This window comes from Brienomyrus brachyistius, chromosome 12, assembly GCF_023856365.1.
Source record: "Brienomyrus brachyistius isolate T26 chromosome 12, BBRACH_0.4, whole genome shotgun sequence".
In the NCBI taxonomy this organism is placed as follows: domain Eukaryota; kingdom Metazoa; phylum Chordata; class Actinopteri; order Osteoglossiformes; family Mormyridae; genus Brienomyrus; species Brienomyrus brachyistius.
This window is the reverse complement of record NC_064544.1, coordinates 5,110,296-5,254,474: the sequence shown is the minus strand read 5'-3', so window position 1 is coordinate 5,254,474 and position 144,179 is coordinate 5,110,296. Positions and strand designations below refer to the sequence as shown.

At 45.0% G+C, this 144,179-nt stretch overlaps 6 protein-coding genes across 17 annotated transcripts in view; 4 read left to right on the top strand and 2 right to left on the bottom strand.

Annotated features, from left to right (window-relative positions):
• Nucleotides 1–12,962: 12,962 nt before the first annotated feature.
• npy2rl (neuropeptide Y receptor Y2, like) lies at nt 12,963–16,408 on the top strand. The gene is made up of 3 exons (XM_048971084.1): nt 12,963–13,092; nt 13,510–13,664; nt 14,687–16,408. Exon 3 carries the CDS (start codon nt 14,718–14,720, stop codon nt 15,825–15,827), a length of 1,110 nt encoding a protein of 369 aa, XP_048827041.1. The 5' UTR covers nt 12,963–13,092; nt 13,510–13,664; nt 14,687–14,717; the 3' UTR covers nt 15,828–16,408.
• Nucleotides 16,409–29,897: 13,489 nt separating this feature from the next.
• Nucleotides 29,898–34,960, top strand: tdo2a (tryptophan 2,3-dioxygenase a). Of its 2 annotated transcripts, XM_048971083.1 has the most exons (13): nt 29,898–29,940; nt 30,041–30,149; nt 30,358–30,457; nt 30,564–30,654; nt 30,842–30,912; nt 31,091–31,218; nt 31,823–32,009; nt 32,669–32,776; nt 32,875–32,986; nt 33,243–33,300; nt 33,392–33,471; nt 33,603–33,693; nt 34,124–34,960. In XM_048971083.1, the coding sequence occupies exons 1-13, from the start codon at nt 29,913–29,915 to the stop codon at nt 34,275–34,277; spliced, it is 1,317 nt and encodes a 438-aa protein (XP_048827040.1). In that variant the 5' UTR covers nt 29,898–29,912; the 3' UTR covers nt 34,278–34,960. The 2 variants fall into 2 exon arrangements, with proteins under 2 accessions (XP_048827040.1, XP_048827039.1); XM_048971082.1 differs by lacking the exon at nt 29,898–29,940 and having other exon boundaries at nt 30,026–30,149.
• Nucleotides 34,961–35,104: 144 nt separating this feature from the next.
• On the bottom strand, nt 35,105–40,521 carry ctso (cathepsin O). The gene is made up of 8 exons (XM_048971085.1): nt 40,222–40,521; nt 39,783–39,891; nt 39,253–39,392; nt 38,725–38,892; nt 38,189–38,310; nt 37,196–37,359; nt 36,315–36,407; nt 35,105–35,643 (listed from the first exon to the last, which is right to left on the bottom strand). Exons 1-8 carry the CDS (start codon nt 40,432–40,434, stop codon nt 35,609–35,611), a joined length of 1,044 nt encoding a protein of 347 aa, XP_048827042.1. The 5' UTR covers nt 40,435–40,521; the 3' UTR covers nt 35,105–35,608.
• Nucleotides 40,522–70,171: 29,650 nt separating this feature from the next.
• LOC125705058 (platelet-derived growth factor C-like) lies at nt 70,172–96,757 on the bottom strand. The gene is made up of 6 exons (XM_048971383.1): nt 95,928–96,757; nt 81,053–81,248; nt 79,102–79,282; nt 72,385–72,592; nt 71,467–71,690; nt 70,172–71,032 (listed from the first exon to the last, which is right to left on the bottom strand). Exons 1-6 carry the CDS (start codon nt 96,037–96,039, stop codon nt 70,919–70,921), a joined length of 1,035 nt encoding a protein of 344 aa, XP_048827340.1. The 5' UTR covers nt 96,040–96,757; the 3' UTR covers nt 70,172–70,918.
• A 5,668-nt stretch (nt 96,758–102,425) lies between these two features.
• On the top strand, nt 102,426–116,337 carry glrbb (glycine receptor, beta b). 2 transcript variants are annotated; one of them, XM_048971381.1, is made up of 11 exons: nt 102,426–102,653; nt 102,746–102,786; nt 105,425–105,570; nt 106,260–106,366; nt 107,327–107,394; nt 109,082–109,308; nt 109,530–109,612; nt 109,865–110,005; nt 111,725–111,877; nt 112,507–112,784; nt 115,387–116,337. In XM_048971381.1, the coding sequence occupies exons 1-11, from the start codon at nt 102,464–102,466 to the stop codon at nt 115,681–115,683; spliced, it is 1,731 nt and encodes a 576-aa protein (XP_048827338.1). In that variant the 5' UTR covers nt 102,426–102,463; the 3' UTR covers nt 115,684–116,337. The 2 variants fall into 2 exon arrangements, with proteins under 2 accessions (XP_048827338.1, XP_048827339.1); XM_048971382.1 differs by lacking the exon at nt 102,746–102,786 and having other exon boundaries at nt 102,528–102,653.
• Nucleotides 116,338–128,815: 12,478 nt separating this feature from the next.
• Nucleotides 128,816–144,179, top strand: part of gria2b (glutamate receptor, ionotropic, AMPA 2b) — a 33,053-nt gene continuing 17,689 nt past the window's right edge. For 4 of the 10 annotated variants that reach the window (XR_007381305.1, XM_048971169.1, XM_048971172.1 and 1 more), the window contains exons 1-3: nt 128,817–129,438; nt 129,671–129,811; nt 140,867–141,106. Coding sequence is in view for 8 of the 10 variants with exons in the window: in XM_048971169.1 (XP_048827126.1) it covers nt 129,333–129,438; nt 129,671–129,811; nt 140,867–141,106 (487 nt within the window). In the remaining 2 variants the exon portion in view is untranslated. Of the gene's footprint in view, nt 129,439–129,670; nt 129,812–138,186; nt 138,306–140,866; nt 141,107–144,179 lie in introns of those variants that run through there. The other 6 variants (XR_007381306.1, XM_048971171.1, XM_048971175.1 and 3 more) reach the window with 3 other exon arrangements.

The window sequence follows — 144,179 nt, the reverse complement described above, 5'->3', positions numbered from 1 at the left end:
CCGCAAAACCTGACAATATACATACACACACGTAAATCTTTGTCCTACAAATTTTTCTGCTCTGGAGATGGAGATACTCTCGGGAGGGCTGCATAAAGACGGACATCCTCGACGGCTTCCACTGCAGTAACTCGCCGTAGCAGAAGACGCAGATCCGACTGTGCCAAGTGTTTTACGACCTGGGACCTATCAAGCAGCAACATGGCGTCTTTCCGAGTGCATGTGTGAAACCGATCGTGCAGCCGGCACGCATAGGGCACTGATTGGGAGGCGCTGCATGATCTTAGTCTTAAGTCGTCTGGCTCTTGCAAGGTTTTTGTACCATGTGACATGGTGATGCTTGGTAACGTTTTGCAGCACCGGCTGAAGTCGGACAAAATAACCTAATCATGATGCATTGCGTCAGGACCAGAATGCATTGCTTTCAGCATGATTTCAGAATGCATGAAGTCGAACACACCCATTGTTAAAGGAAGGAGCAGAATCAGTAGCAACAGCCAGGGGGGGATTTAAACCCTCATGCACTGTGTCATGAGGCAGTAATGGTCCCACGCTTCGACATGTCACCATCCACTCGTTTTTGTGATGTGACTTTTAATGATAGCATTTCCAGTTTAATATATTTGGTTGCGGAGTCTGGGATGCTCGGAAAACTTCAATAACATTCATTTTATGCAAATCTCTCATGCACAGCACATTCAAATTGCGTGCAACTATAGGTCAAATAGAAATATCTTTCTGGGTAATATATCATATTGTGGCTTCTAATTTCCAAAAGCAAGCATCAGGGCCTGAACTACTGACACAGCAGTTGGGGGATGAATAGAAATGAAGCAACGATTCTGTGAATAGAGCAGCTCCTGGGAATCTTAAAGAGACAGTTGAAACAATTCGAAGTCAATCAGGGGTCGTTTTTGATAAGAAGTCATTTCTCCCTGAGCTGTACCGTGCTGGAAAGACAAACTGGCGTTCCATTAAGGATGATCTACTCTGATAGAGTGCTTGCATTGATTTGTACGCTCATTTCCATTGAAGTGCTGGAAATTGTCCTTTGTGAAAAGTAAGCTCCACTCTGCTTATGGAATAGGGTTTGTTGGGAATGGACATATTTTTTAGGGTCTGATTTACTTGCTTCCCTGGAACCGTTATCTACTAGGCCTCTTTCTCAATCTGCTCCTCAGACAAAGCCTGTGAACCCACTGCCGTCTTGCAGCAAAAAGCTTCTTCAGTGTCCCTCAGTGAGCTGCTTGTCTTGAAGATCATCCGTTTTTTTCATTATCGTCTGCCAGCTTCAGGCTGCTGTGGAGGCAGTGGGACCTCCAGCCCAGAGGTGCACAGCCCACAAACAATGAAACATCTTGCCATATGATGAACAGCCCGCATAATAAACAGCCTTTGTTAGCATTCTTGAGGAATGCCAATCGACTCCCTGTCCTGTGAGACACAGAATCAATCTGTGTGTCTCTATCCAGTAGGCTGGGGATAGACACAGAATCCACCAAACAATATATGAGTGTGTAAGAAAGTAAACAGACACTATTAATTAATGTTGGTGTTTATACTGCTTAATTGATATGTTAGATGCTGCAAACTAGTATAACATCATGACATATAAGCTTTTAGGTCAGGATTTAGGGACGGTCTTCATTTTCAAGTTAACAAAAGCAGAGAGGGAGTTTCTGAGGGTGTTCGTTCCCTGCCTTTTCTGGGTATAAATCGAATTTATGTGTCATATCGTGATATTCGCATGATTCCCAAGCATGTGGTTTAACTGGGTTGGTGTCTCGAGCTTCTGTGTAGTGTGTATATGTATATGTATGTATGTGTATAATGGGTCCAGTGAACGCCCACGTGAAATACCCTGTATTTGCACCTATGAAAGACCTTGTGATGACTCCTGTGAAGGACCCTGTGATGACTCCTGTGAAGGCCTCTGTGATGATCCCTGGGAGTCCTGTGCCTATGAGTAAAAGGATAAAATAACCTTCAGTAATGCCATCTGCTTCTCTCAGTTTGTCTCTCATTGGGGTCTCCAAACGTCATGGGTTTTCAACCTCTCTAAAACCAGGCAACACTAAGTGAAAGCAGACCAGAGCTAGAAACCGCCTAGGGGGCTCCAGCTTTGAAATGTTGGGTGGGTCACAGGATTCCTCGATGTAGGGAGGGAGGGTAGATCCGGGGCTTTTTAGGTTTGTGCAGCATAGCCTACAGTAGCCATAGAAATGAAGGGAAATATGAAAATGTACAAAAACTTGCTCAGTATCAATTTGTGGCTTGAATAATGTTACACACTGTGCCCCCCCAACACTCCAACCCCACAATACCCCACCCCCCAATACCCTGCCCCCAAAACTTCACTCCGACAACACCCCCCCCCCCCCCCCCCCAAATCCCACCCGCAACCCCCTCCTCCACCCCCACCCCATGAAGACAGACTTGTTTGTCACTCTGGGTCTGTGGGGCCGGTGTGAGGCATAAAGGACGCTTAGGCTACGCTAAGAAAGACATTTCAAACTTCTTTTGTTGTGACATAAAACAGCAGTGAAGTGCATTGGGCTAATTGTCTGGCAGCTAATAGCAAGCTTTACATACGACGCATGAAGGCATCAGTGAGGCATTTCATGAGGTTTCACAAAATGTGTTTTCAGGCCCCTGTAAGCCCCCCGCGGACCTCCAGGGGGGCACGGACTCCTGCTTGAAGACCCTTTCCTGCATGAATATATCTTCATTACAGTAATGTGCCTTTTTGCAGCCAATTTTAGCAGGTCTAATGATTACCTCCAGCTAAGAGTCAATTTACAAGTATAAGAGCCTAAGAACACACACGGCATCATAATTGCGTGAAAATGCACAGTGGAAATGGAATCAATCTTTTCCGGAAAGCCCAGAGCTCCTGATCGCTGCAATGATTTTTTTCAAATTCAGGATTTTCATGGCTTACTGAAAAAGCCGATGGACAAACTGGCTGTCAGTCACAGAATACTCACCTCATGCAGCGTTATCTCTCTTGGGACTCCACAGATAGTCTGAAACTCTTACATTCTTAAAGTGGCTTAATTTCTTCCTGCCTGTCAGTATACAAGCGACTTTCAATTTAGATTAAATAACCTGCTTATTTATCTGGGTGACTCATGAATATATGTATATATATGTAAATATGTATGTGTGTGGATTATGTTTATATCACATTATTCCCCTCAATAAAATAAAAACCTGTTATTTTGACGTTGTGGGGACCATTTTCAGGTCCCCAGAAAGTTCTGTGAATGCAATTAAAAACCTAAAAATGCCAAATGTGTTGTAATGTATTTTGCTTGGTGACGCATGATTAAGGTTAAGGCTGGGTAGGGTTTAAGGTCGTCATGTTGGTATTAGAGTTTTTCCCATAGAAATGAATGGAGAGTCCCCACAAAGACATAACTACAAACCTGTGTGTGTGTGTGTGTGTGTGTGTGTGTGTGTGTGTGTGTGTGTATTAACAATATGGGTGGAGCCTGACTTTACTGGGCGGGGCTAAGCTAGGTGGCCAGGCCCTTGATAAGCAATCATGTAGCTCTGGGTATCCATTGTAACCCTCCTGTGACCCGCTGTCAGTTATTGGTAAGCTGGCTCGATTCTGAAGCATTCGAATTTCAAATCATTTTTCTGAGCCATGCATCAGTCCAGACACTGACAGTCCGTGATGGTGGCGTTTTTTTAAAAATCTTTCTGCAAGGGTTTATTTTAGAAACGCTGAAATCTCCTCACGCTTTTCCCATTAAGCCTAAAATGGTCTGTACAGCTCCAAAACAAAAGGCCTTCCTGCCACATTTTATTGTGTGTGTCTGTCTCTATCTGAAATTGAAGTGACTAATAGTAAATGTTATAATACTGCTTTATGGTCTTTCTGCTGCCTTCATAAAGTCTCTGGGGACGTTGTGGGGCCATTAGGGGTGGGCACATGGAGAAAGCCGTTCTGATTATATAATTTAGCCAGTGGGGGTGGTGGGAGGCCTGCGGGGGCTCCCAGCCTTAGTCACCTTGCATATTGCTGGAGAGTTTCAGGGGGTATTAATAAGGCTGAGCACTAGGACCCTGGGGGCTTTTGGAGTAGATTAGCCTCACAGTGCGTCCCACCTCACCTGAGCTGAACAGTCAAAGAGCCGCCCGGTAATGGCTGCCGGCTTCCTGTAACCAAGGAAACGGAAGCTCATGCTAATGCTGTAAATTACACTAATGCCATATACCACAGAGGAAGAAAACTGGATGGAAACAGACCTGCTGCCCAAAAAACAATCACACAAGTGTAAAAGGCGTGACTAGAACCATCTCATTTACAGTCTGCAACAGCCTCCAGTGTCCCAGTGAGGACTGGATCAGCACAGTGTCACAGATTTGTTTCCTACAGTCTGTCCAAGAGGTTTCATTAAGAAAAAAGATGCTTTTAAGTTTCAAATGCCCTCAAATGAATCTTTTCAGTTACTGCTGGGAAAATGAAGGCTTCTCCTTTTTCAGTCTTATCCCACTGCATGTGCCTGTGATTAGACTTCAGGGTCACTGCAGTATGACTAAATACCTCTTTTTTTGCCCTAAATGTTTGGCAGATTTCCTTTAGTGAGCCTCGGAGAGTCACATTAAATGCATAAAGGACAGTTCAGCAACGTAACTGGTTTTTACGTCAGTGAAACCTCAAAGTAAATATCAGCTTACACTCAGACATTGTTTAGGTTCTGAATATAAACTCAGAGTGAGAATTAGCCATTACAGACGATGTTTTGGTATTCACTTACATCCCACCATAAAGCGCATTGTGTGGTTAAGTCCTTGTTGATAAACTCACAGAAACTCTTGTGTTTTTAGATTGTTGGAACATTATTAAAACGATACACATATCTGACGACGGAATCGTGAGATTTGTTATGGTCGGCAGGAACATCGCGCACATTTTCTTGCACTCAAAAAATGATAAACAAATTAAAGTTGGATGGATGGCAGATTTATACAAGGCTGTGTGCATGGTGCATTAGTCAAAGATCTGCTGATTTCTGAGCTGCTGTCCAGAATGCCCTAGAAAAATGCACAGCAGTGGTGGGAATGGAAATACCCAGGAATTTCAAAGAGCATCCGTTAGTCCAGAGGGTTTAAGCTGCTGGGGTCCGTCATTCCCCCCTGAAGCGTGTCTCTGTGGTCGGACGGGACACGTCCACCAGGCTAGGAGTCTCCTGGTTTAGCAAATCACCTGCCTCAGTGGCGTTAGAGACAGGCCCCGTTATTTAAGAACATGTCGTAAATATAAAATTCCACAGCGGTTGACCTTCTCCTATGAGAATTACATTAAACACACGGCGCAAGTGCACATACATTTTGTGCGGAATACTCTAGACTAAGGGCATCGTACTTGAATTATTTCTCTTCAAATCAAATCCAAATAAGTGCTGTCACAATGAATCAAAATCAAAGCCTAGTGTAGTCCAGAGATGAGGACAGCTGCTCTTTCTGAAGGTAGAAGAGGGAATGAAGGCTTTGGATGGTACCTTCATTTTGTGTCCATTTAAGTAAACAGATAGACCATAAGACAGGGTGAGCTGCTCTGTGATTTCCAGCATAGATCACATGAATTTGTATTTGAAGCCAATCGGAGCGTCCCAGTGGCCGTGCGTGTTGAATGCATCATGAAAGCATTCCTCACCTTGGCCTTTCTCCTCTTCCCACTTCCCTCTCTAAAAACATTTCCCTTTATCCATCGAAACTCAGTGAAGTGTGGTACCATGAGCTCAGCTATGTTAAAGCGATTCGGTAACAGGGAGCAGGAGTTACGACACCTAGCCTCTGTTCCGTCGGGAGGACATGTCAGCTTCCCAAGTGGCAAACTCTACGGAATGTTACCGATCCAGAGTGGGAATGTGGCGGCGCTTCAGTCTCTTAAAGAGAAAGGACGCAGTTTTGGCCGACATGCACAGAAGGACCGGCACATCTGTCGCGCTATGAAAATGCGACGTACCTCAGCAGAAAGGCTCATGACGTCCATATGGGAAGTTAGAGGGCTGCGGCTGGTGATACAGAATATTTAATATTTCATACCGTCTTCTCAGGAATAAACCTCATTGTTCACTGAGTTTTTGTGGCCCAGTGAGGGAGAAACGTAACCCGTTTAAGCCGAAAAGTGCTGCGTTTGATTTATCAGCAGCGCAGTACGGCGGAGACGAAAAACTCCTGCAAGCCGCTCATGACTGCTGGTTTTCAAGGTTTGGCTGTCCTCTGCTGCGAATGCATTCAAGGCCGCTAGTCTGCTTATATAACAGAAGGGTGGCGGACTGAACAGGGAGTCGTTAAAGAGGGCGAGGAGCGCGACCGTCACAGCAAATCCATCTGCACGAATTCCATTTGAAAGCCTATAGACAAATTAATGGATTAATGGTGTTTTCTGGAATGATCTCTTCACAGTGAAGCCAATATAGTCTGTGTTGCTGGTCAGTCCTGCCAGGACAGGTCAGTGCGTATGACTCTCCCCATCTCAGTGCCAAACACCCCAGGGCTGCTGGATAAATCCTGCATAGGGGTGTCGCACAAAGCAAATTTGTGGGTAGGTGCCATTTCCATACTCCACACAAGACATGAAAAATATGTAGAGATATTAGTGTTGTTCAAACTTTATGTAACTATGTTACATTCAAACACGTCCCGCAAATGACAACCGCTACTTAATGCCCATCATCTAATCCCCACAAAGCATCTCCAACGCTTTCGAGATTTGCTGAGTCATACGTGCACAAAAAACTGTCAGCTTGTAGATTTACTGGCAAAAATGCTCCATGTAAGTACACATATTTACAAATGGCAGGGTGCATTGTGCAGTGATATAGAAATGATGTTAGCAGAGCCACTGTTATATTTAGCTAGATGACTAGCTAGTTAACGTCAGGCAGAAAATACTTTACTATTTGGGTTCCAAATACATGGCATGGAGATGGAGCAGGCTGTGCCGTGTTCGTGTTCGTGTCTAGCTAGCAAACACTGAAGGTCAGTGTAATATGTACAGGCAAAGCTACAAACTGAGTTGCCATCTACCTTGCTGGCTACCGTTAGCTAACTAACATTAACACGGCATCACAGTATGTCTGTGGTAGCGCATTGATTACACAGCTAGCCAAGCAGACATATGCGTGATATATTCTGACAGTGTGAGCCTAATGGACCATGTATCTGTGGGACAACAACACAGAAACTATTTAATCGCTTCTTCTGCTTGCATTTGCACATTTGTGTGGCTGGCAGTTGTGAACAGCTAAAGATAGTGAACCTTGTTTACTTCTGCTGAGTTCCGAGTCGTGTGAGTCACAGCGCGACAACTCGTGGATGATCTGTAGAGTGATCAGTGACCAGACGGAGAAAGCTCGCTCAATGGCCACATTTCCTTCCCTGCACGTTTTACCAACGTGCTATTCACAGTCAGTGTAGGCACATTATTAGTTGATTGAATGATTAATTTAATTGTTACATTTTCACGAAATATTGGGTGGGCACCTGCCTTCAGTGGTCAGATTGGCGAGGCCTGCAAGGCCTGTGGCCTTACACTTTTATATTTGGGGCGGAGCAAGACTCTGTACTTGTGCTCTTAGTATTGAAACTGATCTTTGGAAGATGATCTAAAACGGGTACACAGGAACACAAGTATGGTCAAATATACATACTGGGATTCACCCCTAAATGGACTATACTGGTGTGTGTGTGTCGATTATGTTTATATTACATTGTGAGGACCAAATGTTCCCCACAATGTAATAAAAACCTGTTATTTTGACATTGCGGGGACCATTTTTCAGGTCCCCACAAAGACCTGTGAATGCAATCAAAAAGCTAAGAATGCCTTGTCTTGTATTTTGTTTGGTTACTTATAGTTAAGATTAGGGCTGGGTAGGGGTTAAGGGTGTTATGTTGGGATTATAGTTTTCCCCATAGAAATGAATGGAGAGTCCCCACAAAGCTATCATTACAAACCAAACCTGTGTGTGTGTGTGTGTGTGTGTGTTTACACATATGTGTGTATATGACTTAAAAAAGATAAAGCTATGATAAAGAGATCAGATGATCATTGTACAGAACATCCGAACCTCCCATATTACACTCTATGTCAGCACAGACCCTCAGACAAGGTTAAGATCCAATGAATGAGTGAATGAACATTACATTTATATAGTACTTTAACTTAACCAATGGGGAGCCACTTCAATCACCACCACTGTGTGGCCCCCACCTGGATGATGCCACAGTAGCCATTCTACACCAGTACGCTCACCACACAATAGCTAAGGTGGTGAAGGGGCTGGACAGAATTCACCAGTTAGATACAGGGGATGACTAGGAGGCCAGATCTGAAAGGGCCACAGTGGGCAATTTTAGCCAGGACATTGGGCTACCATCCAGTGATCCTTTATGAGCTCAGAGAGTCAGCACCTCGGTTTTATGTCTCATCTGAAGGACGGCACCATTGTTACAGCACAGTGACCCGGTCACTGCACTGGGCCGCTGGAATCCACACTAACCACAGGATTCTCTCCCCCTGTTGGCCACAGTGTCCCCGTTACTGCACTGTGACACTGGAATCCACACTGACCGCGGGATGTGCTCCCCCTGTTGGCCACTGTGTCCCTATCACTACACTGGGGCACTGGAATCCACACTGAGCATGGGATGCGCTCCCCCTGTTGGCCACTGTGTCCCTATCACTACACTGGGGCACTGGAATCCACACAGACCACAGAATGTGCTCCCCCTGTTGGCCACACCAACACCACCAGCAGGACACACCAGCAGCAACTCAGCTTTACTAGCTGGTCTCCCATCCCCGTACTGGCCAGGCCTGCTTAAGCCCAGATGGATTACTTGAGCAGGCTCCGATATGCAGGAAAAAAACTCCTTCCTGTGTATTGCCTAGTAAACCTCGGTTTCAAAATTTCACTTTGATACGATGCGTAGGAGCTCCTTCATCTTTCATCCTGCACGTTGCTGAATGACCTTGGCATGATTGGCACACAATCAGGGCCGTGCCCGTGTGCTCACATTCAGTGGGGTACAGTACAGTCAGCACCACATTATAACGTTTCAGCCAACAACACACCGCAGTTACAAGGGTGGTCCCTTAAGATCATAATGGGGCTGAATTATTCCTATCACCCAGTGACATCATAGCCGCCACAACAGCATAGCACAATGCATCATGGGTTCGTGCTGATGCTGCTGTAAACAAACCTGTTGCACTGCTGGTGGTATGAAAGTACAGCACATACAGTTATGTACAGTACATAACACTTCATAATGATAAACTTACCAATTTGTGTATGTACTTTACTGTACTTGTAATTGTTACTTTAGAGTGTACTCTTTCTACTTTTATAAATGTTCACTGTAGCCTAGGTGTGTAGTAGAGGCTACGCCATCTACGTTTGTGAACATGTGCTAACTGATATTCGCCCAACGACGCATTTCTCAGAAGGTATTCAGGTCGTTATGAGATGCACAACTATACATAGCATGGTTTCTTTGTCCTATAAACTGCCCCTGAATAGAGTTCTTCAGACCTAGGTCACCTTTCCTAGTCACTAATTAACCCAACCACCATTCCAGTGCAAAAATTATAGTTTGACTTCGCAATAATTAGTTTTGGAAAAATGCACAGCAATTGGGTTTCAGTTTTTTAATGGAAGCTAGATTATACTGCACGTTTTAAGTAAAGAAGTTTATTGAATCCTGCATGGTTCATGGTTCTATTAAGTCTAATTCTTTGGCAGTTAAACTGGGATAAATCACTCGTGGTATTATGGAGATGACAGAAAACTAGTTAAAATAAGAATGAGAGACCATCTAACTGTGAAGGTAAAATGGTGTGAAAGAGCTGCATTGTGAAATCACTCAGCTTTCCCTGGAAGACGATCCATAAGTCATTCAGCTATGAAAATACTTTGTGCGCGATTAAACAAAACAAAAATGTTGTTTGGAAAATGTGAATGGCGGCATTTAATGAAAAACGATAATGAGGATTTTTTTTTAAAAAACCATTAAAACATTTTCCTGTATAATTTGGAAAGCAGAATCAAATGTGTGTATATATATATATATATATATATATATATATATATATATATATATATATATATATACATTTTTTTTATGGAAAGTGCTCAGATTTTTAAGAACATAGAATATTGGTACAGACCTTACCCTAAATCTTAATGAAGGTAGTCTGTCATCGTTTCGGGAACTGGAATGGGCAAAAAATCAAGATGTATATTCAGTAAACCTGGTGGCTGTTTTGAAAATGAAACTTCATATTTCAAAAGACTGACCTAATATGATTCACCTCTTACAGATAAATAGTGAAGGACTTGTGTGACGTACAGTATGAATGTGCCCAAGTACAGTGGTATGCTGGGCCCCTGGTGAAGGCTCCAGGTTTTGTTAATCAAAACAGGAAAATGTCCATTTTCCTCACCAGACGTGCATGAAATGCCTATCAAAATTCAACTGTAAAAGCAGGTGTAATTCTGCATTCATGGTTTCCCTTCGAAGGAATCACGCTGCGCTGTGTAGTGCTGTTTCACGCAGATCACTTTAGTCTCTCTGTGGGCCAGCAAATGGATTTAGCATAACACAAGTCATCCCTCCATTTCTGAAGAACAGGGCAGCACTGCGAGCATTTAAGGCCGGGAAGACCATCATATATCAAATGGACTGAATTATAATATACTGTATTTTTTTAAATTGTATAACTGTGGCATGTCAATAAATCTCATAAATAAATAATTATAATATATTAAAGGTTATATAAGAAAGAAAGTCAACTGAAAAAAATAATTCACAGCATCTGCAGATATACAGACAATACTACTGACACTGTGTACTGTAGCTGTGATCTCGGGATTCCTTCGCAGTGATCATATTTAAACACCTGTTTTAGCTTAATTTGTGCTCCTTCTCTGCCGCCTCGGGGCTGGCACACTGCATGTGAGTGGCCACAGCACACAGCACTAAATGCTGAAAATGCAGTGCAGAGCAGAAGATAACACTGCGTGCAGACCGGGGTTCCCGGCGTGGTGCAGTGAGCGAGCCAAATGTCAGACCAGCAGGCTAATGAGGTTTTATACAGCTCCGGTCCTGTTGAAAGGTCTCGTGTTAAAGAAAATCTTTGACTTCTCACGGTGCATCGCATTAAGCGAGTTGCCACTCCTGTTGGTTTATTTAATATCCATTAGGGAGAATTCCAGCGAGCCACTGCGCTGTGCAGTCAGACCAAAGCCAAACAGAGCACAATAATGGAAGCTGTGTAGCAAATGGACCTTCGGCGACGCATGTCAGGACACTGCAGTGAAGGTTAGGGTCCAGCAGGGTTTTGGATTCTCATCATTCTCAGGGAGAAGATGCTTTTCGGCACCAGCTGGTGCCTGATTTATAGGCAGGAAACAACTATACGATGACAGTGACGTGTTCTTACCCACAACACCTAAAATGATCAGTATTTTTGCATATAAAACAGTGGAATGGGATGAGCTGGTGTTGGCTGTAGACAGTCATCTCCATTTACTACCTTCTTTTTGCACTACAACCAACGAGATCGATATTCCATCTCAGTGTATGAGCCATGCATCATATAGCTGAAGGTTACAATATAACTGCTTTGAGTTGAGGTTCCAGATGTAGTCTATAATGGCCGTATACTTCAGTGTGTATATGCATGGACATACGTACACATGGTGGAGATACACAAAGAAAGAAGCAACTATCACACATTAACAGGAATGAGTAGAAATTACTGGATAAGAGCTTGTCCTCCTAAGTCATGTGTATTTATAAAAGTACCATGTGAGGTTTAAGGAGGCAATTATGCAAATGCAGGTATGGAGGTGCAGTGACGTCTTAGCTGGTCAATGTCCTGATAGCGATCTGGAAGGAGCTGTTCTTGAATGGCTCTTAATAGCAGAGATCTGAGTCATCTGCCGTATGGGAGCAGCTGGAGTTGGTCGGGGTCAGTGTGTGAGGGGCTGGAGGCGATCTCACTGGAGGCGATCTCACTGGAAGTGAGCTGCATGCAGAGGGAGGGGAGGTCAGCGCCACAGTCACAGAGACCTTGGTAATAATGGGCCCAGATCTTAGCCTCGGCTGGTGCTCTGTGCTGCCTTGCAGAGTGTAATGTTTGGATGCTCTTGATGACGGAGACTCTGCTCAGCAGAAATGGGTTGGCTTTGAATTAAACTGTCTGAGGAAGTACAGTGTCTGTAGTACTTTTCTTCCAGATTATATAATCCGTGCTGGAGTGTCATTTTGGAGATCTGCGAATGTGTCTTCCTGGAGGCAATTATATCATTTTCTGTCACTTTGTCATTGGACTTCCTGCAATTCTTCTCATATGCGTAGAATATAAGCTGTTTTTCAATGTGGGTTTCTTTCTGTTCAGGATGTACCATGTGGGTTTCTTTCTGTTCAGGATGTACCATGTGGGTTTCTTTCTGTTCAGGATGTACCATGTGGGTTTCTTTCTGTTCAGGATGTACCATGTGGGTTTCTTTCTGTTCAGGATGTTCCATGTGGGTTTCTTTCTGTTCAGGATGTACCATGTGGGTTTCTTTCTGTTCAGGATGTACCATGTGGGTTTCTTTCTGTTCAGGATGTACCATGTGCCCAGCCCAGGTTAGTGGGTGCCTTTCCGTTTCTCCCTATGTTTCTCTGGATATATTTCTCTAGATACCTACAGCTGAAAGACAAGCAGTTCAGCTAGATTTACTCTGTGTTGTGTGTGTGTGTGTGTGTGTGTGTGTGTGTGTGTGTGTGTGTGACATCCTTCCATGGTGTCTTCTACTAATTGTGTTGATCCCCCTTTAGGACAAGCAGATTTGGCAAAATAGGCTGGATAAATTAACATGACTTCCTCCTGTTCATGGGAGATGCAGACACGCCCTAAAGCTTTTGATGGATCTGTGCAGGCTGCTCTTTAGTACTCATTCATGGCTACATGAAGACAGCCTCCCCTCCAGCGAGGAGAATGTCATCCCCAGGAGGGAGTATCAATCTGCTGTGGCCATATGCAAGTCCCTAAGAGAGCTGGACGGTGGTCCATCAAAGGTAAGTAACACGTTCACACGAAATTATCAGGCATTATTAAAACACCTGCATTAACTGTGAGCAACGGATAAACAAATGGATCTGGTTTAAAAGCAGCAGCAGCAACAACAACATTAATAATAATAATAATAATAATAGTAGTAGTATCTCACTCTTTCGTGGATCTTTGTTCCTTGCGCGAAACAAATGATTAATCTCGAAGTACCCGCATTCAAGCGGCTGAATTACGATCGAGTGACGGACAGCACACTTGTCACTTTATATGACACTTCTATATAATTATAGCAAAAAAAGCTTTTGATCGGTGGACATTTCATCAGTGAATGAACTGGGCGCGCTCCGAGGCGGCGTGGGCGCGCCTGTCACTCAGCCTCTGCCGCTTCCCATAAACTTGGTGGCTGTTTTCTGCTCCGCCAGTATCTGCGGGATGCGGGGATGCAGGCTGCTGGTCGCGGGAGCGTCGGAGGAAAAGGTGCATCTCGGGCGCATTACAGTATAACGCCATCAGACGCGCTTTAGGTCTTAACTCCAGCCACAGTGGAACATGCTTCGTTAAACAGCCCTGGCCATAGGTGAGTAAATACCTCCCAGTTTGTCCGTCTGAGCGATCTCGTTGATTGAAATTAACGATGAATGCAATGAACTGCACGCGCATTCCTCCTCTTCCTTCTCCTCCTCCTCCTCCTCATCATCATTGCCGTCACTGTAATCGTTTTTGAAAACAACATTAATTTCTTATTCCTCATCATTAATGTTTATTTCGGTGGACGCCTTTTGAAATGTAATGTAATACAGGTTTTGCTTCGCTTCAGTAAATCCCGGTCAATTTCACCCTAACTTATAACAGGTGTATAAATATTAAACTGCGTTTTTTTTTGTTTTTTTGCTTTCTCCGCTCAAAGCTGACCGTGATAAGGGGCGTTTGTTACCCTCTACCTAAATGAAGTAGTTTAAAATGTTAGTCTATTTGGACATATCTGAGCCTGAACTTCATTACATTTTTCCAGTATAAATTTCACAAAGCAGCTCTTAGATTTCTTGCACATATCCTTGTTACATAAATGCCGATTTTTTTTTATGGGGAATGCGCCATTGTTATTCATTTAAAATACATAGATTTACAGACACGACTTCTTCAGAAATCTCTTTTTATTCAAATTTCTATGTCCGTTCTGCACAGAGCATCCAACGACTCAAATTTACTTCCCTTTCAATATTTTGTAGTTACAAGATCGCGCAATGGGTCGTATTAAAACGATGTTAAATCACTTTTATGAATGCCATAAATCCTCTTTTATCACTGTGCATGTACGATCGATAATTAGTAACGAAACGCGCGCTGTTAACTTTTCTCACTTTGTGTACCAGGGCAGCTTGTATATTAGTGAGGCACATATCTTAAGCAGTGCCTGATTCTCTAAATAAATAACGTAGGTTTCATTTTAATCCCGAGCACAGTTTCTGTCTAATAAATACCGATGTGCTGTAAGCTATAATAGTCACAAAAATCCTCAAAGATCTGAGGCGCCATCATACTTATTATTGAGCAGAGTTGTACCTAATCAGACGCGTGGTGACTCACCTGTGTTTCCAGGTTGTGTGGGCCGTGCGTGTAAGGCCAGCCAATGGAGCCCGAGAGGCAGGCTAACGTCACCCAGGACGACCTTTTTGGGTCGGACACAAATTCCAGCAAGTGCTGCTCGTCCACGTCAGCGGTGCTGAGCGAGGGCGCCCTGGAGGACAGCACGAAGCTCGTGGGAGTGCAGGTGGTGCTGATCCTAGCCTACAGCACCATCATCCTGCTGGGGGTCATGGGGAACTCCCTCGTCATCTACGTGGTGTACAAGTTCAAGACACTGCGCACGGTCACTAACTTTTTCATAGCCAACCTGGCGGTGGCCGATCTGCTGGTGAACACGCTGTGTTTGCCGTTCACCCTGGTTTACACCCTCCTGGAAGAATGGAAATTCGGGCAGGTCCTGTGCTTCACGCTGCCCTACGCCCAGGGTCTGGCAGTGCACGTTTCCACGGTAACCTTGAACGTCATAGCTCTAGACCGCCACAGGTGCATAGTGTATCACCTGGAGACCAAGATGTCCAAGGAGATGTGCTTTGTGGTCATCGGTATAACGTGGACAATCAGCGCCGTGCTGGCCAGCCCGCTGGCCATTTTCCGGGAGTACACCACCTTCGACTTCTCGCCGGAGCAGTCTATCCAGGTGTGTACGGAGAAGTGGCCCGGGAGCAACAGGGACGGCACCGTCTACAGTATCTCCGCGGTCATCCTGCAGTACGTGCTGCCCCTGTCCATCATCTCCTTCGCCTACGTACGCATCTGGAGTAAACTCAAGAATCACGTCAGCCCGGGGGCGAGGAACGACCGCCACCACAGGCGGAAGAAGACCACCAAGATGCTGGTCACCATGGTGGTGGTCTTTGCAGCCAGTTGGCTGCCTTTCCACGCCTTCCAGTTGGCCACCGACATCGACAGCAGCGTGCTGGACATGAAGGACTTCAAGCTGCTCTACACGATGTTCCACATCATAGCCATGTGCTCCACCTTCGCCAACCCCATCCTTTACGGTTGGATGAATAGCAACTACAGAGCGGCCTTTACGGCAGTGTTTAAATGCGAGCGCAGACTCCGCTCCGTCCAGCAGGAGACTCACAGCAGAGTCCATACCAAAGGGCCACCAGAGGCACAAGACCCGAACTTAAATGCTACAAATGTTTAAACTTATGGCTTGAATTGTGCTGAGGGATATTTTTGCCACTGTAAATTCCTTCGGATGTATGATTTATTGGCTCGCTGTGGCACTCGTTCTCTCCTGCTTTACCGCGTATACAGTACTGTGCAAAAGTCTTAGGCGTCCAAAGAAATGTTTAAAGGTGTTTATCTGGGTAGCAAGTGTACTTTGGCTTAGAACAAAGAACACAATTTAACATTAGAACGTGTGCAAATTAAGAGTAACACAATAAAAACTAGTAATAATTTCTTCTGTTTTCTAAAAAGTTACTGATATCTAGTTGGATGGCTAGATGAACACCGCTTCAGTTCCCAAACTTCTCTTCAGGCACCTCAGCCATTCCATGATTTTGTTAAATTTCACCAACAGCTCAGTTGAATAGTTAAATATATTGGTTTAAAAAGTCAGTGACAGACTGACTAGCTGTATGAGGTTTGCTAGTGGCCAAGTCAAAAAATACATGGCTGCACTGGACGGTCGCTGCAAATACCAGGATGATTTTAGCAGAGGTTCTGAAATGGCGAAGCTGACACACTTTGACAGGCATAATATCACAGTTTTACACCAACATGAGGATACTCTAAACATCATTTTCTTTGCCTGCCTAAGACTTTTGCACAGTGCTGTACGTGGTTTGGTCACTGCTGCTAAATTAATGTATATGTTCATATCTACTGTGTAAATATGCAAAAACAATCGCAAACCAAGCAAAATGATTCTCCGAATAAAATGATCTTATTATTTTGATTCAGAGCAGAACTAGAAGAGAGTATTTCTGCAAATGCTATTCTGGACTGTACTTGAAATTCTAAGTTACAGTTCATTTATAATTTCAACATCTTCCAGTCCATGTCACCCATAATGTATAATGAATTGTTCAATGACTCTTACTTGAAGTCATTACGTCTAATGATTTCTCCATCCCGGCTTTACAATAATGCAATTCAGAACTGCAGATAACAGGTGTTCAAAAAGAAAAAAAATATGACATCACACCGTGAAGATGTATAGAATGTCTAATGTACATTTAGGACAATTTTCCTATTAAAATATGGCAACTGTGAAGCATTAACCATCATTGATGAGGATTGCAGCTTTTAGCCTAAATAATGAATAAATAGCCTGATGCATAATAAATCACTATTAGTTTGGGAGAACACATTATCAAGGACACAGAGGAAATTGGAAGGGAATATTGAATTATACAAACATAGCTGACAAGAGAAGGCATCGATTCAGTTTAGGTAATATCCACAGTAATTATAAAAAGACATGCACTTCGTCCACTTAAATTGATATTAAAGATTAAAATCTTAGCAAGTTCCATTAATCTAACCTGTGGTTTTAATTTAGGAGCAGGAACCCTGCCGTAACCTAGTTATGTTACCTAAAACAACCTAATCGGAAATTGAACTGTTTTGCAAAATTAACCAAGTGTTCTCAGCTGTCTATAGCAAGTCAGCTTCATGAATGCTGCTGCGTAATTTGAAATGTTTACACATGAAATATCTCAAGCCACATAGCAAATGTTTTGTTTGTTATAGAATAGAATAATGATATTGATTCGCATGGGGAAATGGTCTTTGCTTGCTCTCCCTGAGACACACAGACACAGGTGTAGCGCGAAACTGGGGGTCAGGGCCTGGTGTCAGGCATTAATCTGGTGCCCCTGGGGCAATTAGGGGCCTCGCCCAAGGGCCCGCAACAGCATCAGAGTCCTGATCCACTGAGGGCCACTCTGCCCCAAAAGGCGTTTAATAAAATATTACAATCATGTTCTTTTTCTTAGGTATGTAATTAAATATACACTTTAAAATGTTAATTTATTGATGCTAATCAAATTGTTTTGTATCCACTTTATAATGATTTTGGAAAAGAATCAAAATAGTTTTGTTTTATGTAGGAGAACAAGGCTTTATTGGCAATTATTCCATTAATCATAAGAGTGTAAACGGAGATGTAGTGATGCACCAGGATCCACAGAGTTGGACGGCTACAGCCGACGGTGAGCTGGGAGTCGGCCTGGATCTCCGAGAGGAGCGGAGCCCGCATACTAATCCCAAAGTGCTCAGAAAAATGGGGGGGCCAAGGGGCAGCAGTCAGGGTGCCAGCCCCCCCTCCCCGAGAGCAAAGGATGGTGCCGGTCCTGTTCAGTTAATGCAATTACCCAGAGGATGTGTCTCTTTGATGTGGGACCAGACCTTGGCCCGGGATTCATACATTAAATCACTGTTACCATCAATCACTTAAAAAATCCTTTTTTTGGCTGGTAAATCTCAGTTTTAAATAATCCGTTCGGCTACCATAAATTAGAGGTGAAGGACTATATGGTCAGTAGAGGTTAATTCCTCTTTGGGTCGGGTCACGTAATGGTGTTAAATGGACTCTGACCTAATGAGCTAAATGAGCGAGGAAAATGAGATGATAATTTAGAGGTGAGTCACTGAATGCAGAGTCAGTGGGTTGCAGGGCATTAATGCAGTGTTAAGATGTGTGGCAGTTTGCGTTACACTGAATTGTGAGCTACTTACCGTAACAGACATGGATTTTCCCAGGCTTTTGTTGCACTTCAGTGCAGGTGAGACTGTGCTTGAATCTTCTAAACAACTTAAAAGAAGACAGATGGCCCTCTATAATAAATCCTGCATCTAACCGTCGTTCTTTAACCCAGTGTGTCAGTGGAGATTTTTGCCCATTCATCCCAGAGAGCATGTGTGAGGTCAGGCACTGACGTTGGAGGTGAAGGCCTGGTTTGAAATCTCTGTTCTAGTTCATCTCAAAGGTGTTTGATGGGGTTGAGATCAGGGCTCTGTGTGAGCCAGTCAACACAACTCACCCAACCATGTCTTTATGGACCTTGCTTTGTGTGTAGAAACCCGACGGCATGGCCTGGTGCTTGATTTTATACACCTGCAGCAATGGGTCAGAATGGAGCACCGGAATTCACTGATTAAGTGGTGTGATCCAATGCATTTGTCCTCATTCTGTAGAAACAGCTGCGATTGAAGCTTGGGGTCTGAGTGCAGGAGGGTCTGGTGATTATCCAGCTCCCCTGGAGGGGGGGGGGGGGGGGGTTGGGGAACTCACTCAGGGGCCTTTCAGAGATGTGACTGAGGGTGGGATTTGAATCACAGATGCAGAGACCTCATGTTCTGATCCACACGCTGCCCCCCCCCCTTACAGGAGCATTTAAGGGTAAGATCCACATTACAGGCTTATTACTGGCTTATAACTAGTTTAAGTGTTTTGTGGTCACAGGGTCGGGCTCGAAGCCTATCTCAGGAACATCCGAACGGTATTCCGATCCGGCACACACTCGCCGAGCATCCCGCCCCCACCGCCAGGCAGGAACTAACTTCTCCTAGATGCTGCAGAGCAGATATGACCACCCCCACATCAATTAGGGGAGCGTCTGGGAGCCATGTGAGGGCACAGGGGGTGCGTTTCCGTGTTCATGATACGAGGCGTGAGCCACAGTCTGCTCATTCGTTTGCAGACGCTGTCTACATGCACACCTCTGGTGTCACAGACAGCCATTACGGGAAGCGCGGTGCGATTCACACTCAGCGCAGGATGCCGAAAACATGGCAACCTGCCATCTGCCATACCCCATAACTCCAGAGCTCATTTAAGGCTGGAACACTTCTGGGCGGCTGGATCAGGGGGATATCGGGGGGATATATTTGTCAGTTGCGGTGCCTCGGTGACCTGGGGGGGTAACAGAACACCATCCTGTCTATGGCAGTCTCTCTCTGTCCAATCAGCCGTTCTGCTTCTCAAAGAAGAATCACATCCAGAAAGCATTCAGTCACAACGATGGTTCTTTAATATCTCCTTCGGTGTTCCCCATTCGTCTGCAGACCTTTCAGTTTAATAGCAGTGAAACTCTTGCACCATTATTTTTACACCGAATATGAAGCAGACTATGGGTCCATAGCTGTAAGTTCTGCACTAGAGTGACGAGGCTATTTGTGTTCCTGTATTCATAAATACTTTAAAAGCTTGAGAGAGATCTCCATCACGGACTTTGCCATGTCTCTCCGTCAGATTCTCCTCTCATTTACCAAACCACCACGGTGGAAAATGAAATACACAAAATAATACTTAAAATATTTAGATTTCCTGTTTGTGGAGAGAAATGCATTCTACTGCAATATTCACCCAAAAACAGAATCTGCTTATAAAAGCCGGAATCCAAGCTAGCTAGATGAAAGGAACGGCTTTCAGATGCCAAAATGTTAAATTAGATTAAAGATTTATTCACAAGTCACTGGAAACAGATTTTAGAGCTCTGTTTTGTCAAAATAGGCAAATATGTGCAGTTAAAATGGAAAAATATGAGATTCAGAATGGGGGTGTTTTACATCACGTGAACCTACACTGAATGTGCTTGGAAGACGGATCTATGGAATACTTAATATATCTTATAACATTACCCTCCTATGAACATTCACGAAAAGTGATAAATTGTACAATAAAAAGCACAATTTTTTTTATTGCAGAATAGAAATGGATTTAAGAAGGATCTGTGATAGATGATTATACACTCAGTGATGGCGATCTGATTCATTTCAGAGTTAGATTACATCTAGATTCCCTGAAAGGAGATGAGGATGGGTGGATGAGGATGATAGACTAGGATAGATAGATGAGCATGGATGGATGAGGATGGATGGATGAGGATGATAGATGAGGATGGATGGATTATGATGATCGCCGAGGATGGATAGGTGAGCGTGATAGATGAGATGGATGGATAATGATAGATGAGGATGGTGGTGTATGGATGAGGATGAAAGATGAGGAAGGTAGGTGAGGATGGATGGATTAGGATGGAAAAATATCAATGGTAAGATATGAATGGAACGATGAAGAAAGGGTTAAAGCTGGCCATGTTCTCCACTGGCTGCCTGTACGCGGTGTACTGAGTACCCCCTTAGTGCTAGAGACAGACATTACAGATGTGAGAAGATGCTCTGGCCGGGGATGTAGTGCTGAAGAGGAGCATGAATTTCAGGCCATCGCTGGTAACTTTGCCATTTGTCAGGCATGTAGCTTGTTTCCAGTTAATAAACCACTGCACCTGGGCCACTGTCACAGGGCGGGGGGTCGAGAGCTCATACTTTAGACCCCCAGCACTGATCCATATTAAGATTAGCTTCTCTCCTTACAGTTCATCAGCTGATACAGACAAGGTCTTCACCACTGAATATAATCGAAAAGCTAAACTTCCATTAGTATCAGAAAAAATCCTCCGCTGAGACACATTATCATTGCATCTGGGGGTTGGACGCCTTTGCTGGCGATAAATGGCAATTTCTCGCCGAAAGTCTCCGGCTTCCGTGTCCTGCACCTTTAAAACAATACGGCGCATGAAAGAGGGGGCTATCGGAGAACTATACCGAAGGCAAAACAAAATGTCAGGCCTTAATAGCGTCTGGCCTCTTGGCCGCACACGCATACAAAGCGCGTGTCACCTGTGGCGGTCGCTGAACTAGCGGTAAAGGTGACTTTGCATGAACGTAGCCCATATTAATTATTACTGACGATGATTATAAGTTACCTGGTTTTTATGCGCAGGTTAATGATGATTAGAGGAGATTGAGCCGGTGTAAATAAAGTTCATGAAATTATGCAACAACAAGAACAAAAAAAAATCAATAGAATAAAAAAAGTTATATTGCCAACAACGGAAGTAATTTGCCCTGCAGATGCACGGTAATTATGGGACACTGCGCCTTGGCTCTGGATAGTCAGGAAGATCCGATTCGCATCTTGAGGCGAAGGTGATGACAGGCAAAGATAAGGAGGGAAACGATGGCATCCGAAGGCAGCGCGTCTGCCGCTGGTCCGCACCTCGCCGGCTCACTTGTTTCTCCCATCGCCGGCTTCCCCTGTAGGTCTCCGCTTCTCCGTGGTGCGATAAAGGGGCCGGTCGCTCTGCTTTGCATCTTTTCCAATCAGCTGGAGGGTTTGCGTCCTTTAACGTCTCCTAAGCAGAATGGGGAGAGAGAGGGGCACCCCTGTAATGCCGGGGACCCCAAACCAGTTTCAGACCCCTGGGATATGGATGTTAGTAAGCACCAAATTAATACTAATAGCAGGTAAGTAATAGAATTAATTTACAAAGCTATATTTAATCAGGGCATTTTAGTGTCTCTCTTTCCCGCTTTATTATAATGTGTTGTACTCTTTGGGGTGTAACCCACGTGAGATGTACTTTTATGATGATCCTTGTTGATATATAAATTAATTCATTATTATCAATGATGTGGTTCCGGGAAAGCTGTTCTCTAGGTTCGTAGGCCGGCTGAAGCTGTTCTAAACTGACAGAATGTCCCTGACAGCGGCGGCTCTGCCCGCTTCCCGCAGCCGCAGTAACGAGCGCTCCATCCTGGCGGTGCGCGCTTTGGAGCGCAGCTCATTACCTACGTCGCGACTAGGCTGTATGTCTAAGCAGCATGCATGGCTAAGCAGTATGCCTAAGCAGTATGCATATCTAAGAAGTATGCATAGCTAAGCAGTATGTCTAAGCAGTATGCATATCTAAGAAGTATGCATAGCTAAGCAGTATGTCTAAGCAGTATGCATATCTAAGCAGTATGCATAGCTAAGCAGTATGGCACACAGCTGCCCTGTTCCGTGAACAAGCCTTCACTGAAGCGAGTTTTGCGTTACTCACGGGTTTCCTCTTGTTGCATCAACTGTCATGAAGACGAGATATAGGCAGGAAAGCGCTGCTGGAAAACGAATAGCATAGATAAGAATTATTTCGATGGCGCTGGTGGACCAGCATATCCACCAGCGATATCTTTTTAATGATGCTGGTCCACCGGCACCAAAGCACAATATATGTTGGTATAACCAGAATGCATTATGCTGGTCATGCTGGTAACCAGCTATGCTGGCCTATGCTAAAAACCAACTTGTGCTGGTAGCTGATTTGGTCTTAGATTGCCATGTTCCATCTCTTGCTGCTCTTTATTGGTTTAACTGGGTGAGTGACTCATACTGGTGTTTTCAGCACTGGTGTCACTGGAAACTTGCAGTTTCTCTAAAGATACTCTGTTGTGAGAGAATTTAACCAGAACTGCTGAGGTCGCATCATGGATGAAAGCGGGGAAAAAAACGTGCCGACCGGAGAGTAATAAATACTGTCAATGCAGAAAACTGTCTCTGTGCGTTTCAGAAGTACAATAAGCAATAGAGTAGCTCCCTCTATTGGTTATGATTTGCATTGCGACTGCTTTGGGATTTCAGGAAACATCCGTTCCCCGTAATACAGTATAAGCGTTGCGTGTATTTTTAGTAATATGCATATGTAAAAAGATTTTTGGTGTTTATATATTTTCATGTATCCATAACTTCCATATATCTCTGCATTCTGAGCCACAAACTCGGGAGGTGGGTTGACTGGAGCAGGTGGACATTTCTTCCAACTTGATAAATCCCAGTGTCAGAATGAAATGAGATGAGGAGTTTCTTTTTACTCTTAGCTGACTAGTGTTTATTTTGTTCTCTGGCTTTATGCAGGAAGGCCACCGAGACGCAGACTGTCGTGTGGAATTTGTCGGCGAAATGCAGACGCGGCAGCACATGTCAGGCGAGGACAGAAACTGCAGCAAAGAGCCGCGGAAAGGCTTTGTACCGCCTCGTGACACCCTGGTTTCCATGGCAGCCCTTTGAGCTCCAGCAGTCGCGGTTTCAGTTCAGGATGTCAGAACGGAATAAGGGTCTAAAATGACAGAGGAAAAGAAGTCAGAGCAGAATAAGGGCTTGAAATGATGGAGGAAAGAGAGTCAGAGCGGAATAAGGACTTGAAACGATGTCTTTTTGAAAGTGCTGATTAAGCAGTTTTCTGTCCATGCCGAGTATGATTATTCACCCACACATATCGCACCGGCATTCCACTTGTGGTAGGTGTTACACTTTCACACGTTCAGTTAAAAAAACACGTATATAATCATCTTGGCTGGATTGGTTTGTTTTGGTTTGTTTTGATTTCTTGCCTAAAATAATACATAGCAGAGTCATTGACTCTGGGAACAAAATGTACTATGTGTGTTACCTGGAAAGCAGCGATAAGCAGACGCTTCCGTGGGTCGTGTTTGTAGAAGTGTAATGACCCAGTGTCTCCATATCTGGTGTGAGCTCAGTCAGCGTTGTGATAATTGTCGTCATATTTAGTATGTTGGGGCTGTAGCAGAGTATGAGAAATACTGTACTGAAATATGCAAAATGACTTCCTTTATTCAGGGCTGCCAGCTCTCTTATATCTGGTGTCAAGGTACCACCTGACCCTGTCCGTCGTGTCTCCTCCCCGTTTGGCCAGCAGGTGTCGCTGGCCATCCCAGCCTGCTGCATAGCTCAATGGGCTGAATGTGCAGCTCCTGCTAGTTGTGGGTTTGAGGCTGGTTTGGAACCAGCTTCACCTGTTTTTTTTTTATTATTGATTTGTGTACTAACTTATTTGTTATTTTGCTTCCCTGTATGGTTTTCCCTGCTTGTGTCCAGTTTGATTTTGGTTTTGTCTAGTTTAGTCAGCCCTTTATGCTGTTCCTCCTAGTTTGTAGTTTTGGTTTCTTAAGGTTTCAGGCTCGCTTAATTGTAATCTGCCTCACCAGTTCCTTGTTGTCCCAAGTCCTTTTTGATTTGTTCATTTCATTATGCTTTGCACCTGTTCCTTGTTTGCCCCGGTGTTTCTATATATTTAAGTGGCTGCCTGTACTCAGGTCCTTGGTCAGTCATTGTGTCATGTTGCTGTCTGGTTGTTGTTTTGGAGCCTGAGCCTGAGCCTGAGCCTGAGCCTGAGCCTGAGCCTGAGCCTGAGCCTGAGCCGAGTTGAATTATATGGTCAGTTCTTGTTTTCCCTGTTTGTTTTTTCATTTTGACCCCTGATGGTCCTTTTATTTTGTATTTTCCCCTTGTATTCTGTTTGTTAAGCCCCTTATGTTGTCTTGGAGCCGGAAATGGGTCGTCACCTTCGGCCATCCTGCACCGTAGCACTTGGCGAGACACTCGCGCTTTCAGACTCTCTTGGTCACGGAAGAAATGTTATGGTAAATTTTGTATTCTTCCGTTATGAACCTATAACTAGCTGCATGATAAGTGTTGGGGTAGTTTGCAAGCCCAACAGACTATTTTCAGGGTAATATATTTACATGCAAGAAAAGATTTTTCAGTTCAAGATGTAAAATTCTTCTCCAGCCAGCTGACCAACCCTGCTTCACTGCAGAGTTAGTCAGTAACCGTGTTAGATTCAGGATGATATTGTGGATCTGGCCCTGCATGATATGCAGCATGATGTATTTAAATAATAAACTGGTGTATTATTTACATAAAATACATAAATTCTGAGAAGGTGTTTATTAGATATTAAACATAAGTCATTGTCTAGTGCTTGGAGCAAGTTATTTGCTACTGTAGATTAACGTGAGCACTTTTAAATATGGTTTATGGTTTGCAGTTCTTTTGAACTTGAATAGTTAAATAAACATCAATTTGTTTGCTACATAAAGTTTACTTAGTTTTCTAAAACTAGTTGAACAACTTTTAAATGAGTGAAATGCGTATTTTTTTTTAATCCTGTTTCATTACCGCTGTCTTGCGTTTGAACCATAGACTGAAGTCTGATTAGTTGCAATCAAAATGCTAATTTGTTGTTTGTTTGCTCTGTTCATGAGAAGCAGAAATTCAAAGTAAATGGATCTTCTAATCATCCAGTGATATCTCTAACATCGCTATGGTTCCTGTCTCTTCTGTAAGCCTCCTCAGGGTCAGCTCATCTCTTCTAAGCGGTAAACAAACAGTCGCAGACAAAAAAAATCAAATCTCCTTTATTTCTGGCTTATCTCAGTATCAAGGGGAAGAAACCCTTTGTTGTGTCACACTTTGGAATTCTCTGGTTGCTCTAACATTTATTCAGATATGTGGAAACAAACAAAAATGATCACATGGAATCACACCAATTATTTCCGGGTACAAACATCATTTGTTTCCTCCGAAGAAAATTGCACTAATCCTTGTAGATGATGACCTGGGGCCTGTACTACGACGCAGGGTTCCTGGCTTATCGGGGTAACTTGTTGGCTTTAAGGTAGTCTGGGCAAAATGTAAGTGAATGAAGTCAATTTAAACTGCGGTACTTTAAATGTGATAAATTCGCCCGATCGGCCAGTAACTCCGTTTCGTCGTACAGGCCACCGGGCTGCGGGGTTTGTATACACAGGCAGTGCAGGTATCGGGATGCACGTGATCATGTGACAAGAACGACCTTTAGCTTGTTATGAAACGCAAGCTAACAGGCTAACAAATTTCCATTAATCTCACAAGGCAAATTTATTTAAACAGCCGAAAAACCAGTTGTGCAAGACTGTCAGTAGAATTCAAGCAGGCAAACATGACCTTTGGGCAACGAATGAACCCTAGTTGAAAGGATAGATGTGTATGGATGTGACAGATGAAGGCAGTCTCACTTAATTGTAATCATGGGACCACAAAGGGTTAAAATAATTTGGATCTGTGGTGAGTATGTGTTATGGCAATGAGACCTTTTTACTAGTCCATCCATCCATCCATCCATCTATCTTCTACTTAAATGTAGGGTTATGTAGACCTCCTTTAATTCTGTTTTTGCATTACATTTTAATATCTGAAAAATACATGTGTGTGCTGGGGAGAGATTTAAATCCACGTAAAGAAATCATGTGAAATTTGAGCCACCAGGTGTCAAGTTGTCATTTGAATTTCCTGTAGTAAAGTTTGGAGGAAAGATTTTAGCAGGTAAAGGTCGCTGTAAACTGACATGCTCTTTGTGTTTCTATGCAGCCGTTTTCAGGTGATTCATAGAGAAGTTTACTAATTAACTGAACTTTAAATATTTACTCTTTTTACCGCTGGCCAACTCAGTCTGAAGAGCTTAGACTGAGTTATTTATTTTCAAATTATGAAATGATCCCTTTTTGCAATAATGGCGCGGTTAAAATTTGGCTGCAATTTAAGCATTAGCGAGTAAACTGGACTTTTTTTTGACCGTAGCTGTGTTGTTACCATTTCACTCATCAATTCACTCATCAATGTTTTTGGGCTACCACTTCTGCATTATAGGTTAGCATTCGGGTTAGCATTATCCTTGGCGTTATCATTATTATTCGTGTTTGGCATTAGCACACAGACAGCACTGCAGAGATAGCAGCCTGAAGTTTGGCGCGGAGTTTACGTTTCTGAGATTGTTTATGTGTACACTGCGTCAGATGTGAGGTGAGGCTTGGAGGGGAGTGTCCTGTCTGGTAGGTGCGGCATGCAGCCCAATCTCCTGGCATTTGGTTGGACTGCTGGCTTACGGATGGACCCAAGAGATTCCCAGACAGCTTGTATTGAATTGAACTGAATTCCTTTATTGTCATTGTACAGTACAATGAGATTCAGTGTGAAATTCTTTCATTTAGTACTCTTCCTATAAAATGATAAATTTATATGGTGAAACGTGAAAAATATACAATATGAAAACATAAGTACAGTGTGAATATATAGTGCCCTGTCCTGGATATGACATTAAACTGCATCTGGCCCTGCAAGTGGTCTTCCAACTTGCTGGAAAAAAATAGGGGTTGGTGGCAGGATTGACGCTCCAACTGCCACAAAAAATACAGCTGCGATAAAGTGGACAGAACTCTTGTCTGGTCTCCCTGGGAGCAGCTCAAGAAGGCTGAACATATGATGAAGGGGATGGAGAAACTTTGGAAGATACGAGACCACTGGAGAGCGAGTGGGGTCAGGCCTGCTGGGGATCGGGACTGGTGTGGTGCTGAAGCGGCCAGGTTCTAATCTGAGGCGGCCCGTCCAGGCAGGAGTGTGGAACGTCTTGTCTCTCCAGCATGGTGACCATCTTCCTCTGCAGTCAGAAGAGCTTCATAAACTTCAAGTTTCAGAGGCAGCACTCTTTGGGGTCTTTTGACTAGGGAGGGGCCAGATCATTGTTGGTGGGCACACCTACTATTTGCCTGGTCGCTCGGGGAGTAGCTGTTGCTGTGGCGGATCAGCTCCTCGCAATGGTGTCCCATGTCACTCCTTTCAACATTCTGTGAGCAAGTGACACACCATCTATGGTCTAGCTTACATGGGCATTATGCATATCCAAATCTGTTCCTCAGAGAGTCGCAGTCAGGGCGGGGGATGGAATGGTCCTTAGATGACACTGCAGTTGAAGACCCACTGGGCTGGCTACTTCGTGCAGCTGATGTTCAAAGCTGATCCTCCAGCTAGGATGTTGGACATCTCTGGTCCACAGTTCTTGAGGCTGATCCTTTGATTAGCTGTAACACACCCAGTCTCACCGACATTGCACAGGTGATGATCAAGCTAGATGCTGGGAAGGCTGCAGCGATCTGTGGTATGTGGGGTGAACATCTCCAGGCTGGTGGTAAGGCTGTCCTCCTGGCATCGCAAGCATCATCCCAACTGACTGGAAAACAGGACTTTTTGTTCCTATCTGGAAAGGGAAAGATGATCACCTGGATTGTGGCAACTACAGAGGGATAACACAGCTCTCTGTCCCGGGAAAGTTCCTTGCTAGGGTCATCCTCAGCAGGATTTGTGATCACCTACCAGTGACTGGAGCAGTCTGGTCTTACGCCTAGAAAGTCTATCATCAACTGCATCCTGGCACTGATGGTTCTCATCAAGCACAAACGTGAATATCAGTAGAATTTCTTTGCAGTCTTTGTTCATATAAACCTTCATTCCAGTTTTCATATAACCTTCAACTCAGTTGACCGAGCTGCTATGTGGGACATCGTGAAAGTTTGTAAGATCTTCTCGAAGTTGCTAGACATCATGGCTGGCCTGTACACTGGTACTGTGAGTGCAGAGCGGAGGCAGAACCTCTGCATTTTTTTTCAGTTGATTCTGGAGTTCATCAGGGATGTCTTCTTGTTCCTACTCTGTTCAGTGCTTGCATGGACTGGGTGTTGAGCAGGGTCATGGGGTCCAGTGGCTGTAGGACAACCGTTGGTGAATAAAGATTCACTGTTATCGACTTTGTCCGTGATGCAGTGATCTTTGTTGAGTCAATGGAGGCTCTCAAGAGACTGAGCGAGGAGTCCGAGTGTCTGGGCTTGACCTTTCCTGACGTGACATATACCGTACATAGAGTGCAAAAGGTTTAGAAAATGACTCAGGTTGTGCAATGTTACAGTTGTAGTGCAAAGTTTACAGTGAGGTAACTGTGAGTACAAACAGCTTTACTGGCAGAACATGATGGGCTGATTAAGTGTCTTTATAGCTCTTGGAATGAAACTGTCTCTGAGCCTCGAGGTCCATGCATGAAAGACTCTGTAGTGTTTTCCAGATGGGAGAAGTTCAGAAAGACTGTGGGATGGCTGAGTGGGACCCATGCAGATGTTGGTGGCTTTCCTGATGCAGCATGTGCTGTAAACATCCTTCAGGGCTGGAAGCTGCACCCCGATAATCCTCTGCGCTCACAACACGACGCGCTGTAGAGCTTCCCCATCAGCTGCCGTATGCACGCATATACAGTAAGTTAAAATACTCTCCGTGGTCAGGAAGAACTTTCATTTTCTGTGCCCAGCTGGCTCATGTGTTCAGTGTCCAATGTTTAGCTCCCAGAGACGTGGCTGTGAGCGACTGCGCCCGTGCAGCTCTGCATATGTCACGTTTCAGGGTGACTGATGATGAAGAACTTGCATCCTGAGCATGATCCACAGCAGATGAGAACCCCGCACAAACGAAAGGCATAGCGATCAGACAGCTTCGTGTAGTGTCGTGTAGTGTGAACTACCATGAAGGCCAGCTAGCATTTCTCCTCATTCAAGCAAGGTTAAGGTAATGGAGGGCAGATCAGCAACGTACCCCTGACCAGTAGTGCTTTGGGAAAGGGTTTGGGCTGTCTAGCTCATTTATATACAGACGAATAAGAAAAATCTTAGGCATACAAAAAACAGTTGAAAAATATATCTTTGGAATAGAAAATTAAATACATTTATTTATTTATGATGTCACGTGTTTGTCCTTCACAGACATGCTCTTCCCTCTGATAAGAAAGGCAAAGGCCAGATGATCCCAAAAAGCAACAGAAATCCGTGTATGTCTCTCCTGTTTGAGTTACCTTTGGTGGGCAGAGCCAACAAATAGACCAATGATTGGATGAGGCAAATGCTTAAATAATCAATGTCTCCTCAAAGCTGGGTTACATTCGGAAGCAGAGAGAAAGAAAAACAAAACTGGTCTCCTTCTGCCGGATAGCATTTCAGTAATCATGAGTGGATGCCCTTATTTTGGAGGCAAACATATGTATGTATATTTTTAATTACATTTCTCATTGGTCATACTTTGTGAGGCTTGCCTCCTCTGTATAAATAGCACATTTGTCTGATTTGCTTTTTCTTTACTTAAATGTGCATCATGCATGTAATTGTTCCAGTGTCACCATCTCAGTCAGTTTCATTCGACTCGATGACTGCCTGGTTATACTCTAAATGATGTCTCCCATGAACCCTAGATCATCGCAGAAATCGAACCTAAAAGAGGAGGATGACGAATCACAAAAGGGTGTCAACAAAGCCAGCAAGGGTGGCGTCGTGTATGGGGACTACTTGCAAGTAAAGTGTGGCTCCCCTCAATTACCTGGTCTCAGTGTGTCCTTTACTGACCAGTATAGACTGGCAGGAGGAAAAGAGATGGAAATAACTCTTGTTTGATTTGCAGCTGAATAAAATAATGTCGGCACAAATCCTGCAGAGTGAACTCGGCGGGAACAAGATCCACGACGAGCATCTCTTCATTGTCACCCACCAAGGTGGAGCACCGCGAACTTACCATCTGCTCTGCACACTTAAATTAGTGAATTCTCATTACTAAAACAGTGTTTTCCCTCAGCCAGTCTTTTATATATAAAAAAAAAGTGTGTTGTATGCAGTTTGCAAGTACACCGTCAGAAAATATTTAAGGCTGTGTGTTGAGTGGTTTCATATATTTTTTTTCAGCTTATGAACTCTGGTTCAAACAGATTCTTTGGGAACTTGACTCAGTCAGAGACATTTTCATTAGCGGTCATGTGAGTACTGCAGAGCTTTTAAATTCTCGCTGTTTACCATACTAGTTAAATTGTGGGTTTTCCGTACTGTGACTTAATGTTCAAAGACGGAAAGTTCCAATATTTGAAATGAACTTAAACTTCACAGGCTACAAAGTTATGCATAAAAAAACGTTGCCCTTAAATATCGTGTTTACAGGTCAGAGATGAAAGGAATATGCTGAAGGTGGTGACTCGGATGAACAGGATAGTGATGATTTTCAGATTGCTGGTGGATCAGTTTGCAGTACTGGAGACAATGACAGCTTTGGACTTTTTCGATTTCCGGTAAGCAGGAGGTCTCTGTCGTCAAAGAATATATAAATATCTACAACGTTTAAGTACGACATCAAAAAAGAACAGTTTAAAAAGATCGTATGAATAGCATTTTGAAGGTTTTTAGGTTGTGTCGCGTACAGTGATCTACCTGTTTACAGTCCAGCTGTGGCTGGTTGTGTGCATCTATACACTCATGGAAACACCTAGTGAATGCCAGAGTGTGATGAGAACGCTTTGCTGAGTTGCTGAAATAAAGAGATTTTCCTTTACCTCATCAAACTGAGAGGTCCGACTTTTATTCTAAGTATTATATTCTAAATTTTTCTACCACACTAGCATTTTTGGTGTTATGCTTTAAACATTCCTACACAAATATTGGCGACAATGTTTATTATGTTTATTACAAATATCATACACTGGACGATTATTCCAGTTACTCCAGTTACTTATTTAAAGTTCTGCAGTCTCTCAAAATCGGAAGTGTTCCCACAGTTTTGCACACTGGCGTACAGTGGATGTGCAGTGGATGTGCCAGTGTACTGGGTTATGAGCTGCTGCTTCCCCTTAATTCCATAGTGTTTCATAACTTGGCTGTTTCGTTCTTTGCTTCCAGAGAGTACCTGTCACCTGCCTCTGGTTTCCAGAGCCTCCAGTTCAGACTTCTGGAAAACAAGATAGGCGTCCCAGACAGCCAGAGGGTGCCCTACAACCGGAATCACTACAGGGACCATTTCCGGGGCAAGGAGAGCGAGATGCTGCTCCGCTCTGAGCAGGAGCCCACACTGCTGCTGCTAGTGGAGGTGTTGTCAGCATCCCACACCCAGTGGGTCACACTGTATTAGAGGGAGCACAAATAAATTAGTACCCCAGTTACTACTCAAGTACAATCATGAAATGATATACTTCCTGCATGAAACACTTGAACTGTTAGCATTGAGTAATGATACACTAACATAGGATCAGTATATAACTAACAGTAAGTTGCTGGTTAATTAATTCATTAAGTAAGCATGTACTACTACATTATTTGTGCCCCCTACGGTGGAGTTACCATTTGTGGCCAACCTTAGGAACCCCAGATGAACACCTAATTTTACTGGTGGTGAACACTCCTATTAGCAGGGCATCACAAAGCCTGTTTCCATTGGGGCACCAATCGGTAGATAATTTCAGGAGCAAACCGAAGCCTGAGAATTTTAATTTTATATGTGCTAATAAAATGTTTAATGTCCTAGACCATTTCAATTTAAATGTATGGATAATGACGTGTCACGATTCAGTTAGCATGTATGCTAGGATAGACAGTCTAATACATCTGGAACGAAGCAGAAATAACACATTTTATTCCACCAAAGGTCAATATTTTTAGTTCAGTCGGGGGACTTTAACTTCGAACAAGCTCCGCTTTTATATTGCAGTACTTTGACAACAGGTTCTCTGGATGATTTCGTTTGCTCAGAAATGGCTGGAGAGAACCCCTGGCCTTGAAGACGATGGGTTCAACTTCTGGGGCAAACTGCAGAAAAATATCGAAGAAGGACTGAGACTGCAGCAGGAGAAAATTGAGGTATAGAGCCTTTAGGGTGAAAAGCTTGCATTGTGCGTTTTTAGCTGCTTTCCCGACCGGCGGGGTTATGTGGCCATAATGTACACATTCTTTTACAGCAAAAACCGGATTCGGAGGAAACAAAGGAGCAGATGGCTGAACATCAAAAGCAGGTGGAGATCTTCAGGGCGTTGTTTGACCAAAGGCGGCATGAGCACCTTTTAAGCAAAGGTCAGCGACTTCATAGCCCTTTCCTTATTGCATACCACCAAAATGGACAATGATGACTATCCACATAATCCTGGTCAAGCCTTTCACTAATGCATTTTTCATGGTTTGGTTAGTAGTGTATTGTTAGGGTGCAGACAGACAGACAACAAATTATTAGTTATTTAATTTACTTTGTAATTGCTTTACTGCAGTACCGCAGTCATTGACAAACAGCGCCGATCAATCCCATAATCCTTTCCTTCCGTATTTGCATCAGGTGAACGAAGGCTGTCCTACAAGGCATTGCAGGGAGCGCTGATGATCTACTTTTACAGGTAGGAGTTTGCTGTCCACCGCTGGCCCTTAGCGTATGCAGTTTTATTTCTCCATTTCCTTACTCTGTGCTTTCCGTCCGCAATACTGTAGGGAGGAGCCACGTTTCCAAGTCCCGTTCCAGCTTTTGACCTACCTGATGGACATCGACACTCTCATGACGAAGTGGAGATGTGAGTACCTGCCCACGATGGCGGCAAGCTGTGTGTTATCTTCTCTTTTCTGGCCTTGTGTATTATCGGGCTGCAGCAAACATTTGCGGTTTCTTCAGTTCTCACTTGTTTTTTTTTTTGGTATATTTTAGACAACCACGTCTGCACAGTGCACAGGATGATTGGCAGCAAGGCCGGCACCGGAGGGTCATCGGGGTATCACTACTTACGCTCCACCATCAGGTACGTCTCCTGAAATTAAATGACACATAGTGTTTCTGACCTGCATTCAAATTAAAATCTGGGTGTTTCATATTTAACACTCTTTCAAGACGAATAGCTGTATACAGTCTGACCTAGAAAATAACAGCTGCAACAAGTAGGGATGGACAAAATGATGCTTTTTGAACCGTTTGCTGTATTTTCTGACCCCAATAGATGATGCTCTTGGTTTGCTTTTGGGCATGCTTAGTGTCCTTTCTTGAACAGAGAGCACCATCTAGTGGCGTCAGAAAATATAGCGAATGGTTCACGAAGCATCATTTTGTCCATCAGTAGTCTCAGGATACTTATGATTATTTGAGGTATTTTTAATTATATTCATCAATTAGAGGAAAAACTGGAGGAGTTGGTGAGTGGACCTCAGTTGACCATTTCCCTTCTGTTGTCAAAGTGACCGCTACAAGGTATTCGTGGACCTTTTCAACTTGGCCACTTTCTTGGTGCCGCGGGAATGGGTGCCGAAGCTGAACCCAACAGTGCACACCTTTCTGTACACAGCGGAGTGCTGTGACAGCTCCTACTGCAGCAGCGAGGACTCCGACTAGGAGGTGGAAACACGCCCAAGCCAGAGCCTGTGTACATACCGTCAACTAGTGATGGACAAAATGACATTCCATGAACCATTTGCTGTATTTCCTGATCCCACTTGATGGTGCTCTTGGTTTGCTTTGGGGCATGCACCTTTTTTGGACAGAGAGCACCATCTAGTGGGGTAAAAAAATACAGCAAATGGTTCATGAAGTGTCATTTTGCCCATCACTACTGCCAATACAGCCAGAAAAGCAGCCTCTGACACTGTAATTAATGTATATATAATCAGTCAGTACTTAAATACATAATTATCATGTTTATTTGGAAATTACAGTCCTGGCTATTCAGAACAGGTATTAAACTGTAAAATAATATTGTAGGAAAATATTTCAAAACTACTGTTGATTACTTTAAAACAACACACACTTTTTTCGTGGTAGAATGCACATTTTAATGTTTTCCCCTTGTGTTTCATCTAATATTTTATGATATTATTGAAGTTCATAAAAATAGCTTTAGAAGATTGTTTGCGGTATGATTGCTGCCCTTGTGTTTGTGCATGATTAATCAGTTCCACAAAATCTGTAGGAAATATGACATCTTGAATGCCTGCGCATATAGTCTGAATGTGGAGTTTGTGGGACGGGAAACCTATTGAATTACTGTGATTGGTACAAATAAATGAAAATATACTTCATATGGGTTCCCCAGTCCTATTAGAAGTTTGGCACTGTCAAGTACTATAAACCATGAAATGTAACCAGATTGCCGCTTCCATTCAGTTAGCTGTGTAACGGAGAAGTTAATGGACACATTTTCAATCTCATTCATTTCAAATGAATTGTATAACAAAAGGAGTTTATTTTTATTGAGACGTTCGTGAAGCAATTAAACTGTACAAAAATATTTCAGAATAAAAATGTATCATTTTGTAAGACAAGAAAATGTAATTATTTAAATATAATTAACTTGCATTTCTACTCAGCATCTGAAATATGTACGGTAAATTTCATTTTGAAACATAACCAGTGAATAACAGCCTTGGCGACCCGTGTGTCTTTGAAATGCTTTTGTCATCCACTACATAGAACATATTGTTCTAGCCATAAAGGGAGTTTAAAATTACTATATTTACCAGTGTTGTGACTGTCAGTGCAGAAAGTCACTGTGTGTCTCAGGGCAAAAACGGACAGCAGGAACAACATTTGTGGTAGATGGTGAAGTGCAGGGAGCGATGTCATGTAGCCTTAGCTGTCCACAGGTCACACTCCTATCTATGAAGCGCTACGATTACAAGGCACTATGAAACTATGAGAATACCACATTTTCTGAGTATGCAGGATAATCACACAAAAACAGCAGCCACTGCATCGGCGACACCTAGAGGAGGGAGGAAACAGTGCAATTAAACTGGGAAGACCACAACCATGGTAGCCAGCAGAAGACTGGAGTATTCCACAAAGCAGGGCTTTTTGCTTAGGGGATAACGTGTCAAATTTAAGGTAGTCTGGGTTAAATGGATATTATCTCTGTTCACTTCCATTTCGCCCAAACTACCTTAAATCCCACAAGTTATCCAGCTAAGTAAGAAATCCTGCTTTGTGGAACACCCCCCAAGTGTAAAATGTTCCTTTATTTCAGTGGTTCTCAAACTCGGTCCTCAGGACCCACCGCCCTGCTTGTTTTCCAGCTCTCCCTGCCCCACACACTGCTGATTACCTGCATCAGGTGTGTTCAGCCAATCAGAAGCTGAAAGACAGCTGGGACTTGTGTGTGGGGCAGAGATAGCAGGAAAACAAGCAGGGCAGTGGGGCCCGAGGACCGAGTTTCAGAACCGCTGCTTTATTTAAATCTGTTTTCACTTTGCTTGCAAGGCATCAGTCACGTGCAGCTGGTAAAACATGAAAAAAAAACCCCGGAAGTGTTTATAAACAGAACGGCACCCCTGACAATGACATCAGAGAGGGGTGGCACCAGACGGCAGTGCCCGAGAGCAATGCCAGTGCCAGGTGACCCTCCGCTCTCGTAACGGTTCCCTCGGCCAAACTCACCACATACGTTGCCTCCCATCTTGATATAAACGTAACCCTGGTTTCCCCATGATGTTCCCCAAGAGTTACGCACAATCCAGTAGGGAACCTCACCTGGGAGAAGGACATGACAGCATTGGGATCTGCATGGGAGACAGTAGGCTTCTCTCCCGGGCGGTGAAAGGTCAGAGAGCCCAGCCAGTCACTCATCGGTTACAGCTACACCAAACCCAGCCGCACATACACATTTGTGAGTCATATCAATGTGTATTTATTTATTTACAAACACAAACGTCATTTTATGCAAATATAACTTTGCGATATAATTTAATTTTATTGCATTTAATTTGTTAAACTGCATTTTCATGTGACTGGTAGGGGGTGCAATTAAACCTGAGGTAAAACTGCCTATGGCAGGGCTGCCCAACCCTACTCCTGCAGATCTAGCATCTACTGCTACCATCAGCGTAACTGCAGCGCTAATTTAACACACCTGGCATAGATAATCGGGCCCTTCAGTAGCATCTCAGCATTAGAATCGGCCATGTTGAAGCCAAGCTGCCTATAATACTGAGATGCTAATGAAAGGCCTAATTATCTGTATCAGGTGTGTTGAATTAGGGGAATGAAGGCTGCACTTAAGGGCGACAGAGCTCCACATCCACGGGGAACTGCATTACATTGGAGAGTCAGGGTTACGCGGAGACAAATCTGAATGCATCTACCTGTCCTCTACAGCCTGTTCCCCAAAGCATTTAAGTTCCTGAACCAATCATCCGTTCCCTCGGCTGTGGTAATCTGATCTGCACTTTGATTGCTGAACTAGTCAGAGATCTGCTGAACTAGTCAGTGATCTACAGAACTGCAAAGGCCAAGCACACGGGGATGGGGTCTGCTTTCACCTGTGGCATCATATCCGGTGATGAGGACGGCATGGTTGGCCCGCTGGCTGGGGCAGTGGTGCTGGATTATGCCCCCAAGGTAGTCTTGCCAGCTGACAGCATCCACTGTTACAGCTAGGGGACCCCACTCCAGCAGCTTCTGCATCATCACCTCCTCGTTTCCACTGTGGGCAAACAAACCGGCACAACAGCGCCATCTTCCTGTTAATTTGGGAAAAGCAGCTAGCCAAAATGTGTGACAGTAAATGAGATTGGTACAACAGAAAGCAACATATAGGGGAGAAGCATGCAGGCGATTGAAATAAGGTCCAGCATAAATGCTGTATACGTTCAGTTAGGGCTGAACAATTAATTGTAAAAACAAACACAATCTATATTCACGCCTCTAAGTGATCCTATTCCTGAATTACAACGGTTCATTCTGCATTGTATTACATCGGCTGGATCAAAACAAGAACTCCTACTTTTCCCCAGAGAGTCTCAAGGGTGCTTTTCCACTGCATCAGGTACCTTATTTTTGGTACTTCAAGAAACCATCCGCAACCGCTTTCAAGATGGCGGTTGTATTGCGTTTCAGACGCAGGCTAACTGGTAATGCAATCGACAAAGAAAGCGTTCGAAGTTCCACCCCAAAGTACCGCAGTGCCAAAAAGTACCCCTCTAGCACTTTGGTACTGGAACCTTTGCTATGGCTGTACTGGTCACCCGAACTGAATTGCCAACTCATTGTTTCCTCTCTGTTGTCAGAAGCTGACATGCTGGTCCTGGATCAGTCATACGTTTGGCACAGTCGTGTTTTGTTGTGTTTCCTTCTGCAGTTTAATGAGTGCGATGATTATTTAAATTTCAGGAAAAAAATGTTACAGAGAATCATAATCTCAATTCTAAGCAAAATGTCGTGATTCACATTTTTTTTCAGAATTGTGCAGCGCTAGGCTCAGTACAGCCCAATTTACCTAATTACATAAAAATACTGAGAATGACTGTTTTTACCTGAAGTCATAAGCTGCAAAGTCCTTAACAGAAACTCCAAATTCTGACAGAGGGAAAATGCGACAGACTCCTGTTTCAGCTTTAAACGGGTACTCGGCTTGACGGACTAATTTCTCCTGTGTCTGGAAGACCAGAAAACATAACACACATGAAGTACATATCTCTTCCCTCGCATTACAATGCACACTGTTATTCACTTTTACATAAATGTTCAACACAAACATACACAATTCCGTGCTTGAGAAACTCAAAATGTTTTTGAGAAGGACATTAAGTGCTTCAAAAATCAATCTCAACATGGGTGATAAAATGATGCTTCATGAACCATTTGCTGTATTTTCTGACCCCATTAGATGGTGGTCTTTGTTTGCTATGGTGCATGCATCTTTTTTGAACAGAGAGCACCATATAGTAGCGTCATTCTGTCCATGACTAGTGAAAAGGGTAGGCTATTGTTACAGAACACAAACTATATGAAATAAACGTCCAAAACATGTGTCATGTACAGATTTAGGTCTAATGAATGTGATTGTGACCTGTTTCAGCCAGCTGAGGGTCCTGACAGTGGAGCCACCATTGCAGCCCTGGTTTTTATATGAGCAATCGATGACCTGCTGCACACTCAGCTGCCGGAGAGGGTGGCCCTGCAGCGCGTAGACAGACTCGATGATCCCGACCACGCTGAACGCCCAGCAGCCTCCACACTGCAGGGAGAGGTGCAAGGTAACAGCTGGCTAAAACTGGCAGATCTGGGGGGGGGGTCACCAGTGCATCGTCGCAACTGCAAAGTTTCAGCTGAAAACCAAACAGAGCTGCAGTCTCTGACAAACCAGCTAATGTACAGAGCGAAAAGCTGGGAAATTCAGTGTGTCAGGAGATTCCTTTCCAGTGAACCAAGACACTCTCTGTGACAAGAATCTGTGGGCCTTCCCAGCATGGCTCGGCAGTAACAGTGCAAAACCTGTGTTTATGTCACACAAGAGTGAGATCTGTCCTTGTGTTATACGGGTACCTAACTATACGGCCATTTAGCGTGTTGTGAGATATTTAAAAAGTGTCCCTACTGATTCTTGGTTTTCAACTGGAGTGACAACATTCTTCTCTCTCCAGTCAAATTTCGTAGGCAGTTTGGCTGAGGCGCCTCTTGCGGTCTCTGATGCTGGGTACTCCGGCACCTTCTCCGGGAAAGTGGTCAGGTATCGGTCTGAAATGGCAAACATTCAATGCTTTACATATTCTGCCTTGAAAAGGTGAAACACTGCAAGTGAATATCCATCCATCCATCCATCCATCCATTTTCCAAACCACTTATCCTACTGGGTCACCGGGCATATAATTATTATTTTTTTTAAATCAAAATCGAGTTATTACTGAAATCAGGTCACCTAGCTCTGTTTTATCTCGAGCCAAAATATCTCAGTTCAACTAAGCCACGGAGTGTGAAAATTAGATTAACTTCATTTTCACAGTTTCACTGTCAGCGTGTATTTTTGCATTTCTAGGGATAGTATTTTAATCATACGCAGAGTTCATTTTCTCTTTATAATTACTACAAGGTTGATCCACTGCAGTTAAGTGAAGAGGGCGCATTTACCTCTGAATTCCTCTGGCGATAAAACCGAAAACTGGTTTATTCCGTATTTTGCAGAGGAGCTGTCTGAGGCATTGTGATTGTTCAGAGATGCACACCGTAGGAGGCTTTTCTAGAAAAAAAAAACGAAAATGAACAGACAATCAACAAACGGAGTCGGCAAGTTACAGCAATAACTTCATACGAAGCTTGTAGCTGAAGAAGTTTCATTTTCATTTTTGTACTGCACGTGATTGTTTACCTTTTGACGTCATCACACAATAAAGAAAACCGATATAAAATTATATAAATATATTTATATAACAGTCGTCTCTGTTTCTTACTATTAATCACTCTTTTACAACTAATCAAAGAAAGCGCGATTAAATTAAGTCGCACATTTTGCAGTGTCAGCGCGACATAAAAAGCATTGATCTGACCTGTCCGGATCGAGGTGACATACCTCCACGTTAATAATCCTGCGATAATATTCATCAGTACCGGGCTTATAGCTCCAGCTGAACAGCTTTTTAAAAAGGTTGAATTCGTTGATTGCTTCCGAAACAACAGAACTGCTACCGCTGAATACAACGTCCTCTTTTGAGGCGAAGACGGTGCCCCTCAACAAGGTGAGGGCGATTAATGTCAGGAGACACACCAGCCCCCGCCCCGCCATCGGATCCGAACCCAAACGAACCGGAGCGACACGGACCGGGCGACCATCGACTACAGAACTATTGTTTATGTGACGCGAGTGTACGCGCATGCGCCGACTGGCTTTGTTGAATTCTGTCAGTAACCAGCTTGCAGACGACGCAACCGTGCAGGGGGTACATAAATATTTCAATCAAAAGTAGTAAATCACATATAGAAAATCATTTGAGTTCAAAGACATAAAGAAATAGTTTTGAGGGCCGTAGCATTAACAATAAATTAACAGGAAACCCGCGTGATGACGCAATACGGCAGGGGAGATCAAAAACATTCAGAATGCCCCTGCTAGTAACTGCAGGCTTATTGTATTTTGCATCCATCCATCCATCCATCCATCCATCCATCCATCCATCCATCCATTTTTCAAACCGCTTATCCTACTGGGTCGCGGGGGGTCCGGGGGCAGGGAACAACCCAGGATGGGGGGCCAGCCCATCGCAGGGCACACTCACACACCATTCACTCACACATGCACACCTACGGGCAATTTAACAACTCCAATTAGCCTCAGCATGTTTTTTTTTTGGACTGTGGGGGGAAACCGGAGTACCCGGAGGAAACGTCCAGGAATATTATTTTTAAAATACTGTCACAGACACGACACATGCAGTATAAAACTTACTGCGTATTCTGAATTAATTCCGGGTTTTACTTACAAACTTATTTTAATATTACATAGGCCTGCACTCTACAGTATTGGCAGTTAAGTGGGGTTTGGAGTCAGCATTTTCCCCAGTAAACTTTTACGTGTTTTTTTATTCATCCACTAGATGGGAGTAAAGCACCAGTAATGAGAAAGCTGTTTTGCCCGAAATCTGCTGTCCTACATGCAAACGCGAATATTACCACCCCGACGATGCATTGCTATATTTCACTGTGCATATGTGCAGAGGTGGAGCAGACTGTTACGAGTACTGATACAAGTTGTACAACCGTACAACCGATGGTTACTGGGAGCGGAAATCAGTCAGCTGCGGTGTGCGCCGCGAGGGGAGCCGCCGAGGGATGCTGGGCCCCAGGCCGGGGTGGCAATGTCTGCTGCTGCCGCGGATACTTTAGCAGAGAACAGGAAATGATACGCCTGGGGTCGATATTCAGCCGAGGAAGAGGAAAGATAATTGTAATTTATAAGGAATGAATGCCGAATCCCTCAAGACAGCACTTTGTGCTTGCTTAATTTAGCATCTGATGTTGCAGTTTTAAAGCGATAAAATAGTAAAATTGCTAAAACTGTTTTGCCAACACTATACATACGTATGTATTTCTGCTGCAAGGCAGAAACTGTTTTTCATTATAGCATCTACAGCAAAAACAACAATTTTTTGTCTGGAAACTAATTAAGTACTGTAACTATCAGTAATGTTCGCAATTTGAACCCATATGAAATGTAATTATTGTTATTATTTATATATATGTTTATATAAGATAAATATGATTTTCAGCTGCCAATGTCAACTTCACAGCACTTTACTACAACAATAACAATAAGACTAACACTATGACAGACAGACTTACTGCATTTACGCAGTTTGTTTGGCAAACCCCTGCTGGTTTTTTCTGAGGGGGGTTACTTTGCACTTGGCTGCTCCTCCCCCCCCTCTCCGTAGACGTTCGAGGTCACACACACACACACACACACACCAGCACCTTAACCCCTCAGTTAGGGCATACTCACATTTGGCCCGGTTGCCTTGTACCGTGCCTGAGTATGATAGCCCCCCTCCTTTCTCCCCCACTGGTCTGCGCACAGATTGGGCTTAACATTCTGGGACCGGACATGCTTCCATCATCGCCGCATCACTTTTTGTGTTAAATAAAACATAGGAAGGAAAGTGCTATCGCAGTGCAGAATGGAGTTTATAATTAATGTCCTTATTTTGTGGTTTATTTGGGGTCGTCCTGGCCGCCCTCTTACAGATTTATCACATATGCAGCACAGCGATTTTCGTTTAATCATGCTGCTGCTGCATCCCATATTTTTCCAAATAACACAATTTTTGTGTGTTACATCCAGCTGTACCTGGATACTCTTGTCAGCCCAAATTTCCAGCAAACTGCACATTTGCCGTATGACCAAAGTAATCCTTCTGCTGCCGTATTTGTTAAGTGGCCAGTCACATCACTGACTTCATGTCCGAGTTCCGTGCTCTGCCACAGTCTCTGCCAGTTAGCAATCACTCTGGATGGACTGTGTCAGAGTCCAACTGAACCGCGTGGGTCCAGGCACAGTACGGGATGATCACACTAGTCAAACGAACTGGACTCTTGGGGTCAAGCGTTGCCCAGGCATGGTACGGATCTCCCAGTGTGAGCAGACCATAAGCCCCGCAGCCTGCCCCGTATCAGTTGGCATGCTCTCTCGGGGCGTATTGGCAAAGTATGTCTCGGCAGTGTGCCCAGTGCAGCCAGCCCACCCTCCATACCCTCTTTATGTGTTTTACACTATTACACAGACCTCGACTGAGGCCTTGTACCCAGGGCTGAAAAACACAGCGGGACATGAGTAGAGGAACGTGAGGATTGTGAGATGGGCTTCAGCCGGAGTGGCGATGAACGTGATCGGCGTTGAAGAGGACGCTTCCGGGCTCTGCAGGGTGTGCTAGAACCGAGAGACAAGTAACCTTAATTATGCACAGGTGAATGTGCAGCCTCATAAGCTATTTCCTCCCCTCCTATGGGATACCCATGCACACCCCCCCCCATCATTAAGGAAATCTGAGCATAGAGAGCCTAGGACCCCCCGTGTGTTTAGCATAGCCTGTGGTGAGCCGCTCAGGGGTCATTATCACCTCTTTGTTTGCTGTGGAGGCATTTTTGATCTGCGTGCAGACCCCTCCCCCACTTCCTGCCGTGTTGCTGGGGGATGGGGAGGTAGGAGGTTGTACTCCCTGCTAGCGCTGCAAGGCTGACAGGCCCAGTGAAGAGCCCCCATTTGTGCTGTACCTCCAGCTACGCGTGTGTCACACACGTGCACGACGAGGCGGCGCTCAACGAGGAGCGCCGCGCGCGTCACACCTGGCCCGCCGTGCCTCACTTTCCCCGAAACGATAGCACAGGGGTTCTGTGTCTTTGCTCTTCCACCTGGATGCTTCTTTCAGTTCCTCAGAAAATGCCCTCGGAAGTGACGATGTCACGCAGGAAAGCAGAGCTTATGCATATAAACACCGACGTGACTCTGGGAAACAAACCTGGGTTCATCTCGCAGCGTGAATAATGAAGAGCCGTCCCCTGGCATAATCAGCGATTTATTTCGTTTGCGAAACCGCAGCCACATTTGTCATCATTTAGCCCGTGGGCCGAAACACTAAGTCCAGAGCGTGCTGGGCGATGGCAGCATCGCACTCGGATCTGCAGATACTCGTGTATTCTCTGTCTGCTGTATCAATTTTAGTTAATAAGCAACAAATGGGAGAAAGAGAGTCTGAGGACTGCAGGGACTGAAAAATCAAGCCGTTAATGCCAGCACATTATCCCATCGGCCAATTTCAACATCAGAGAGTCACGTCGAGAAGGGAACTCTTACCCAGGTAAATGTGCGGACAGAAAGTGACCTTCAAAGCAGCCGGATGTGAGCCCAGCTTTGTTTGTCGTCTCCCAGAGCCTGCGGCTGCCTTGTGTTTGTGAGTCAGACCTAGACAGCATCTCCACGGGCACGTTTTAGCCGACCTCCCGAGTCCTGTTACACGCTGGTGTGTGACAGGCATAGCTGGGCCTCGGAAGCACCCGCTGTCCGGGGAGACGGGCAGCTAAGGGCCAGTGGGGGTCCAGATCAGATCTCATGCTGTTCACAGCCTCAGTGCTTCGGGCCAACAAGCTCATTATAGAATCCTATTGATCTCCGAGACATGAAATCTTCTCACTTGCACAGGATGACAAATCACCCACTTTCTGTTGTGAATGTGTGTGTGTGTGTGTGTGTGTTTGTTTGTTTCCACAAGGATGCTATCCCGAGCAGCAAATTATTAAGCAGCAAAAGGTCACCAGTTGACAGCAGCCTCCGAGGTCCGCTGCTGAACCTTTTGCAGCTACGGAGATACCTATGTACTCTGCAAATTATAGTGTCTCTGGTCGTCTGTTTCGGTTATGCTGTAAAACTGATGGAAAAGAGGTGACACGTTAAGATGAGCGGTCGATTTGGTTTGAGTTTCCTTTCACATGATTAGTGCCTGCACAAGTCGAATGAAAAACGCCTACAGACGAGGCTACAGAGTACTGGCCGACTCTGCTAACGCTTAGATTTATTTACACTGGAGTGTCAGAGTCTGCATCCGTCTCTATCAGCCTTTCTTGTCTCCTCCCCCTTTGGCCAGCAGATGTTGCTCCCCATCCAGTCCTCTCTGTTGTCCAAGTCTTTAGTGTGTTTACCCACTTCACTGTATTGCTGCATGGCTCAATGAGCTGAGCATGCAGCTATAAGACCCGGTGGTTATGTATTCAAATCCACCCACCTCTGTTTTGGTATTTTATAGATTTTGTTCCCTAGTGTTTCATTTGCATCAGTTTTTCCAGTTTCTGTCTCTTGTTTCTTACATTAGGTTTTGGGTTTTTTGCTTTGTGCCCTTGGTTCTGTTTTATCTGCCTTCGTTATGTTCCTAGTGTTAGATTCTGATTCCTTGTTTCCCTGTCAGTATCTTAGTTCTATGATGTGTCCTGTTTAAAGGGTCTCTTCTGATTGGTTGACTGTTTTGAGTATTCGCACCTGCCTTTTGTTAATCCTCGTTATCTTAGTATTTTACTGCCTGCTTGTGTTCTGTTCTCTTAGTTGGTCATTGTGTGGGAATGTTAGATGTTACTCTCTTCTGTAGTATGAGTTTGTGCTTTGTTCCTTGCCGGTTTTTGGTCTGCGTTGCTTTGTTCCTGGACCTTATGTCCCCATTTTGCTTTTTGATCCCTCATGGTCCTTTCCTTTGTAGTTTTTTTCCAGTATTCCGTAACAAACCCCCTTGTGTATCAGAGCAGCCAGTGGATCGTCACCTTTTTATCTCTGCCTGTACTATGCCTCACTCCCATAACACCAGAGACTCTGAACACTTAGATTTATTTACACTAAAGACTCTGATAATACTTAGAATTTACTTAGAATACTGACTCTATTAGTACTAAGATTTTTTCAAGGTAGTCTCAGCTCTCTTGAGATTTTGGGTGTTAATTCACTCTCTAGTTACCTTTAAACCAAGAAACTCATTTCCTAATGAATGTGACATTGGTTGTCATTAAGCTCCGGAGAAGCTTTGTGTCCTCAGGCTCTCCTTGACCTAAACTTCTGGAAGACATGCTGCCGTGAAACTCATTCAAAAGTAGGAACTAAACAAAGGACAATTAGATGTCGAAACTCAACAATACTGCTTCATGACTGGGGCAGTCACATGGTATCAGAACCGTATCGCATGCCTTTCATTTAAACAACATGCTCTAATGATGATCAGAATATCACCGTAAATGTAGATCACAAAGTCTTCTGGAGAGCATATCGATCTAGCTCCTCACAGACTCTTCCCAACTTATAACTGATTCTGTCAGTTCGGAAAACCTGGACGTTGTCAGGATGACAGTAAAGCGAGATTTTTTTTCAGCGTTGGAGCATGAAAACCAGCTGGAACGTGGAATTTTGCGTGCGGTGCTTTATTGATTTTCTGGGAACGACCCGGAGCTTCTCCGCCCCTTCATAATTCATACATGTCAAACGGGACTGCCGGCTCTCTGCCCCAGTCTGTTCTGTATACACCCTATACTCTTTATCGGGTCCTTGAAGTGCGTGGGGGGAGACGTGCTAATTCCTCCTCGGGACCCCATGATGAATGTGGGTCTGTGTGAATACCCCCACCCCCTGTAGCCTCCCCCCGAATGTTTCCCTTGTTGCGCGGCGCTGCCGGAAAACGTCCCACCGAAGTCTGCTCCGTCCGTAGGGAATATCGGAGGTCACGCACCCGCCCGACCAGCGAACACTCAACATTTAAATGCGTCTCACTCAACACCACTAAACGTGACTTAGCACAGCAGCCCGAGAGTAAATTTCACCCGGGACTGAGTGACGGGGACAGAGAACAGCCATACGACGGCGTTCAGGAGACCCAGTTACATAAACAGAATACATATTTGGTAAATTAAAGAGACACATACCTGATTTGTTAGGTGTTTGAATAATGAACAATACAGTGATACGAAAATGTTTAAAATTGACATACATGCAACCTAGTCCTGCAAAAAATATTTTGTTTTTTCAGGATGGCCTCTTAAAAGAAAGAAACTTAATAAAAAAAAAAAAAAAAACTGAACACAAAATGGCTGAACAAATTTCCTGTTTTGTCCTCTGGGTGGCAGTATTTCCAATTTCATCAATTATGTTTCATAAGGTGCACGTGTTTGTCTCCGTTTGCTGCTAGACAGATCCCTACAGAGCACAGCACACTCTGAGCGCGGATGTGAGGCCCTCGCAGGACGCCGGCTGCTGATGTCGCTCCGCTACTTAATAATAAAAGCAACTACAAAACTACAAATCTGCTACATTGTCATTGTTAGACCAGTTCTCGTACTTCTGAATAGCAAAGCTGATGGCTAAATAAAGCAAGTGGGTAATGAGGGTTCAAGGCTGCCTTTATCTTTCCAAACAAGGCGTGTGCAGTTTTGCCCTTGCTTAGATGAACCTACATTCAGCTGTGTGCTGTGTGCCTGCTTGGTGCCTGTCTTCATTTTGTGGTTCATGCAGTGTTTACATTTAAACCATTAATTCCAGATATTTTTGTGAAGTTTCACTGAGTATTACTGTAAGAAAAAAATACTTTTTGCATTTGCTCTGTTTTATGTAGTTCATTCTCATTTGTGTGGTTTATTTTGTGCATTAAACAAATATGCCCATCTGACAACCACTATACTCTGACCTCAGCGGATTAGCTCACAAGGGAAAACAAAACACTCCTGAATAACAAAGTGGGCTGAGTTGGAATCAAAGACTAGTTTCTTTAAACCTCGTTGACTTTGTAAAAAACAATGACCCTGTAATTGTCATTGACACATGAGTAGCGACTGTGTCTACATCACATCTTACCCAGTGTCACTCAAAGCGAGACGTATCGCTATCAAATGCACAGATATCAGCAAGTTTTTCGGATTATATTCTCTGAAGGAGAGCAGGTAATTTCTAGTAAGATCTGACTCATCGTAACGACGCCCTTACTTTAGATTAGCCCTAATGTTTACACTCTAGCAGTTACCAAACAGAGATCAGATCCCCTGCAATCCCATGCTTCCGTTAGGGAACATGCCGGCTGTGCATTCGTGTTTTCATGGACGGAAACGCTAACATTCCAGAGAAACGGTTTACACACCCCTGGAATGCTGTGGAATGTTATGGAATATCAGGCTTGTTGTTAGCATGCACCTAACCTATGGAAATGACTCCCACACACCGGAATGTTCCCCACTATCAGGAATCATTTCATGTAACCCACCATACTGTAATTATGTGAAGGTTTTTCCTATAGTTTTTTTTTTAAATTATAGTCCTGGAAGATGCAGGAAACAGGCTGACAGAGAGTCAGATGGTCATTAATGTTTATGTGAAAGATGTTTAAGATCAGAAGGCGCGTGTATGTCATTATGGAAATTTAATGTTGAAGAATAACAAATGATGTTCATTATTGAAGGCTACCTCCATGCAGCTAGGAGGAGAGCTGACCCAAATCTTCGTGGGCCAGACACACACAGGCACACACACACACACAAACACACCCTCACACACACACTAAACTCATGAATGCAGACAAGCATGCAAGAACAAGCAGACTCAGTAGAATTTTTTTGTGCCAACCAGCCATGAATACATTTATATGTTTTAATCCTTTGATCTTTCCTCGATTTCTCCGAAACTCTGGGCAGGACCGCCTGAAACTGCAAACGGACTGTATTATTTATCACCAACTGTCACAGAACTGAGTAAGGGGGTGGGGCGTGGGGGGGGGGAGGGGCGTCTAACTCGGGAATGGAGAAGCCTTTGAAGGGAACTGCTAGGGAGAGAAAATGACACAGTGTTACGTCTCAGTTGGCCACAAATGAGGAAATGGTCCTGCTACTGTATATCGCGGATGAGCTTTTCGTGCCTCTAATGAGCAGTTGAGGCAGCTTGATTCAGAGTTTTTATAGGTCGATGAAAGCCTGGGCTGACGGATATACGGGTCAGTTTGGCGGCACAGTCAGCTAACCATGACCGCTGTATTTACACCACAAAGCCAGTTCCAAATATGTGGCATGCAAGCTGTGGTGGACAAATCACTAGCTTTCTGAATTTAAATTTATTCTGAGATTTGTTCAAAAGATAAATGTAACAAAGGTTTTAAGAACCTTAAAGCACACAAACCACAAAGAAAGCTTTTTGGGTGCAGTTTTCTAAGATTTTATCGACTTATCAGAAATAAACTGATTTTTGCCATATGAACATTTATTTGGTTTGTAACATATTTTGTGTTCATTTGAGTTAGGATTACCATCATTATTATGAACTTCAGTTAACTAGCTCTGTTTATATAGTACAATATCTGACAGCTTATTCAGCTTGGGTTGGTCAACCCATTAGGTGATATAGGTGGTTTGCCTAGGGCGCCATCTTCTGAGGGGGCGCTGACTTAGCCAGCCGATTTCACTTTGACTCAGACAGGGGGCGCCGGCGGTGAAGCTGGCCTAGGGCACCATCTTCTGAGGGGGCGCTGACTTAGCCAGCCGATTTCACTTTGACTCAGACAGGGGGCACCGGCGGTGAAGCTGGCCTAGGGCACCATCTTCTGAGGGGGCGCTGACTTAGCCAGCCGATTTCACTTTGACTCAGACAGGGGGCACCGGCGGTGAAGCTGGCCTAGGGCACCATCTTCTGAGGGGGCGCTGACTTAGCCAGCCGATTTCACTTTGACTCAGACAGGGGGCACCGGCGGTGAAGCTGACCTAGGGCACCATCTTCTGAGGGGGTGCTGACTTAGCCAGCCGATTTCACTCTGTCTCAAACAGGGGGCACCGGCGGTGAAGCTGGCCTAGGGCACCATCTTCTGAGGGGGTGCTGACTTAGCCAGCCGATTTCACTCTGTCTCAGACAGGGGGCGCCGGCGGTGAAGCTGGCATAGGGCGCCATCTTCTGAGGGGGTGCTGACTTAGCCAGCCGATTTCACTCTGTCTCAAACAGGGGGCACCGGCGGTGAAGCTGGCCTAGGGCACCATCTTCTGAGGGGGCGCTGACTTAGCCAGCCGATTTCCCTTTGTCCTGGCCGGTACGGCCCCTGCGGTGCCATCACAGAACAGATGCTTGGTGGGGGGTTGGGGACGGGGGACTCCACATGTGCTTCAACTTATCGAGAGTTAATTAGCCCAGGACCCCCAGGCCCCACCCTGATTCACCACCTTATAAGACAAATTCTAGTCAGTGCTAAATTCAGGTGTGTTTCTTAAATTCTAAAGTCTCTGTTCTCTGGATTTTAAGGATCGGGTGCTCGCCCAACTTCACAACAGCACTGCACACTTCCCCATCTGCTTCACTTGTGTCCCGTGCGCTAATAGTGCAGCCTCGTGATGTGGAGTTATGGTGATTTGCACCCTGTGTTCCGCACCTGATTACCGGTACTACTCTCTCCCGTTCAACTCCCCTATTGTAATATATTAGTTGACAGGGACCCTTTGCTCAGTTCGAATATTCTAAATGTTTGTTGTGACTACGATACACCAGCAGATTCAGACTATTACTGAGTCCGGCTTTACGCTTTTTAAAATGAGCTCGAAAACATCATACTTGCTGTTCAGTCAAAAAATCTATAATTAATGTTGAATCTGCATCGTACTGCTGTAGTTACAAGCTACACATTTACAGGCAGATATTAGCTGATGTTTATGCGCTTGCATATTAATTCATATATCATATATCACTGGGCAACTCGCACTAATAGAGCATAGACAAGGCGATAGGAGGAGGTGGTGAGGCGTTTCCTACGGGGCTGCCACCGTGCACAGGAGGGGTTTGAGCCGACGCTCATTCCCTCCATCACATGCTTAACGAGTCACCTGATCTCAGTAATGCAATCACAGTTACTTTATTTTGCGTGACGTTTATCTGTAGTGACGTACGACTGAAAGCTGAGTCAGACAGTCCCTGCAGCTGTTGGGGCTTCAGGGCCATAAGGTCATTCTGTCGACTCTGGGACTCGAACCAACAGCCTTCCGAACACAGGCCGCCCACCACCCCCCACGTAATATGAAGAACTGGAATTCACAATCTTGGAGATATGAGGTTACCATGTTACGAGCTAAGCTCCGCCCCCCCCCACCCCCAACCCCCACTTGGTCACAAAGGAGCATTTTCGGTGAACGTACCAAAAATGTTCTGCTGCATCTGTTCAGTTTGAGTCAGAGCCTAATGAGTTTTTGATGCTTTGAACTGGTCTACAAACTCATCGCAGAGAGAGAGATTCTGGGGGCCACAGCTAGTCCCCCTTTTTAACGTGGAGTCACATGACTGGCCCCTTCTGCAGTAATAAAAAAATGTCCCTGGAAGTCAATGGAAAATGCTGCTGTTTTGACTGACCTTGTTTCCATGGAAACCACCTTTAAATCTAATTAAGCCACCATGTGAAGTTCAATTCCAGAACTGTCTCCAACATATGGATGTGAATTTATCTCACAGCTGCCGCTGTTTTGGGGTAATAAAGGTTCTCATGCCAGTGAGTGAGGCAGGCACACTTTGTTTCAGCATATTAGGAGCTGCTGGGTAAATTTCCTTCATTACAAAATGAAATACATGGAGTTTTATCGCACCACATTCGAATATTTTATTGTCTTATTAAACAATGTTTCATTCCAACAAATAAAATAACTGGTTTGTTTCCTACAAAACCCTAATGTAGCACTTAAAAATAACGCAGTTACTCTCTGCGTGGCCTGCAGCGATGTCACAGGGCGGTGCGTTTACATGAGGTGGCTGGGTGTGACTCTGCAATGATGGGAGAGGCCTTCCTGTGTGACTCTCCAAATGCATGACCAGCATCCCAGACAATCTAGGGGCGTGGCTTAACGGAACCCAGACTTCTGGTTGCCTAGCAACCTGATGTATTGTTCTAAAGAAGAGTCAGTTGTGCTGGTGTCAGTAATGAAGGCAGACGCAGGATCAGCACTGTTGGCTTATCGAGATACATACATATATACGAGATACTGATACATATTTCGATAAATATGAACTTTACAGGGTCGCACAAGTCTCCATCGCATCACATATGTAGGGTTGTAGGGTCGAGTCCCGCCCTCAGTGTGTGTGCAGTTTGCATTTTCTCCCTGTTCTCTGGGCTTCTTCTGCAAACTCTCATCTCCTCCGTGTGTCTGATGACATGCAGAATTGATGTTTCTAAATGATCCACAGTGTGGGCAGGTCTGTGCCCTGAGATGGACTCACACACACACACACACACACAGATTCTGACACACGCTCAGACACACAGACAGACACACATGCACAGATGAAGACACATACACACACACACACACACATAGTTGGAGGACCTTGAGGGTACAGAGCTTCAGCAAGGCTCTGTGTGTTAGGAATCTGCACAGGCTGATGTCTCCGTTGGGCCCCTGAGCGAGGCCCGTACCCCCAGCCCCAGGGCCCCTGCACACTGGCTGACCCTGTGTTGTGACCCCCCCCCCCCCCCCCCCCCCAAGTCTGCTCTCACCTGCATGTGTGTCTGTGTGTCTCATGGAGAGCAGGATGGGGTCGACGAAAAGGGAATTTCCCCACGAGGATCAATAAAGTATCACTATTCCGTTTTAGAAAGTTGAGGCTCCTGTGTTCACTGACTTGAGGGCTTCTGTAATCTCTGTTGGCTGCTTTGAAAGTGGAAGTGCTTGTCGCTGACTCACACAGAGAGTGTCTGAGGCGTCTGAGAAAGCAGAGGGTCACGGTACAAAGCTGGACAGCCCCCTACGGCGGACATTGACATCCCCAAGGACACCAGGAAATCAAATGGACATCTTTGCCGGGAATCACAAAGATGTCACCCAGCTGTACGGAGAAAGGCTCCTGTTGGGGTGGCGAGATGAAAATGTGAATTATTGATTTATTTACGAGTTCCTGATGCAAGGCCTAAACTCTGTGGTGACTGTGATTTTAAAGATGTCATAAATAATTATGACTGGAAGCGTGAACATTTGAAGGAGGATAAGGGATGAAGTGGAATGTCATAGCCTCTGAGTTGCTTGTTATATGCATTATTTAGGAACTATATACCATTTAAATCTTTGTGTGTTTTGGAACAGTCTCCTTTACCAATAAAATGATGATAAATATTCTCTACTAAAATATTGCCAGTAAAAAGACACTGTCATTACTCACAGTTGTCTGCTGGGATGAGGCATCCGTCTGGCCATCTTAATCGAAAACACGTCCTGAGTTACAAGGATGGAAATTTCCATAGCAACGAATGCAGTGCTTTCCCCTGTACATATTTTGCATTCCGCTTTTGTAATGATCTGTATAAACGGCAGTTTCAGGCTTATGTTCCCCTGTACTTGCTGGATCTGAGTGTATAGATAATATTCTGCATGTCCCATCTTCTCTTACGGAGAGCTGTGCATGCAAATGGCCCACAAAGAGACCCAGGGTTTCCTTTGCCTAACACACGCAAATACATGCTGCCCATTTGGGTTCATCACTTCAAATGAAATGTCACTGAATGCACCAGCAGCGAGTCGTGGTATCGCTTCCACCCTCACTCCATTACAGCGACAAAGCAAGCCCCAAACAAACAGTAGATAATAAAGAAAAAAATAACCACAACGTCATATAAATAATGCCACGGTGTGAATCCCAAGGGCCACCACTTTGGAAGGCTGTAAAATGAAAGTAAATGCTCAGCTGAACTCGCCGATGTTTCACTAATAAAATATTTTTATTTCGGCCACGGAGGGGAACCCTGTGTATCTCTGCGAGCGAGACCTTCGGGTTTCTGAATAAATAACAATAGCTATGCTAATCTTGACCCCGGAGCTGCTCCGTCAGCTGAAAGCAGAGATCACATCAAGGTTTGCATGATAACAGTTACTGCTCTGGCTGTGAGAGGTCGCCTAAGCAGATGAGGATCCCCTCGGTCCGGACTGTCGATCACGGCCATGATCGGCAGTCGTCCTGCCGGCCGCAGCAGAGCAGGATGGCTGTCTCTGGTCCCAAGCCATGCAGTGATCTGTGAGGAATGGTAATCAGCTTCATCTGCGAGAAGATCTGCCCCCCCTCCCGGAGCGGAGCCCCGGAATCCGTGCCCTCCCCTTTGAAGGCTTAAGATCTGATGTAATCTGAGCAGTAATGGGGAATGGGCTGTTCTCAATGAAAGAAGACTTCAAAAAAAGTCCAAAACTCATATAAAAGATAAACAGTTATGAGGCCAGACGTAGACGCTGTTAGAAAATATAGGCAAAGGGCAAATGTTTAATTTCTTTTGGACTCATGTCAGCCTGACTCACAACAAATGGGCGAGACTATGAGAGCCAACTGATAGCAGATGTTACAAATTAGTCATCATTATATAATCTGTCAAAGTCCATCACACAGGTAATGATCAATTAAGGGAAATTATGTCAGATGATCCCAGATGGGGAGAGAAAAATCAGGGGTCAGATGGACCCCAGTGCCTGGGGACCGAAGCTTGCACAGCCCTTGCAGTGTCTCAGAGTTTTGCGTCACCATTCTGATAGACACATTTACACCTAGAGCACCAGTCGACCTTAGATCCTGTCCCAGAGTGACTGTTTGGGGGTGGTTTGTGGCTCTGCGAGTTGGGAGCCTGTGACTGTATCTGGAAGGATGCTGGTTTGAATCCCGTGGCCAGCAGAGACATCACATCACCGCTGTGCCCTTGAAATGGGCCTTTAACACCGAAAACTGGTCCAGGGTGCTGAACAAATGGCTGGACCCTTCACTGTGACCCCGATGTCCTCCCTCACCTGAATATATGTGCTTGTGCTCTCATAGGAGAGAAGGGAAGGATGGCATATGTGGTGGCTGAACTTCCTTGCGCTTTTCCCTGTACAGTTTTCCCTGTTTAGAGAGACAATAAGGGCTCTCTAAAGAGCAGCATGTATTTTGGGCGCGTGTTGCTGCTTAACCTGAGTGATCACAGCGACGTAAACGCAGACTCTAAAACTTGCGGCCCTTCACAACAGATCTTCTTCTCCATGTGTAATTCTTACATAAATGTCCACAATGGTCCCCACATCCAGCCTCTCGTTACTTCTGAGTTCGGGAGCTAGATAAACAAACATCGTCGGATGCTATTTAGCATTAGCCTGTTAGCTGCTCCCGAAACCGTCAGCATGCGGCTGGAACTCAACACATCTGACCTGTCAGTACAGCACGAATGAACCTATGGCCTACGGACAGCTGACCACAGTAATGCCCTCGCATCGCATTTGTAGTCAGGTCGCATTTATGCAGCATCGCAGGCACAGAAAATGACCAGAAAAATGGTTTTTATGAGACTATCTGCACTTATATTTCTTACAGCAAGTGACTGATTCACGCAGGTCCTGATTTACTGTGCCAAGCTTTCCCAAGCATCCTTGTATAATTTCTAGATTTCTGTATCGATGCCAATGTGATTTAAATAAGTACAGATAGCATCAAGCAAATATAACCCATAAACTACAACAGCTGGTTTTCATAACCGTGGGTGTAGTGGACTGGAATTAATTCTTTGAGCATGATGTCCCATGATGTCTCTGTGCATTACTGCGACCAAGAAATTAATTACTTCAATTGCAATACTCAATACATTTCAAAATGAGCAGCACAAGAATGATGGCTGTGTGTGATAGGATATGCAGATAATAATCTTTAATAGATCATTTGTAGTTTTACCATTATAACATGAGCAGGGGGAATCGCGTGTCCGTGTGACTGTCTAATAAATGAGGACATCCGCTGATTTGTTTTACATCAGCTTGTTTAGGGAGTTTGGAATTACACCAGCGTAGTGCAACGATCGATTTCTAATTAGCAGCTTCCATGTTCATTTGTGCTGTTTTTGAGAGCTCGGCTGTACTGGACGAAGCCTGAATAACTGAAGACGGCATAAGTATGTCTGTTCGGATTAGCCTAATTAGCATCTAAGCACTATGGCCACGATGAAATAAATGGACTCAGGCTTAATGGTAGCGGTTACTACAGTCCATTGTGTATCGATCTATGGTGATACTCATACTTCATACCGTGGGTCTTCTCTCAGACACACTCACCGGCCACTTCATTAGGCATTCCTGCTCTTTAATGCAAACAGTCAACTCCTCCAAACAGCCAATCACATGGCTGCACCTCAGCATGCAGAGGATGTAGACAAGATGAAGAGGTTCACTTTTAGCTGTGTGGCTAAAACGCCTGGTCTACGTGATTTCGGGCTGGGCGTGATCATTGTTGCCATATGTGCTTGAAGCATCTCAGAAACATCCCACCTCCAGGGATGTTCACAAACTGCAGTGTCTAGACTTTCCCGGAGAATAGTGGCACGAACAAAGGAGCGGGCAGACGGCGGAGGTTCTCTGGGCAAAAACACCTCGTTAATGAGAGCGGAGGTCACAAGAGAGCAGCCAGACTCGTTAAAGCCGACAGGAAGTGCAAAAATAACAGCTCAGGACGACGGTGGTGTGCAGAGAGGAAATCTCTGAACTTACCAACCCTCAGCATGATTCCTGAAAGTGGGTCCTGCCGGATAAAAATATGGTACCTAATAAAGTGGCCAATGAGTGCATATAATTTTTTTCTGTTGTGACTAAACCATTGGAGAAAGAAGTCATCAAAAAAACAGCTGAGCACCGCAGACCTGCGGATCCGAATCAACTGACGAAGCAGATAAAGAGTAATACATTGTCGCTGACGCTGGACAAAAACGCCTCCGGGAAATGTAGACATCCTAATCTGCTGTAACTGCTGTGATACCGAAGCCCATATCATCAACTGCCTTCCTCTTAGATTTTTTTTTTATATGGTTTGTAAATGTATCCGGGAGAGAAAGTGAATTCCATATGTGCTGGACGCATGCGGACAGGCGATGACCTCAGCATGCACATTCCACGCGTTAGGCACGGCATGTGTGACCAGCGGGCGGGCCGGAGAGACCCGGCTCAGGGCGGGCGGGCCGGAGAGACCCGGCTCAGGGCGGGCGGGCCGGAGAGACCCGGCTCAGGGCGGGCGGCTCTCTCTGTCACGCTGACGCTGTACCTTCCCGGGGGACTCTGACATACGCCTCTTAATGCCTGTAAGATCTCACTCTGCTATTATTCCCAGGGAGGCACAGCTGTGCTAATAACTGGGATTCAATAGTTAACAAACGGCCCTGGTGCTTCAGCGACCCCCCCCCCCCCGAGTGCTCCCCCCCCCTGTGCTCTCTCTCCATATGGCCAGTATATATATATATATATTTACTCAGCAGGCACCATATACAATTAGGAGAGCGGGGTCAGCCAGGCCCCAGAACAAAGCGTCTCACTTCAGGACCTCATGGTCAAATCACTGTGGCAAGCACAGGATGTGAACCGACAACCTACTGGTAAGAGGAACAGGGAGACCTCCGACTGATTAATTTCACGGAAATACATTTCAGTCGTATAATTATGATCCATAAACAATGAAAGACGATATCAACGTATAATTTAAAGCAGTTCACACAGAAGAATGAGTGCAAGCTACTGGCAGGCAGCTCTCGGGCCCTGAAATGGCTGATTTGGCCCCCTTGCGCTGTTCCTGTTTGCTCCCAGCGTGGTGCCATTCAGTAACGGCAGGGACTATTTCACATTTATTGAGAAGTGCAGTGACACACAGAGGCGGGGGGGGGGGGGGGGGGGGGCACTTTTAATCAGCCTGTTGTTCTGTCACACACCAGTTCCTTCACCTTAATTTTACTCATGATATAATTTTACATGTGGAATGTATGTGAGTATGTGGAAGCTGGTTCTTCAGTACAGTTTAGGGAACTGCCCCCCCCCCCCCAGGGGTTATGAATGTGCTAATCATACTCATATCAGACGTGTGGCATGTATGTCAATATTTCCGTTTTGCTCCTGACATACAGAAGGTGCCAGCTTTCCTACTCAGTCAAGTTCAGACTTTTCCTCAAGTGGAAACATAGTATAGAACCTTGGCGATACAGGAGACAGCAGAGAACATATCACCTTCCGGAAAAGGGTGCCGTCAGTTCAGATTAGAGAGTAACAAAAAGACACGTGAGTCACTTCGGCCTGGAACATGAACATGTTTGGTGGCATTCAGGGGAAACCAGCCGGAATGAGTGCTGTTATCTCCTGGGTCCATCCACCTTTCGGCCAGACGGGGTCATGGACCACAGTTTACGGGGAAAAGTGAGACACTCCAGAGTTCTGCTAAGATGTAAAGATACAGGACATGTGTCAGGAAGCCTCAAAAGGCAGTACAAATCCCAGAGCTTTACTGTAGTCTTTAACTTTTTATACGTTTTTTATTGACATTTTAGTTTTTTATTCATATTCAGCTTTCAGTGTTACGGTTGAAAGCCTTGATTAAGATGAGGTAATTGAAAGAGGTTGGAAAAAATGCTTCTCAATGTCTAAAATAAAATATAAAGGCATACTTACTGAAATTACTGAAATACTCACAATTAATTGTTTAAGGAAAACAGCTTGATGCAGCAGTCTGAAAAAACCGTCAAACTCCAGATATGGGAAACACAATGGCGGTTTGCGTTGCCAAATGTCAGTATGTGGGAAAGACGCAAACAGTAATTTGTAAGATACTAAAACTTAGAACAGACTATTGAAAACACAGCAAAGTATCTTATTTCAACTGCGACACTGGTTTCAACTGACAGGTTGTTACTATTTCTCAACAACAAGTGGTATTAATAAGTTTTCCTCTACAGAGGGATGTGCGCGCAGAAGTTAGTTTCCTGTTAATTTTTAGAAATATGCGATTCCTCAAACCATTTCAGAACAGGCGACGCAGAGGATCCACGCCCCAGAAAGCGCACGGAGACGTGAGAATCATTAAACGTAAAGCTGAATTTGGGATAGACGACCCCCCCCCTTCCCTCCAGAATTTCTCTGCATCTTCTCCGCAGATAATTTGAGCGATGTTACTTTTAGTTAGTTAGTTCTTTTTGCCGTGTTCTGGATGAAAATAGAAACAGCAGGTCTGTAACACCGACTGCACGGCTACCGTCTCACCCGTTTCAGTCAAAAGGTTCGAAGCAGCGGAATGTAACCATTAATGTAGCGTTTTATTTCTGTTCCCGTCAAAAGCGATCAGGTTCCTCACACAACTAAGACCAACACGACTGTGCAAACAACACACTCGTATAATTCTTTCGTTATATAATCCAGGATCCTATTTCAGACTTTTAATGCAGTTCAGAGCCTTGATTTCTGCTAAACTGAAAAAATGCTTTTTCATAGGATTGTGGAAAATTCTCCTTCAAGCCCATATGCAGTATGTAGTAAAACAAAGCAGCAGAAATGCTGAGAAAATGAGCAGTAAAGGGGGGAGAAAAACAACAATGAAATTACGACTTTTTAAGCAAAATCAAATAACCTCAGTTGGTTTAGTCATTTTGTGAGATTTTTCCGTTACTCGCTATACCGACAATTTTGCTTTGGTCTCAAAGTTATCGAAATACTGGGCATTTCAGTCCAATTCATTTTGCCATTTACAGCCATGGGTGGTGACCTGAGTGGGGGGCACCCTTACTTAAATTCAGCAAAACAGAGAGTATTGATTTTTAGAAGACAAAGCTTCATGCAAAAAAAAAATGAAAAACTGATGTGTTTTGCCAAAGGTGAACTTCTAATATTCATGATAGTTTCCATTAACAATAATAAGCTTGCCCTGAACAGGATGCCAATGCGTAAGATTGCATTGTGTAGATTTTCTTCACTTAAAGATTTCTTTTTACGACTCAGTGGAGGATGGATGTATATTTTTGAGCATAATGGCTGCATGAGACCCTGTTGAAGGACAGATGACTCCAAACTGACTCCCCCAGCAGGATAATCTGCCCAGGAATGTATTTCCAGGGAGACTTACGAAGTTAGACACACCAGCGCAAACACAGCAAAGGTGCAGCGATGGTGCAACATGGCCGTAATGCAAACAGACGCCAGCCAAGGCCAGGCCTTCGGAGCCGCGCTGACAGGATGCTGCGGAATCCATTTTGTAAACCCATTACTGTTTGTATCGCAGCATTTGATCTTGAGGAAAGAGGGAAACATCAAAGGTAAATTTCTATTACGAGATGGAGGGGTGAGCTGAACTCGAGAATGATCCGTGTCAAGCAATAAAGTTTGACCTATTGTCCACAGACCTGAAACTTTAACGGCACGTTAAATTAATTTGGGACCTAAGTCCAAGCTAAGTTTATAATCTTTGATTTCACTTTGATATCCTATGGTTCTTCAAAGGCATTGCTAAAATTACAGGCACCGAGGTGATGTTAGGATTCCTTTCACCACACAGTGCTAATTTCATGGGATAAAAGCATATATGAAGTGCTTCTGTAAGTAACAGAGTAAATGCTTCGGTTGTAAAGTTCTTCGCTGAAGTACGTAGCGAAGTCCGCTTTCGCGATCCGTGCAGTTTAAGTTCAAAGCAGCACCCTGAGTCTTGCGATAACAAGCCCCGGTTCCTGAAAATCTCACCAAGTTGACAGACATAGAGGATGTATGAATTCCTGGGGCTGCCAGGGCTGAAAAGGTTGTCGACTGCACCGAACTTTGTAGAACAACTTTGCTGAAAGGGTCTCTCTTCCCCAAACATGGGCATTTCTGGTTTTATCCTACTTTTCCCGGGTAGATCGAAGTTGTGCTGGGTTGTGTTGTGTTGACCAAAGGCAGGTGTTTGGATGTAGCGCATGACGAAACGATAAGCACACATTCAAAGTCAGTGTCAGTCCCTGCCTGGCCAGTAGGTGCCGCTGGTCACTCCTTTCCTAGTCTTTCAGTCCTTCGTGATTAGGACCCTCACCTGTGTCTTGTTGTTCCCAGACCTAGTGTTTGGTTGATTGTAATTGGCCCACACCTGTCGCTCATCTTATGCTCCTTATCTGTGTATACTGTGTATCTGTGTACCTGCCCTTGTTCCTCAGTTGGTCATTGTGTGTCTGTAGCTGTTGTTGACCTGTATTTGCCGCTGTTTGCCACGTTTGTTCCTGTGTTGCTCCCCGCCTCCCCGCAAGTTTTGTCATTTACCTACTTTGTTTTTTGACCCCTCATGGTCCAAACACCGATCGTCCGTCCTTCGTCATGCCCATTCGTAACAGACATATTCTGCATGAAGGGAAGGCACTTGATGCTTCCCTGATCGCTGCTTTAAAGAGATCTAACTAAAGCGACTATATATAATACTGCAAGATTTCCTTCGGGTGGGACAGCGAATGGCGTAACATGGGTGTAGCAAAAATATGAAGAACACAAATAAAATGCAGATGTTCTGGTGCAATTCTGGAGGGAAAACAAAAGGGGAATTCGGTCACGACAGAACCTCGATCTGGGTCATGGGTCACCCATCCAGACCTTGGTACGTTTACTGGTGAGAGATACATAAACTCTCGGAGAAAAGGAGCCAACTGGGGATGAAATAGGGGAACAAAGATGCAAACCCTCATGGTCGGCGGATTGGTTCTTTGGTCCGAACACGCGCACGCAAACACGTTAGTTTGTCGCTTTTCCATTTTGTATGACTTTCGTGTTGCTGATCTGATCTTATCAGCCATGGAAACATACCTGATGCCATTAAATTAGACCAAAGCCTCCTGGATGTCAGGAAGAGGACAGACTCCCTGAAGTGTGTGAAGAAACATCTGAAGATGCTAATGACGCTAATGGGAAAACTGAACACGCCCGGGATCACAGAGCATGACTGCACACTTAATTTGAGTATAATGTTTGGCAAAGAGTTCAAAATAAATACGACAACGTCATAAAGTATTATAAAAACGGAAATGAAACTGTTACACACTGCGACAGTTGTTCCCTCGTAACTCTACAGATAGAGGGACCCACTTCTGACTGCAAATGAACTGGAAAGCACAGGTTGTGTAAACCTTCCAGGAACCAGCTTCCACTGGCTAGAGATTTCCTGTTCTCTCATTAAGTCATTGCATATCACTGTTACTCAATGGTGGTTTGCTAAATATGTAAGCCCACAATTACGAAAGGGCAGAGTGGTCCTGCTTCCAAGTAACCAACGGCGATTTGGTAAAGGATTCACTTTTTGTGGATGCAGTGGATATTCTTAAATGTGGTCAACAGTTGCCTGCAAACTGGTGATCAAGGAAAGGCAGAGACGACATCTGGGCAGAGCCAGTCCATGTGACTAGTGGAAAGAGATTTCTGACTGGAAAGGAGAATGTTTTGTTAAGGCAAGTTGTTTTTCAAGGCCGTTGTCACAAAATGCCGCCTTGGTGACTGTTATCCTGTTTTTGTCATATGTGGAAATGAATAGCAATGTTTGGAATCAGCCGTGTGACTCAGAAGGTGAACTCTGGTTGGCGGAGATGCAGTGTGAGTGCACTGTTTTGCTGGTGGAAAACAGTCATCCTGTACAGTATATGTGATTGCTTGGCTATTTCTAATAAACATTAAATATGCATTTTCACTATAAACCCACTGGCATATTAAATACTCATTTATATGCAACATTTTACTTAAAAGTAAAAGGTTGTCAGGCAACTGATGAATAATGATGGCAAGTGAGGTTTAGGCTGATCAAAGAAATGCAAAAAATATAAAAGCATACCACTGGGAGTCTACGACACAATAATGGAGGAAGGGTGACTCTCCCGTCTGTACAGCGAGGGAGGGCGGGGGTGTCGGGGGTGATGCTGAGGATGACATTAACCACACGGCCGCATACGGACATCGACGCAGCCGCAGCGGGGAGGGAAAGAAGGAAAGGCTGCCTGCTTTCAAATGCGGCCCGAGATGCGGCCCGAGATGCGGCCCGAGATGCGGCCCGAGATGCCGCACGCATGCCGCACGCTGCATCTCCAGTTTCATTATATTTCTCACGTAGACAAACATGCGCTGTGCATCTGTGCAGCAAGATGCTTCTCCACTGCTTCCTGGATTGTGCTTAGAGGGAAAAATGCAATACAAAGAAAAACAAGCAACAATGCATTAACAATAGAAATAAAATAAGACAATAAAAATTTAAATCCTCCAGTAATTGTTTTATTATTATATCTATGCCTATATGCTACCTTGACAACACTGTAGTTCCAATAACCTCAGAGAACATTTATGAAAATTTGTGTGTGTGTGTATGTATGATCTATGTATGTATGATCTGTGTGTGTATGTACATATGATCTATGCATGTAAGATCTGTGTGTGTATGTATGATCTATGTATGTATGATCTGTGTGTGTATGTACATATGATCTATGCATGTACGATCTGTGTGTATGTATGTATGATCTATGTATGTATGATCTGTGTGTATGTATGTATGATCTGTGTGTATGTATGTATGATCTATTTACGTATGTATGACTCATGAATGTATGTATCTCCGATCTATGTACGTATGTATCTATGATCTATGTATGATATATGTATGCATGTATGACTTGTGTGTGTATGTATATATGATCCAGGTATGCATTTATAACTCGTATGTATGTATCTATGTACATATGTATCTATGATCTATGTATGATATATATGTATGTATAATCTATGTATGTATGTGTGTATGATCTCTGTATGTATGTACAGCACTGTTCAAAAGTCTTAGGTAGGCAAAGAAAATGATGTTTAGATTATTCTCCTGTTGGTGTAAAACTATGATGTTATGCCTGTCAAAGTGTGTCAGCTTCGCCATTTCAGAACCTCTGCTAAAATCATCCTAGTATTTGCAGCGACCGTCCAGTGCAGCCATGTATTTTTTGACTTGGCCACTAGCAAACCTCATATAGCTAGTCAATCTGTCACTGACTTTTTAAACCAATATATTTAATTATTTAATTGAGCCGCTGGTGAACTTTAACAAAATCATGGAACGGCTGAGGTGCCCCTGAGGAGAAGTTTGGGAACTGAAGCGGTGTTCATCTAGCCATCCAAGTAGATATCAGTAACTTTTTAGAAAACAGAAGAAATTATTACTAGTTTTTATTGTGTTACTCTTAATTTGCACATGTTCTGATGTTAAAATGTGTTTTTTGTTCTAAGCCAAAGTACACTTGCTACCCAGATAAACAGCTTTAAACATTTCTTTGGACTGCCTAAGACTTTTGCATGGTACTGATATGTATCCCATCCCTTTATCTCCCATGACCACTTGTCTGGCCTCTGTCCCAGGAAGCAGCAGGCGTGGGATGCCAGTCCATCGCAGGGCACACACTCACACTCATAGTCACACACACACACTGACAAACACACTCACACTCATACTAACAGACACACTCTCACACACACTCACACTTATAGTCACACACACACACTGACAAACACACTCACACTCATACTAACAGACACACTCTCACACACACTCACACTTATAGTCACACACACACACTGACAAACACACTCACACTCATACTAACAGACACACTCTCACACACACTCACACTCATAGTCACACACACACACTGACAAACACACTCACACTCATACTAACAGACACACTCTCACACACACTCACACTCATACTCACCACTGGAATCAGGTTATAGAATTATTTAATAGAATGCATTGCTTCCTTCACATTTTTCCTGGGGAGATCACCCCCCTCCCCCTGCTAAATTACTCGCATCTGAATTTTTAAATAATACTGTAAATATGTTATAAATATAGCAAAGTATTTCTGTGACATAACTTGGCCATAAAATACAGAACATTATTATACTGCCACATAAGCAATTTATTAAGATGAATATGGTATATATGAGCCAATTTATTAAATCCTATTCATGCCATTACCTCTGCATCTTTATTCTGAAATGTTTTTCTCGACCAGTTGGTGACATTTTATTATTCTTGGAGTCTGAGAAGAAGCCCTGCCATTAGCGTGAAAGCCAACAGCTGAAGGTAAAAATGCAGACATAACAAATTACGCAGAGCGATAGATAGGTTTTATGTTGGCAAGTTGTACAAGAATGGATCTGAGCAATTTTTCAAGTGTCAGGCAATATCTGGAGGTACATCTGTCATTGGGACTGAGTAATAGTTGAGGGACCCTTCTGGAAGCTTCTACTGTACCATTATAGCCACCAGCTAGACAGGTCTGTAACAATCATCTGAGCCATATGGACCATACATCTGGTATCTCTGATGGGCTCTGTATGTAAGTTACTGTCACCAAAACCCTACCACAATTCTATCTATCTATCTATCTATCTATCTATCTATCTATCTATCTATCTATCTATCTATCTATCTATCTATCTATCTATCTATCTAACAGAAGAAAAATAATGTATCGAGCAAGTTACCCTCCTTCAGAAGATTAAGCAGACGTTTAGATATCACGGTCGTTTTTTAGAGCTTGTTTTTTCCCTTAGTGCACATCAAACCTCATTCATTTGAAATAGTTCAGGATTTCTGGGCGCCTATGGGTACTATGTAGGTTCACGCCGTCATTAAGGCTGGTTATGTCCCATTTAATATTATTAATTGATTCTGATATTTCCATATTTAATACAGATTTGTACAGCTGCGTTTTGTCAGTGTAGGAGATGAAAGGCTTCTCAGCTACATCATAACATTTAAACACTGGTGTAACTAATGGAAACAAGACAAAAGATTTTTTGAACAAACAAATATGGAAATAATGAGGTCTGATGGCCCAGCCCCCCCCCCCCCCCCGCTCTGCGCCTGCTTCTCTTCTCCCTCCTCTCTGCTCCTTCCTCTACACTCTCTTCCCTGCCTACACCTCTCATGCCCTCCTCTTCACTGCCTCCTCTCCACAACCTCCTCTGTTTCCTCCTCCCTCCTCTCTGCACCCACCTCTCCATGCCCTCCTCTCTTCTCCCACCTCTCTGCTCCATCCTCTGTGCACCCACCTCTCCATGCCCTCCTCTCTGGTCCCACCTCCCCATGCCCTTCTCTCTAGTCCCTCCTCTCTGCTCCCACCTCTCCATGCCCTCCTCTCTAGTCCCTCCTCTCTGCTCCCACCTCTCCATGCCCTCCTCTCTGCACTCACCTCTCCATGCCCTCCTCTCTTCTCCCACCTCTCTGCTCCATCCTCTGTGCACCCACCTCTCCATGCCCTCCTCTCTGGTCCCACCTCCCCATGCCCTCCTCTCTAGTCCCTCCTCTCTGGTCCCACCTCTCCATGCCCACCTCTCTTCTCCCACCTCCCTGCTCCATCCTCTGTGCACCCACCTCTCCATGCCCTCCTCTCTGGTCCCACCTCCCCATGCCCTCCTCTCTAGTCCCTCCTCTCTGCCCCCATCTCTCCATGCCCTCCTCTCTGCTCCCTCCTCTTTACTCCCTTGCTGAAGCCAGCCTTGCTGGTCATGCTGGTCAGTGTTGCTCCCCTGGGACACGTTTCCTCCAGAACAGGGATGACTGATCCTCATTGTGATGTATGAGCGTAACCCTCTACACGGACATGTTTATATTTCACTCTTCGATGACTGTTTCCATGGTAACAGGCTACACTAATTTCCTGCGGCTTAGTGTTCACAACTAGAGCTCTCGCTTTTTACGTGCAGCGGTAATCAGAGGCGGCCTGGAGAGTATGCCTTTGCTGGCCTCTTGGCCGTTTGGCTTAATTAGCCAAGGTTGAGCAGCGTCTTTCGACACAGTCAGGCTTCACATTTCAAACTCATGACGGGAGCCTTAGGAAGAGCTTCCCGCTGCAGCAGGTCACTGACTGACGTCAAACGTTTGGGAGTCGAAAAGTTAAAAGGAGGAGGAAACTCTAATTGTAGTAGGAAGATATGAAGGATCGTTGACCTTTGAATCCCTCCTGCTTTGATATTTATGACATAAAACAGCACAACATGGTATTTACATATATTTCTGCTCCTCTTAGTGAAAGGGGGTGTTGGATAATATTATAGCTAGCATTAGTTATGGGGGAATATATTTTTTACCTCTTAGGAAATCTGTGCACTCTGTGCCAGTGAAATCGCCATGACAACTCCCCCGTTTCTCAACAACATGGTTTCCAGGGTGATGCATCATACTTCTTACTGACATATTCTGCATGTGTATAATGAGAGGCCATGATAGGCTTATATGCGTGTTTATATATACGGATCATGGAAAAGCCAGAGTGACCAGCACAACGTGTCATTGTTCTCGTTTTGGCTGTTAGTGGCTTTTCTCGCTGCAAGTGAATAAGCTCCACCTCTTTGCCCCCCATTTGTCGGGTTCGACTCGCAGCCATGGGAGACATAATATAATCACCTTCTGCTTTCTGCTCGCTCCACCATCATTAAGATCTCCTGGCAAAAATAAACGCTTCATCCCGGGGTCTCTAGTTCAGTGTAACAACCTTTCCGGATTTAAAAAGCCAGTGTAACGTTTCCACTCTGATTTCTGAATGTTTATTACCGTTATTCGGTCCCTAACCATGAAGCGGTTCCATAAATGAATTTCTACCCATAAAGAAAGAAAACAGCTAGTTAAAGAGATAAACATTCATACACATGCAAGGTCTTTCCCAGACGTCTCTAATCACAGGAAGCTGCTTTACAAGTAAGATGCCTAAGAAATCAAACATTTGTATCAAAACAAAAAACATAACGGCCTGGAATCATAATAATGGGCTTCAGGTTGAGGCTCCATGAAGGGCAGGAAGTTGTCTGTTGCATGTGACACTGCTGCCCACCAACGACAAGCCAAGTCCGACTCTCCAACGTGACTCACGGGCTCTGCGGTTTGGATGGCGGACTGTTCGGGCTGTGTGGTGCTCCATGAGCTAAAGCTGGAGGTTCGTTTTAATCTATAACCCAGCGTGCACCTCCATTGAGCCAGCAAGCCAGATTAGGGCTCTCTGATTAATGCAATGCAGGCAGCGAGGAGTTCTGCAAGCCCGAAAAGCCTCTCGGCGCTGGAAACCGCAGCACAAACACCATGTAATTAACTACCTGTTTGCAGCAGCCAGCCACATGTCTTCAGAACATCATAACAGCACTGTGTGCTGCCTGACTACTGAATTCCCGTTTTAGTTGCTCTAATTTGACTTGCTCTGTTGCCTCATGCACATAAAACTCAGGCACATAAAAAAGCATCACGTGAATACTTGAATACCAAATGATTTTTTTGTGGGTGTGTATTTTGCCAGGTTAGCCAGCAGTCCTTATGACCCTCTATTTTTGTCCAAGATTCAATGTAAGAAGGATGTTTGCTGCAGCCTTTAGTCAGCAGTTATAGAGACGTGTACCTTCCTGGCCTGAGCCACATGGTGACATCACTCTGCCACGCCTGTCACCCTGCTCAGTTCCCTCCATCGATCCTGCTGTCAGACACAGGGCCAGGTATCCGGCATCCATGCTGACCAGGCTACCTGCACCACAGGACAGTCTGGAAGATCATGGTACAAAGCGGGGACTGTTTTTATGTTGTCGAGTAAAATATATGCTAATCATTAAATCATAATTTCCATCATCATTAAATCATGACGAAGTGACGGTGACGTCCCTGTTCTTTGATTATTTCATTCGCTAATTTTGCGCAAATAAAATGACAGTCTGCAAACACTTGAATTATACATCATGACCACATTATATTCTTGCCTTTAGAACTATAAGCACACACAGGAATGAAATAGTGTGTTACGACTTACATAAAATAAACAAGGCAAAACATGATAATTACAAGCAGGAGGATTATGACACCACTGGGAGGGGAGGACTCACCCCAATCAGGCAGCCTGTAACTGCGGAGAGAGTAGAACACAGAGTCATTACTTATGTCACATGACATCAATAATAGTGACTGAGTTTCTCTGATGTGTGATCAACACATTTCACCACTTTTGCAAAAACAGTTTCTCTGGCCTGTTATTTGTCATAAGTGGTTCTTTCCTCTACTGTCCACCAGGAGGCGCAGTGACTAAAATCTCCTAAAATGTGACTGAGCACAGAAGGTCATATTAGAAGATGCCCCCCCTGTGCACCGCATGCGGATTTGAGTAACAGACCCAGCTAGGTGTAATCGTGCATTTTTTGTCTGCCAATTATGCACTGAGAGCCGGAGACGGGGGCATTTTCAGCGAGTCGGGTTCTAACACGGCACCGATCCTGCCGAGGCGGAATGGACTGCGGGACATCTTTGTTGCTAGGTAACCCCACTTCATGGCTTGAAGACAAAAGAGGAAATCATCATGCAACCCACCAGACGAAAATACAACCTGAAACGGAGAGTCAGAGAGGATTTTCCTGGTTGGACAGAAGCCGGGTGATACTGGCATAAATGTGACTCCCCTGCTAACAGGAATATCAGTAGAAGCATTTGGCTTTTCCTTCAAAATGACTCGATAGGTTTCTTCTATTAATGTATTAGGATGACTGTGTTATGTGCCGTAAGAGTGTTTGATATGTCTACAGGACACCTCAGTCTTCTGCCCCAAGCTCCACTCGCTAATTGCTGCCTCCCAGCTTCTGGCCACGCCCCTTCTGCCCTCTGACCTCTGACCTCTGATCCTGACCAAGGATCTCTGCTCATTGTTGGCTTGTTGTTGGTTTGATTGCGTTTTGATTGCTTGTGTGTGACAGATTTTTGGTTTCCTGGTTTTTGACTTTCGCTTTGCCCGTTCTGTACCTTTGCCGTTGGTTTGATTGCCTTCTGGTTTTGATCTCTCGCTGTCCTCCTGACTACTTTCTGTGCCTCGCCCCTTTGGATGCTGTGTTTCGGCTTTTTGTGTCTCCTGTATGTTCGTGTCTGTTAGGTGCGTAGGGAGTGACTGCTGTTTTCTTTATGCGTTCGTGTGGTTCACAGTTGTTTTGGTGAGGGAGTCAGATTTAGTTTTGTCATTTTGTTTTCCTGTTTTCATTTCATTTAGAATTAGCTTAGTTTGGATTCGTTCGTTAGCACTGTTTTGTTTATTGTTTTGGCCGTGTCACTCCCGAAGTCTGTTACCCTATTGTTTGTAAAAGTGTTTGTGAATAAATATAAAAAAATACAAAAAAAGATCCCTTTGTTTCCCGTGTTCCCTGTTCCCATCTCCTGGTTGTCCCGTTTTCCCCTCTCCTTTCCCTTTACCTTTCTGTCGGTCCTCAACCCTAGACTGAGGATTGTAACAACTGTCTTAATAATACTAACTAACAAACTATATGTCATCGAAACTGAGCATTTTCCCGAACAATCCCGGCATCAATCACAATGATTCATCGATCCCGTATTATAAATCAATCACCACTATTAATCAGTCCTCACCATTCATCAGGTCTCAGACACAATTACTAAACAAAACAAAGTAAATAAATCTGAATTCACGTGTGATGATGCAGGGGGAGAATTCTAATTAATTCCCTACCTGCCTGAATGAAGGCCATTACTTACAGGTATAGAGAAGCCCCAAATTAATGTTAAAATGGTACATTTTACCAGTACCACCTGCGCTCCTAATCGAATGATGGATGAGAATAGATATACAAGCAGCCTGGTGTCATTCCTGCATGTTAAACTAAGTGCATCAGGAAGATCTCAGGCGCTGTACAGAGACTTCGACTGGCACTCTTCCATATTTTAAAGGCTTTGGGATGTTTACTGGCAGATTGTTTTTTTTATTTATTTTTAATTACAAAGAACAGGTAAAAATACTGAAATACATAGTCAGCAGAAGGATGTTAAATAACCTTAGCATAAGTGCAGTGCACCCATTTCCAGGTTATGCATTTACAAATTACAAGAAAACAGACAGAAACTGCATTTGGCGTACATATGCATTTGATCATTAAAACAGAAATAGTTCACGAAATTCAGGTTTTTGGTAGTGCTGCAGGCGGACGTACAGTAACCATTTCTACAGGGAACTGTAGCCAATGAGAAGGTGGGGGGGGCATGTACAGTAACCATTTCTACAGGGCACTGTAGCCAATGAGAAGGTGGGGGGGGCATGTACAGCAACTTTAAAAAGGATCAGTCTTAAGCATTCATCCCTGAATCACTGTCCCAAAGTCCTAAACTCTGACAGAGACATTTTCTGGGCTCCAGGGTCTGTTCCCTCCCGGTCTGGTTTCATCAGGTTTTCACCACTTCCAGTGATATTTAAGAGCGAATAATCCTTTTTAATCCATGTTCTTTTCTTCTTCTAGAATGCACTGAAAAAAAGACCTCCAAAGCATGCACGGTGGCTCAGTCCATCCAGAAATCCGAGATCCCTGTTTTAACGACTAGACAGCAGTACTTGGCACGTCCCTTTGTGTGGTTTATCCGTAAATTCATGAGCGAAGTTGGCCGGAACAGAGCCATCGGACCTGCACGTTTTCCGGTGCTCTCCATGCACCTATGTCCCAGGGCCATCAGTCCGAGCCCCCCCTGCACACGCAGTCGCATTCCTGGTGATGCTCCAGGGCAATGTCCATCAGCGATGTCTGATGTCCTCTCCCTCCCCCTCTGTACTTTATTAGGAGGACCTGTGAGGGAAGAAGCTCAGTTACAAAGGAAAAGCGACGATAAATCCATGTTAAGCCCAAACGGCACATTTCAAACGAATGGCTGTCGAGGACTCGGCTGGGCTGAAGTTCTGCTGAAAGACCAGTGACAGCTGTAAGCTGGACCAGAGCAGGAGCTACACCACATATTCCAAACAAAGCAAGAACCCAATAAGACAAGTATTTAAATCGGCAGAAAGTGCAACATTAAGAACATTCAGGGAATGTTTAAAAGTATCAGGCTAACAGAGGTATTCCTGCAAGATGGGTCTTGAGGAGTTGCTTGAAAGTGCAGAGGGAATCTGATGACTGGATGTAATTCGGCAGCTCATTCCGCCATTAGGGTTTACGGATTCCCCCGACTACCCCACGGACTGATGAAGGCCCCTGATCGCTGCCGAGACACGGCATCTAACCTCGTGGTACTTGCTGAGGACTTTGGTGGGCACGCACTGGCACTCGGAGCAGCGGTGTGAGCAGCAGGCACAGTTCCCGCCACAGCGTCGTGCCAACACGCAGCCGGGCCAGAAGATGGCGTCGGTCCGTCGTAGCTCCTCACGGAGGGAGATGGAGATGTTCCGCGGTGTACAGCTGTATACCCTCACCTCCTCCCTCATCTGGTTCATCAGGTCCATGACCCCTTGAGGGAGAAGCCAATGGGAGCATGAACATTTTTTTTTTATTAAAGTCATAAGCCACTTTGCATTTGTTTGCACGAAGGCCAGACATCAGTTTTCACTGCAAATTTTATTAGCATTTGACATTGTTTTAATGGCATTAAAATAACTATTATTCGGCACCCAGGTACCTTTGTGCAAATGTTTATGCTGCTTTTCTAAGACTCGACTTCAGGGGAAACAGTTTGACAGTACTTGAGCATCAGGCCCTAGGAAGGGTAACAATGGGGAAGGCGGAGGGTTCTGGAAGGGTAGTCAGGGCTGAGAGACAGCTCTGTTGTTATCTTCCTGGCAGTGAGGCAGTGGAATCTATGTGCTATTTTGTGCTGAGTGCTATTACTGCTATTCTGGTTTTAGTATAAATGCAAACAGACAGATAGGCAGGCACATAGACAGACAGACAGAGACAGAAGGAGACACAGACAGACAGACAAACAGACAGATAGACAGGCAGCCAGATACACAGACATACAGACAGACATTCAGAGAGACAGACAGACAGGCAGCCAGGAGACACAGACAGACATACAGATAAACAGACAGGCAGGCATACAGACAGACAGACATTCAGAGAGACAAACAGACAGATAGGCAGGCAGACAGACAGATGACAGCTAAGTGTTAGCGTTTTGACATGTGACATACACACTCAGGTACCTTTGGACTTCCTGGACAAGATGAAGGACTTCCCCTGCACCTGCCACGTCGGCTTGTACAGCTCCTCCATGTCCAACTGCCAGCGATCGGGTTCGAGGTATTTCATGACTTCCTCCACAGTGCTGAGACCAGCCACAACCTCGTCTAAGGCCTCCAAGCTCTGTGTGGCTGGCAGCGACAATCCAGGGAGTACCGCTTCCGGAATGTTCTGCATTTACAAGCACAGTTTCATGCTAACATGCATGCTAACGATTAGCTGCGTTTGATTCCATTGAAAGTATCAAGTTAAATGATGGAGAAGAAAACAAACACTGCTGTCAGAAACAGATGGAGAAATTTTGCAAACTAATTGGACAAAGGATCATTTGTGGAGACACGTAGAGTGTGTTTGTTTGTACATTTAAGTCTGACGTGCATCTACTGCTCTGCTCTGAATCATATTGAAGTAAGAATCCCGCAGGCAAAATCTTAAGAAGCAGTTTAAACAGTTAACATCGCAGTTTACACATCTAACCTTTAACAACCCTGATAATTTGGTGTTGATATTTTTCACCTGATACTTGAAAGCTCTCGGCAAAATATGCCTCAGAGACACCACACGCGATAAAGACTCTGCGGAAATGCTAATGGTGTTTATATAAAGGTACCGCTTTCCATCTCATGGGGTAATTCTGTAACTGGGAGCGACACATTCCTCTCAGGACAAAACTGCGGTGAGGCCTTTTAGCTTCAAATATAAACAGTTGGGAGCCTCGAAGTGAGACTGAGGCAGAAGGAGCTGGTTTGATTAAGGTTTAAGTGCATGGTAGCATTTTCAGTTAGCCTGACCTTTCCCAGGCAGAGCAGGCGCAGTCCACCGAGCTGACTAGATTAACATAGGACACTCTGTGCTAAGTCGCATGGACAAAAGTACCATTTAAGTTCCAGAATCACTGGAAATGTCTACGATTCTTGGCATAGATCAAGAAACAGCGAAAACAGCTTATTACACGATGTTATCTCAGTCTATCTCTCTGTTATCTTTGCCAAATTTTACGGCACTAAATATAACGATCATTAGCATGCAGTAGCTTGATGTGGTATAAACACTTTGATTCAGGTCCGGCTCATTCCTGGGGCCAAGCTTATAACTGGGTGGCCCCCCCCACCGCAGCCCCCCCCCGCCCCTTGGCCCACCCAACATTTCAAAGTTGGAGTCGGACCTACTTTCGTTCATCCTTAAGGGCTGTCAGGTCACCGCACGGCCGTGCCGGCGATCTCGTCCCGCCAGTCTCTGCCCTGCGACATTTCACCCTCTTTTCTCGCGAGACGTCTTTCATTTCATGCTGTTCGTCTCCTGCAGGCAGCACCGTGTGTTACCACACCGATTCTCTGTTCTTACCCCGCATTCGAGCTAATGATGCAGAGTACATTCTAAATTCCGACTTGGTGACAGGCTCCTACATGAGTCCGGCAGCCCCAACTCTGAACGTAACATTGGTCCTTCCAGAAAAGTCGGGCCGGCAAGACGAGCGCTGGTGTCCTTCGCTGGAGCCCCCGCCTCTGCCCGCGGCCGCCGTGGAAATGAAGGCTTTCGCAGCGCATGGGAAACTCCCGCCTATAAAAGTCTCCCAAGGTTGAAAACAGTGACTCTAGTCAAGGAAGCAGGTTTACGGCCTTCAGCATAGTTCATCTGGAGGCTTCGTGGTCTGACCTCAGCTTGTAGATAAAAAAAAAAAAAAACACAGAAGGCCTGAACTACTCAAGGGCCAAAATTATGTGACCAAAAACTGTAAAATACACCCGTAGCCAGCATGACCTCACAGCGCTGAATTACCACACCACTGGCCCAGCGAGACAAACAGCCTCGTTAAAAGGCAGGCTTATCGAGCTTGCAAATAAATCCCCAGTACGGATGGGTTGTTTTTACAAGCAAGCTGGCTGCAGGTTCCATTTTTCAAAGTGGGGGTATTTAACAAGGAGCCCCTTCCACAGTGAGGAACACCTGCGACCAGAATAATTACCAAAAAAGGCGGCGAGCGAATAAACCGCGCGGCTAACTCTTTAAATCTGGCAGTGTTTTTAAAAGCTAATTACCGCAGAATGCCGCATATCCGACAGGGCTCTCTGTAAGGAGCGACGGAGTGAAAGATTTAGAGGTTTGTGCGGAAGGTGGTGCTGTGGGAGGGTGGGCAGGGTTTGGCCGTGGAGGACAGCTTCTCGTTTCTCCTCCTGCATGGACACCAGGAGCGGACTGACAGGCCGAAGACCAGCCTGGTCTGTCGCTAACGCTACAACGGCACGCTAACGAGAAATGTCACAGTACCGTGACCAGAACACTTCCGAACCACATTTTCTTCTAGCTAAATGCAAAAATTGGTTTATATTTCCTGGATGGATACAGGGGGTCTAGAGCACCTCCACCGTCAGGCTGCATTATTTCCATTTATCGCGCTGCTATTGTTATCGCTATCTTTGTATATTAATTTTCTTTGTATTGCATATTTCCTTTCGAGCACAATACAGGAAGCAGGTGGGAAAAGCATTTCGCTCCACGTGCACGCTGCATGTTTGCGTACGTGAGGAATAAAGCCGGAAATCGGAAAACTTGCCGCTCGAAGCGCAGAAGTGTTTCTGCGAGGGACAGTGACTGAAGCCAGCAGCCTGGCAACACAGGAGCAGCTTAGCGACCAAAGGGCAGCCCCGTCCCGCAAATAGACCGCTGCTTTTATCCCTGTAGTTTTCCCACATTAACCGGTGCCTGTAATTGGCCAGGATGCTTGGCAGCACAATGGTTCTCAGTCACGGCTAAACCCAGAGCCGTATTCCCCGAGTCCGTGGGGGTTGGAGCCCGGGAGATAATTTTACTCAAGTTTCTGCTAAAGTCAAGCTTCCTTCTGTGAGACGTGTTTTAACAACCTTTCTGCCTCGCTTTGCCGTCTCCCAAGATCTCTTCCGGAAAAAATTACAGCCGGGATTATTTCTTTTTCCTTCCATGGAAGTGGTGAAGAGGAATTATTACTGTTTAAATATAAACAGCGGTTCCAGCTCTCAGCCCGCCGGTTAACCGCGCGGAAACGGAGAGCCGCCGTTTGCGCGGAATCCCAGGGAAGGGGGAATGCAAATGGAAGGCCGGAAGCGCTGGGAATCGGGGATCTCCGGAGAATTCTGTGGGTAAACATTGGCTGGCTGCCCTCAGACGAGTGCCTGATGGAGTGACTGCACCCCCCTCGTTGCGGGATCCCCAGCTGGTCTTTGCATTTTCATGCATATGAGTCGGGTGATTGTTTTTTCCACAGCCCTGCTGTTTGAGGGACTCAGGAAGAGGTGAATTTAGGGGCAGTGCTAATTTTACGTTCAGATTCTGCATCCCTGTCATATGCAGGTTGTTTGATCAAATCCCACATGTCTGGGGCCCGCTAGTGTTTGACCTGTACTCAAAGACCTGAAACGTCATTAGTCCTTGAACAGCCGAAAAACTCCTCCAGGTTCAAAACCAATTACTTTAAGACTTTTTGTCAATATGAAGAGTTATTGACCCGGTACGGACTGTGAGCGTGGGCTCTAGAATGTACCACATTAGGGATTGAGAGTAGGACCTGAAAGGCGAGGCAAGCTGCTGTTAAACCCATTACTTAGAGATGCACGACATATTGGTTAATGTATTGGTACTGGCTGATGTCCTGTTACGGCGGCAACCGGCGACCGGCGATGGCGAGAGGCGGGTCCCTTTACGGGGGCCGCGGTGCGAGCGACCGGCGATGGCGAGAGGCGGGTCCCGTTACGGGGGCCGCGGTGCGACCGACCGGCCATGGCGAGAGGCGGGTCCCGTTACGGGGGCCGCGGTGCGACCGACCGGCGATGGCGAGAGGCGGGTCCCGTTACGGGGGCCGCGGTGCGACCGACCGGCCATGGCGAGAGGCGGGTCCCGTTACGGGGGCCGCGGTGCGACCGACCGGCCATGGCGAGAGGCGGGTCCCGTTACGGGGGCCGCGGTGCGACCGACCGGCGACGGCGAGAGGCGGGTCCCGTTACGGGGGCCGCGGTGCGACCGACCGGCCATGGCGAGAGGCGGGTCCCGTTACGGGGGCCGCGGTGCGACCGACCGGCGATGGCGAGAGGCGGGTCCCGTTACGGGGGCCACGTGAGTGGCCGGTGATGGTGAAAGGCGGGTCCCGTTACGGGGGCCGCGGTGCGACCGACCGGCGATGGCGAGAGGCGGGTCCCGTTACGGGGGCCACATGACTGGCCGGTGATGGTGAAAGGCGGGTCCCGTTACGGGGGCCGCGGTGCGACCGACCGGCGATGGCGAGAGGCGGGTCCCGTTACGGGGGCCACGTGAGTGGCCGGTGATGGTGAAAGGCGGGTCCCGTTACGGGGGCCGCGGTGCGACCGACCGGCGATGGCGAGAGGCGGGTCCCGTTACGGGGGCCGCGGTGCGACCGACCGGCGATGGCGAGAGGCGGGTCCCGTTACGGGGGCCCCGGTGCGACCGACCGGCGACGGCGAGAGGCGGGTCCCGTTACGGGGGCCACGGTGCGACCGACCGGCGACGGCGAGAGGCGGGTCCCGTTACGGGGGCCACGGTGTGACCGACCGGCGATGGCGAGAGGCGGGTCCCGATACGGGGGCCACGGTGCGACCGACCGGCGACGGCGAGAGGCGGGTCCTGTTATGGGGGCCACATGACTGGCCGGTGATGGTGAAAGACCTGTCTAATAATAATTTATAATAATAATTTTCTGTACACTTACAAGCAACAATGACATTTTTGTCGCAGAAGTCTTTTTTTCAGCAGGAAAGGATACAATAGTCCTAAGCTTGAAAAGACCATCTCCTAACTATCTTCCTGTCTCTGGAGCTCCTGTCCGCAGATGTGTGACTGCTCGACCTTCTTCAACTCCCTCCCCCTCGGCCACCTGTTCAGTTTTCCATGTACACACATTCTTATGTGCCCTGAATCCTCTGAAATGTGAAAATCCACAGGAATCTCACACACAGCGAGCATAAATCGTGGCAGTATCACAAATCAAACAGTGTCATTGCAGTGTGTTTGTCCCGCGTGTCACATTAGACCGCGTGTGACAGGAGCCGCACATCGCGTTGCCATCGCGGTCCCTGGCAGCTGCGGGTGGAGCCTGACTGATGATTAATGTTCTGCTGGCTTCTCGCATGCTGGCTTCTCACCGAAGACGCTCACTTTCCATGCTGTGTTTCACGTGCTCGTGTAAATCTGGACAATTATTGTCAGTCTTTCAGATGGACCGAATAGTTAGAATCCCGCTTCGAGGGGTCTGCTGAGAGCCGTATTATTCATTGTCCTTGGTAATTAGAAGACCAATTAATTTTGAGTAATGATTAGTCAGATTGGGATATTACTGAAACACAAGCACTATTGAGATATATTGTACAAAAGGTATGGAGCTTGTGGAACCTGGTAAAGTATATAGCGAAGGAATTAATAAGAGAAACCATGGAGTCATATGACTAGTGACTCTGTTAGCTGTACTGGTGCATTGGCTGGCTACCCTTTGGGGCACTAACTGGCTGTCAGGTGTGTGTCTGTGTGTGTCTGTGTGAGTGTGAGTCTATGTGTGTCTGTGTGAGTGTGTGTGTGTGAGTCTGTGTGAGTGTGTGTGCGTCTGTGTGTGTCTGTGTGCGTCTGTGTGTGTCTGTGTGTGGGTGTCTGTGTGTGTCTGTGTGCGGCTGTGTGTGTGTGTCTGTGTGTGTGTGTGCCTGTGTGTGTGTGCCTGTGTGTGTGTGTGCCTGTGTGTGTGTGTCTGTGTGTGTGTGTGCACGCACACGAAGGTTCACTTCTCGTATCTTATTTTTTCAGTCCCGCATCTTGTTTGGTTGCTTGTGGTTAAGGTGAGGGCTGGGTGGGGTTAAGTTCGCCATTGTTGGGATTAGGGTTATACCCATAGAAGTGAATGGATGGTCCCCACAAAGATATGAATGCAGCTACTGTGCGAGTGTGTTTGCCTATTCGGCTTCTCCTGTTTTCGTTGCGGACATAAATAATCGATAAAGATGAGAATTACTGCCGTGAGCGAGGGTAGGGGCAGCTTGGCAAAGAGAAGAGGATGGCGAGACAGCCAGTCCCCCCCCCCTCCCCGGAGCTTCGTAAGGGGGCAGGGCTTGCATTGTGCCTCGCTGTGTGTGGCCATTGGCTGGGGGGGGGGGGGAGGCCCCCACAGGGACCCATTCTGTGTTCCCACCCCCTTAATCCTGCCTTTACTTCCACTTGGATTAATCAGCGATCGAGTCAGTTTGGGGTCACTGAGCTGATGTGCACAGCGAGTGCGGGCTGTTCACACCCAACTGCGGAGCCCCCCCCGGACACCCAGACACTTGTTCTCACCGCATGCAGCTCTGATCCGAATCAAACATCCATGCAGAAAGATCCAGAAAGTCAGACCCGAACCCCTCAGGAATTTTCACGGCAAAGTGTGGACATGTAAAGGAAGTAACCAAAAGGAAGTGACCAATAGGAAGTGACCAAAAGGAAGTGACCAATAGGAAGTGACCAATAGGAATTGACCAAAAGGAAATAGCCCAAAGTAAGTGACCAATAGGAAGTGACCAATAGGAATTGACCAAAAGGAAATAGCCCAAAGTAAGTGACCAATAGGAAGTGACCAAAAGGAAGTGAACCTTTGTTCTGCAAAAGGGAAATGATATTAAACGGTATATTTTTTGACGATGAAGCAGCTGTATCTGCTGTAATGTAATTCTTACCATTGAGACCAAGGAGTAGTAGATGCAGAATCCCGGTTCCGATGGAAAGTACTCATCTGATACGAAACGGATCCTAATCTGGTTCCCGCTGGACACTTGGTCTCCGGGTGCAGATTGTGATCCGCACCACCGGCCCAGAACAGCACCATCTGCAGGCTCTTCGATCTCTACAAAGTCGTACCTAAGATTATCCAAAAAAACAACAAAAAACGAATACTCCCTTAGAAACCCCCACCTCACGGTCCCCTCCGAAGTAAGTGCTCTCATCCCTCTGATAAACACCAATTTCTCCTTTTCTAAACAATGATTTACTTAAGTTTCCAAGGCAACAACCACATGATGAAAGCGTTTCATATTAGGTAGCATAAATGATCCCACGTAATTACCACACTTAGCAACAGTGGTCATAAAACAAACCGCGAGGGCACTGATATCCAGCATAATGGCCCATTAGTTCTGGTCCCGGCATTTTAATTAAGCAAACGGGTCTCTCATAATGAGAGCGCTATTTTTGGATGTTTAAATAAAAGGGCACGCGAAAGCATGTACACAGCCAGCGAGTAAACGGCAGCCTCACCAACGCTTCAGCGAAGGGCTGGAATTGTGCGCTTCGGACATGGATTCACGAGTCAGGCTGTTTTAATTGTTGGATCACAGTCACAATTTCCACAAAATCATACCAAACATCAAGGCGTAGCGATGCCCTTGTTTTGCTAGATTTCCTGGTAGCGATCACACCTGTCAGGTAAGTGGGCGCCATTCCGCTCCCTTTCAGCAGGTGGCAGTGTGCTGATGCTCTCAGCCTGGAATATTTCTCCTACACAACTTTCCGCATGGATCCTCTTGATAGCTTGGTGCCCCCCTCCCTCCCCCCCCCATCTGGGCCGTACGTGTTTCTCTGCTTGAGGATAGGCAGGTGGGCATGCGGGGGGGATGGAAAAAGACTGGGATCAGAGGCCACGCCCCTTGCTGCCTCCTTCGGGTCTGAGTGACAGATGGTCTTACATAAGCCCCCACAGTCTGTGAGCCTCTCTGCCTCTACCCCCCCCCCCCCCATTCACAACTTGTGCCGTCTTGAAAGCGGGTGCCCTTGCCAAACAGACTTCCTCCATTTAAAGGGGGACTCCTCAGTGCCCTCATTCATACGCGCGCGTAACGGGCTCCCATTACGGGGGGGCGCCGCTGCTGTGTTTCCTGAGGCCCACCCTGCCTGCAAAGGATGCAGGTCCATGGGGACCGCCTTGGGTTCGCTTGTCCGTGAGACGCGCTGGTTCGAGCTAAAATAGACAGATAAACGTAAACCGACGACGAACAGCAGGAGGCGCCAGTGTCACACTGTCAATGTGAGGCCAGAGTGGCCCTAACTCAGTCAACAGGCGAGCACTGAAACTAGCGTTAAATTTAGTCACTTAGCAAACCAAAAGCAATGCACAATCAAGGAAGCAGGGACAGCAGCCCTGGAGCAATTGAGGTTTAAGGGCCTGAACAATGAAACCTGTCTGCTGACCCTAGGATTCAAACCGACAACCTTCTGATCACCGGCACAGTATCCTAACTCACCGAATCACGCAACACCCTGCATCCACGTCGGACTGTCCGACGTCGGACAGCTCATGTCCTAGTAAACGTTTTTGTTTTTGCGAAAATAAGACTATGAAATAGGTGCAGTGGTCTGCCAGTGGGCCTGTGTGAGATGAATCCGCTCAGGAATTCTCATTGTCTTGCCAGTCATCCATGAACAAGCTTATGTATATTCAATGCATACTGCGGAGGGAAAGCAATCTGGCTAATGGCTTCATCTCGATGCTAAACCGTAACGCTGTGAACCGCAGTGTCTTCTGCGTGCGCACGGTCAACACAAACACATCAATCACCGGTTATTAGAAAGCATCCGATAGCGGAAGCCATTTCTGCAGCAGGTCTGCATTAAGCCAGGTGAAATCGTGCTTACTTGCACGTGCCGTCTTCTGGATCCTCGAGCCCGAACCTTTCGTCGAACTTCAGTCGGATCCGTACATCTTTATCGGGGGCTTCTAGCCTCCAAACTACAGCTCTGCCTCGTGGGTAAGAGTGCGGGAAATTCGGACTGTGGACGCTTCCATCGCCTGAGACGGTGAGGATCTTCTCATGCTGGGAATGTTCAACTCCTTTAGACAAAAACAGAGCAAAAGAAGAGCAAACTGTTTGAGCAGAAGGAGGAGAGGTGTGAGTGCAGAGCAGGCAGTGGTATTTTTCAAGTGCTGACATGTGGAGGGAAGACCGTTACTCAACACGCATGAACGTTCAGTACTTACGCAGACCTGCACTGTGTCCCGGGTTTTAGCTCAAATCACCGGCTTTCCCGAATGACAAAGAATCGGCACAATCCAGAGGGAACCGGCACTCTGGGAAGGACCTACGCCCGGAGCCAGAGTCTACAGGACTACAGAGTCGCCGTGACACCCTGTCGGGAAGCGACTCTGTACTATCGACGGGAGTTCCGCTTCTTGTCTTCTGTGCTCTATGGCGGTCCGCGGTCGAGCATTACTGAGCCTCCCTGCAGTATCCCCCAGGAGGCCTGGTGTCCGCGAACAGCAGGAAGTTTAAGAAGGCCGACTTTAGTAGGCTCTCCGAGGCGTGCAGGCCGACTTTAGTAGGCACTCCGAGGCGTGCAGGCCGACTTTAGTAGGCACTCCGAGGCGTGCAGGCACCCCCGCCAGCCGACGCTTTGCCAGCTACCCAGTCACATTCCGCCCACTGGCGTTTCCCGGCCCCGCTGCCCCCCCACCGGCAGCACTTGTCAGCCGGGTGTAATTGGGGGATGAGCAGAGTAACGGCTGATCCAGTGTAACAGCACAGTGCAGCCGCGCGGCGTCGTCTCTGCACTGCAGATTGCGGGATTTCACGGCCATGAAGAAAAACTAGCAGTCGCTACTGGAAACAGACTCCCTACAGCGCCACCTTCTGCCCACCCTCACCTGGTACCCCTGGACGTACTTGTGCTCTTTCTGTTTCTGGCACAGCAGCGCGAACATGGCTGTCGGGGCAGGGGGGGGTACCGGGGGGTGAAGCTGGCCTAGGGAACTAGTCACTGATGCGCTTAAACTGATCCTATTAAACTGAAAATGGCCCAGAACGGGAATGACAGCAGACGTGTAAACATCGATTTGCGGTTCTATTCCAGCGAGTATCATTTTTACCATGGGAGCTTCTTTATATTTGCCAAACTATTCCTGGTAGGGATGATGATTCACACTGAGAACACGTCAATCTGATCGAGATGCTTCTGGGCTCTGATTTAATCAAACTACCACAGTGCAAATCTTTAGCTCAGAACTCCTCCGAGAGCAAATATTGCGATACCAGATGGTTTTTCTATTTAATCTCTTTTTGTGTCCATGTCTTGCCTAAAATGTAGTGTTTCCCGCTGACGGCCAGCGTGCCCTAAAGGCCACAGAGACGCTCACACAGGGCGCCATGTGATTAGTTGCCGCAAAAGGGCAATTGAAAGAAAATCTGAATATTTCTGGTTGCATTCTGTGCCATTAGTTATTTACACTAGTTTTAATATTTCGGTACTCTTCTTGTGAAATAGGTGAGCTTGCTAATACATACAGCCATATACACAGTGCCACTGAAATGTTCTTAATATAAATGAGAAAGGTTGTTTTCTACTGCTGGTGGGGGAGGGGAGGCACGATGGATAGAATCTCGCCTGGGGCGTCTGAACAGTCAGGGCACTGCCCTCTAAAAGAGCTTTCTGGTTACCGGCCATTACTGCTACGAGGTCAACCATGGCAGACATCGCAGGAAGCAGAAATCGCTTTTTACTGATGGTTTATGAGGTGGACAATGAGGTGAGGACATTTAGAAAATCACATCCACTAACATTTTGTTGAGTGCAGGCTGTTTTTCTAGGTTATATAAGCTGGCTGTGTTTTTATTGCTCTCTCTTGCGCTCGCTGGAGAGTTACTTTCTGCTCCCACATGTTCCAACAGATCCTCTCACAAATCCTTTCGCCGATCCCGTCATCCTCTGATGTCTCCGTCTTCTCCTAGGTCTTTTCCTCCTCCGTCTGTCGGAAAACGCCACGGGCTCGCAGTCGCTTCACGGCATGAGCGGCAATGCTCTCAGCGCGACGGCATGGTCTACGTTACGGCCCGGGCACGGCAGAGGAAACGATACGATTCACATAATTAAAATGATTCATGTAATTATCCTCTTCAGACGTCCGGAAAATGGATCTGCAAGGTCCGACCGGCAGGGTTGGGGTCTAAACGACTGAGAAAGGGCCTCTATCTAAGGCCGTCGAACACAAATTTGCTTCTTTGAACATATAGACTCAAAATACGGCACTGAAATCCGATCTTGACGATGACACACTAAATAGTTTTGCTAATTATTTCAGTTAAATGTAAAAAAACACTTGCTGGTGGTTTTCATCAAATTCGGTCTGTAAAATAATGCACAAATAGATAAAATCATTATTCTCACCTGTTAATAAAACGCCTGCGTACTGTTGCGGTTATGGCAGTTCTCAGTATGACTCCCAGTGCGGGGGCTCTAAGCACCCGACCCCACCCCCTAAACTCCCCAACACGCCTGAATAAACTAAATTAGTAGTTCTTTCATTTGAACAAAAAACGAATAAGAAAAACAAAGAACATCACAAACGTAGCTACAACTTTTTAACGTCAAACAAAATTAAATGAATATTTCTCCTATTAGCTCTAGTTATTCCATGGCCCTTATGCTAACAATGATTTTGCATATATGTAGTTCTTGCCGAATTAATATTATACATATTTATTATTAATCACATTAGCATATTTGAAATATCACCGATGCATCATTCATCAGCATGTCTGCTTCGGCTGATGTGTGGGGCTTGAGGAATCGCGCAATACTTTGGCTTCTCCTCCTCGTGTTAATGCCGTGCCTCCCTCCTGCGGCGCGTCGCTTGGCACCACCTCACACCTCACACCTCACACCTCACACTGCCGTGTGTGACGGAAAATGCCCTTCAGACACATACTCAGCCACGGACTCAGCCACAAACGCGGACATCGACGTTTGAGGCGACAAAGCAGAAGTCATTTTCCCTCACAGCAGCGCTAAGTAGCTCACTCAGCGAATGTGTGTTTGTTTCATAAAGGAGAAAACTGATTATAGCGCTTGATTGTATTATAGCTTATTTTCATACTCGTGATGTGCAAAATACGAAACAAATAGCGTTCCGTAAACCGGGGATCAGGTAGCAGTCCTAAGTGGCCACTGAGGTTATGTTAGGTAGCTCACTGGAAGTTAGACTCATTTTCTAAACAGAACTGCAAGTGGATCAGCTGCTTCTGCATGCTTTTGTTTTTTTCAGTTTTTGTGCTCCTGACTGGTGCTGACTTGAAGTGCTCTCTCTCTCTCTCTCTCTTTCTCTATCTCTCTCCCTCGCTTGCTCGCTCATGAAGGCTCCCTATCCTGACTCATGGGAGTTTTACTAACACAAAAATGTTCGGAGGGCAGAATGACAAATGATTGGTTCTGAGAGATAACCAATCAGATTGTAGAGGAGGTGGGTCTGAGCAATTAGTGGATGTAGATCCAACCAATCGGATCTCTTGGTTGTGTTTCCTCTAGTTGCTTCTACAATCTGATTGCTTATCTCTCTGAACCAGTGTTTCTTTTTCTGCCCTCAGAATATCTTTGTGTAGTAAAGCTCCCATGAGCGCGTGATCGCATGAAGAAGGGGCTCCGATCAGCTCTACACCCGAGGACATGGCTGTCGGCAGTGGGACTGATCAACGTACAAAAACGCAGAATATTGCAGGGAGAAGATCAGCTAGAAGCAGGGAGATTTGTGGGCTGTCATTTGTCATGCAACTATCCATCAACCACGACCCAGAGTGCTAACAGAAAGCAGAACCGAAGTTTCTTTCCAGATAAACATGGCAAAAAACACAGTCTAGCATAGCGTAGAATATTAATTTCAATAACAATATTGAAACTTTAGCCATTTTTCGTTTAGGTGGGTGAGTTTTTGGTACTGTACTCTTCTGTTTTATGGCAGGCTGTTGGCATTTCCCGTGATATTACCTATGAAAGAAGCAGTATATTTTGCAGGGTCAGTAGCCTCAAGCCCGCCAGTCCCAGAGCAGGTCTGAGGAAGACGGGAAACCCTTATTCAGGTGGAAGTGTGATCGCGAGGCCACCAGCTGGGTTCAGACGCTCGCCCACAAAGCTGCGTCCCACAGCCTATCTGAGGCCTTAATCTTTCCATTACTAAAGCACACAGGATGGCAAACACACTCAGAGATGCAGCGCAAGGGGCACCGAACCTCAATTCTAATCACAGCTGGAATGCGTAGAAATGATTGTACAATTATTATTGCAAAAATCCCATGAAAATGTGTTTGAAACCTTAGTTATGTGGAAATGCACATAATGGATTATTTGCATACACGTAAGAATTATTATTATTATTTATTATGTTTTTGCCAAATTCTTATGCACTGCGTGTGTCTTTGCTGATGACTGTCCTCCACATATTTCAAATCACTTTTGAAGAATGGCTTTCATATGGTAAGTAGCCCTGACTACAGTTACAAAACCCAATGAGTGATTAAAGTTGCCGAAAACTTTGATGCTTTTGATGTCTGTACAATTGTTCCCGCATCTGTTCTTTATTAAATCTGGTAGTAGCTGCAGGTGCAATAAATTCCTGGCCCGCATTCAAATATTTATTGCTGGTGGGTTCACAGTCTCAAAATACTGGCTGTGCGTTTTCCATTAACACACACGCGGCCTGGCCACTTGAAATAGCTGAATGTTTATACGGTTAAATATTCTGAGCTTGACGCTTAAATCCCCTTTGACTGGGATTCAGATCGGATTTTGTAACGCTTTATGTAAAGCTCGGAATGACTGGATATGTGTATCTTTGTATTTTTTGCCCAAGAATATCTGTCAAACTTCTATGATTCTATCACTGCGTCCTTTTACTCTCTTCCATTTTTCCAGCATGAAGTTGTATGTTAGCAGTCTCTCTTAACGGGATTGAACCATTACCCAAATGTGCAGTTTACCCCCTATGCAATAAACCAATAAATAAATGGATGTTATTTGGCAGCTTCGGTGTTCAGTCCGTGTGCTCAGTGCTTCACACAAGAGGGAATTAGCAAAATAATTTATTCGTGGCTGGGAGCGTGTGGCTTAGAAAGTTCCGACACCGGCTGGTATAGTGATGTCAGAGTGATGTCAGAGTGACGTCAGAGTGATGTCAGCGTGACGTCAGAGTGATGTCACTGTTCATCTCTTAATCCACAATTGCGCCAGGGACCATCTAACTCTGTTTTCTTAACAAAGGGTGTTGCTTCAGATAGAAGCCTCTGCTAAGCAAATAAAACGTAAATCTAGCACAGGAGGAAACCGAAATGCTCATTTCAGCTAGAAGTGCGGTACGGGCAGGAATCCCGTGAGGTGACCGCGCTCGTGGTGAGAGCGGGACGACCGAAGTCACTGCTTTGGCCGGATCGGCTGCACCTTAACACCTTAACCTTGCTTTTCCCCTTGACATCGGCAAGGCGGTCTCCTCTGTAAACACGTCCTGCTGAAACTCATCGGAATGTCGCAGAGTTGGATGACCTCAATGGGCACTGCTGCCAAAAAGAAAACAGCCGTTCGACATGTGTACTTTAAACTGGCAGTTTTCCATTCTCAAGTATGCAAGCCGTACCCGAGCCGTAACCGAGCCGTACCCGAGCTGTAACCGAGCCGTACCCGAGCCGTACCCGAGCCGTAACCGAGCCGTAACCAAGCCCTACCCGAGCCGTAACCGAGCCCTACCCGAGCCGTAACCGAGCCGTAACCAAGCCCTACCCGAGCCGTAACCGAGCCCTACCCGAGCCGTAACCGAGCCCTACCCGAGCCGTAACCGAGCCGTAACCAAGCCCTACCCGAGCCCTACCCGAGCCGTAACCGAGCCGTAACCAAGCCCTACCCGAGCCCTACCCGAGCCCTACCCGAGCCGTAACCAAGCCCTACCCGAGCCGTAACCGAGCCCTACCCGAGCCATACCCGAGCCGTAACCAAGCCCTACCCGAGCCGTACCCGAGCCGTAACCAAGCCCTACCCGAGCCATACCCGAGTCGTAACCGAGCCGTACCCACGCTGACGTGGTCCTGCGTACTAACAGGACCGAAAGCGTGAGGAAAACCGAGCTGGTTGCATCACCACCAACTAATTGGTGGAAATGCACAGAGATACTGGTGTTCTGTGCATGGATTACCTGCAGGAAAATGCGTATAGTCTATATAATATTCATTATTAGTATAGTATTGCACATGGCGATGCATTCACAAATACTTGAAACTTGCAAATTGTCAACCTCCTACTTAAAAACAGTACAACCATGTTGGGACACTGTGTAAAATGTAAATAAAAACAGAATGTAATGATTTACAAATAATATAAACCCATATTTAATTGAAAAAGACAATGTATCAAATGTTAAAACAGAAATGTAATTGTTTTTTCACAAATATATGTTCAACTTGAATTTGATGCCAGCAATACTTCCCAAAAAAGTTTGGACAGGGGCAACAAAAGACTGGAAAACTTATGTGATGCTAAAACAAAACACCTGCTTGAGTATCTCACAATTAAGTTAATTGGCAGCAGGTCAGATGATTGGGTATAAAAAGAGCTGGCCAGGGAGGGAGTCTCTGTGCAGGAAGATGGGGCTGAGAGTCACCACAGAATTACTCTGTGAATTAGTTATGAGATATTCAACCCGATATGTCAACATTTGATATGTTGTCTTTGTTCTGTTTTCAGTTAAATATGGGATTATATTATTTGTAAATCATCGCGTTCTGTTTTAATTTACATCATACACAGCGTTCCAGCTTTTTTTGGAACCCGGCCTGACAGCTAAATGGAATGGACCTGTAAAGCAAATTTACCCAAGCAAATGTTAATTCTGCTAGCGTTTGACGCTAACATTGTTCTGCCGGACGTGCAAAGCGGAAATTAGCACACAGTAAGTCATGATGCACATTGTCTGAACAGTACAGAAAGCAGGTCTTCGGTTTTACGTCACTGTCGCGCTCCAAACCTGACATGGTCTTTACCGGGCCGACCTGCAGTGGAAAACCGAAGCGAGTAGGAACCACGTCATAACTGGCCTGTCCTCACGGTTCGGTTCGGTTCCCGTATGCCAGTGGAAAACCGCCATTAGTGCATTAATGGGCTGTTGTGTGGAGCTCAGCTACAGCCTACTTTTATGTTTTGAAATACAATAAAATAGCATTTAAACTCTTTGGATCTACCTCTTGTACCCTTCATATATAGATAACACAGTAGATAATGTATTAATATACTACCAATTAGCCTTGTATGCACATATCTATATGCAAAGCAGATATGCATAATCTGTTTTCACACTCTGGTTATCCTTACTTGAAACCGAAGGTTCTTGCACTTAGAGAATCAGCTTAATTCCTGATTTGGAGAATTATACTGGTGTTGGTCCCCGGAGAGTGCACTGACTTAATGAAGAGGCAGGAGCAGCGCACTGGCAGCCCCTGAACACCATGTTCAGGTTCCTGGCTTATTACTTAAGCAGGCCTCTTAACATAGTTCTCCTTCCCTTGATAGGAATCCTGAGCTATCAAAAGGCTTTTTCACCTTCGACTCCATGACTCGGGCTCCACTTCACTTCTGAAGCCAGTAAAAATGTCTTTTTTTCCCGTATTCAAGGCCCTTATAAGGGTTAAGTCATAAGTCAAGTGTTATACTTCGAAAACCACAGTAACATAAACAATAAATGGACTTAATATTCCTCCAGAGCTTCTTACATTAAGCCCAGGCATCAGCTCTCCGTAACCTGAAGCAGTCAGAGGAAGCTTTATTAAACGCGGTCAAGGTTCAGCTTTTCAAAATCCAGAAATGACACAGTAACTAACGTCCCTGACTGCAAACTTTGTATCTTAGCAACCAGACCTCATGCAGAATGACGCATTCTTCTTGGGTCAATGGGATAATTTTGTTTTTTTACATGGAAGACAAGCTCATGTTACAAAGTCAGACTTGAGGGTCCCGTTAGACCTATTGATGTCAGGAATGGACGAGGGTATTAACTAATTATGCATCATTGAGTGCTTAGCACGACACAACGGCGTAACGTCTGCATTTAAGGTGTGTGCAGCCAGTTATTGACACGGTTACTTCAGAATGAACTCTGGCCTCACGCTGCACAGTCGATCAGCTCATCCATCATCCAGATACCAGTCAAAGCTACGCCGCAGAAAGCAGTGACAGCACGTAGGAAACAACACATGATATAGTACGTGTTTAAGTTCTTAACTTACTTTGACTACAGTTACATCTGCATAAAATTTCTAAAGAGATGAAGATGTTGCAAGTTGAAAAATATCCAACTATTCAGGCCGAGAATCAGGCCACCCACTGAAGAGAAGTCTCCCAAGTGCACATTTAAAATAAAAAAAAAAACACTGCTGATCTAATCCTGCATGATTAAAGCGCCGCCGTTTTATGTTACTGGTGAAGGGTTCGGGGCTGAAAAGCAGGTCAAGGCGGCTGATACCCGGCAAGAATCCGACATGCTCACATCACGCAGACAGACGTCGAAACATGCAAAACGCAAATCGGGTGTTAAGCAAAAATCATTAGGAAGTCTGTGCTGACTGGAAGCTGCACAAACATCTCGCCGGAGCTCTTCTCAATTGCAGGAAGTTAGATGCAAACAAAAGCCATGCGTCTGTATTCCCGCTCAGGATCGCATTATTTAAAAATCCCGTCCTCTCCATTTCCTTGAAATGTATGACTTCCTCTGTTTCCTTCAGGAAGGGTCACATGACTTCCTGTTTCAGTCAGACAGTGGTCTGCAGTGAAACGTATTACGAAACCACCAGACGCATCAAAGCTCAGTTTAACATTCATTTACTGGTGAAAAGGCACAAAATCCAGGGCTGGGTACAAACCTCGGCTGCGAGTTTATGGTTTCATGCGATTTCAGTACAGAATGTTTTGAAATTATTTCAACTGCAAACACTCTTGGGAGCAACTGTAAACCGAAAGCGATGCATCAATCGACGTGTCTGAATAACAAAGACTGAGATGCTTATTTGCACATTGTAAAAACATGTTAAATTTTAAAATCAAAATCATAACAATAATCCACCCCATAATGCATCCATCTATTTTGCATGCCCACTTGTCCTGTGAACTGAATCCTGAGTTCTCTCCCACCGAATATGTTCGCTTATCCACTATGGTCTCCTATAGCCTTAGTTATTTCTTGCCTGTCTGAGTTTACTGACAGAAGCACCTACAAGTCCTTCATCATCTCTTGGCTTCTCTTTCACAAAACATGAAAAGCTAATAATCGGCTAACATAAACAAATGAATAGAATCCCATCTCTGTACAGGGGCCTTGGCTGAACTGCACAGTGACGTTATGAATTCACACTCGCAGATTGTTTCCTGGTGAACACTGCATTTGTCAGCGCTTTTCAACCGACTTCTGAGTGGGTGGTCGAAGGACCGAACTGAAGGGATTTTTATAAACTTTTCTTCGCTCTTGATGTGAACCGGAATGGCTTCTTTTGGTTGGTTAACCCCAAACACTGACCCAGTGACAGCATGTGGGGCGGGTGACACTCTAAAGAGCAATGAGTATGAGGAAGATAAACGACTTTGGGACATTGTGAAATACACCCTTTAATGGAGCTCAAGGAGCAGCCAGTGAACGTCAGTGACAACGACGCGATAGAAACGAAGACAGTGTTTCGTTCATACCCCCCGCCTCCAGTTTGAGGCCTACATCATACCATTACCTGCACTGTGTGGCATGTCTGTTTTCACTTGCACTGATTTATCTCCTTATATAATGCAGATGTAATGGGAATCGTGTGACAAAACCAGGCTGTCACCCGCACTGGCAGGGGTGTCACTGGACAGGCGCAGTGGCAGGACGAGCGGCTCCCTCGCCTTTAAAACATGCTGACTCCGCAGCTTGGCGTTAACGTCAAATTTCAGTCCCCAGAAATGAATCTGCCTGAGAACTTCGGAACATTCCCAGGTGCTGCACGTAGCTTTTGGTTGCTTTCGTTTTAGATTCCTCTTTCTAGATTTGATCTCTGTTTTTAACTAATTGCAAAAATCAAACAAAGGGTCATATTAGCCACAAACACATCTCAAATCACTGAAGTGCGTAGAGTTTGCATAGTATTCGTATCACACCGACGAGCCAGAACATTATGACGTGAAACTATTCATGTTGACTGTCTCGTAAAAACAATGTGAGTCGAGGTCTGGGATATATTAGATGGTAAGCTAACATTCGGTACTCGTAGTCAGCACGCTGAAAGCAGGAGAAATGGGTAGGGATGAAGATCTGAGTGACTTTCATAAGGCCCAAATCATTACGGCTAGATGACTGGGTCAGAACCTCACTGACACAGAAGGGTTACTGTGGCAGAAACAGCAGAAAATTTTTGTCCATTTCTGCAGAGACAGTGAACAATATTCGATTCACATGGGCTGGTCACATGGGCTGGTCACATGATGTTTTGGCTCCTCAGTGTGTACAATCACTTGCAGGTTCTTTGGCTTTATTTTGTACATCATAATGCTGTATGGTTACCTCTAAACTTAAACATTCAAGGTTTTCGCTCTGAAACAGCATTTCCCAAAGTGCCGAGTGTGTGAGAGCTTAGTAATTAATGAGAGATTCTCATCCTTAAAATCCAATTAAAATACAAGTCTCTTTAAAATTCCGATAACAGGGATCCTGTGAACCTGTAGCTTTAAACAGCCGTGGAAAACGAGCTTTATGGTAGTGAAACAAACCCGCGTCCAAGTCTCCTGCACTTCTCTGAAAGAGCTGGACAAATGGGGAGGCAAGATCGATTTGGTTTTGTCAATTAAACCTCATTAGCCAGCAGGTCTGCCGGGCTATTTAATGCAGCCATCCATTTGGGGTAATTAGCAGCAGCTGAACAGATGTTCACTTCAGTAAAAAAATACAAATAACAGGTACAAGTCTAGGGGGATCGAGCCCAACTAGCAGCACCCCGTCTGCAGAGCTGACTACCATTCTGCCGCATTATTAGATATAAATGCTGCTCGTTGTGGTTTCTAGTGTCCCCTTTAACTCCGCCTTCCCCTTTAACGCCGCCTTCCCCTTTAACTCCGCCTTCCCCTTTAACGCCCTAATACTCATTCTCTGCCACCCCCCAAGCCTCATTTCCCACAGAAGATGCGATGCTGCCAGTGTCCGTCTGTGCGCAAGTAATAAATTAGTTCCTGGCCGACAAGCTCCCTAGGTTTCGGCGTAACCCTGACCTACTTCATATTCTCACCACGGCAATTTTATACATGCAAAATGAATTTCGCAGCATAGGACCGGACCGCTGTCTGGTCACTCACTGACATTCACATGGTCATACTCGACTCTCAAGAAGGCTATCGGCTGGATTGGAAGATCAGTTAGGCGTTCAACTAACTGAATGTGGCTGATGGTTCATGACTCAGTGAAACATTTCGGCGCTCCCCACCGTACGCCTGACAACAAAGCACTTCACTGCAGTCCTACAGTGGGTCCACATGCAAATATCCATTATAGGACTCGTTTAAAAACATTTTCGGAGATTCCAGTGGTTTGTGGAGGCTCTGGATTCTCGTCACTAACAAAAGAATTCCAGAAAGGTAGCGAACGACAAAATGAAAGAAATGTGTAAAACACAGTATAATTACAGCATCTTATTGTCTGCGTGCACAGTGACATGATGACCAGTAGATACCAGCAGGAAGACAAGCTTCTCAGTCAGCAGCTGCTAACTCAGCCAGACCTACCCTCAGTCCTTCAACGAATGTAGCATATTTTAATAATCCCATTCATTTCATTTCTCATTGACACCTACATTCAAGGGGCAAAGATAATACTTCAATCGACACGTGAAACGAGGCAAAGTCAGTCGATCGAACCTCTGCCATCATTTTAAGAGAGAGAACACAATCTTATCTCTGGTTAACGTCATGCCCAAGCTACCTCAGTGGGTTAGGCCTCTGTACCTGTTCTCGGAAGGTTGCTGGTTCGAATCCCATCCGCAGCAGTCACATGTCCACTGGGCCCTTAAGCAAGGCCCTTAACCCCCCCGAAATGCTCCAGAGATGCCATATAAACAGCCGACCCTGTGCTCAGACCCCAAGCTTCACTCTCCATGTGTGTGTCATGGACAAGAACATAAGATATGTGAAAGCTAAAGGATTCCAGTGTAGCTGTACTGGTGCAAACGGCAAATAGAACATCATTGCATTTCTGAGGACCAGCGCCCCTGCTGGCGGGAGTGAGTACTACAGGACACCAATGCCTCGCCGTCGGAGTGTGGCCTGTCCCGAAAGCAGCTGGCTTCATGCCCTCATGATGCGTGGGCTTTTCACGGTCCAGCACAAGACTAATTCATTTTCCATACTCATTGCTTGTCTGATAACATCATCCTTAAAAAGTTTACAAAACCGCTGCTGTTCCTACACTCATTTCCTCTTAGTAAATTTGAAAGGAAAATAATGTCAGACATACAGATTTCTGTAGGAAAACCATCCAAAAAAAGTTTTTTTTTTTTTTTTTTAACTCGGCTCTTACTGCTGGGACCCATGCAGTCTGGGCCCGACTCTGCGTCCATATAAGGACCCCGTGACTCTGTCCCATCTGGCTGCAGGACCAGACTCTCATCTTTGACTCCTTCCCCTTCGTCACTCAGATGCCATTGGACGTCGTCATTCACACGAAACATTTCTAAGTGCTTCAGTACTTCTGTTATGTTCTATTATTATTATTATTATTATTATTATTATTATTTGTATTGGATGTCTGCCAAATTCTGCATTAATCTCCAGTTTTTCCTCTGCCTCACTGTGTAGCTTCATACTTTAAGTAAAGCTATACGTTATTTATTTATGAAATCAGACATGTATTTTACGTAGGTGTTCTGCTCGGCGTATGTAACATTTAGCTGCACGTCAGTGTTCAGCCGCAGCTTAGATATAAAACATTGACATTTTACTCCAGTCACAAGGCTTCAGACTGTAATCAACATAAAAATCAAAACATACGGCCACCGGTGACGAGACCTGAAGGTGGCAGGTTCTTCTTACGTTAGCGCTGCCCACGTTATACCTTAATGTCGATGTCAGAGCTGATCTTGGCAAGCTCAACATAAAACGGTTTGCAAAGATCCAGACATTTACAGTTCAGGATTCATGAAGAAATATAGTCACTGCATGAAATACATGAACCATTATGACTGATTGATGAGCGAACATGGGATGCATACGTAACTAACACTTTCTGGTTACTTAACACATTACGTGAGATTGTTATATTATTTGTGACGTTTGAAGTACCGTGTTAATGAAAATTCATTCATAGAATACTGACTATGTGACATGTCGACTGCGCTACGAGGCAGGCAAAGAGATGCATCCTTACCATTATCAAAATATTAAATTACTCGTATCTTTGGTGGGCTGGGGGTTAGGGTCCTCTACCCGCCCCTCCCCCACTCTCAGATGTATGTGAACTCCCCCGACCCTGGCAGCTTAAAGTCACGTCCCGTGACGTCAGAGATGGAGGTAAGGGACGGTCGCGGTCAGGCACCCTAAGCGGATCGTCATTCCATCAGCGCACTGCCATGACCGGCATTTCCTTCGTATGAGAAAGGGCTCAGTAACTATATCGATTTTTACTCTCATTAAAAGAGAAGGAAGAAAATGCACGTTCTGATTTTCTGCAGTAAATAAGGTCAATCTGAGAATGTACGTGTGCATTGCTGGCGATGCTGTAGCCTGTTTTAATGGCGCTGTTTATTTTCCAGCATGCTCATTAAGTGGCCGTGTTCACCGCACAGCGTCTGCTAATAAACATTCAGCAGGCAAAAATTTCCAAGCAAGCATTATGTGCTCATTGTCTGGAAACCTGGCCGGTTTAGTTGTTCAGGAAGCAGGGATATTAACACGTGTCCTACTTGAATATGATCCCAGTGTCTTGGTGGTGTGTTGTCAGATACTGGAAATGGTATAAAGAAGAGATCCAGTAACATTCGTGATATGAAACACGATCTCTGGTTCACGATCTGTGGCTTAGTGCGTTTAATTCATTTCCACGCAACACCTCTGCTTGTGTTGTATTGTTATTGTTATATATAGACCGCTTGGAAAAACACATAAAAGACCCGTACTTATGGGATATGACACACTACAGACCCAGGATTAATTATTAGCCTGCATAAAGAGGCATGTAGCGTAAACTTAAACCAAGTTCTCATTGTCAACACATGATTCATCAATAGTGTAAATAACAACACCTCACAGTAATACACAGAATCCCGCCTGAGATATAATCTGGATTATTTATATGACTTGTCCACGAATATACTTGATGCTGCATCTCTACTCACACAACGTTTATTCACGGTTATTGTCACATCATTTTATACGTTAATATAAATGGCACGTTGAAAGTCGAGTCGACTGTCTCTAAGTAAGAAAATTACACAGAGCTGACCGGGCAGTTTGGCGTGGAGCCTTTTATGGTCATAAAGAAATAATTTCTCTGGGGAACTCGGTAAGATTTAGTTGTTTCCCCTATGTGCACCACTATAAATGAAGGTTTTCTCATTACTGCACACGAGATTTCAGCTTTTAATTACGTTTAAAACAAAAACTTTAAGGCAAAGTTGGGAGATGGCAGCTATGTGACAACTTTACCGCCCCTTTACATTAAGGGGAAACCCGTAGAGATGCGGCACCGGCATCGGAAAGTCCGTCTCACCGTTCGGCTCCTTCACACCGCTGTGCTGAAGCTTGCCGCTGAAGCTGGACTCAGCTTCCGATCCATGCTGCGGGCTAGAAGATATCAGGAGGAATAACAATGACAGGATCATTTGGCTTTGTGGTGAGCGGCAAATCCGAGGCACTTGGAGACTCTGGGTCCGCGTTTTATTTCACCATGCGAGGTGATCTCGCCTGGAGCGCATTTGCACACAACACACGCAGGGTGGTATCCGCATAATCCCATGCAAAAGGTCCGTCCCGGGAAAAGTCACCAGAAAGTCTTCCAGTTACCTCCCGTGATACTGTATCCAGTGCAATGCAGCCGCTGGATTGGGACTGATAGGCTGCAGCCGACACCTGTTGAATTCATGGAGACTAAACACAGAATACGAAACAGCAGTTAAATGCAGTTTAAAAGCAAAAATCTGTTGATCAGATGGAAGAGTCAAAGAGGGTCAATCGTCTTGCGCATTTACAGTAAAAGATCAGAAACCCCCGCGTACAAACATGTAAATCTGCGGTCACTGGTCGTTTCCCGTAACTTCTCCCACTGAGATTGTCTCAATCCCGAGATTTAAGTGCTTTCAAAAGTCCGCCATTGAGAGCGAAAGTAAGAGCTGCGTGGAGACTCGGGAAAAGTGAGTCGCGATGCCGTGCGGAGGTGCAGCTCCATTCAGACTCCGCTGACTCCGGCCGGATTTGCGGTGCTGGAGACACGACAGGTGCTGCCGATAAAGTCAAACTTAAGATCCCAAGGAAACTCCCTGGAGGCGGGTTAACCATTAAGACGCGGCCTTTCCTCCATCTCGCTTTATAGAGGCTGTAGTGCGTTACGAGAGCCATCCCATAGCTGACAAAACAGACCGCATGCGATTCTGGAGGTGAACTTCATAATTCACTAATTCCTATACATAAATTATAGGCAGCTGGATAAACGCATATAGGCCTGTAGAAAGCAGATATCAGCATGAGACTGGCCAAAGGGAATATGGGAATAATAATAATAATACTAATAATAATAATAATAATAGTCAAGTGGACTTGCTAAGCCTATAGAAAATAGGGCATTCTATGAATGGAAATAAAAATGTAACTGTCTTCTATTGCATAATACGTTTTTTCATTGTAATGCACACAGCTTTCTTACTGAATTCGCCTATAACCTTCCAAAGCCCTTCGCCGTGCCATTTACATTCTCTCCTGACTTTCAGTCCTCTCCCCGGGTCAATAAATGTTCCATGACTTATGTGCTTTTTAATTATTTCTGCGCCATCTGTGAAATCGGCGCCGGCTCCCGCTTTGGCCTGCATGCGGGCAGAAGGGTACCAGAGACGCGGTGTGAACACAGCGGCCGGGGCCGGTGACACGGGGGCCCTTTGCAGGCACAGCGGGGCCCCTCATTTTACCGGGAAAAAAAAAATCAAAAGCAAATGTTTGAAAAAGTCACTGACTGTCAAGACTGAAAGCCAACACCTACGTGCGTGTCGGTGATGTGCGGCTGTAACGATGCCCAGTCAAGCGGGAAGCGGCCTACATGCTTTTGTTTAAAAGAGAGGATCGCATTGCAGTCCAGTCTGCAGGACATGTCAGCGCCTCCCTCTCCCTCTCTCACAGTTTTGTCTGCCTTTCCTGGTGGTCCTGCCTGAATCAGCTGGGTGTTTGAAAAATAACCAAAGGAAACCAGAATTGTAAACGGAAAGCTGAGAAACAGGCCACAGCAAAGCACAACAGCCGACCGCTATGAATGGCTGCTATGCCATTAACGTGATTAACGTGTGTGTGTGTGTATCTCGGTGATGATGCCATATTACTGCATTAAACCTTTCTCCTGCATAATATAGAAAACTATTGTGATGGATGCCAGTCCATCACGGGGCACGGGGCCGGGGTACACCCTGGGCGGGATGCCGGTCCATCACGGGGCACGGGGCCGGGGTACATGGGGTACAATTTAGATATGCCCCTTAACCAAACTGTGTGGTTTTAGACTGTGGGAGGAAACCAGAGTACCCAAGGGATTAAAGAAATCCATCCATCTATCCATTTTCTGTAGCCCCTTGTTCTATGCAGGGTCATTTGGGTCAATAACCTACATTTTCATATATTTTAAAGTTGCAAGGACATACAGTAAATGAAGTTTCTAGATTATTTGTTTATAGTGTATATTACTACAGGCATTTTTGAGATTATGCAGTGAAGCAGGTCACCAGCTTACGTTTTTGGAAGTATGTTAAGCCTGATAAAAACAATCTGAAAACTGTCCATCCATCCATCCATACATCCTCTACCCTTCCTGTGGTGGAGGTGGTTGAAAACCATTTCTACATTAATCTTTACTCATTTCAAATACATGGTTGCAAATACACACCTCCCTGCAACCCCCCACAGTAGTCACAGCACCGGGGATATTGGCGGCACCTCATCTGCCCCCTTTGTCCCCCAACGGTCTTACTGCCCCTCCCCCCCATGCCGTTCAGCAGGAGTCACCCACCCACAACCTACACTGTGGCCTCTCCATCACAACTGACCAGGTGCGGAGTCAGCTGATGAAGATGAAAACCAGGAAGGCCGCAGGTCCAGATGGAATCAGCTCCAGACTGTTGAGGGACTGCGCAGGTCAACTGTGCCAGGTCATCACATACATCTTTAACCTCAGTCTCAGTCTGGAGAGGGTCCCCGTTCTGTGGAAGACGTCCTGCGTGGTGCCGGTCCCAAAGACAACGCACCCCAAGGAGCTGAACCACTTCAGACCTGTTGCCCTGACTTCACACCTGATGAAGACCATGGAGAGGATTGTACTTCACCACCTTCGCCCGCTAGTCAGGAGGGATCTGGACCCGCTGCAATTTGCCTACCAGCCGAACATCGGGGTGGATGACGCTGTCATCTACCTGCTGCATCGGGCCTTCTCTCACCTAGAGACGGCTAGGAGCACTGTGAGAGTCATGTTCTTTGACTTCTCAAGTGCCTTCAATACAATCCGGCCCTCAGTGCTGAGGGGGAAGTTAGAGGGAGCGGGAGTGGACCATCAGTTGTCTGCGTGGATTACGGACTACCTCACCAGGAGACCCCAGTATGTGAGACTCCGGGACTGTGTGTCTGAGGTGGTAGTCTGTAGCACGGGGGCCCCACAAGGAACAGTACTCGCCCCTTTTCTCTTCACCCTATACACTGCGGACTTCAATTACAACACGGACACTTGCCATCTACAGAAGTTTTCAGACGACACTGCCATTGTTGGTCGGGTGTCAGAGGGGAACGAGCTGGAATACAGGGGGGTCATCGATCGCTTTGTCAGCTGGTGTGAACTGAACCATCTTCATATTAATGCCAGCAAGACGAAGGAACTGGTGATTGACTTCAGCAAGAAGTCTTCTCCTACTACACCGGTGAACATCCAGGGTCTGGACATTGAAACGGTGAAGGAGTACAAATTCCTGGGTGTTCACCTAAACAACAAACTGGACTGGTCTACAAACACTGAGGCAGTTTACAAAAAGGGTCTAAGTCGTCTTCACCTGCTTAGGCGGCTAAGATCCTTTGGGGTGAACAGGACTCTCTTAAGGTCCTTCTATGACACTGTGGTAGCATCTGCTATCTTTTATGCTGTGGTCTGCTGGTGTGGTGGAATTGCAGAGAGGAACAGGGGGAAATTGGACAAACTGGTGAAGAGGGCCAGCTCTGTCCTGGGCTGCCCACTGAAATCCATCGAGCAGGTTGGGGATGAGAGGATGCGGTCTAAGCTAACATCCATTATGGACAACACCTCCCACCCCCTGCATGAGACTGTACGAGCTCTGAGCAGCTCATTCAGCAATAGACTTCTACACCCACAGTGTAGGAAGGAGCGCTACCGCAGGTCATTCTTACCAGCGGCTGTCAGACATTATAACAGTTTAGCGTGAGTATTTTTTACTCATATATGTTTAACTGACATATCACATGCTGTAACCAGGATCATTCACACCCCACCCCACCCCCGCACTTGTGTACATATCTCTGTACATTTTGTACATATCTCTGTACATCTTTATTTATTTCCAAAACTTTTGTACATTTGTATTTATATCTTTGTGTATCTACCTGCTCCTATTGTTCTATATTACGTTTTTGTGCAAGAGCTCTGTAACACCTAAATTTCTCATTCGTGGGATAATAAAGGTTTTATTCTATTCTATTCTATTCTAAATAAACAGGAGAAACTGCTTTGAGGCTAGAGACACCTGGTGGTATGTCTGGGAGCTACAATTTAATTTGTGACGATCACATTGGTCGGATTAGCCTTCAGCTACCAAGTTAAGCGGCTAACTGACCGATTTGTATTTATCCGATTCTACATGGCTATCCTGTGGCATCTATGACCGTGGGGAGCCACTCAGAACTATTTAGCAGATCAAGCTTATTGCTTTTTAATTTTAATTAAATTCCAATTGCTTCTAACTCTGGACCAATCACAGAGCACAACTTAAAGGCCCGGAGAGTTCTAAAGCCGTTCGCGTGAGCTTAGTTTGACATTTCTGCTTCAGTGTTTATTCAAACTGCACTGAATTTATTCACGCTCCAAATTAGAATATTATGAATGATGAATTATTAACGATAACAGTACCGCACATAATCTAATCCCTTCCCACAAATGAAGCTTTGTGTTGGTTATTCTCCCGCCTGTGTGCCAGTGCGAATCCCACACCCCTGTCCTACCGTGACTGGATCTGCACGCTAATTGAGCATGGAGGTGAGATAAAGGACGAATCTGGGTTGGATTCTGCTTGTCATTCTGGCAACACAAGGCAGGTAGAACCTAACATTTACTTAAACTACACATGCACGATTCGCTTGGAGTCCAGTAGTTTTAAACTTTGTTCTGCCTCACGTTTCTGTAGTGGAAGTTCTTTTTCTGTATTGCATTAAACCGTGGAGTTCAGGTATTTTATTATAATCTTACCCAGAAGCATCCAAACAAGGTAATCGCCTAAATAAATCCCTTGAATTGTTTATATAGTTCATATGTAACACGTGTTTAAGGGGTACGGATACATTTAGCCAGCATCTGCAGATATGTCACACCACCTTGCAATGGCAGACACGCAGAGATCACATGACCTTTGGTGGTGTTACAATAACGCGCGTGAAGACCATCGCCTTCATCCTGTCTTGCCTCCACCCTTTACCAGAGACCCTGTTCCCTTTCCGCTCAGCTGTCTCCAGACGTGGAAACATCAGGTACATTAAGTCAAATCCAGACCAAGATTGTGTTTCAGCCAACCAGTTGAGTGTAAAGAGTCACAGTTACAGTGCAGTCAACTGGTTGGATGAGACAAAATCTTGGTCTGGATTTTTGCTTTTTAAGCACCTGAACTCCCCACCTCCAGCTGTATATTCTTTTCTCTCACTTCCTCACTCTATTGTTAGTGTGAACAGTACGGGAAACCCCACACTGCAGCGCTATCTTTGCTCTCCGCTTGATGCTCTCCTACATTGTCAGCAAATTCACTGCTTTGATTCTCCTAATTACCAGGGATTTGTCTCCTGTTTCCTTCTTTTGTCAACCAATTGACACTGAGTTCTTCTCACAACAAATATATCAGCTGATTCTGCCATTTTTCATCTAAAAGCCTGCAACGTGCACATAGTCCAGATTCAAGACTACAAACTTCACGGAAAGTTAAGCAGCCACACAGCATCTTCTGCATGTCATGAGCTGCACACATTCTCCACGCAGACGTATCCACAATAGGATTAGCCAGAAACGCTGCGTTCCCCTAACCCCACACTGCAGGTTTGATGCTGAAATAAACATCGCTGAAACATTCTTGTAATACTCTATCCCTGACATGTTCATCAAGTACAAAAGCACAGTGTGCCAAGGATAACAATTTTATTCTGAAATCGATGCCATTAATGTCTGTAAGGCGTGTATTTGTATTATGAGGCTGAACAGACACACGCAGCCACATGCCGGTCGTCTCCATGCCTGTGCACTGGCAGGAAACCCGGCATCCGTGTTCTCGCCCGGTTACGACCAGCTCATCTCTCTTTGCCTCTTGCCGAAGCTCAATCTTTGCAATGATAATCTGCCACACGGGGCATGGAACGCAACAAAAATCCAAAAAGAGCTGTGATAGTAAGACTAGGGGAGACAAAGAGTTGTACAGACATGGAATCCTCCCACCCAGGTGATGTGTGACTATATTCAATGGGGATGATTACAACTTGTGTATTTGTTTTTTTATTTTTTTTTGCTACATATAATCTGAAGATCAGAAGTAGAAATTAAAAGAAAATAAGATGGTAAATAAAGTGTCAAACATTACAGAAAAGTTTCTTTCTAGTGTGACATTGCACCCAGGGATAAGAGTTTAATTGCAGTGCAGTACAACATTTTAATTGATTTATGCTCACATTAAGGAAACTGATGTTCAGCAAATATTGTAACGTTAACGTGACTTCTCAAAGTGATGTCCTATGAAGTATCAAACACAATGATGAAGAGTAGCCCAGGCAGCGCCGCACTGAGCCTGACGCTCGTGCACTCGCATGTTGCGCCGCATATCCGCCTCGCGACAGGTGAACGGCGCGCCTCCATCTTTGACATGGCGATGTAGGGCGAAGGGACGCGGGACGCATGTAGCGGCTCTGCGATCGCAACAGCGTGCAGAAATAGCGTGGAAATGCTTTCCGGGCTCCGTGTCGCTGCCTTCGGAGATCCACTGTAAAGGCAGGACAGGCAAGTAGAATGAGCAGGAGGGGGACGGGGCACTTCACGAAGGCGCGTTGGTAAATGCACAATCAGCGCTATTTAATATCTCCAAATTGCAGGGCGTGGGATATTTGCTTTTAAGGAAAGCGCCAATCATATGGTGAGTCTGTATTCTTTTTGCCTGTTTTATGTATGTGACATGAAGCAAAAGATAATATTTATATATTGCTCCCCCTTATCCATCTCCATTTTCTGCATCTCGTGGTCCATCTTCCAGCATGGTGGATGTTCTGTCTTTTTGGTTTTTTTTCTCCTCTCTTTTCCCTCTGTAGGCAAAACATTTAAAAAACAGTGGAACGAATTTAAGTGTAAGTAGAATGCCAAAACGCGTCCTGGTTTTATGTCTCCGAGATTAAATTGGTATTACCGAAATAGCGATTATTATGATGCGAGCTTTTTTAAATAATTGTGTCGGTGGGATGTGAAAGCCACGTGACAAGATGTAAACCTGCGTTACTCTGAACGAAAATGGTGAGCATGCAGTGCGTCCCACTGAACTGCTTTCTGCTAACAGTTCATTTCATACGGACGAAGGAGCCATTTTGTTGTTTTTCATCCAATTACGGTCAGTGTCATCAATCAATCATTTACAATAAAACATTAACATGAATGAAACAGAAGATTAAATGGACATAAATAAATTATTAAAATAACCCAGTATGGATAAATTTTATTTAATGAACAATGTCTATATATATATATATATATATATATATATATATATATATATATATATAAAATTACGAGAATACACTCTTATATTAAACTAAATTACGTGGGTATAAGTTTTACTGCGGGACATGTGACAGGTAATTATTTGTGCAACTTTGTTGCCAGACTTGTCAGACAGTACCCTTCATGCCCTGTCAGAAACCCCCTCTAAGTTCCTAACTCCACCTCCACGGACCAGCAGGTCTTTCGCTGTTACTCTTCAGGCAAAGTTTTTGGAACCAAGAATTCCAGGAATGTGGATTATTCCACTCGTCCATTTGTCAAAAATCGATAAGGGTCTGTTCAGACCTTGTGAGGCTCGGAACTCCTCTCACTGCGCTCCTCTCACTGTGCTCCTCACACTGTACTCCTCTCACTGTACCCTTGGTCTCCACAGCAGTGGGAGGTCATTGCTGGAGTTTGTCTGAAGCGCTCGTCCACAGTCCCCTCCGCTAACACTTCTGTTTGCCTAAGAATCAGGCAGCACCTTTGCGTTCCCCTTCCATAGGAGTTACCATTTCTGCTTGGTGACACGTGCCATGAAAAGTGATCATTTGTGGGACTTGTGTGTGTGGTTTGCAGCTGGATATCTGTGAGAATCACTCGCGTTTCATCCACTTCATATGTTTTTTTCCAGTGTTTTCATGTAAGCTCTAGACTAGAAGAAACTCTTAAGAAAGCTTTTGGTTTTCGTTCTCAAAACCTGGAAGCTTCTTCTGTGGCTTTTATTAAGTAATCTGCTGTTCCAACAAGAGCGTCGTCTCATCGATTCAAATGAAATTGAGTAATTTAAGTAATTTATTAGGTGCTGGCAATTGACAAAGAGTACGAAGGAAAGCTGTTAAGGTCTAATAAGAATCGCTGGCCCCCGGTACACAAGAACACCTGATGTTGTATCGTTTAAAAGTATACATATATAATTTTAACCAGTCAAACAGCAACATTTAATTTCAGATGTCGTTGACAGGGAGACATGTCAATAAGAAGAAAATTTGTCAAAAAACGGACTAACTAGGTGTACTAAGCAGGAAATGAGTCCCAGCACATGTGAGGGGGCGGATGGATACGTGGAGGGAATACGGACCGCGACGCAGTCAGTATCAAATCACGACACGGCTAATGTTATAAAGGAAAGTTTAATTTGACTTATATTTTCATTTATAGTTGTTCACTCAACTTCCCAAATGCTTAACAAGAATAAAAAATCAGCAGTTTATAAAATATATGGAAAAGTGGTAAAAACCTGGCGTGTCTGGAAACTTTTTTGACTGGTCGTGTGCACTGCAGTAAGATGGAAGAGCAAAAAAAACAAGCACTGCAAAATGTCTGTTCCGCTTCAACTTTGACAGGAAGCCCCACAGGGAGGCCAGTGCAGGACAGATATGTGTACAGGTTCCATTTATGTCAACGGCGTTACCTGTCATTTGGAGAAACTGCTGGTGCAGATTGTGTGACAGTGATGCCACTCATTTCTCAGTCATCAGCACATAATTGTAATCGCCGATGTCAGCAATATTCTGCAGGGGAAATAAAGACAATGAGTGGAATCCAAGAATCGTGTTTATTTCAAGACCGGATGTGTGTTGTGACTCACTGTTCCGGTCCAGAGAGTTTGCAGAGTAGCTCACATTGATTTCTCTGTTATGGAATTAGCACTAGTAGATAATGGAAAACTTGCAGTGGGCCCAGCAGAGAGCCCTGTGGCACTGCTCACTGCTAAAGTAAGAGAATGTATTACAGTTGGTTAGACTGTACTAACTGTAATCACGATGAAAAATACATATATTTAACAAACTTTCGCAACGTTAAGTTTTTAGCAAGGTCCGTGACCTACGTAAACTATTACTTTTAAATTATGTATATACGCAGGAAGTCTCACTTATCCATTGAAGAATATGCCATATTAAGGGACTGCAGGTGTTTGAATTACAAACAGAAAGGATTTTTTGCCCGTAGTTGTAGATGATCACAGTGATGGGTCATGCAGAGTCTAACCCAGGCCTCGATGCCTCGTTCTTTCCTTTTAGGCTCCTCAGTTTGTGCATTTGAAGATGAGCGTGATCAGATTCGTCTTCCTGGTGCTGCTCTTCTCCCTGCTGATGCTGGAGGGATCAGCAAAAGAAAAATCTGCAAAGAAGGGCAAAAAGAAAGGAAAGCAGGTCTACTGCCCCTCGTGAGTGCCGCCCTGCTGGTCGCTTTGTGCCGGTGATGCTTCAAATGAGAGGCATTCAGTTTACACCCGGAATGTTTTTCGTATAGGCTTAATTTTTTTGGGCTTTTTTTTTAATTGAAAAAGCGTGGAGTGTCAGTGTGTGTCAGTGTCTGTAGGATGCAGCCTCTTAGGTTTCGCAGTTAATGTTTTTTGGGTTGTCAGATTCCTCGGGAGAGCGTGTGGGGCTGGGGGATGTTTCGGAAAATGGGCTTTGATCTTTGGAGCTGAAAGTATTCACACTTGACTTCACATTTCAGCAAAACTTTCCCTGAGTTTTGGAACTAAAAAGTTCCCTGAGATTCACGCAACAACACGAAGAGAGAGTTTATTTGGCCGAGTTTTCAGGAGAGCGGTGGGTTGAAATGCCACTTGTTTCAGGTGTTACTTCAGTACCTTTCACCGGTATTATTGAAGTTACCACAACTGTTTAATGCAGACTATGACGCCTCATCCTTTGTGGGAATCATAGGACCAGTTAGCAAATCTCCCAATGGAGTCTCCCACACTGAAACATGGTGTGAATGTACAATTTTAGGCATATAATTGTTCCCACTACCATTTGTTGACAGTGTTGTTTCCTCAGATGTTTCAGTCGTGTTGATCTTGGTGAGGCGTCTGAGCAGAACTCGCTGTTGTCCTGATTTCTGCAGGCAGTTGTCATCTGAGGATCTTGCTCGAGTTCCTGCCAACTCCACGAGCAACATACTGAACAGGCTGCTGGTGAGCTACGACCCCAGAATCCGGCCAAACTTCAAAGGTTGGTCTGGCCCCATGTTCTTGGTTACCTTTGTGTGACAGTAAACAGTTTCTGTCCATTTGACACAATAATATATAACATGTATTTTTGGTGAGGTGGTATTCATAGAAATTTGAGACACATTCAGAAATCCATCCATCCATCTATCCTCTAATCATTTACCCTGGAGGGGCTGGAGTCTGTCTGGGTCTGTCACATGGCACAAAGTTGGGGTACACCCTGGATGGCTGTCATTCCATTGCAGGGCACATACACAGGAATACGATCAAACAAATGATGTATCACTATGGATCAATATGGATCCTGTAGAGACACCGATCAGCCTAAGTGCACGGATTTCAACTGTGGCTGGAAATCGGAGTACCCAGAGGAAACCCACATGATTCCCGGAGAACATGCAAATTCCTCTTGTTGTACTCAGAATCTGAATTTATTAAGTGGCCTTTCTCTGTCTGGTAGATGTTTTTGCCAAGTTCAGCATAAAGAGGTCCTGATCCAAAGATGTTTCACACATGCCTCACTCTAGCTAGGGGCACCCAGCAATGACAAGAAGCCTGGACGCGGGCAGGCATGAAATGGTTAAGAGAAAAATGAAGAGGATCCATAACAAAGTAATCCGCACATATATGCTGGGCAGCGATGGGGCAAACTGCTAAGGGGCCGCCATGCCGCCGGGTTCCCCTGGTTACCCTGGTTACCATGGCTGCCTTTACGCTGCACAATCCCCCGGCAGACAAACGGAGACCAGCTGTGCCTAATTGAGGGACGTCATCAATCTGCAAATCCTAGGGTTCTCACGGCTGCCACCTGGCTTCTGCCTGCACTAAATTGACTGCTAACAAATGTAAAATTTTAATTATAGATTGGAATTGGCGTCTGCTCTGTGATATATGGAGTGCTTTGTGGAACTAGTCGGCCAGAATTGTCTTACCTGAAATAACTCGCTGTTTTATTTCCTAGGCATTCCAGTGGAGGACAAAGTGAACATCTTCATAAACAGCTTTGGCTCCATCCAGGAAACCACCATGGTATGACAAGTGTTGGCCAGTGACGACCTTTTTGATTGATTATGGCTGGTTGGCTTTTATGTGTCCCTATTGTCATTGAATGAATAAGAGGATAAATGTTTTTCTCATATAAAAACATTTTGATGAAGTTGTCTTCTCCCCTATATAAAGTGTGTTTCTCAATACCAAGATCAAAGATCGTACTTGTGTTCTTGCTACCGTGCCTCCCAAGAACTAACTTGGGTCGCAGTGGATCATGTGATTATCCTTGATATTTGGGGCGGGGCAAGGATGCCACCTGGGACTTTTACCGTCCCCCCCCCGTGCTTCTGTTCTTGAGCAGAAGAACTGGTTTTCGGCAATGGAAGACGACGTAAAACGGGTACGCTGAAGCGCAAGTACGGTCAAGTGCACATATTCGGAAACACGCAAAGTTGTTACGGACTGAGGGCATGGTGCAGATGAGGGGAAAAAGGGTGACGATCCACATGCGAATCCAAGACGGAAAGGGGTTTATAGTAAGGAAACTGAATACACTGGGAAAAACTACAACCAAACCGCAAAGAAACCAGGTCCAGGAACAAGGCAACACCTAGGAGCAAGAACAGGCAAGGGAACAACATGCAGGAACACAGCACAAAGTCAGTGACTCACTAAGGAACTGAACACAGGCAGCAGGGCAAACAAGGAACAGGTGGGCAGATTACAGAGCATGAAAAAATTAGAAATTAGGATTATGGTATCAAATGAAAGAGCACAAAAATCCTCAAAAAATATCTACAAATACGGCTATGTGACCTCCATGTGGTTTTGTGCTGGAGGGTCACATTTTGTCTTCGAAATGGACTCCCTTGCTTCTCCGGGAATCACCCTCAGACCATTAATCTAAGTCTGATTAAACCGTGACTCTCTGTGGCATTTTCACTATAGCTGTCCCTTCATTCCTTCATTATGCCTGTGTTTTCTAGATGGCTAAGGTTTGGTTATGTAACAAATGTTAAATTCGAATATTATATTGAATAGATATTACTAACTGTATAAACTGTAGACAAGTGGCCTATGCACTCAGCCAAACCCCATTTACTATTATGCTCACGACTGAACTTGGTGTTTGAAGAACAGTGAGCCTCAGAGCTTCTTCGGGCTGTTTGGAATAGCCAGGGGATCTTCTGACATTTCCGACGCCCTCGAATTTCACAACAGCAGCCCATCTGTAAGACGCCTCGCTGTTGTGTACCAACGATCCTTGGGGCGGCTTTGACGGCCTTCAAACGAAACCTCAGGAGCACGTGACTGGAGAAATCTTAACTCTCAGAAGCTGTTGACTAATCGTGCTTAATGAAGTCTATTCTTCACTGCGACAGTACCTTCCTGTTTAAGTATATAAACGTTAGACCTGACAGAAACACAGCCCCTGGGACTCAGCGGGTGTCCTTCAAGTCCAGATTACACCATGGACTTTACAATTAAAAGCATAAACATAAATAGCACATCTTATGTCAAACCGGTAGGTGGAGCTTCTCAGGATTTGCTGTGTAGTATTTTTTAGATACTTTGCACCAAAAAGTAGTTACTGTAAGAAAATATATCAGTTTTTGGTTAGAGACGTCAGTTTCTCAGATTTAAACTTTGGTTGCACTTCTGACTGTACCGATACGGTTTATGTGGAAATGCAGCTTCTTTAGTGTTTAATCTCCATCGTAATCAGGATTACAGAGTGAACATCTTCCTGAGGCAGCGGTGGAACGATCCCAGACTGCGGCTCCCCACGGAATTCAAGTCTGACGCCCTCACTGTGGACCCCAAGATGTTCAAATGCCTTTGGAAACCAGACTTGTTCTTCGCCAACGAGAAGAGCGCCAACTTCCATGATGTCACACAGGAGAACATCCTGCTGTTCATTTTCCGCAACGGTGATGTGTTGATTAGCATGAGGTAATCGGGTCAGATCTCAACCTGCTCTGGGACGCATCTTTATGGGTGGTTGACAGAAAGATAAATACTCAGAAAATTTAAGATCAATTGTTAAACAGTAAACAAAGTAGCATTCAGTTAGTATTTCTTTAACGAAGAAATATCATAGCATCCGAAATGAAACCAAGTTTGATTTTCATGACTCGTTCTTGCTATGTGTTTCCTCTGTGCCCAATCTCCAGGTTATCGGTCACTTTATCCTGCCCTCTGGATCTGACTTTATTCCCCATGGACACCCAGCGATGCAAGATGCAGCTAGAGAGTTGTATGTGAAGCTGGGTTGCTTCTTATTATGTTATTTTACCCTGTAAGCTAAGCTACATTAGCGAAATACTTAGCGCATTACCTGTTGTGATAGCAGTTACTGTAGCGGAAGAGAATTGGGCAATATATGTAGTTGCTGTTCTGGGAAAATGTTGCAATTTTCATTAACCAAAATATGCATCGCAAATATTTAGTTTCATATGTGTGTGTGTGTGTGTGTGTGTGTGTGTGTGTGTGTGTGCGCGTATTTCAGTTGGTTACACGACAGATGACCTAAAGTTCAGTTGGCAGTCTGGAGACCCAGTGCAAATGGATGAAATTGCACTGCCTCAGTTTGACCTTAAACAAGAGGATATCGAATATGGAAATTGTACCAAATACTACAAGGGGACCGGTAGGTCTGGCGTTTCTTCCCGTTAATGTAAAGTTGAGTAAACATGCTTTTTGTCCACAGTCGATGCTTGTACTTATAAATTTGAAGGACGATCTAACCGTGAATTGCTTTAAAACTGCCGTCCTTTTTGCGGTGCGTCATTCTTACGATAAGATACCGTAGAACTCAAGCTGTGGCCCCAGATCGACTTCTCCTGACATCATGTGTCTCATGACAGCCCCATAATTACCGTCAAGCCGAAATTACGAAGCATTCATTTAGCTTGGCAGTGCAATATGGTTTGGGGGTGCAAATGCCCTCCATACATGAATAATTCTCTTTGGGAAAAAAAAATACTATTGGCAGAAAATAAATGAGGAGAAAGTAATTTCTTTCCTTTGGAGTTCAGCTTTGGCAGAACCTACTCGTATATCTGGCAGCACCGCAGAAGCCTCTCATAACTAGCTAATATGCAGCCAAATGTATATGATGAAGAATAGCCTGAAAAGCGGCCTGCTGTACATTTCTGTCGAGTTCCAGGCTACGGCCTCAGAGTCACACTGCCTTTATCCCCAACTAAACTTCTCTACTCGTGTTCCTCATGCTGCGGTTACTATGCTTGCAGACCTCTGTTGTGCACTTGTGCGTGTCTCTTGCTTTTGTTGTGTGTGTTTGTGTATTCATGTACTTTTGTGGTTTGTAGCATGTTGAAGACAAAATGTGACATTCGGCAAGAAGGTCTGTGAGGTTTCCTTGAACTTGTCTTAGACTGGGTGAAGAGACTATTCTGCAGGTGCTCTTATACATGCTTTCTATGTATAAGGAAATACTTTCCATTTAAGTTGTTTTAATAGTGTTTTTTTTTCTCTCTCTCTTTTTATACATATGCATCCCCTAAAATTGTATGTTGATTACCGATAGACTTAATGGTTAGTTATGTGTAGTATCTAATTATATTAGAATACTGTTATTATACGTATTAATGGTGAATGCAGATCCACAACATACACAGAGCTGCTAAAACTCCATGGCATTTGTTTTAAGCAAGCTCGCATTCTCTAGCATGCCTTCACACGCTGTCGTTGATGCAAGGCGGCAGGGGGGGGCGGGTGGGGGTGTCGCAGGCTTTAAATGCGCGGGTCTGTGTCTGCTGCAGGACACGGTTGCCTTTTGTTCCCTCTTGGCGTGCCCCACGGCACCGCGCCTGTTAAAGCAGGTCTCAGAGAGAACCGCCAGCCAGCCGGCCATGACGTCGCGCTCAGTCGCGTGCGATGTGCGGCGCTGGGGTGGCCTTTAGGAGGCGCCAGAGGGACAAAAGGGCAAAAGTTTAGCACTAATCCAGCCTGATAACTGCCTGGCAAACAAAAGCAAAACGGTAGCCTGTGTTGGAAGTGGTCACTCATCAAGAATAGTGCATTATCTCAAAAGATGCTAAAGACAATAATTTTTTTGAGTGTTACAAAATGGGCATTAACTTCAGGAAAAATGTGTTTGTATGCTTTCTGGGCTTATTTTCAGAAATCCCCATGAAGGACGTTTTATGGTCCTGCGTGTCCGTGCGCCGCCTTTTGAGTAGTGACGTCCCATGGTTAATTGGCTTCCCTGTTCCCGCTTGCTTTATGTTTTAATGGCCTGGGTGACCTGCATGTAGACGTCCATGCGCTTATTTGCTTTTAGCGGGAAATGCCTGCCTGTCGCACTCGGCGTCCGGGCCCCGGCTCAGAGTGCCTGTCTCCGCAGGGTATTACACCTGCGTGGAGGTGATCTTCACTCTGAGGCGCCAGGTTGGCTTCTACATGATGGGCGTCTATGCGCCCACGCTGCTGATCGTGGTGCTGTCCTGGCTGTCCTTCTGGATCAACCCGGACGCCAGCGCCGCCCGAGTCCCTCTGGGTATAAATGCCAAGGCCGCCTCGTCGGACCTGTCCGAAAATCACCGCCCCGCCGCCCCATTCCATCTCTGAAACCCCTCCCACCCCAATCACGCCCTGGTGTCGTGTTACCATCCCGTCTCCACTCACCTGTCCCTCTCGCCCTGAGGGCAGCAGGAAAATGGCTTCATCTCAGGTCAGTCACGTCTCGCCTGAGTGTCCGTGCCTGTGGGTGTGAGTGGTACGTTCTGTGTGTCATCCGCTGCGATTCAGTTTGTCATGTCCTGATGGATACATACCTGCTCTTCACTCACTGGGAAGTGGGGAATTTCAGTCGAGTAACTGTTTGACTTGCATAACAGTGTGAAAGAGAGGCTGCTTAGAAAAGGATTTAACTCTGTTTCCTCTTTACGTTTATTACAAATGTTAGTAGTATAGTTATTGTCTGACACGTGTGGAGTACAATATTTAATGATGTTTTTGGTAAAATCCACCTGTCAAAGCAAAGTAATGTGATATGATAAATGTGTAAGTATATTACTGGATGTGATGTTTCCTTGGTAACAGTAGCAGTGTAGCTTGGACAAAGGGGTGTTGATTTGCCGGCGTGTTCCGCGTTGCGCTGTTGACCCGCGGATCTCCTGCCCCCAGGCATCCTGTCGGTGCTGTCGCTCTCCTCCGAGTGCACCTCCCTGGCCTCAGAGCTCCCCAAAGTGTCGTATGTCAAGGCCATCGACATCTGGCTCATCGCCTGCCTGCTGTTCGGCTTCGCCTCGCTGGTGGAGTACGCTGTAGTGCAGGTGATGCTCAACAACCCCAAGATGATCGAGGCGGAGAAGGCAAAGCTGGCCAGCAAGGAGAAGGCAGCGGGCAAGGGCAGCAGCATCAACGGCGCCGGGGGTACGCCCCTCCACATCAGCACGCTCCAGGTCAGCGCGACGCCCGCCCGCCATTCCTCCCTTCGGCTGCCTCCTCATCCACATCCAAATCCGCTCGGCAAACTTCGTAAATAATTAGTAATCATCTCACTCTGTTTATTTTATAATATAATAAATAAATAAGCCTTATTTTCACTGGTACAAGTAGGATGAAATATTTGCACATACTGCACATGCACACATGGATACCTACATATGTACACACAGACCTACATGTCCAGACATACATACACATGCATATATACGAACATATATACATACTTACATATATACGAACATAAATACATTCATATGTACACACACACGCATATAATTTACATGCGGTCATATGAAACGCAGCAACATACAAGAAGTGCGGAAAGGTGTTGAGGTTAATAGGGATTCTCATGGATTCTTTAAAATGCTGCATCTCGTACGGGAATGACTGACCACTCCCTCGTACGACTTGAATTTCCGCTTCCCTCCGTAATAACCGTGAGAATGTAATCTGCATTCATTAAAGTATAAACAATGATCTCCACGAAGGATGGAAACATGCAGAGGGGTGACGCTTGGGCCGATTGCCGGTCCCTCTGCATCAGTGCAGGTAATGCAGCGTTTATGTCAGACAGGCTGTTTGTGTAATATCCAGACTGAGGAAAAACCTGGCTATTATAGCCGGTTTGGGCCGAAGTGACACTTCATTATGGATTTAGACGTAGCGTGTGCTCTGTAAGCGCGTCCCAACGGGCTCCTTTCCGCTTTAGCGCGTCAGTGCGGTGATCCGTGACCGCCGCCCGTGCGCACGCCAGTCGTCAGTAACAGACGGTAACCCCGGGTTTATGACATCATGGCGCGTGCATCGCGCTCTCTCCGCAGGGATGAGGGAATCCCGACGAGGAACGGCCCTCTGCTTAACAGCCCAGTGCTTGCGAAAAGGAGGGAGGGGCCAAGCGTGCTTCCTGGCGGCCTTGCCCGTCAGATGCTCTCGCGCCGATTTTGGGGATTAGTCTGCAGAGGGAATCTCTATCATGCCAGAGCAACTGGACTGGAAAACCGACAGCAACATATATTTTATATGGAGTACCTTTGTTTAAAATTCATTAAAAAAAACTAGTATGGATATTTACAGGGAGATAACGGCGGGATGATTAACAGGACCATGTGATTTGGGGTTGTGATGAAGGAACAGCGGCTGCATTTGGGACTGAGAGAAGAGACGGATTTAGCAAAAATACTCTGATGGAATGAACACAAAGTAGCTATATCAGCATGAGCATGAGAGTAGCACACAAAGCAGATCGGCTGTCGGATCTTGGAAACGATAATCTGGCCACCAGTCTGGTTTTGTTTACCAGAAGCAGTTAGTCTCCAGACACAAGGTGAAGCCCCAGCAAAGTCGTAGTTTGAGCTGATTACCAAAATGTAAGTCGTGCCAGGTATGCGTCTGGAAATACACTGTTTAACAAAGATATTATACTGTCCCAGTAGTTTAACATTTTTGTTTTGGTTCCCTTCTAGGTTGTAGGCTTGTTACGTTTGAGGCCAACATCCAAAATATTAAAACATTATAAATCATATGCTGACAGCCGACTTCATTTTGTAATTCGACGGTTGTAAAATTACAGCAATATTATGATACCATCTAAAGCCAAACATACCGGACTTGGAAAGAATTTCGGGAGAGAAGCCGATTTTAAGCAGCCTTGACAGGACCGGATGAAGGCTGGCGGTAATTAGTCAGTTGGGCTAAGGTTGGAGGATGTGCGTGACTTTGATCACTGTAGCAGGAATCTGGGAGTCGGTCTTTTTAAATTAGAGGCTTTCGTGAAATAGGAAACGATATTTCCTCAAGGAAATAAGAGGCGTCGCTGGTGCTATAGGTCACGCCGGCCGACTTTATGACCGCGAGGCGCCCGGAGTGAAAGGAAACATTTAGCTCTTTGTGTCTCTCGCTAGGGCAAGATCGTCAGCGTCTGTGGCGTTAGCTTGCTGGCGCCGTGGCGACCGTGGACCCTGCTCACACGTGTGTCCCCCCCCCCCCAAGCTCCCGGTCCCCCTGCGGTGAACCGGCGTCCCTAAATGAAAGAAAAAACTACAAATATAATCCATCAAAGACGCGTGGGGAATTCAGCACTCTTTGCAGGTCTTAACGGCAGAGATTTGTGTTGGGTTCCTTATGGGTTCCTGAGAAATATGAGGATAAATATTACTACCTTTAAAAACCTAATAAGGCTACATTTGCATATGTGACCCATCACCACGAAATGAGTCTGGTAGAATTACACCCATAAGACTCATTTCGTGGTGATGGGTCACATATAAGTGGAATATTCCTAAAACCTGCTATTCCTGTCTCCTAAAAGTCTATGTACGCAGACCAAGATATCGGTGGAAAACAAGCAAAATGTAGTTTGTTTTTAAATCAGTGTTGCATGATTCTGTTTTTTCATTCATGGCTGCATGGCCGTGTTGGACTTGTAACTGAATGGGTGACTGTGGGAGTTCATAGCTAAAATGAGGCCTTGTGCGCGCTGGTCAGAACAGCGGGAGTGAGGATCATGTTAGACCTGAGTTCGCTGGCTCGGTAAATCACGCAGGCTTCGCTTTCCAGGTGGCGGAGACGAGGTGCAAAAAGGTGTGCACGTCCAAGTCGGACCTGCGCTCCAATGACTTCAGCATCGTGGGCTCACTGCCTAGGGATTTCGAGCTGTCGAACTTTGACTGCTACGGCAAGCCCATCGAGGTGGGAGGAGCTATCGGCAAGTCGCAAGCGAAGAACAACAAGAAGCCGGCGCCGCCGAAACCCGTCATTCCCTCCGCGGCCAAACGCATCGACCTCTACGCCCGCGCGCTCTTCCCATTCTCCTTCCTCTTCTTCAATGTTATATATTGGTCTATATATTTGTGATATAAACATATATACACTATATACACACATTTTGTCTCCATTAGTGGCACCACCCATGTTGTTTGTTCATATTATCCGTCTACATCAGGAGAGGATAGAATATATTTCATGGACCAGCTATACGAATATTCCGGAAACAGCAGGTGCAAGGCGGGGAATTGGACTGGGAATGTTGTCCAGGGTAGGACAAGTGGGTATGGAAATGAATGAACTATATGGAGTAATGGTTATATTTACGATGAAAAAGCTCCAATCCTGAAGCAGCGTGTCAGCTCAGTGCCCGATACGCTTAGCTACCGCAAAAAGTGAAGGAGGATGGGTGATAACGGCTTCATTTTTATTTTATTACCAAATAAAACCCTATTACCTTGCATGTAAAAAGCGCATAAATGAAGATAGAATATTTAAAGTTTGCTATGATAATTATTTATGATCATTATTGATATTATCGACTTAACCGAACATCATGCTGATTTTACGATGCTCGACGCCATGACCTCTGTGACAGGTGAGATTCCGTCATGTGACCCATGCATTGAATTTAAAAGTATGCGGACGAAGTGGTCCTATGTAAACATGAACATGTATGTGTACATACATGCATGTATGTAAGCATAGCCAATAAAAATCAGATGTCTGAGCTGCTACATTTAATCCCGAGCCTGTATTTGCTTTGCAGAAGTTACATATGTTTGCGTGTGTGTTTGCTTTCTGTTTTCATGGGTTTATTGGCAGAGTAAATTATACTTAAGGCTTAAAATTAGCATTTTCCTTCATGCTAAAGGCAGTTCTACCATCACGTGATGACATTCGTCACTGATGCTCATGTGATGCATTTTTCACCCAGTTTACTGATTAGCCCACAGTTGAGTGAATGAAAAATGTATTCAAACATTCCACTTCTTATTGTGTGAATATACCTGGTCGATCGGCTTATTCATTCGGTAAAATCATACAATCATCCAGCCATCTTGAAACTGCTAATCAACCTGCAATACATGAATTTTTCCTAATGTCGTGTCGTGGCAGACATAACGATGGATACTGCCTGTTTGAAGTTTGAGATCTAAAGGCAGGAAAGTTTACTGGGATTGATGTCTTTTATTATGAGTTCTTAGTTCTCTCTCATTGTCTGTAAAATTCCGAGCATGTCTGCAATACCCTGCATCCCAAGCAGTGGATCGCTACACCCTTAACTACAAGCCTGCTGCCATGGCAACAGACACTGAGATTAGATTGCTGTGGGAGGCCAGTCACTCTTACTGATCCGGAATACTGAAACGTGACCCAGACAGGCGTTCTCTGTGGCTGAAACCGACAACGTAATCAAACATACGGCTGGGAGTACTTAACAAATTAAATTCAAACAATGCCAATATGCCAATCATTCCAAACCTGAAAGGTTTCTAAGAGTAAAATAAAGCATGTACATTTTCATTTAACTTTTGGCTTACCTATTAATACTGAGTATGGAGTCTATATCACTTAAAAATACAGTTTGGAGTCATTTTAAGGATAGTTCTGTAGGCATAACCATGTCCCAGCACTACAGCGCCCTCTAGTGGAATCCCCCCCACTCAGACTCAATGACCAGATTTCTTTAAAAAAAACAAACAAATCTTGCATGTTGTTCTCATCAGCTGAGTCTGATTCTTCCAGTTTATGTAGCCAGCTAGATTCACAGCCTGGGCTCCGATGTGTCAGTCAGTTCCCACACGGCGCCGCTCTCTTGTTGCCGTGCTGAACCTCAGTTCTCCTCCTTCATGGACCTGCCAGGAGTACAGGCAGCACATTCCCAGATCTGCGTTACTGCTTTTGGACCCAATCGCCGTGACACGGTATTTCACGACGGACGCCCAGCCCCAGAATCCGCCAATTAACAAAAAACAGAAGCCGTCTGTTTAAAATCCACGCACGTTCAGTACCAGGCAAATGGATGTGATTCTGCAGCTGCTGGCTTGTGTGTCGGAAAGCCTGTGAAAGATGTCTGGCTGTCTGGATATGCAGATGTTTCGCTGAACACGCGTGACACATACGTGCTGCGGCAGTTCAGAAGAAGATGGCAGGTCATACACACGAAATACAGCTAAAATAGCTCAATGGACCAGACTGAAGTCTTACAACTCACTGGAGAGCCAAAATGGAGGCGTGAAGCACCATATTATTTAATGTGACCTTGTTATCTAGATACTAGGTGACCATTTTATTATACTGATTAAAAGTGAATTGCACTGACATGCCAGATGGTTTCCTCTGGGTCTTACAGACCAACATGCACCTGCATTTTAATTTTTTTTGGCATATGTACTGTGAAATTGTGAAATATTCCGGAGCCAGAGCAGTGACTTGTCTGCGCTGCCCGAATGCAGGAAAAGCCCAAATGTCCTGCAGGTGTTTCGGCGAAGCGGTGGAGCGGGGAGATCTAGGCTGTCCAATTCCAGAGGGGATGAATCAATATATAAATAAATATGAGAACAATAGAATTCAAAAAATGCGTTAGGGCTTAAAAAAATGAAAGTTCCAATCAGAGGCCAAGCTGTGCCGCAGAATCTTCAAAGACCAATGAGTTCTTCACGTTCCTCAGTCTTTAACTGGAATTCAGGCTGCTTCAGCGTAAATCTCACCTCCCATCAGTCAACCTATCAGGAGACATAGGCGGCCTAGGGCACCATCTTCTGAGGGGGCGCTGACTTAGCCAGGCAATTTCACTTTGTCTCAGACAGGGGGCGCCGGTGGTGAAGCTGGCCTAGGGCACCATCTTCTGAGGGGGCGCTGACTTAGCCAGGCAATTTCACTTTGTCTCAGACAGGGGGCGCCGGTGGTGAAGCTGGCCTAGGGCACCATCTTCTGAGGGGGCGCTGACTTAGCCAGCTGATTTCACTTTGTCTCAGACAGGGGGCACCGGCGGTGAAGCTGGCCTAGGGCACCATCTTCTGAGGGGGCGCTGACTTAGCCAGCCGATTTCACTTTGTCTCAGGCAGGGGGCGCCGGCGGTGAAGCTGGCCTAGGGCACCATCTTCTGAGGGGGCGCTGACTTAGCCAGCCGATTTCACTTTGTCTCAGACAGGGGGCGCCGGTGGTGAAGCTGGCCTAGGGCACCATCTTCTGAGGGGGCGCTGACTTAGCCAGCCGATTTCACTTTGTCTCAGGCAGGGGGCGCCGGCGGTGAAGCTGGCCTAGGGCACCATCTTCTGAGGGGGCGCTGACTTAGCCAGCCGATTTCACTTTGTCTCAGGCAGGGGGCGCCGGCGGTGAAGCTGGCCTAGGGCACCATCTTCTGAGGGGGCGCTGACTTAGCCAGGCAATTTCACTTTGTCTCAGACAGGGGGCGCCGGTGGTGAAGCTGGCCTAGGGCGCCACATGGACTTCTGCTGGCGCTACGCAGGGTTTCTGGATGCTATCCATTTTAGGGCATAAAACCCATAACCCAGTGATGCAAAGCTCCAAGAGTCACGGTTGTTGTTTCTGCAAGGACTTGACTTACTGCTCCTTACATGTATGACGATAAGACACTCCACTTTCCACCTTCACATTGAGCACATTGTCAAAATGGGTCTTCAATACATATACATGCACTGTGCCTTTGAGAATGTTTCAAGGGGACTGGCAATCCCATTTTAAGCCACTGGGAGCACTGGGGAGATGTAGAGCAACGGAAACAGCCACTCCGTGAGTTAGGGCATCTTTGGGCAAGGCCCTTAACCCCAGATTGTTCCAGGGACTGCCTGAACCCGTTATCTCAAAAAAATGCACATTGTTTTGAATACAAGCATCTACTAAATAAATGTAATGTAAATAAATGTCTGTCACCCATGTGAAGCCTGCACAGGAGAAGCAGGTGCATGTTTGAGGGAGGAGGACCATAAGAGGCAGTGCTGACCAAACAAGCTTCTGTGACTCATGGGTTGTGCTGCTCCGAATGGCCTTCGCTGCGGCCACCTCATTATGGAGCATGAGATAAGCAGGAGGTCAGAACCAGCCAGGTTACGGCCCATTTTGGTCTGCGATAAACATTTTAACACTAACAGACAGCACTTCCCTTTTCATGCGGTTAGGAGCTTTCGTTTAGGCGTTTGTCTCAGTGGATTGGGCTGCTATACCTGTAATCGCAAGGTTATTGTTTCAAGTCCCGGAGTCGGCAAGGTCACTCCAATGATTGGCTCTTGAGCAAGACCCTTAGCTGCCAATTACTCCAGGGACCATCTGAACCTGCCTTCTTCAATGTTATTATTATTATTTATTATTATTATTATTATTATTATTATTATTAAGTACTCCTTGGACAAAAATGTTTGCTAAATGAAATACTTACTGCTTCACTAACATGCTTTAAATGTGGAGAGTAACCAAAGATGCCAAGGAATCTATTTTAGGGTGAATATATAAAGGATGACTTATCTCAGAGTGAGGGAGGGTGCTGAGGTCGGTGTGCCGTTTGCAGTGTCCTCTGCGCCCCCTGCGTCCTGCCTCTGCTTGCCGAGATAGACTGCAAGCTCTCCATAAGCTCGAGATGAATGAATGGCTATACAAAATGGACGAGTGAGTCTGTCACATTGAGAGTATACAGACACATGGCACGTCACTGACCCAAAGTCGTGGCATTCAATCAAACACGTTTGGAGAGCAAGGAGAACTGAAAGGCTCCTAATTAATAAGGAACGACACCGGTACTTGGTACTTGGCAAGATCACAAAGAGCCGGGCGTTACTGCACGAGAGGCGGGCGTTACTGCACGAGAGGCGGGCGTTACTGCACGAGAGCCGGGCGTTACTGCACGAAAGGCGGGCGTTACTGCACGAGAGGCGGGCGTTACTGCACGAAAGGTGGGCGTTACTGCACGAGAGCCGGCGTTACTGCACATGAGGCGGGCGTTACTGCACGAGAGCCGGCGTTACTGCACGTGAGACAGGCGTTACTGCACGAGAGCCGGCGTTACTGCACGAGAGTCGGCGTTACTGCACGAGAGGCGGGCGTTACTGCACGAGAGCCGGCGTTACTGCACGAGAGGCGGGTGTTTCACGCGTATGCAGACATCCCGAATCGAAATGTCCACTTTTAGTGTCGTGTTTTGCTGCTGCATGGAAAAAAAATCCATAAAAATATCATGGCATGTAGTAAAGTACAATTTTGTAAATCAATATTTAATTTCATTTATATTTTATATGTCCCTATAGACATGTCAGCTGTATGGATATAAAATACCACCCTACACAGTCTAATGCAGTAGGAGAGCCAGAAAATTTTCAGTGAGGGGGCAGGGTGGGACCAGGGGTCAGTTTGGGGTCAGTTTGGGTGGCATATACTGGGATATAAGGCATCTAGACAATAAGGAATATTTTAGGTACCTAAACGCTGGAAAAATGTGCATGTAATTCTACATTGAGACAGTTGTGGAATTATCAAATACACCTTTACTACATCGGTTTCTTGCCGGTAAGCTAACAAGCTTACACACTGAGTTAAAGATCCCCAAACTTCTGCATTACTCCTATTCTGAGGGCACATATTTAGCTCAGCAGCACGATGACCTCATTCTATGTCAGCATGTCATCAGGGACACAGAGAAACATTACGGAATAAAAGTGTTTTTTTTTTTTTTAAATCAAAGTCTGATTTAGCCAAATACAAAAACAACGGGTTTCAGTCTCTGTGCGGTGTCGGGGCGGCCGGGTTTCAGTCTCTGTGCGGTGTCGGGGCGGCCGGGTTTCAGTCTCTGTGCGGTGTCGGGGCGGCCGGGTTTCAGTCTCTGTGCGGTGTCGGGGCGGCCGGGTTTCAGTCTCTGTGCGGTGTCGGGGCGGCCGGGTTTCAGTCTCTGTGCGGCGTCGGAGCGGCCGTTACTGGAGATGTGGGTGTGTCACATGTGGGCCGTTTGTGTTAGCCGTAGGTACCCAGTGTATATACATCGTGGGATGGGTTTTGTTTGAATAATGGCCCGGTCACCCACGACCACAGATTCCTTCACACGCCTGAACAGGAAATGCATTCTGGGATGCCTGGATGGGGCACGGCCATTGACCAAAAACTAAGATGTCATGTGACTCCCCATATTGTGATTGGGTGGTCTGTGGTTCAGTCAAAGGTCATAAGGAACTAATTTATCCTTGTGTCAGAATACAGCTAATGTTAGCTTTCTGTAGACCTACTTCTAATTCTGTCCTGACTCTGTGATCTTTTTTTTACAGGGACCGTTCCCCTAAAGGGATCCAGCGAAGGATCGGGACTGGCCAACATCACTTACGATTCATCTCCATGAAAAATGGATAGTGCGTTCTCAGTACGGAATTTTGCAATTAATGCTAGCACATTATTTGTGGTGTATGGTTATGTTTCAGCTTGAGGAACTCGGAAACATCCCTGTGGAGTTACTCACCCACCACTGTAAACAAGAAAGCAGCCCTTGAGGTGCTGTGTCAAGGCTGCCGCTGAGTTTTCCATATGGACGCCTGGCACACATCAGTCTCATTCTCATATCAATAATTAAACAAGGGTGCCACCTCCGGTGCTGGCATTGCAGGCTAAGAGCTTAGCCCCTGTCTATAAGGATGCTCAGAACAGCATTCGGGCTGCCAGATAAACCCATACCTGCTCTTATTCATACATTAAGGTGCTTCAAAGTACAGTTTAATTCCAGCTGATTTCAAACCCAGCTTTATATATCGAAGTAATTCATTTGTCTAGTTAAATACCTTATGCTTTAGTACTTAGTATTTAGCAAATTCAGATCAGTAAATACCCCAGGACACTCTACTAGATAAGTGGTTGGAAGATGGATGGATCTATAATGATAATCATCATCATTATTATAATCATTTAACAATGGTAGTTAAATAATCATCATTTCCTGTAATACACAAGGGACATCCGAATCGTCAAGGATCTTTCGCCGCTGCATGTGAATAGAGGGTGAGTCACTGGTGACGTAACTTGGAACAGAGTGATACCTTTGCAGAACATCAGCAGAAGCCAATGCAACCTGACACACCACTATGACATGATCAGTCACAAAACTTTTGCTGCTTCCACTTCTTCCACCATCTTGACGAGATGAAGCAGAAATGTTCTTTAGGGGGGTGTAAAGACAAACAAGCATACCTGACATCAGAGCACGTCCCACAAGACCCAATCCATGGATGGAACATTGTAGATCGACAAAGGTGATATACATAGCACATGTGTTTTATCCATCCACTAATTTATTTCACTTTTATCCAAATCGACTTACAAGTGAGAAAACAGGGTCGGTCAGTCCCTGGACCAGCTGAGGTTAAGGGCTTTGCTCTGGGGGGCAAGTGGCCACCACCACTTGGTAAGTAGGAATTCCTTCTTTCTAACAGGAAATCTAATTCTTCAGAGACAGGTGTGAATGCATATGCCAGAGCTGACTCACGGCTGCAAAGGCATTCTGCAGAAACTCTCTGATTACCAGGTTTCCTAAATGACACTGCTGTTATAAGGCAAGGGTTTGTCCGTTTCAGCTGCCACAGGTCATTGATGTCATCTGCCATGTTCTGACAGGTATCTGGAACAGAAACTAAGCAATAGGTGCACTCAGCAGTACCCTAGATAATGGTCCTGAAGGTTGGCCTGGACTGGCAATCAAGCATTGTGTTCATTAGAAACAATAGCAGGAGGTGAGGTACTTTGTAGGCTACAGACTGTTAAACGGCATCACTCAACAGAACCTTTACCTCACACTAACAATTGCATGGATAACATCACCAGCTCTAGGTAGTTCTGTGGACTTACAAAACAGTCTCTGTCAGGTTGGCCTGGCTCTGGATGCAAAGGAGAACGTCGTTCACGTTGTGGAAGGCCTGTGGTGATTCATAGTTATGCCGTTTGGATTCTCAAATGCCTCAATATCACATGCCTCAATTCTCAAGTGACCTCATGGTGTGGGTCTTTATTAACAGGCTTCATGCTTCCTGACAACCTGTCCGTACATATGGCGATATCCACCCTGGCCATGTACATGCAGAGGGAGGTGTCCAGCCCATCCTTGCAGTTGGCCTGACACCTGTACTGACCCCCCATGATACACAGAGGCTATTTATCATTCATATAGATAATGGAGACCAGCAGGGGATGTTTTCCCAGGAAGGCCTACTCAGATGAAAGATACACCTCCTGTAGCTGGATCCTCATCCAACATGAAAGGAATTGCGTCACCGAGTGGGAGTTCCTGGCTGTGGTAAACTTATGCAGGGTGAAGTTCATGCTGTGGACTAATCATGCCATCTGAGGGACAGGTGGTGGAAGGCACTTCAGTAGGCAGGGTATCTGCTTGGCATCACCTCTTCTGTTATTCCACTAACATTGATGGCTAAACTTACTTTACCCAACAGCAGGAAAACTGTTGGCATCATCTTTGTAGTAGATGAGCACCTCAGCATCAATCCTTAGGAGAAGTAGAAGGATCAAGACACTAATCCAGAGCTGGCGATGATCCTGGGCTGGCAGTAGGCAGGGCAGTGACCACCCTGAACATCTGCTGCCCTACTTAGACAAGTGATGAAGTTCAACTGCTCCAAGCAGGAGTAGCTCATAGAGTCCTGCATCTCTGCCTGGATAGTTAGAATCAAGGTTGCTGCTACCATGGAAACTAACTTCATGGTAAAGAGAGGTGAGCCATCTCAGGATCTCCTAGTCACTGCAGTTGACCTGAGGCTTCCATTGGGTGGGCAGCAGATCAACACCCCCACATCACTGAGATTTTGCTCTCCAAGCCAGAACAATCCACTTGTGTTCCAAATTTTTGGAATAATCCTAACTCTCCCCCGACCCCCAAACCCCCCGTAGGGTGCCCCGGGTATGACCGATCACTCCTGTGCCACTCTAGGTGGGCATGCCAAGAAAGAGAGAATACGGTGAACTTCTTGAGTCTGGCAAATGCTATGCTAAGGCATCCGTGTTGGCAGGAAGAAAGCCTGCCTACTGCAGTGCCTTGCTGGCTGTGTTCTACCTCACCAAATGGTCCCAGGCTGTGAGAGTCACATGGCCGTGCATCCGAGATGCAGGTGATACAGGTGGCCAGGAGGTGCTTAAGACAATGATGTCTGTCCTATGTGGGCATCCAACAGCATTTCTCTGAATGCTGTGTTTAGGGCAAGTTGTTACAACAACAACAATAACATCTTTCTCAGACATTTCAAACATAAATAAGTAAGGCCCAATGATGTCACTCAACGGTAATCCTCAGCTCTCCCACAAAACACTGTGACCAACAAGACAAACTGACGGCAAGGACTTCGATTCGCTTCCACTCCTCTGTGCCGGTTTTTCCAGTTTCATAAGAGTCCTCTCCACTGGGAAGCTGCAGTGTCAGCGGAAAAATAAACTTCTGAATCCAGTTAACTAGCCCATCTCTGTACGATGTTTTGCTCCCAAACACTGTTAAATTGCTGTTGCTCCTTGCAGATACGTCAACGCTGAGTCTACAGCGTGAAGCGGCACCAATACGACGTGCATCGGCTGTCAGAAAGGGCACAGAAATGGCTTTTGAAGTCTATAATTGAAAATCTATGGGCATTGAAATTTTAGACAGAAATAGCTAATGCTTATCAAACCATTAGAAAGCCATTATACCCCTGAGAAATCAATTAACCAATTAAACTATATTTGGTACAATGCGTTTATGGAAAACAAATTGACGCTAAAGGATGGACACCTTATTCTGGACGAGTTTAGGAAAACAGAAATCCTGTTTTTCCATTGTGGTAAAAATGAAAAATGATCCTCTGACTCTAGTTGGTAAATCATAATGGTTCAGTAGCTTTGTTAGGCTTTGATTCTTAGCATCCCAGTTCCTGTTGGTTCTTGTACGCCAGGAAAATGACTCTGCCGGTTTAACAAAGCCTTGCCGGTTGGGTATTGCATTAGGACGCTCTGTGCCCCCCCGCCTGTCACCTTGCTGATGATTACACAGACCCTCATTGTGTGTCGTCGTTTCCACTTCAGCAGTTATTCTCAGAAAGGTCATTCTCTTGCGGGCTCTTTTATGCATTTAGCATATTTCTCCTTCTTTTGCATAAAGCCGCCTGGCTCTCCGCTTCCTCTCTGCTCGCCGCTCCCGTCTGTATTTGACAGCATAAAGCACGTCTGCCTGTCTACCTCTTCCATCTGTCTCTGGCCTCACCGTGGGTTTACACTCATAAATTTGCCAAAAATTGGCACAGAGACGGCTATTTTAACAACTCCGAAACAAAGAGAAAATCATGATGTCACAGAGGTTTAAGACATGCTTCTGAATGCTTAGGGGAAAAGACACAAAGGCGTGTAGTGACTATAGCGAACTGCTTTGCATGTTTTTGAAGGGATTTACCGCGTTTCTGTGGTTCGGCAGGCTGCACCCGTGAACAGAAGGTCATTGGTTCGAGTCCCATGGTCGGAGGTATCACTGCTGGGCCCCTGAGCGAGATCCTTAAAAAAAATTGAAGACTGCCTATAATAAAACAAAGGAGAATAAATCTCCTTTTTAGGCACAGCGTAAGGGGAACAAACATACTTCTAGTGTACAGACACTTAAAGGGATGTGCAGCATAAGACAACAATACCGCTCAGTGGGTATCATTACAATCCAGGAACTGGCTCATGAATATGCACAATGTCAAGTGGCATCGGAGGCAGGATGAGTGACTCAGAAGCAGCTCTGGCACTGGAATTCAGGCTACATAGAAACTGCATCCGGGGAATTTTTGCAGGCTACAGAACATGCAGGAGAAGGTTGGTCAGATACCCTATAACTCCTGTAGTAGTTTTTTTCACCATATGTAGTACATTTACTTTTTATTTATGTTACAGACACGTTCAGCCATGCAACGAAGACAGCAGGGTCGGGCAGTACCGGCAGCAATGGTGGCTACTGGCCTTGCTCACAGATCCAAAGGTGAAATCACTCTACCGGCCATGAGATTTCAGCCAACAGTGAGTAGTATGTGCTCGCTCACAGAGACACACATTGACTTCGGTCAAATCTACATCCAAGGTGCTGGTTTGAGTAGCTGTTCAGGAAGGTGGTTTAACGTAAGGTCACATAATCTAATACAGAGGTATTTTTAAATCATAAATCGACTCACACGTGTGCAGTAGGTGCAAACGAACGTACATCATGACAAAGAACATGAAAAGCCTTTCTCATGCATGTCAGTTGTCCACAGTAATATTTTACGCAAGTGATGCATTCCGAATGTGACAAGTGACACACCCTCATAGTGTTAATTCACTGCTTATCAACCGCGGTTTAACCCTCTTCCCAGTGGTCTTAGTGTAAAGGATTACACGGCCATTCTCCACACTGGCTTACGTCATACGCTGGTAACATCCATTACATGTTTCCTCAAAATATATCTCATGTACTGCCTGGGGGTAAATGTAACCCAGATTCAGACCAGTCTTGCTAATGGAGCCTCTTCGTGTTGACAGAGCTAGGCGGGTCAGCACTTACTGGATGATGTTCCCGATGTACACAGCAACACCTGTACATCACGCATTTCATCACTGCATCCGGGACTCTAAAGCGTGAATTACCGCGGCATGCATGGGTTTACAAAAGAAAATCGCGTCATTGGGGGCTTTGATTCTAGGTGTTTCGGTTTGATTTTGTAGAGATTGTCCGCACCACACATTTTATTTCAGTGATGAAATTTAACGATGGCATTCCGGAAAGCCCCGGAGATGCACGAGCTTGCCGGTGGAGAAGTGCTTTTAAACTAAATCCTCCGGGAATTATATGCATAAGTGTATATACTGCAGCACGTTCGTTCATTCAGCATATATTTATGAACATATACACAAACACGTATTACAAAATCTCTCGTTTGGCACTTATATTCCCAAGTATGAAAATGTGACGAGAGGAGCGAAACGCAGCCCGTGGCCTTGCTTAGACGACTGCGCGCCTCCTTGGGAAAAGCAAAAAAATGGACGTTATGCAACCAGCCTTTTCTTGTACATCTGCAATGGTGCATGTACTTCTTTGTAGATATTAAATGATTTTCAAGAGGTAGTAGTGGGGGTTGAGGCATACACAGGTGACCTGCGCAGAAAGCCCCCTTTAAAACGCAAGGTCTGAATCTGCGTTTGGTTGTCAGACATATTTGGTCCTTCTGGTACAGACCTCCTCTCTCTTATCTGTAATGAATCTACGGGTGTTTTTTGGTCTTCTACACACGGCTAGGCTGTGCGGCAGGAAGGCAGTGCTACTATAGAGACGCCTTTATTGAAGATGTCTGTAAATATACTGCACGGCGAACCCTCCCCGGCGTCTCTGATGGTGTTCGCGTCTGTCTGCCACAAGACCAATTTACTTCGCAGTTAAATACAGCGCTGATTGTGTAACCGCAGTCTGCACTTTAATGATTTTATCATAATATGAATTTACCACTTATAGAAAATGGAATTACCTGCAAAAGGGAAACACACGAGGTATTGTAGTCCATACAATAATCATTCTTTTTTTGAAACTCATATTTATTTACTAATATTTAGCCAAATATCCATTGCTTGCCTTGAACATTGTTTCCCAGTGAGATTAAAATAATCAAAGACGGTAAGTGTGAAAGGCTGCATTCATAAATAATTAAGAAGCTGAACGTGTCAAAATGTGTATGAGACTGATGACAAAACCAGCGCTTTACAATCTGACACCAAATTAATTAGAACCATATTCAGAGGCGCGTCATCATATTAATCCATAAAGTGTGGTAAGGTTATATGCAGCAGTGGTGGACAGTGCTTCAGAAGATGCGTTAATTTGATCAATATGAGGGTATCGGGCGAATCAAGTTAATATACTTAACTGGGGTCGGTTAGCTCTCGCCTATAAAATATAATTCGCTAAAATGCTTTAATGTGCCTCGGTGGAGGCCGACCTACCATGTCGTTTAATGAGGTCAAGCTGTACTCAGGGATTGCATTATGTCAAACTGAAGAGATCGCACATCGCCGAATACACATGCGGAGTCATGCAATGCACCATGTAATACCTTCCCTGCTGAGACCTCCCATGATATTAACAATTATAACAACTGCATAATCTCTTTTTGTCATACGTACGGCTGATAACTTATTGCGCTTTAATATAGTTAGAATTAACAGCAGTGCAATCGACACATTATTGGTAATAACAGTATATGGCGGTTTATTAAGTCGCTAAATGCCCATAATTCTATTAAAGCTTAATACATAACGCCGGCAAATTTAGTAATAAGAGCGCGAGAGAGCAGTGAAGCAGCAGCTAAATGATAGTTAAACGGCAGGTTCTTCCGGATGTGGAGAGAGATGGGGGGCGCGTTGGGTTCGGCTCTCTTCGTATCTTTACGGCCTCATTAACATGCTCCCCCCCCCCTTGGTGCCGAAATGAGCCGCTGTGAGTCGCGGATGTAAGTGCGGAGCCCCTGAGTGCGAAGCCGAGGCGCCGATTCAGAGACACCAGCAGCCGCGCCGGCAGCAGCAGCAACAGCACCGCCGAGGAGGAAGGAGAGAATCTGTGAACCAGCATCACCATCCTCTTCGTCACTGGAACTGGAGCTCGATACCCACATACAACACATCACCCAGACCGGCTGCAGACTGAATAGCCTAAATTCATTATGAATAGGATCTAAGGTTGACTTTGGTTGAAGCAAGGAGGGATTTTTTTTTGACGGTGGATGTGGTCGCACCTTGTGGAAATGCTACAAAATATGAATTTATCCGTCTTCATCCTTTCTTTTTTATGGGGACTATCGGTCGGCGGTTCTCCTAGCGTACAAATCGGTATGTTAAAAGAAAAGACGATGAATCGGCGAATACACCTACAATAAAATAAATGGATATGCATGCGAACAAGTATATCTGTCACAACCTTAGATAGCTCATTTATTGGATATGATGGTTTTATACGGGAGGCAAATCGCATACAAATCTGGGGAGAATATGCAAATTTAACTGTAAAGCAGTTTGAGAAAATGGTTGCATGTAAACGTTTTTATCTGCTTGTACTCCACAGGCGGACTTTTTCCAAGGGGTGCAGACCAGGAATACAGCGCCTTTCGCGTCGGAATGGTTCAGTTCGGCACGCCCGAATTCAGACTGACGCCCCACATTGACAATCTCGAAGTAGCAAACAGTTTTGCGGTCACCAATTGCTGTAAGTACCGCACAGGCACAAATACATTTACAAGAAAACATTGTTTTACTGTGCCGTTCGTGCGACCTCATTTGGCACAGTTTTGAGTAACGCATCGTCTGTTGGAGATTTATAAGGGGTATTCACATTAAATGTTATCAATGGAAGTATTCATTAATAATAAAATGTGAAGATTATTTGCGGGAATATGCATTACAGACACTTGCCTTTAACTTCAGGCATCGGTGCCAGTTGGTTTCCACGGCAACAGTTTCAGAAATTGGAGATAGATGCAATGAATGGGGAAAAGGACTGTGCTGAAATCTATTGATCATGATTTTGTGAGGGTAAATATCGTGTTATTTCACGGAAAATTCACGCGGCCAGGGTGGATTTATCTTAATAAAATACACATCAGTACAAGTAGGAATATTTAGATAGATGCACGTTGAACGCAAACTGAATTTTTCTCCCTGGACAGCTGCGCCACCAGCGGGTTGGTATATTGCGTTTGGCTTGTAATGTACTTATAGATTGCACCATTATAAATCGCTTATTCGATTGTGGCCACGTTCACAACATGCAATTTTAATAGTATTTTATCTGTTCTGCACATTAAACGTTACAGCAAAGACCAACAAAGTGGGTTATTTCACAAGGAGACCACAGTGAATGAGCGATTGCGATGACTCGACGGTGACATATGTGCATTTAATGCAAACCCGGCCGCTCCGGTGCCGTCGGACCGAGACCCATTTACCGGTACAGACGCGCGCACGTATGCGCTATTCTGCGTCCTAAATCAAAGCTAAATCGCATTTATCTAGTATGTGATGAATGCGTGTTAAGAGCAGGTTTGAAAGTATGAAAGCGCTGAAAGTTTGATAATTCCCGGCACATAAAGGTTCAGTATTGGATAATGGCATATTGGATATTGTCCAAATTGGCCATATGTCTATCCTGTGCAATCAATAAACATGTTGTGAAACTGGGATTTTATATAACTATATTCATCTGGATTAACTGCTAAACCTGCTAAATGATAAACGCAATAATTTCACATATGTTTGGCACAAAAATGTTTTATTTTACGACATATGACAAAATAATAATTGTGACCATTACGGCTTAATAAGTAAACCAGTCCTTCCAAGCAGAAACACTATTTGGATTAAGGAGCACGCAATTTACTTTTATTCTCTGTTGTTAAAATGTCGTTTTCCCATCCGCCCACGCAGTGAAAATCAGTCAGAATGAACAAGGTTATCTCGTTGTGTGTGATGGGCAGCTTTCTGTTTTATTTCCCGTTAAAACACTAGATGGCAGTCTGACTCAAAAGCAATCATATATATATATATAAAATTTATATATATATATATATATATATAAAAATTGAACGTTGTTTCCCAGTGAGGTTTTTATATATATATATATATATATATATATATATATATATATATATATATATATATATATATATATATATATATATATATATATATATAAAGTGTGTCTTCATAATGTGACGGGAGCACTTGGCTAGAAATGACAGCAGCCTTGCAAGTAGCCATATATATACTTTTACGTTTATTAATGTTTGATTGGACCACTTTCACAGATGGAAACCGAATATCTATATTGAATGGATAACTGAATAGCAATAAGTCTGGTCGCTTATTAAGTTTGAAATTTAACTCGAAAGAAATGAATTGTAACTCAATCCTTAAGATAAAATTGTGCGTAATTTAACAGGGTGCTACATGTTAATTGCTTGCACTGGAACGTTCTGTAAAGCATTCAGTAAACGTTCAGCATTAAAAATCACAGATTCAATGCCCAGCTATTGTCCCCTGAGTTAGAGTGAATGCATCCTAAGAGGTACATCACAGCACTTTTGAAAGCGCAGACATTTTACGAGCACTTTAACAGCTCTTTAGAAACTGTACGCGACTTGTAAAGAGCCCACGAGGAATTCAAATTTATATTCCTGAAAAACAGAATTTGCTGTCGGTCCACTGTCAGTAAATGAGTCCAGCGTTGACAAGTCAATTCCATGCAGTGTAGTAGCAGACACCCAGGTCCCTGCCGAGCATGGAGACCTTCCCACACGGTCGAGTGCCCAGGGTCGGTAACAAACCTCCATTCACCCGACAAGTGTGTCTTTATAATGCGACAGGACCCAGGAGCACTTGGCTAGAAATGACAGCAGCTTTGCAAGTTGCCATGCAAAACACGCTCTTGCAGATGGTGGAGATATTTCGTAACCTGCAAGACCATTCCATACAGAAATTGTGAGAGAAATTGGTCTGGGGTTCCAATAGACCATGCGCCAAAGAGCTGACGGCAGTAGAAGATTCGTAGTCAAAAGAAGCACTAGACTGAATGAAACATTACACGCACCTTTGTGGAAAGATATCTTTTCTGAAGCCTCTGTTCAATAGCTCTTCTGCAGAAACCCAAACAGCGTGTGTTTCCATTCAGGCTTTTTTTTCATTTTGCCCAAACTGGGTGTAGATGCGCTTTCAATCAATGAAACGCTGGCTGTTTGTAAAACCGGGCACTGACTGCTATCCTAATGGCATCCATTCGAACAATAATGTTTGTAAATGTAGAACTCGTCAATATTGACCGAAGAGATGCGATAATGGACAGACAGGGGAAGATGGACAGACGGGATGATGGAGAGACAGGGGATGATGGACAGACAGAGGATGATGGACAGACAGAGGATGATGGACAGACAGGGGATGATGGACAGACAGAGGATGATGGACAGACAGAGGATGATGGACAGACAGGTGATGATGGACAGACAGAGGATGATGGACAGAGGATGATGGACAGAGGATGATGGACAGACAGAGGATGATGGACAGACAGAGGATGATGGACAGAGGATGATGGACAGACAGGGGATGATGGACAGACAGAGGATGATGGACAGACAGAGGATGTCCCCGCAGCACTGAAACAGACGGCGCGGTCCTCACACGCTCATTTTCTGCTCTAGGTGTAAATTATCTTTCCCCCCTACCATGGAGACAGCCTCTTGTTACTGAGTGAGCCTTGTCTCATGCTGGGAGAGAGGTCAAGGAAAACCAGGGCGATTAGAAATGGACAGACGGCCCCGGGGAGGTGTGTGTGTGTGTCTGTGTTTGTGGGTGGGTGTGTGTGACGGGGTGGGGTTACAGCATGAAATCCGCCTTTCGCGCTGATAGATCCGCCATGTGAATGTGAACTTGGGGCACGCGTATGAAAGGCAAGGTTTCTCTTTATAAAAACCTTACGATGTATCTTTAAAGCCCTTAACCTACATAGCCGCTGAAATTGGATCGTGATGCAGTGAGACCTAATGGCGATTTATAATAACACTGGCCCACCAACAGCTGCAGCCCTGATCTCGGCAGTGTCTACCGATCGCCAATAAACCCATGCATGCAGCTCAGCGGCGTGACTGGGCTGTGCTTTCAGTGTTTGTGATTCCTCGGCTCGTCTCCGCTGGAAAGATGCCCCCTTGGTCCGGGGGGGGCATTGGAGACCCCAGGTTCACAGTGAGATGGTCACTCTGTGTTGTGTTTTTTTTCTTTCAGCTGTCAGGATCTGTTAAGTCAGTTTTTCAAAGCTTTGGGTGGTGCATTTATTGTACATGTGTATTAGTACTGATTTAAACTGGGGACTTTGCATCATTTAAGAAAATGTCGTTGCTTTCTAACTGTGCCATCACTTATACTTACATTCCATACTGTCAGTGAAGTAAGATGCTTAAATACCATTCAGGTTGTTATTCGGCTTGCAGCGTGTAGGAGGTTCTCAGTTGAATAAGTGCAGATGGGGGGGGGGGGGGGGCAGCTGTGCATGTAGTCGATATGTTGACTGGCAAAGTACAGAATGTTCTAGATGCCCAGCACAGAATGGACAATGCACTGACTGTCTGGCACACAAAGAGTGGCAAGATGGTGTAAGCTCTGGTGTGGGGAACGCTGTGGAAGGATAACATCTGGAAGAGCGTTTGCTTCTCTGGTTGGTTTGAGCTGTCTGTCCTTCCCTGCTGCCTCCATCACATCCCGGACGACCCTGGCTGTTATACTCAGTCGTGTCTCGGTATTAAGCCCACGTGTCTTTCTGGCTTGTTTTTGTGGGAATGGCCGGTCGCCGGCGTACGGATGAGAGACACACAGGCTGTCAGCGCTGCACCCAGAAGAGCTCTGTTATATTAAATCGCCACTTAGTATATAGACCTAAACAGAATATTCAGCTGATGCAGGCAAGCTAGCTCCCCTTGGTACATATCAGCTAAAAATGTAATGATTCCTATGTTAACTTGTACTCCGTCTATGCACCCGATTTCTAACTGGCTGCGAATCCATGTGTAGATTCCAGACTGAGTTTTCCAACTTTTTTTTTTTTATTTCACGGGAACAGATAATCCCGCGACCCAGTAGGATAAGCTGGTAGGAAAATGGATGGATGGAAGGAACAAATAATACGAACTGTCAGTATATCTTACATCGTTAGCTGAGATGCTTCCTTCAGAGGTTCTAATTCTGGCCGACCAGCAGTACAGCAGCGGTGGGAACGAGTTACAAAGACCACCCCCCAAAACTGTGAAGCCTGGCAAGTTAAAGTTATTGAGCAAACGCTGTTTTTTGCAGGACAGTCCTTCCCTTCAGAATACAGTGGCTGAGGTTCATTTCCTTCCAAAATCACATTTCACGTCATGGGCAGCAATGCAAAGAACATTTCGGATCACGGCACCATGTCCAGCCTGCTTTCCTCTGTAAATCGTGCTCGTTGAAGCAGACCTCGGGGTCTCTGCAGCAGGTCCCTGTAAGGTTGCAGGTTGGGGGGGGGGGGGGTGTTTGTTTTCCTGAGGGATTTTAGCTGTGAAAGGTGAGACTCACGTGACACACAAAGGAATGAGCGAGGGCTGAAAAATATTTGAGCTACGTTACATGCTTCGATACATTCAGTAAGGCATAGCTAATGTCACCCATATATGTATAAATGTATAGACAAACACAAAATTTAAGATTTACAGCCTGTTGGAATTCTGCAAGAATGACATAACTCATCGAGAACACAAGTATCCATTTAATACACACAGAAATCACTTTGTCGAACTTGCATTTATTGCAAGTAAACAGAATATTTAGTCTTCCTTTTTACAAGCTATTAATTTCCTTATCTTGATACTGGCTGGCATTCGTCGTATTTAGCATGCTAATTAAATGCACTATGCCAGCTTCCCCCCCCCCCCCCCAATGTTAACCGTTGCTATGGCAACAGTTCTTGCTCTCCAGCTGTAAGATGCCGAGAGGAGGAGGAAGGGAAGGAGACGTGCAGGTCAGGCCACCTTAGCGTCTGTCGCAGTGTTGGCTCAAGGTGGGCTGTCAGGTCGTCATAGAAACCTGTCTGTCTGACAAATGGTATAACCAAGAACAGTTATAGACCTTCCCAGCTTGATGTGACCAAACTGGAGCTCATTGCCCTCCTTAAAATACTCTAAGGCAGCCATTTATGTTCTATCTCAGGATAATTATTATATTTGGTATCCAATCCAAATAAACAATAACAGTAATAGCGAAATTGTGATTAATGCTGAAGCTAAAATCTACTTTGAAGTGTATATTATATTGATGGAATGTGATGTTAGACGTACCCATGAGCTGACAGGATAACCAGATGGAGGACAGATCATGCATTTCAGATATGCAGTTTTGAGACATACTTACGTTTAGCAGTAAATTAAATCGGACATAAGTGCCATTTTCCCAGTGCTCTTCTAAATAGTCACTAGCTACTTTTCCTGCATCTTCCATAAGCCTCACCAACCTCTTAAGTGTCACGTTTTGATCTCGGCCTTGAGTTATAATTAAATACCAGGCCGCCAAAGTGTCACAGGATTCTTTTATTCTGAGCGTGTAACGCATCACAGTCATGGTGGTTATCGTTAGTGATGAGAGAAGTTAGGCAGCCATAAGTGGGAGGGGGTTAGAGGAGTGTGCTGTCACTCAGAGGCCGGTCTAACTCGCCTTCACATTGGCTAATTGATTGGTCTTGCTGCAGTGATTGGCAGCAGACCTTAGTCTGATTCACAGTAGGCTTTGAACCCACAGGTCTCCCACAATTAGTTAATGTCATTTACATTTCTATGCAGCCACAGAATAGGACACCAATGATGTCATCTTGATTTAACAAGTCGGTCTGTGAAGCACCTTCTCATACAACCGTTTTAACTAGTCTAACTGTAACGCATTGAAACAAAGTCTTTGAAACACGTTAGATTGACCCTATTTGCACTCTAAAAGAATGAGGAATGACCTTTCCGTACTGAGAATCCTTTGCTGGTTCCTTGATGGACTTAATGGTGTTCTGATAAAAGCATCATGTGTTGATAGTCACAGTTTGTCTTCAAACCTAAAACACAAAAGTAACGCATGGGAAAATGAATTAAACAAAAGCCACCCAGGCTCCGCTGTTCTGCAGTCACATCTGGCTCCAGCAGGTGTGGCGCTGGGAGCGTGGTGGAGCCGGCCGTCCAAATGACCTTCTTAATTAAAGAAGGAGTGGAACATATAAAGCGCACTTACTAAGACGTTTTAAGAGGCAATGTAAAAGCCTTTTCGTTAACGGTATATGATGACACATTAAAAAACACTCTTGCATTTGAACGTGAAGGACTTGCAATTCTGTTTCATCGTCGCTTTTTAATTTTACGGCTGGCTGCAGACAAAGTCTAGAACCAAGTCCAGTAATAAAACAGCACTTAAATGCGACTATATCCCCAGTGTGCTAAAGTAGTCCGATTTAGGGCAAAGCCATTCTGGCAGCATACATAATTAGTAACGTGGTACAGTATGTTTACCTTTGGTGTACGTCCAAAAAAGTGTATATTTAAATACTCGTGGCTTTACTTCACCTGCAGAAAACTGCACCAGTTTTGAGTCAAGAAAACAACAGAGCAATAAATATGTGCTGTTTTTCATGAGGTTAATTGCGACGGCCGGTACAAGCAAACATGCTGGTCAAGTCAAACAGCAATTCATTTCCAGCGAATGAATAGTCTCGCATCCATTTTGCACAAAGGGCTTTTTCGGCGAGCGTTCCTTGAAAGCCCCCTTTTCTCAAAATGCACGGTGGCGCCTTTGATATGCGCATCCGGTGCTGAGTAAAAGAGAGGCGCAGGGAGACTGGGATCCTCTGTATGCCTGCAGAGCAGCTGCGAGTGGCATTAGGTGAGCTGGCCGACAGTGAAGGCTGCTCGTCACTATGTGCGAAAAATGCGACGTGTCGGATTGCAGATTTCGTTAAACATCAAATGTCCAGAGCAGGGGCAGACTGATGAATAAGGTATTCTAGGCTGTATACAAGGGCCCTGGCAAAATCAGGGGCCCCACTTTGGGGAAAAACACCACGTATTCCCTCTTGGCAAATTTTACTGCCAGAAATTTGTCAAATCTTACCACTAGCGATTTGGCTAATTTTACCACTAGCAATACCGCTAATTTTACTGCTAGTGTCTTGGTGCCAATTATCAAAATATTGACATTTCATCATTTTTAATTCTTTCTTGTTTTTCTTTTGGTTCAAAAAATAGCTCAAGTGAGAAGAGGTGAATTTAAAAAACTTTGTAATTGCATGTATTTATCTTTATTTATATATGCATATATGAAATAATCAATCCACAGGGTAGTTCACCTGTCGCTAAGAGTATTACATGGAAATGGTCAGACTGTGATTCAAGGGGTGGGAAAGTCACCAGTCCCTGTCCTTGCGTTGGCAGAGTGATTTCATTCATGGGCTCTTAAGCAAGTTCCTTCTGACTCTGCCTTGCTTAGTAAATAAAATGCAATGTGTATATGAAATACTTCACCTGCAGGGTAGCTCACATTTTTCTACAAGGTAAAATAAAAAGAAGCATCAACAGGTGTGGTGAGAGGAAGAGATATTAGCATCATTCGTGGCCCGCGGGACCAAGGTCAGCTTTAGTACAAGAACCCGGGAAAGGAGGAGGGATGTTAGCTAACAAATATCTCATTAAGGTCACGCAGCTGCCTGCTTCAAAGAATTCGCGGCAATAACATATTAGCAACTCTCTGTCCATTGTCAAGTCACTGTTAGCACGTGAAAACTTTAAACACATACAGTCTGAGGTTCTGTCCATGATTGAGAAAACCAGGGCATCTAATTAGGACAGCTAAGTATACCTCTTTGGGCCCTTTTTTTAACTTGAGAATTAACAAATGGTTAAACTGACTCCTCGGATCGCCTGCTGGTACCGTATGAACAGACGCAGCCACCCGCTGTCATTTCTCACCGTCACGGCTCGGGTGCCAGACGAAGTTCACAAACTCAGGGAACATCACCTTTGGCCAGCAAATGATGCGTGAGGACCTGGGCGCAGCAGCGGTGGGCAGACACCATAAAATCTGGGCTGATTAAAAGCGGGTAACTAAGCAACGCTGTGGGTGACCAATCAGGAGGAGCACCAAAGAAAATACGAAGCTTATTGCAGGTAACTCGCGCGGTACTCTGGGCTGTTGACATGGAAACGGAAGGGCAAATTCAAAGCTGCTCACAGCCTTCTCTGGAAAGCATGTAGGTTCAGAAAATGTCACGTTATATTAACTTTGAGAGTAGTACAGTGAACAGTGACTCACCACTAGAACTGAGAACTTCAATTTTTCGCATATAAAAAAAATGCGAAACGGCAGCGGACGCTGCCATTATATCCTGTCAGAAAATACTATATTAGTCAGCATTATGAGGCGATGATGCGTCACCCCGCATGTGTGGGTGTGGGCTGAGGTGTGTAGCAATCCAGATTTTCACATTTCCGTCCCTTATTTCTTAGTTGGTTCTTGTTGAGTTTTAGTCATTTCAAGGTGTCGCTGTTTCGTACGTTTTGTACTTGGAGGCAAATATCAGCGGGGAAAATCGTCTGCAACGTTGGCAACTTTCGGATATTTTTATGTTTGAATTTCTGTGCATAGTTGTGAAATATGCAAATTAGATTAAAGAAATATGCAAATGAATGTTTAAATCCAAGGAATACAGACCTGAAACCCCATTATGCACTCGTAATCTGAATATTCATTTCCACACCTTGTTTAGTTGGAAAAATTATCCATTGGCTATTCCTTCACTTACATATTGTTTTTTCGTAGTTCTTTTTCAGGATTTCATATACGCCCCATATAGGCCAGTATCACACCGATACAAAGTTTTATATATATATATATATACTGTATATATATTTCCTATGTCAGAGTTAATCCTGTGTAGCTAATCGGATTCTTAATTTTCATGATCATATTAATTATTATACTCAAATTAATATGTATCTACAAGAATTATTCTCGTTCTTGTTGTAGGCTAATGGTTTTAGTCTTCTTGTATATGGTTATGGATGTGGCCCAGTCATCGATTCATCTTTATGTCGCTTGCTGGTGACGGTCTCTCTGTCCAGGCCACAGACACCAGCTAGTTCCAGTCTGCCCCAGTAACAACTTTGGAACAGTGCAAGCCATTAATAACCTAGTGAACAAATGATTAAATCTTGATACATCAATACACATTATAATATTCTTTTGAAAGACAACACAATGCCAGTATATGCAGGTTACTGTAATTAATGTGTGTCTAAAGAAATGATTTTGAGGTCTAAGTCATTTTGATGCTTTTTCTTGTCGTCTTGAAATTGTTGTTCAAGACGACAAACCACTGAAGACAACATTGTGCTAATGTGCTAATACCCTCGTGCAGCTTTCATTTTAGTGAAACGGCCATTTGTCTTCACAATTCGGTAGTGGCTAAAAAGCACGAGTTTGGTGACTTTTGACGGAGGGGAACATGAACTCATGGGCTGAACATTCCCTGGATGATCAGTAGACAGCTGCCTTTCGGAAATGTCAGCGAAAGCCTCCAACAGCCAGAAGAATTTATAAAATGACAATGCTGGTGTCCCAGAAGTCACAGAATACCTTGTCCCATATATATGGAAAATTGCCAATTTTGGGGGATTGTAATAAGCTAACCCAAACCCTAACCCTAACCAAGTGTTGATGTCAGGGATGGCTCTGCTTTGAAAAAGGGCCCCCAGGACTACCTGGGTGAGCCGCCGGCAGTACAGTTTGTTTGGGGGGGTTTGCCCTGATCACCAACATCACCTGCCCAGCACCAACACCAACATTGGCAGCCCAGCACCATCAACAACACTGGTTGCCCAACACCGACACTGACTGCCTCGTATCATGACCAACATCAGCTGCCCAACACCATCACAAACATCGGCTGAACAACACCATCACCAACACTGGTTGCCCAACACCGACTGCCTCGTACCATCACCAACACTGACTGCCCAACACCATCGAAAACACCAACACTGACTGCTCAACACCATCACCAACACTGGCTGCCCAACACCATCGACAACACCAACACTGGCTGCCCAGCACCATCGACAACACCAACACTGACTGCCTAACACCATCGACAACACCAACACTGACTGCCTAACACCAACACTGGCTGCCCAACACCATCGACAACACCAACACTGACTGCCCTGCCTAGTTGTAACATTTACAGATGTATTGCTTTTCTGAATAATGCATAAATGAGAAACAGAAGCTCAGGCAGACTATAGGTTATACTGATTTTTTATATAAAGGGTTACTCTATAATTGCAGTAAAGTGGATATAACTCCAGGTGGAGCTGTTGATCATTCAGCTTACATGCATCCATCTTTGAAGAACTTCCCTAGGTCTCTCTCTGGTGACATGAAGAAGATTCTGGTGTATTTGTTAAAATTAAATTTCTTTTCGTCATTGAGAATTCATATTCCTTTACAGAAACATACTTTGTAATTTAAATTGTTAAACCTGTTTTCAGTTGATAAGTTTTTTGTCGGACTGTGCATCCTTTATCGTGATCATAAGTCAGGTTATTGAATTAGTATTTGATTGATGGATGTCTGTTATTATAGTTCCTGTCAGTTGATTGAAGGAATAGTTAATAATACTGGACGTTATCCAACTAATAGATACTTACTGTCTTTCCTCTTTTCTTAGTCTGTTCGCAGTTCTCTAGAGGAGTCTACGCTATTTTTGGATTTTACGATAAGAAGTCTGTGAACACGATAACATCCTTCTGCAAAACTCTACACGTGTCTTTTATAACGCCAAGTTTTCCTCTGGATGGGTCGCATCAGTTTATCATCCAAATGAGGCCGGACATCAAAGGACCCCTCCTGAGCCTGATTGAATACTACAAGTGGGACAAGTTCGCCTATCTGTACGACAGCGACAGAGGTGAGCACTCGCTGTTTATCTGATTCATAACTCGCCGTTTAATGGTTGCTGAGCTGCACACCATGGAATTCATGAGATGCCCCGTGCTGTTGTTTTCTCGGTTCATCACTGAAAGCATTATTTAATATAACAATTCAAGTCTACAAGGGTACATCGTGCTATAAAATCTAAAGGTGACAAAGTACTTGTCAGGCTCCCGTTTGACAGTTTTGAAACGAGTCCAAGCCGTGTGTGTGGGGAGGCAGCAAATAAATAATTATTTTACTTATAAAAATATTCTAAAGGTGAATTGTTCTTTCAATGATTTTGTGTTTACCAAGGGTCATTTTTCATTATGCAAGTGAAAATCGATTATTCTGCTACAATCAGTTCACTTTGCTTGATTATCGATCGAATGCTAAATGCACACAAAAGAGAGATGTTTCATTTTCCTTACAGCTGGGCATACAGAGGAAAGCATTATGGTATTTCCTGCTTGCTCAAAGCAAAATAAACCAAAGAAAAATATGTTCATGAATTCAAATTAGTTGCGTTTCAGCCTACTTACTGTTGTTTTGTACCATACTTTGCGGAGCTGGCATTGGGTAGTATGACGGTTTACCACAAAGGACTGAAATCACAAATGCCGAGAAGGATCATGATGTAATAAAATAAAGTTCAAATTAACGATAATAGTTCAATAAGGTAACAGCTAATTAAATAAGATAAGTTTACATAACAATCATGGCAAATATTTTCAAGCATACAGGGATTACTGAAAAAACCATCTTCATCATGTCAGCATCTGTAGTGGAGAAAGACACCTAGTGTCAATGATTACTCCGCAATCAGGTTATGATCAGTTAATAATCAGCCCATGATCAATTAATAATCGGCCCATGATCAGTTAATAATCGGCCCATGATCATTTAGTGATCAGCCCCATGATCAGCTGAGGTTCATGATCAGTCCATGGTCACTCCATGATCAGTCCTGGTTGGATTCAATTCCAGAAATGGAAGGATTTTTGTCATGAAAGTTTTTTTAAAAAGAAACCAATGCCGCCTATTTATTACCAAGCCGTTTATCTTGCCTGGAAGGCAGCCCAGGTCCCAGGCAGAGAGGGACCATCCAACCTGGCCTGACCTCTCCGTGCAGATGGCTCGCCGACCTTTTCCTCAGTGGAGGAACCACGGCGACTGTCCACTCCCACGTTCACACGAAAGCACTCCAGCGTGATCTGAATCACTCAGTAGGAACGCCATGTACCAGGATTGGGCTGTGAAATCTAACACCTGGAAGCCATCTGACCAGAAGGGCTTACGTAAGCTCCCTAAGGCTGCCTTTACTTGGTATTCAGACATCATTATTGTCATTTAATTTGATCAAATCTGTTGCTTCCAGGTTTAAATTGTTATTTAAGACATTATTTTCTTACTTGGATGGAATGATGCGCCGTCTGAAATTCTAATCTCCTCAGATATTGATTTTTTTTTTGTTTCAAGAGAGTGAAGTTAGAATTATCATCCATTCATTTATCTTCATACCGCATGAAACCAAGCACAGGATGATTGTGATTCTGGTTTCAGAGCTGCGGGAACGTCCACACTAATACGTTTAAATTTAGTAATGTAAAAATCTTCTTCCGATTTAGCCTGCCGTCCGCAGATCTTTTTTTTCCCGGAGCATAGAAAAATTTTCCCGATGTCCGACAACTAACCTTTCTATAAACGCATTACTACAGATGCTCGTAAATGTAAAAAATTTGTTACGCCTTACATCCGATTGGTTTGTAGTTAGCTCGTGGCCCTTTCCTGACTCGTTCTCTTCCGTTCAATGTCTCATTTCCTGATTGGTTATTCTTCACGGAAGAAAAGAATGCTTTTCCTTTGTTTTCATGGAAGTACGCCACGTGCGAACATGCAGGATGTACTGGACCTTCGCCACCTGACATGTTGTTTCGCTTACTTGTGTGCAGCTAAATTGCGTTTTGTGTACATTGTATGCTGTTTCTAACTTTTGTGGAGCTTATAACGAGGCTGTGCCTGAGCCAAGCTTAAGTGCAGCTCCAGCTTATGATAAAGACACCCAGCCATCGAACACGAGAGTGCACTGAAACTGAGGGGGGAGAGAGTGAGACGTGTAGTGACTCAATTCCTGGATCCCTATGTTGTCGCCTTCATGGTTCCTTTTATGTACAGCTTTGTGTTTGCGACGTTATGACGTTAATCTGCATCCAGCCCTATAAGGAGGTCCTCCAACTTAGAGAAACTTGGGGGGTTGGTGGCAGGATTGACACTCCAACCACTGCCCAACACCATTGGACTCTGATTGGACTCTGGTCCAGTCGGACTAGTGTGGCGCTGGGGTATCACCTGCCACATGGTTGCACTCAGGTTCTCCTCCCTGAGGTGGTCTGTAGTGTGGTGGGAGCAGTAAAGTGCTGTTATCTGTGCATGATCCCTTACCTCCTCTATCATATTGTGGGGGGACATTTGGTCCCCACAATGTAATATGAACATAATGCACTCACACACACACACACACACACACACACACACTCACACACACACATAAAAACCTTGGGATATTATCATGTCATTTTCATTGCTACTTCCAGGCACCGTTTTTGGGACCTTGATATGAATCTGAAAAATGTTTTTGCCAGGAACATAACACTGATTTGTTAGTATCATTTTTTCTTGGCTCTGTGAGTCCGATGAGCAATTTATTATTTTATTTTTTAAATAAAGAGAAGCCACAGTGCTACAGGGAGCCACGTAACTCTGGGCCTTCTCACCACTTGCTTGATGTAAATGTAAAATTTTGTACTTGCTGTTATTGTGTGGTAGGGCAGCGTCAGCCGTTAGCTAAAAAGGACGTGTGGCGATTCGCAGATGCATTTCATGGAGTCACGGTTCATGGACGGTTCACACGTGTGCTCAGGGGTTGTCGCATTCAGCCGCCCAGCTGATGCGTTTATTCAATGCCGCGTCGTGCTTCTGCAGCGGGACTTTTCACTAGGTCAGTCGAGCCTGACAGGAAGTACAGGTGTAGCCCTGAAGTCATGTGACCTGGCAGCTTCCAAGTCACA

What these genes read in the sequence shown, in the direction of transcription:
- npy2rl (XM_048971084.1), top strand. Translation starts at nt 14,718, where the DNA reads ATGGAGCCCGAGAGGCAGGCTAACGTCACCCAGGACGACCTTTTTGGG.
- tdo2a (XM_048971083.1), top strand. Translation starts at nt 29,913, where the DNA reads ATGATCCCAAAAAGCAACAGAAATCCGT. An exon ending in TTGGACTTTTTCGATTTCCG is followed by an intron (nt 31,219 to 31,822) that starts GTAAGCAGGAGG and finishes CTTTGCTTCCAG; the next exon opens with AGAGTACCTGTCACCTGCCT. An exon ending in TGAGCACCTTTTAAGCAAAG is followed by an intron (nt 32,987 to 33,242) that starts GTCAGCGACTTC and finishes TATTTGCATCAG; the next exon opens with GTGAACGAAGGCTGTCCTAC.
- ctso (XM_048971085.1), bottom strand. Translation starts at nt 40,434, where the DNA reads ATGGCGGGGCGGGGGCTGGTGTGTCTCCTGACATTAATCGCCCTCACC. An exon ending in CCCTCAGCTGGCTGAAACAG is followed by an intron (nt 38,311 to 38,724) that starts GTCACAATCACA and finishes CTGGTCTTCCAG; the next exon opens with ACACAGGAGAAATTAGTCCG. An exon ending in CACCGGATATGATGCCACAG is followed by an intron (nt 36,408 to 37,195) that starts GTGAAAGCAGAC and finishes TCCTTCTCCCAG; the next exon opens with GTGAGGTTCCCTACTGGATT.
- LOC125705058 (XM_048971383.1), bottom strand. Translation starts at nt 96,039, where the DNA reads ATGATCCTGTCATTGTTATTCCTCCTGATATCTTCTAGCCCGCAGCAT. An exon ending in ACTACTCCTTGGTCTCAATG is followed by an intron (nt 72,593 to 79,101) that starts GTAAGAATTACA and finishes TTGTAAATGCAG; the next exon opens with AACATTCCGGAAGCGGTACT. An exon ending in TCCTCAGCAAGTACCACGAG is followed by an intron (nt 71,033 to 71,466) that starts GTTAGATGCCGT and finishes CTTCCCTCACAG; the next exon opens with GTCCTCCTAATAAAGTACAG.
- glrbb (XM_048971381.1), top strand. Translation starts at nt 102,464, where the DNA reads ATGTTGCGCCGCATATCCGCCTCGCGACAGGTGAACGGCGCGCCTCCA. An exon ending in CCACTGTAAAGGCAGGACAG is followed by an intron (nt 102,654 to 102,745) that starts GCAAGTAGAATG and finishes TCCAAATTGCAG; the next exon opens with GGCGTGGGATATTTGCTTTT. An exon ending in GATGTGTTGATTAGCATGAG is followed by an intron (nt 109,309 to 109,529) that starts GTAATCGGGTCA and finishes CCCAATCTCCAG; the next exon opens with GTTATCGGTCACTTTATCCT.